The sequence below is a fragment of the Mesocricetus auratus genome, unplaced genomic scaffold (genome assembly GCF_017639785.1).
Source record: "Mesocricetus auratus isolate SY011 unplaced genomic scaffold, BCM_Maur_2.0 Super-Scaffold_6730, whole genome shotgun sequence".
Lineage (NCBI taxonomy): Eukaryota > Metazoa > Chordata > Mammalia > Rodentia > Cricetidae > Mesocricetus > Mesocricetus auratus.
In genome coordinates, this window is record NW_024429184.1 from 22,932,755 (window position 1) to 23,058,039 (window position 125,285).

The following is a 125,285-nucleotide window of genomic DNA, read 5'->3' on the forward strand; positions in this document are numbered from 1 at the left end:
CAGGATCAAATATCGGGTAACAACAGCAGGAGACTCTGAAGCAACATATGAAACTCCATTCAAGAATGGTGTCCATGTGATTCTGTATCCAGACTGAAGTCCTTTCCTAGAGAGACTGTTGCTGCTTTACCCCTGTTACATGACAATACCTTGGGAACACTTAAAAGGATGTCTCATCCCTTGAAGGTCTGAGGACAATTCTGTTTCACTATGCCCCACATTGGGCGAAAATATGTAACACGAGTTCTAATAGGTCTTAATAGTAAAAGTCCAGAGTCAGATATTAGGGGGTGAAAGCTGAAAAAGCAGAGAAGCAGAGAAGCCAACCACTAGAGCCCCTTACCTCTACAAAATCCTCAGAATGAAAAGAGAGAGAGAGAGCTCCTGTCTGCTCCCACCTATATTTCTCTCTCCACCTTACCGTCCCACTTCCTGTCTGTTAGTACAGACCTCCAGACATCTATGGTTAGTAGTGGCTAGCTCCAACCTCTGACCGTCAGGAAAACTTTGTTAGAGTATAATCAAGATATCACCACAGTTAAAGGCCAAACAATGAGCCGTGGAATGTAAAACTAAACTTGAACTTCATCCTGAACCATGGACGCCAGCACAGCTATCAAGCAGGACAACAGCATGATCTATTTCAGACACATCATTTTGGCAGGATTGTAGGAACAGGCAGGGGTGTTAACAGGGGCAATGATAGGAATGGGGGAGCAGTAGGGAGCAGGGGTGTGCAGTCTCATCCAGAGGAAAGAGGGGCCTGGGGTAGGAGGCTGGCAGGGGCTGCAGAGGTGGGAAAGGATGAAAGGAATTTTTTATGTATTTTGTTCCTTTTTGATTTGGGGTTTTGTTTGGTTAGTTGATTGGTTGGGCTTGGGTGTATTTGTTATTTTGTTTTGTTCTGCTTTAAGAAAGAAGGTAGAGCCGGGCAGTGGTGGCACACGCCTTTAATTTCAGCACTAGGGAGGCAGAGGCAGAGTTAGAGACCAGCCTGGTCTACAAGAGCTAGTTCCAGGACAGCCTCCAAAGCCACAGAGAAACCTTGTCTCAAAAAAAAAAAAAAAAAGAAAGAAAAAGAAAAAGAAAGAAAGAAAGAAAAAGAAAAAAAAGGAAGGCAAGAAACTCAGAACTCTCAGGTGATTTTGAGGATTGAGGACAAATCCCAAGTTTTATGATTTTGACTGGTTCCCAGTTTAACATTTCTAATGGAAACTTGCTATAGATTATTGGGAAGCTCCTGTTATTCACCTGTCACAGAATATAAAATGCCTTCCTGTGAGCTAAGACAAGTTTACTTGACATGACTCCCATTTTAAATTCCTTTTAAGGAGACTACAATAATATGCCTTTTCTGACAGACCACTATTTAGGAACCAATGAAACTCTTTAAAAAATAAAAAGGTAAATGACGAGCAGCTGTCCCACACTGAGCTGAAGAACGGGTTTCCGCAGTGCTTCTGGTGGGACTGGGGTAGGTAAAACACAGAGAAGGTAAGCAGCAGCAAACTAAATTTCCTATATTTTAAGCTTTCACTGAAGGAAAAAGTATTAGTATTCTATTCAGGAAGACAGCTCCCTCTCAGGGATCCTCCATAACTGTGAAATAACAATTCTTCTTCTGTCCAGACCTGTCCTGCTGTGCCCTTTCACCGTCATAAACACAGCACATGCAACTTTCATATCTAGTCTCAGATGCCGAAAAATGACTTCAAAGTCAAGCCTGAGAACAGGCTTGGAAGATTGGATAATAACACTTTGTAGTGCCTCAGAAACTAAGCAGTTTTGAATTACATGTAAGCGTCTTTGAAAATAATTTGGCTCTGGGGGCAAATGTGTGTGACATTTATCCACTAATTATTCCGAGAGCACATACAGGAAAACTCCCTATGAATTCGACTTCGCCTCAGTCTCTCTCCGTATGCTCCCCCTCTCGCCTATTTCATTTTGTTGTTCTTATGCTTTTGAAAGGAAAAAACCCTTAACCACGATAGTGAAAGGCTTTGGATAGTTTAGTGTTTTACATAGAATATACTATGTACACACAACTTTTTTTTTCAAACAATTTACTTATGTGTATGAGCATTCGCCTGAATGGCTGTGCCCATTGTGTGTGCCTTGTGCCTTTGCGGGCCAGAAGAAGGCATTGAAACCCCTGGAACTGGAGTGACAGATAGCTCTGAGCTGCCATGCCAGTGCTAGGATCAGAACCCAAGTCCTCTGCAGAAACAACGAGCACTCCTAACCACTGAGCTGCTCTCCAGTTCCACCAAAGGAGCTGGAGGTTGGGGCTGTAGCTCATTTAACAGAGTGCCTTTCCAGCATGCACGAATACCAGGGTCTGATCCTCAGTGTACTGACTACACTGTGAGTAGGAGCACACGTCTCCAGTGGACGGTGGAGGCAGGAGGAGTCAGAGTGCAAGGTCATCCTTGGCTACAGAGCAAGTACAGGGGCCACCTAGACTACATGAAATCTTACTCTCTATTTTAAAAAGCCGCACACACGCACACCTCAACATTTCTGAAACTGAATTACTGCTTATGCCACCAATCAATGTACTCTTTCATTTTTTTTCTTCATTTTACCTCCGTCTTGATTTCCCCCTTGGAAAATAATGTTCCTATGTGTTTATAGGAATTAGGGTGTCATAAGTTTAGAAATTCATAATCAGGCTCCAGTGGTATCACATGTCTTTAGTCCCAGCACTCAGGAGGCAGAGAAAGGTATATCTCTGTGAGTTTGAGTTTACATTGAGAGTTCCAGACCAGCTAGGACTACATAGAGAAACATATCTCAAGAAAAAAAAACTCTAAATCACCTTGAGGACAATATCTTTTTGATGGTCATTTCAGTTACCTACACAAAGTATTTCACAGATACGAAATAAGCTAAACAACTCACTCAACATAGCCATGAAGAGATGAATTTGGAGTTCAAGTTCAACTCCATGAATCCAAGACAGATGGCTGTGTGGGTAGCAATTCCTAACACCAGAGACTCTCCCAACACTAACAGTGTGGGGAAACCTTCACAAATATTGTCTGGATCATTTTTTCCTTTTCACAGGCATAAATGTAGAAAATAATTTTGATTTATATCCGTGTAACCTTAATTTTCTGTCCGCTTGCTTATTTTTTAATGCAAAGGCACAATTATTAAACCTCTGGGTATTGTCACAAATTGGCAAACAAGAAAGAAAGAATAGGCACAGCACACTTCTTGCAATAACTTGCAATTAATGCAAAGGGCTTGCATAGCCATAGTTAACTCTGTTGTAAACTCATAGTCTTCCCATCTAACTCCACAAGCAATTTCCTGAGCAAACAAATGAGTCAATTCGTTCTCTGAACTCAAGTGGACCAAGGAGAGGCCCTGAGTAAGTAGTGCCAGAGTTTGCTCACGACAGCCTTGAAGTAGTTCAACATGATGGTTCCTGATGACAAATTCAGGTTTTCCAACGCTAATTTTCAGAGTCCCCCAAAAATCAATTGCTTCAGAGGAAAGAAACTGTCAGCAGAAAGTATGAGAGCAGAGTGGAAAGGAGATAGTTAGCATATTTTTAAAATAGATGTTAATATTATTCAGTCGTTTTCCAAAGACATGATACTCTTGGGTCAGACAAATGATTTCCCCAGCTATCCATCTTCCAGCCTTGTTAGATTTATGTTGGGCATATAATAGAAATTAAAGAGTTCTGGGTGATGCAATTGAAATTGTTTAGTTATCATTGAAATTAAAGGATATTCATAGGAATAATTAAGAGTTAGATGGTGGGACAGGATGCCATAGGATAGGCTAAGAACCATGAGGATTGAAAAGTGAGGTATAGGTCAGGGAGGCAAACAATCTGACCAGTGGAGACTCCAGACTTACATGAAGAGACCTCTCAGAGGTGGAAGCTGCATTAGTTTCCTATCACTGCTAAAACAAATTTAGTGCCCTAAACCACTGAAATATATTACCCCACAGTCCCTAATGTCTCCAGCCCAGGTGTGCTGGAATAGACACTACACTGAGGGTCTCCTGTGTCAGATCAGATTCTGAGCAGGTGCACTGTTTACTAAAGGTCTTACAGAAAGGCTGGGTTGTAAGCTCCTCTGGGTTGCTGGGGGAATTCAGTTTTGTGGAATTATAGAGCTGAGGTCCCTGATCCTATAAGCTGGAAAAGGGTGTTTCCCAGCTGCATACATACTTTCTCCTGCTTTCCCTGTTGTCCTCTATGGCGAGCAAGGAGCTCCTTTCAAGATAGATGCTCATCTGACTTTCTCACTTCTGCCTCTTCCAAGTTCCTCAGAAATGGCTGTTTCTCAGTACTCTTGCAATTGGCCTCTACCCATGCAGATAATCCAGGTCAATTTCCTATCCCTTGACTGCATCTGCAAAGCCTCATTGGCCAAATCAAATATTACGGCAACATACCACCATAGACAAAGTTCACAGCATCAGTACCATGGTCTCTTGAGAGACTCAGATAATCTGTAGAAGAACACGGCTGCCCAAAATATCCAAAGGGTTAGTAATGTGAAAAAAATGTCTGTCTGCTCAGAAGGTAAGCAAATCTGCTCAGTTTACACAAAAATGTTCTAATTCTGAAAGGCTAAGAACTTTAAAATAATGCACACGTTAGCAGAAAACACATATCTTATTGTTAAGAAAAAAATCAGAAAACAGAGTCGCCGCTAAAAATAACTATTATTTTCTTATTTTGTTGTGGCAAGTACTGTGTAGTCTTTAACATGACTAATATTGTGTGTGTATATGCATGTGAGTGTGTGTGTGTGTAAAAACTGAATTTACACACGTATAATGTGATGAAAGAATGTGCATGACATGATGTCCTGTTGCCACAGATGTGTCCAGTAGAGCAATTGCCAACTGCAGTCAGAGATCTCTACCCTGCTTTGACATCACAGTTTGCAAATTATAACCTATGCACAGACACAGCTCAGTGGTTTTGGCACATTCATTTTCTTAAGCAATAAAATCGTTTCCCAGCATGAATGCGATTGCATGAGAGTTGCCCTCATGGTGAGAACCATCCAGCTCCATAGTTAAATTCCATGGGGAGCACACAAGCAGAAATAGATCAAAATATCTTAATCTTTGAGTTGATATTTAAAGAACCAGGCTTCTATATATTTCCCTAACTTGGTAAGTATAGAATTTCTTTATTCCTATAGGCACCTAAAACTGATGTTAAGAATGGTGGCTTATAGTGTGGATCGGTTCTAACAGCAGCAAGCCAAATCATTAACAAATGGACTGAGCTCCCTCTGGAAATAAATTCACAGCATCCTGAGTTAAATTGACTTGTAATTATAAGGGCTCAGGTGGTGTGTCTAGGCTCTGTTTAGAATTGACTTCAGTTTTGAGTAACCACTCCCTACAAGATAAGTTCCCACTTCTTTGATTAGACAACCAGATAAAGGAAAATGCAAATTTAACTTATGCTCTACCTTTTCACGCTTCCCCTCCTGTTCCAAAAGACAGAGAACTACTGTGAAGGCTACCACAGAACCTTATAACAAAATCTCAATCCCATGGTTTCTATTAACATCCCTCAGAGCACTGCCTCCTGCTATACATGACTAGAAGACTCAAAAGCTCATACACACACACACACAGAGAGAGAGAGAGAGAGAGAGAGAGAGAGAGAGAGAGAGAGAGAGAGAGAAAGGACTGTCTTTCTAATTAAAAATTTTAAAGTAAGATTTTCTTAACACTTTAGTGTCTGAAGTATAGCCATAAATAAAATACAACACAGCATATTTATTTATAAAGTGATATTTAAATAGTACATAAAGCACATCATTTTTTGTATAACAAACCAGAGTTTTAATCACTTTAAATTACTTTACTACCTGGGTAGAAAATGAATTCAGTAAAGATATGATCAACTTTGGCATAAAACATGCCAAATGGAAGTTCTCCAGTGGAAAATTGTGTGACCTTTAACACAATTTAACAATCTGCCATAAAATCTTGTTTTTCATCCTCTGTTCTACATTTTTCTTCATGAATTGTTAGCCCCAGACAATTTTCAATGACAATAATTTCATCAAAGATATCTTAATATAAACTATATTCAAATTCATTGAAAGTCCTGTATCGCTTGTACAGCCTCTTTCTTCTTGACATGATTTTCAAATATTGCTTGCATCTAATCTTTCTTTCCTGCACATCCTCAAATTCATACTACAGCTGTTATAGACATAGCTAATTTACATATAGATTAAAAATTACCTAGAAGCCCATTTATACCCTGATGAGTTAAAGACAAAGTAAGTCAAAGTTGTTGGCTGATTTTCATTCAATCTGAATATTATGACTTATTAAACCAGTCAAAATACAGGCTTCCAGTCCATGGCTTAAGCTAAGTTTTAAAAAGTTTGTCTGAATAATGGCAGTGGCTCTTCAGATAGCAAACTTCAGACACACTGTTAAATGTTGCAGCAGCTCTTGACTCACTGTCCTTTAAAATGGTTCATCTCTGTTGATTCTTACATGTAATCCCAAAATCATTAAACGTGCTTGCTTTAAATCAAACAAGCTAGCAGGCCTTTGGTAGTCTAGACAGTTTTCATTAGACTTAAAGAAAAGTATCTTCTCTAAATGACTGAAGTTCAGCTGCTTCCTTTGCTGGCTCTGGTCTATCTGCCTGATCTAGTCAGCAGAAGTCCATTTACAGTGCACAATTGCCTCCCATTCCTAACCTCTCTTTAACTTGCCCATATGGTCCCTACTTGAAAGGGAAGATATGGGTGGCCACATTAAAAGTATATGACCCTTCCCAGACAAGCCACAGTATTTGAGGAAAAAATTAGACAGCTTTCCCTGGGCCTTTTAGTCCATTGATCTGTCTATTATTAAGTGGGTTCTTTCTTTCTTGAAAACTAGAACTTTTATATGCATAGATGGTTACCAGAGAAAACTGAAAGGCCATGTAGAACTGAGATCACCACTAGTGTCAAGACAATATACACGTCAACAGGTTAAGCCTCGTGAGAGGACAATGAAGGACACTGGGAGAATGACAGGGTTGAAAGAAAATACTGTACTGTAAGAGTAATTAAAGATGTGAGACAGAAAAGCCCACAGATAGAATCAGAGTGAGCTATAGTCAGTAAGAGAAGTCTGAGACACTAGGGGAGTATTTCTCAACTTGTCGGTCACAACCCCTTTGGGGGGAGGCGGTCAAACAACCCTTCCACAGGAGTCCCATAAGACCATCTGCATATCAGAAATTTACATTACAATTCATAACAGTAGCAAAATTACAGCTATGAAGTAGCAGTTAAAATAATTTTATGGTTGAAGGTAACCCCAATATGAGGAACTGTATTAAGGGGCTGAGTCATTAGGAAGTTTGAGAACCACTGCCCTAGGGGCTTTCCATTGCTTATCTCAGTTCCCATGACTGGTATTTTCCCAGCTTAATAACATGGCCGTATATATTCTTTTATGTACCTCTTTGTACTTGAATCAATCTGATATTCTGTTGCTTTCAAGCAAACAAATCCTAATTAGAACATAAAAGCTGTTTTTAAGATGACATAGGTCAACTACTTTGCATGAAACAAGCAACGTAGATGGTTGGTTGGTTGGTTGATTGGTGTTAATAATAAAAACCCAGAGACAGATATTGGGGTTAAAGCTTCAGAGAAACAAAGCAATCAGCCACTAGAAAGTTCTCCCCTCTACCAATGCTCTGACCAAAGGGGCTATCCTGTCCTCAGACTGCATCTCCAGATTGCATCTGTCTCCACCAAACCTCAGACTGTACCGAGCTCCTGTCTCCTCTTGCCTTCCTTATGTTTCTCTTTAGTGTTGGGATTAAAGATGTGAAATCCCAAGTGCTGAGATCATGTTTGTGTGAACTCTGTTTCTCTTTTAGACTGGATCAATTTTGTGGAGCTCAGGGTGGCCTTCAATTAACAGAGATCTGTCTGTCTCTGTCTTCCCAGAGCTGTAAAGGTGTGTACCACCACTGCCCGGCCTCTATGGTTAACTAGTGTGGATACTTTTGCACTCTGATCTTCAGGCAAGCTTCATTTGTTAAATCATAAACAAAATATCACTACACCCCAACACAATTTCCTCACAACCATGTCCAAACAACAGCATTTTACTCCTCCTCATCCTCTGGATCTTACATTCTTTCTGCTTCCTCTTTCTAGATATTCCCTGAGTCATGGAGAGGAATAGATGGCAGAGATGTCCCATGTATGGCTAATCATTTACAGCCACTTATTTTAGGGTTTATTCAGAAAGACCCCAAAATGGAGAAAATCTATATACCAGTAATAGAATATATCAAAAATTAGAGTTTATACAGGCAATGGATAATATTCATCAGTTAGGAAGAATAAAGTACTGATTTTATTACACCAGTGAGCAGCAATAGTGATGCTGAAATTAAAAGCAAGCAAACACTAAATAGCACAGATTATGAGTCTATGTACAAGAAATGGTAGAAAAGGCAAAATAATTTTGCTGTACAGCAGATAACTGAGACCAGGATAGGGTGGTGGAAAGATGGGGACCCCCAAAGTAGCAAAAGATTGCTTCTTAGAGTACAAGAAAGGCAATGACTAGTAGCAGCCACACAGTTGTATACATTTGTGGTAGGTTATCACTCACTCATCCATGGGATCCTCTTACTCTCCACCTTAACTTCTCCATAGGTAGTGGTGGGCCTCAGGGTGTATCTTCATTGAAAAACTGCAGAATGGATTGCTGTGCCCAAATTCTGAACCCCAAAACCACCAAGAGGCCCATTTCAATGCAAAAGCAAAGTGTCTTTTATTATAGTTGTTTGAAGAGCTAACCCATTAGCTCAGGCCCTTCAAACACCCACCATGGCGGATGGCTAGAGAAAGACCCCAGGTTTGGATGACCTGGCCCATGTTGATTGGTCAGTTGGTTGTTATGGCCCATAGGCCCTTCCAAGGTGGTTGCTATGCTCTGTACATCACTGTTGTGCACACCCAGAACCATAAAGCACAGCCTCACCAGCTAACTTCTGATTGGTTCCTTGCCATGAGGAGGGCATCTGAGCTCCTAGTGAACAGGACAGGAGGGGCAAGGTAATGCAAGGACATGTTAGCCTGTCAAGCTGCTAAAATAGGGGGCTGGTCACTACAGGATTAGTGAGGTATTCTTGAGGCTCCATCCCCTGCTGAGGAGCTCCTGGCAACTATTGGCTGCTGGGGAAGGGAGAGCCAATTTTTTAAGATATGGTCACTGGTAGGTTCCTCCCAATGGATGACTCCTCCATTTTTCTCAGTGGGTGGTTCCTTGCTGACCTGCTCACATGGTTCAATGGTGTTTGAAAATATGTATTTTCCCTTCTAGATTCACTCAGGACCACTGAATTGATAGTGTGGATATGTGATCATATTCTTAATTTTTAAAAAGATTATGAACTGATTTTTGTGCGCACCTAACTGAAACTTACTTTTGAGTAGCCTAAGAAAAACAGCAAAAGAACTCAAATTTGTTGAAATAGGACAAAAATGTAGCATTTTGATTTATCTCTGAGGTCCTTCCTCAGCACATAGAAGCCACTGTATCATCTTACTGACATTTTGCTGAAATTAGAGTTATCCAAAGCATGTAGGCCCTAAACCAATAGGACCCAAGAGATCTACACTGTGATTGTCCACAGTCTTCATATGGCTATTTCCTAGTGAAAAGAAAAATATAACTGCTGGATGCATATAATTTTTTATTTTAGGGGAAAAATACAAAAATGTAAGAAAATTGAAAAATATTTGTAATCCCAAATTTTTAAATAGGTTTTATTCAAATTAAAAGCAATCTTATTTTACATACCAATACCAGTTCCCTCTCCCTTCTGTCCTCCCATGGCCCCCATCAAGCCCCATCCCATACCCCACCCACTCCCCAGGGAGGGTGAGGCCTCCCATGAGGGATCATCAAAGTCTGTCACATCATTTGGGGTAGGACCTAGGTTCTTCCCTATGTATCTAGGCTAGGAGAGTATCCCTCCATAGAGAATGGGCCCCCAAAGCCCGTTCCTGCACTAGGGATAAATACTGGTTCCATTGCCAGAGGCCTCACAGACTGCCCAGGCCTACCAATTGATACCCACGTTCAGGGGGCTGGTTGGTTCCTATGTAATCCAAAATTTTTTAATATTTTTATTTTTTACGTGTGTGTGTGTGTGTGTGTGTGTGTGTGTGTGTCTGTGTGTCTGTGTGTCTGTGTGTCTGTCCATTGAGGGTATGTGCACATGAGTACAGGTACCAAATGAGACCAGAAGAAGGCATCAGATCGCTTGGAGCTAGAGTTACAGGTGGTTTTGAGCCACTGAACAGAGAAGCTGGGAACTGAACTCGGGTCCTCTGCAAGGGTGCTCTTCACCTCTAAGCTGTAGGTGGCATTTTTAATTGGGACTGTTGACTCCCCAAATAACCTTATTATTATTATTATTAATTCTAAATGCTTATCTGATAGGTTAGGCTTGTTATTAACTAGCTCTTTCAACTTAATTAACCCATATTTCTTATCTACCCTTTACCATGTGTTGGTACCTTTATTCAGAAAGGCACATTCATCTCCTGCTTCCTCTGCACCTGACTAGAGGCTCTTCATGACTCTACCCTTCTTCCCAGCATTCTCTCTGTCCTGAAAATCCTGTATAGCTATTGGCTGTCTAACTTTTTATTAAACCAATCACAATGAAATATCTTCACACAGTGTAAAGGAATATTCTACAGCATTTCTCCTTTTTGCCTAAATAAAAAGGAAAGGTTTGGTTTTAACTCTAACATAATAAAATTATAAACAATAAGAACAATTTTCAGTTAAGAATTATACTTATAATACCTAGTCCATTTTTATTTGGCATATTTGTAGAGAATACTACATTATTTATTCCATCTTGATGAGTCCAAAGTTTTGCACCTAATTTACTATTTATCATAACTAAGGAAAATAGCAACTATAACTGCCCAATCTTCAACTCCATCAAACACCTGAAAAGGATATAATATTAACTAAGTACACACAGGAAAGAGATCAGCCCCTCCAAGACCCCAACCCAGCGAGCCCAGCTTCAGGTGAGATTGGGTCTCTGGCTGGGACCACCCGCCCATCACCCATCCCCCTCCATCTTCGGGGCCGCTCCCGGCTTCCAGAAGAGCCGCCCACACAGGAAAGAGATCAGCCCCTCCAAGACTCCAACCCAGCAAGCCCAGCTTCAGAAGAGCCACCCACACAGGAAAGAGATCAGCCCCTCCAAGACCCCAACCCCAGCGAGGCCAGCTTCAGCTTCAGCTGCAGTAAGGAAGGAGACCAGTGGAAACAGAAAGCCCCCACCAGCACCCACTGGAAGAAGAGATGGGAAAAAGACAGAATAAGAGATCACTCAGCAATAGAAACACCAACACGACCCCACCAGAATCCAGGGATCCAACACCAGCAAGACCTGAAAAGCACTACATAGATGAAGAAGAGGAGACAGACCTTAAAAATTATTTCATGAAGATGATGGAGAGCCTCAAAGAAGAAACGAGGAAATCCCTTAAAGAAATAGAAGAAAAAACAAACAAAAAAATCCATGAAATGGGGGAAAAAATTCAAGAAATAAACAAATCTCTCAAAGAATCTAAAGAGCACCAAGAAAAAACAACCAAGAAAATTAAGGAAACAGCTCAAACAGTTGAAGGATTGAAAGCTGAAATAGAAACGATAAAGAAAACACAGAATGAAGGGATGCTGGAAAAGCTCGGTAAACGGTCTGGAATTACAGATGCAAGCATCACCAATAGAATACAAGAGATAGAAGAGAGAATCTCAGGTGTTGAAGACTCATTAGAGGACATAGCATCGTCAACCAAAGAAAATCTCAAAACCAACAAATCCTTAACACAAAATATTCAGGAAATATGGGACACCATGAAGAAGCCAAACCTGAGAATAATAGGTATAGAAGAAGGTGAAGAACTTCAACTTAAAGGTACAGAAAACATATTCAACAAAATCATAGAAGAAAACTTCCCTAACCTAAAGAAAGATATGCCTATGAAAGTACAAGAATCTTACAGAACACCAAATAGGCTTGACCAGAAAAAGAAGTCACCTCGCCATATAATAATCAAAACATCAAACCTACAGAGCAAAGAGAAAATATTAAGAGCAGCTAAAGAAAAAGGCCAAGTAACATATAAAGGCAGACCTATCCGAATTACACCTGACTTCTCAATGGAAACGATGAAAGCCAGAAGATCCTGGTCAGATGTCCTACAAACGCTAAGGGAACAAGGATGCCAGCCCAGACTACTATATCCAGCAAAGCTCTCAATTACCATAGATGGAGAAAACAAAATATTCCATGACAAAGCCAGATTTAAACAATATGTATCCATGAATCCAGCTCTACAGAAAATGCTAGAAGGAAAACCTAGAGCCAAGGAAGATAACTACATTCACAAAGACACAGGCAATATAGAATCATACTTTACAAAACACTAAAAGAAAAAGGGAGGAGAAACTACACAAAATAACTTCACTAACAATAAATCAAGCGCAAACAAGGATCACCAATCAATGGTCATTAATATCCCTCAATGTCAATGGCCTCAACTTACCTATAAAAAGACACAGACTAGCAGAATGGATACGAAGACAGAACCCTTCCTTCTGCTGCATACAAGAAACACATCTCAACACCAAAGACAGACGTTATCTCAGAGTAAAGGGCTGGGAAAAGATCTTCCAATCAAACGGCCCCAAGAAACAAGCGGGCGAAGCAATCCTAATATCTAACAAATTAGACTTCAAATTAAAATCAATCAAAAGAGATGAAGAAGGGCACTTCATATTCATCAAAGGAAAAATACATCAAGACGAAGTCTCGATTTTAAATATCTACGCCCCAAATACAAAGGCACCTACATTCGTGAAAGAAACATTACTAAAGCTCAAAATGCGCATAAAATCTCACACACTAATAGTAGGAGACTTCAACACTCCGCTCTCACCGCTAGATAGGACCTCCAGACAGAAACTTAACAAAGAAACAAAAGAATTAATAGAAGTTATGACCCAACTGGGTTTAACAGACATCTATAGAACATTCCACCCAAATACAAAGGGATATACCTTCTTCTCGGCACCACATGGAACCTTCTCTAAAATTGACCACATAATAGGAAACATAGCAAATCTCCACAGATACAAAAAAATTGGAATAACCCCTGCATCTTATCAGACCACCATGCATTAACATTAGAATTCAACAATAACACAAATCGCAGAAACCCTACAAACTCATGGAGATTGAACAATGCACAATTGCACCATCCCTGGGTAAAGGAACAAATAAAAAAAGAAATTAAAGACTTCCTCGATTTCAATGAGAATGAAGACACAACATACACAAACTTATGGGACACTTTGAAAGCAGTGCTGAGAGGAAAGTTTATAGCACTAAGTGCCCACATGAAAAAACTGGAGAACAGTCATACTAGAGAATTAATAGCACAGCTGAATGTTCTAGAACAAAAAGAAGCAAACTCCCCCAGGAGGAGCAGACGCCAGGAAATAATCAAATTGAGGGCTGAAATCAATCAAGTAGAAACCAGGAAAACATTAAGAAGAATCAATGAAACAAAGAGTTGGTTCTTTTTTTTTTTCCTTTTTTTTTTTGTACACCCTGAACTTATGGAGACATTTTGTAATTGAGGTTCTCTTCTCTCAGATGACTTTAACTTATGTCAAGTTGACATAAAACTATCCAGCACACTTGGGGTATGAGTATTTTTTTTGATATTTAATTCTTTTTTTTTCGATTTTTTTTATTAATATTTTTTTATTTTCCATTTTAAATTTAGATAAGAAACAAGGTTGCTTCACAAGTCAGTACGAGGTCCCTCTCCCTTTCCCTCCCCTCCTCCCGTGCCCTCCCCCATCCCCCCCCGTTATCCCCTCATTCCCCCAGGGAGGGTGAGGCCCTCCATGGGGGTGTCCATAGTCTGTCATTTCATATAGGGCAGGGCCTAGACCCTTCCCCAAGAGTTCAGGGTGAGAGTGCACCTCACATTGTTATATGGGAGTCCAGAGACCGTGTGTATACTTGGGATGGGTACTGATCTGCTGTCCAAGGCTCAATAGATTACCTAGGCCTCCTCACTGACACCCAGATTCAGGGGGTCTTGATCAGTCCCATGCTGGATTCCCAGGCTGATGCCTGGGATTCAAGAGTTAACCTTTGTCTGGTCAGCTGTTTCTGGGGTTCAACCAGCCCAGTCTTAATCCCTTTGATCATCAGTCCTCCCTCTCTGATACTGGCTTTCTTGAGTTCAGCTCAGTACTTAACCAGCCAGTAAATGAAGTTTCTGTTTCTCAGACTCTCTGGCAATAGGATTGTAGGCTGGCACTCCCCAGATCTATGTCTAAAATCCATATATGAGAGAGTACATGCCATGTTTCTCTTTTTGTGACTGGGTTACCTCACTCAGGATGGTTTCTTCTAGTGTCATCCATTTGCCTGCGAATCTCATGATTCCATTATTTTTTTCTGCTGAATAGTACTCCATTGTGTAGATGTACCACATTTTCTCTATCCATTCTTCGGGTGAGGGACATCTAGGTTGCTTCCAAGTTCTGGCTATTACAAATAAAGCTGCTATGAACATAGTGGAACAGACATCTTTGTTATATGAATGGGCATCTTTTGGATATATGCCTAAGAGTGCAGTTGCTGGGTCTTGTGGTAGGTTTATTCCCATTTTTCTGAGGAATCTCCATACTGCTTTCCAAAGTGGCTGAACCAGTTGGCACTCCCACCAGCAATGGAGGAGTGTCCCCCTTTCACCACATCCTCTCCAGCATAAATTGTCATTGGTGTTTTTGATTTTAGCCATTCTGACAGGAGTGAGATGGTATCTCAGAGTTGCTTTGATTTGCATTTCCCGGATGGCTAAGGATGTTGAGCACTTTCTCAAGTGCCTCTCAGCCATTTTAGACTCCTCTATTGAAAACTCTCTATTTAGTTCTGCAGCCCACTTCTTAATTGGGTCCTTTGCTGTTTTGGAGACTTGCTTCTTGAGTTCTTTGTAAATTTTGGAGATCAACCCTCTGTCAGATGTGGGATTAGTGAATATTTTTTCCCATTCTGTGGGCTGCCTTTTTGTCTTGCTGACTGTGTCCTTTGCCTTACAGAAGCTTCTCAGTTTCAGTAGGTCCCATTTATTAATTGTTGATCTCACTGTCTGTGCTACTGGTGTTATGTTCAGGAAGCTGTCTCCTGTACCAATTCGTTCAAGGGTACCACCCACTTTCTCTTCTAAGAGGTTCAGTGTGGCTGGATTTATGTTGAGGTCTTTGATCCATTTGGACTTAAGTTTTGTGCATGGCGATAAACATGGATCGATCCGCATTTTTCTACATGCCAGTCTCCAATTATGCCAGCACCATTTGTTGAAGATGCTTTCTTTATTCCATTGTATATTTTTAGCTTCTTTGTCAAAGATCAGATGTTCGTACGTGTGTGGGTTAATACCTGGATTTTCAATTCGATTCCATTGGTCTGCCTGTCTATTTTTGTGCCAATACCAAGCTGTTTTCAGGACTATAGCTCTATAATAGAGCTTGAGGTCAGGGATAGTGATGCCTCCGGACGTTGCCTTGTTGAACAGGGTTGTTTTTGGCTATCCTGGGTCTTTTGTTTTTCCATACAAAATTGATTATTGTTCTTTCAAGGTCTGTGAAGAATTGTGCTGGGATTTTAATGGGGATAGCATTGAATCTGTAGATTGCTTTTGGCAGGATTGCCATTTTTACTACATTGATCCTACCTATCCAAGAGCATGGGAGATCTTTCCATTTTCTGAGGGCTTCTTTAATTTCTTTCTTTAAAGATTCAAAGTTCTTACGATACAGGTCTTTCACTTGTTTGGTTAGCGTTACCCCAAGGTATTTTATATTGTTTGTGGCAATTGTAAAGGGTGATGTTTCTCTGATTTCTCTTTCAGCCCTTTTATCATCTGTATATAGTAGGGCTACTGACTTTCTTGAGTTGATCTTGTAACCTGCCACTTTGCTGAAGGTGTTAATCAGCTGTAAGAGTTCCCTGGTAGAGTTCTTTGGGTCATTGATGTAAACTATCATATCGTCTGCAAACAGTGAAAGTTTGACTTCTTCCTTCCCAATTTGTATCCCCTTGATCCCCCTTTGTTGTCGTATGGCTATATCTAGAACTTCAAGTACCATGTTGAAAAGGTATGGAGAGAGTGGACAGCCTTGTTTTGTTCCTGATTTTAGAGGAATTGCGTTGAGTTTCTGTCCATTTAGTTTGATGTTGGCTGTTGGTTTACTGTATATGGCTTTTATTATGTTTAAGTATGTCCCTGTTATCCCAGATCTCTCCAAGACCTTTATCATGAAGGGGTGTTGGATTTTGTCAAAGGCTTTTTCAGCATCTAGTGAGATGATCATGTGATTTTTGTTTTTCAGCTTGTTTATATGGTGGATTACGTTGATGGATTTTCGTATGTTGAACCATCCCTGCATCCCTGGGATGAAACCTACTTGATCGTGGTGAATGATTGTTTTGATGTGTTCTTGGATCCGATTTGCCAGTATTTTATTGAGTATTTTTGCATCAATGTTCATGAGGGATATTGGTCTGAAGTTCTCTTTCTTGGTTGTATCTTTGTGTGGCTTGGGGATCAAGGTTATTGAAGCCTCATAGAAAGAGTTTGGCAAAGACCCTTCTGCTTCTATTGTGTGGAACACTTTGAGAAGAATTGGTATAAGCTGTTCTTTGAATTTGTGGTAGAATTCTGCACTGAGGTCATCTGGACCTGGACTTTTTTTGGTTGGGAGACTTTTGATGACAGCTTCTATTTCCATAGGGGTTATAGGTCTATTTAAATTGCTTATCTGTTCTTGATTTAGTTTTGGCAAATGATAGCTGTCCAGGAAGTCATCCATTTCCTTTAAATTTTCGAATTTTGTGGAGTACAGGTTTTCAAAGTATGACCTAATGATTCTCTGGATTTCCTCAGAGTCTGTTGTTATGTCCCCCTTTTCATTTCTGATTTTGTTAATTTGCGTGTTCACTCTCTGCTGTTTGGTAAGTTTGGACAAAGGTTTGTCTATCTTGTTGATTTTCTCAAAGAACCAACTCTTCGTTGCATTGATTCTTTGTATTGTTTTCCTGGTTTCTACTTTGTTGATTTCAGCCCTCAATTTGATTATTTCCTGGCGTCTACTCCTCCTGGGGGAGTTTGCTTCTTTGTGTTCTAGAGCTTTTAGCTGTGATGTTAATTCTCTGGTATAACTGTTTTCCTGTTTCTTCATGTGAGCACTTAGTGCTATGAACTTCCCCGTAGCACTGCTTTCAAAGTGTCCCATAGGTTTGGGTATGTTGTGTCTTCATTCTCATTGAATTCGAGGAAGTCTTTAATTTCTTTTTTTATTTCCTCTTTGACCCAGGGATGGTGCAGTTGAGCATTATTCAATTTCCATGAGTTTGTAGGTTTTCTGCAATTTGTGTTGTTGTTGAATTCTAATTTTAAGGCATGGTGGTCTGATAAGATGCATGGAGTTATTCCAATTTTTTTGTAGCTGCTGAGGTTTGATATGTTGCCAAGTATGTGGTCGATTTTTGAGAAGGTTCCATGTGGTGGTGAGAAGAAGGTATATTCTTTTTTATGTGGATGAAATGTTCTATAGATATCTGTTAATCCCAGTTGGGTCATTACTTCTATTAGACCCTTTGCTTCTTTGTTGAGTTCCTGTCTGGTATTCTTGTCTAGTGGTGAGAGTGGTGTGTTGAAATCTCCCACTATAACTGTGTGGGGCTTTAGATGAGATTTAAGTTCTAATAATGTTTCTTTAACGAATGTGGATGCCTTTGTATTGGGGGCATAGATGTTCAGGATAGACACTTCGTCTTGGTGGGTTTCACCTGTGATGAGTATGTAATGACCTCCTTCATCTCTTTTGATTGATTTTATTTTAAAGTCTAGTTTGTTAGATATTAGGATTGCTACCCCTGCTTGTTTCTTGGGTCCATTTGATTGAAAAATTTTTTCCCAACCTTTAACTCTCAAGTAATGTCTGTCTTTGAGGGTGAGGTGTGTTTCTTGTATGCAGCAGAAGGAAGGGTTCTGTCTTCGAATCCATTCTGCTAGTCTGTGTCTTTTTATGGGTGAGTTAAGGCCGTTAATATTGAGGGATATTAATGACCATTGATTGCTCATCCTTCTTCGATTTGCGATGGTTGTTGTTGGTGGAATTATGGGTGGAATTTCGCCCCTTTGTTCTTTTGGCTGTTGGTAGAGAGGGATTCTCTAATGCTTATGTTTTTCTGGTTGTAGTTAGCTTCCTTGGGTTGGAGTTTTCCTTCCAAAATTTTCTGTAGGGCTGGGTTAGTGGACACATATTGGTTGAATCTAGTTTTGTCATGGAATATCTTGTTTTCTCTGTCTATAGTGATTGAGAGCTTTCCCGGGTATAGTAGTCTGGGCTGGCATCCATGGTCTCTTAGTGTAGGTAGAATATCTATCCAGGACCTTCTGGCTTTCAGAGTTTCCATGGAGAAATCAGGTGTAATTCTGATAGGTCTGCCTTTATATGTTACTTGACCTTTTTCCTTAGCTGCTCTTAATATTCTTTCTTTATTCTGTATGTTTGGGGTCTTGATTATTATGTGGCGAGGGATTTTTTTTTGTGGTCCACTCTATTTGGTGTTCTGTAGGCTTCTTGTACCTTCATTGGCATGTCTTTCTTAAGGTTGGGAAAGTTTTCTTCTATGATTTTGTTGAATATGCCTTCTGCCCCTTTGAGGTGGATTTCTTCTCCTTCTTCTATACCTATTATTCTTAGGTTTGGTCTTTTCATGGTGTCCCATAATTCCTTGATGTTTTGTGTTAAGGATTTGTTGGATTTAAGGTTTTCTTTGGTTGATAAATCCATTTCTCCTAATGTATCTTCAACACTTGAGATTCTCTCTTCCATCTCTTCTATTCTGTTGGTAATGCTTGTATTGGTAGTGCCTGACTGTTTGTCCAGCTTTTCTATTTTCTGCCTTTCTTCAGATTGTGTTTTTTTTAGTGTCTCTATTTCAGTTTTCAACCCTTGCAGCGTTTGCATTGCTTCTTGCAATTTTCTGTTTATCTGTTCGTCCGTTTGTTGCCTTTTATGAATTTTTTGGTTTGTTCTTTCTTCCATTTCTTGCATTTTTTGGTTTGCTTTTTGTTCCATTTCTTGGATTTTGTGCTTTGTTTCTTCTTCCATTTCCTGCCTTTTTTGGTTTGTTTCTTCCTCCATTTTTTTCATTTTTTGCTTTGTTTTTTCTACCATTTCTTGCATTTTTTGCTTTGTTTCTTCTTCCATTTCCTGCCTTATTTGGTATGTTTCTTCTTCTAATTCTTGCATTTTTTGCTTTGCTTTTTCTTCCATTTCTTGCATTTTTTGCTTCATTTCTTCTTCCATTTCGTGCCTTTTTTGGTTTGTTTTTTCTTCCAATTCTTGCATTTTTTGGTTTGTTTTTTCTTCCATTTCTTGCATTTTTTGGTTTGTTTTTTCTTCCATTTCTTTGAGGGATTTTCCAATATCCTCTTTTAGGGCCTCTATCATTTTCATGAAAGTGCTTTTAAGGTCGTTCTCTTCTGCTTCCTTCGCGTTGGAATATTGGGGTCTTGCTGGTGTGGAGTCTCTAGAATCTGGCGGTGTCATATTTGTTTTTCTGTTGCTGACTGTGTTTTTGTATTGTCTCTTTCCCATCTCTTCTTTTAGTGGGTGCAGAAAGAGCCCCTTCCTGGTCTGGGGACCAGAGTTCCCTTTTGGTGGGTGCTAGTAAGTCCAGTAATCTGGTGGTTCTTCTATGTCTTGTCCAAATGCTGGTCCGTGGGTAGAGAAGAAGAACAGGAATCTGGGGCGCTTAGCCTCCTACCTGGTCCCCTGGACCCTATGCTGGGTCCTGTTGTACCTGATCCAGAACAGCTACTCCCCTGGTCTCCCTGGCTCCTGTAGTTTCCTGGTCTCTTTGGTGGGAGAGAAGATCTGGAGTCTGGGGTGCTTGGCTCCCGCCGGGCTTGGGAGCTCTGTGCAGTTCCCAGGCGATCTGCAGGCTCTGGAACACAGGCCGGGAAGCTGGCCTGTTTACCTGATGATGCCAGAGGGACAGCTACTTCCCTGTACTCCCAGCCTCCTCTCCTTTCCTGGAATCGTTGGTGGGAGAGAAGATCTGGAGTCTGGGGTGCTTGGCTCCCGCCGGGATTGGGAGCTCTGTGCAGTTCCCAGGCAATCTGCAGGCTCTGGAACACAGGCCGGGAAGCTGGCCTGTTTACCTGATGCTCCCGCCGGGCTTGGGAGCTCTGTGCAGTTCCCAGGCGATCTGCAGGCTCTGGAACACAGGCCGGGAAGCTGGCCTGTTTACCTGATGCTCACGCCGGGATTGGGAGCTCTGTGCAGTTCCCAGGCGATCTGCAGGCTCTGGAACACAGGCCGGGAAGCTGGCCTGTTTACCTGATGATGCCAGAGGGACAGCTACTTCCCTGTACTCCCAGCCTCCTCTCCTTTCCTGGAATCGTTGGTGGGAGAGAAGATCTGGAGTCTGGGGTGCTTGGCTCCCGCCAGGATTGGGAGCTCTGTGCAGTTCCCAGGCGATCTGCAGGCTCTGGAACACAGGCCGGGAAGCTGGCCTGTTTACCTGATGATGCCAGAGGGACAGCTACTTCCCTGTACTCCCCAAGAGTTGGTTCTTTGAGAAAATCAACAAAATAGACAAACCTCTGTCCAAACTAACCAAAAGACAGAGAGAGAACATGCTAATTAACAAAATCAGGGATGAGAAAGGGGACATAACAACGGACTCTGAGGAAATCAAGAGAATCATCAGGGCATACTTTGAAAATCTGTACTCCACAAAATTTGAAAATTTAAAGGAAATGGACAATTTCCTGGATAGATATCACTTGCCAAAACTAAATCAAGAACAGATAAATAATCTAAACAGACCTATAACCCCTAATGAAATAGAAGCAGTCATCAAAAGTCTCCCAAACAAAAAAAGCCCAGGCCCAGATGGCTTCAGTGCAGAATTCTACCAGAAATTCAAAGAAGAGCTCATTCCAATACTCGTCAAAGTATTCCACACTATAGAAGCAGGAGGCTCACTGCCAAACTCTTTCTACGAGGCTACAATTACCTTGATACCCAAGCCACACAAAGACACAACTAAGAAAGAGAACTATAGACCAATTTCCCTCATGAACATTGATGCAAAAATACTCAATAAAATACTTGCAAACCGGATTCAAGAACACATCAGAAAAATCATCCACCATGATCAAGTAGGCTTCATTCCAGGAATGCAGGGATGGTTCAACATTAGAAAATCTATCAATGTAATCCACCATATTAACAATCTGCGAAAGAAAAACCACATGATCATCTCACTAGATGCTGAAAAAGCCTTTGACAAAATCCAGCACCCCTTCATGATAAAGGTCCTAGAGAGATCAGGGATAACAGGAACGTACCTGAATATAATAAAAGCAATATACAGTAAACCAACAGCTAACATCAAACTAAATGGAGAGAAACTCAAAGCAATTCCTCTAAAATCAGGAACAAGACAAGGCTGTCCACTCTCTCCATATCTCTTCAATATTGTACTTGAAGTTCTAGCTACAGCAATAAGACAACAAAAGGAGATAAAGGGGATACAAATAGGAAAAGAAGATGTCAAACTTTCATTATTTGCAGATGATATGATAGTTTACATAAGTGACCCAAAAACTCCGCAAGGTTACTCCTAGAGCTGATAAACACCTTCAGCAATGTGGCAGGATACAAGGTAAACTCAAAAAAATCAGTGGCCCTATTATATACAGATGATGAAGTGACTGAGAAAGAAATCAGAGAAACATCACCTTTTACAATAGCCAAAAACAGCATCAAATATCTGGGGATAATGTTAACCAAGGAAGGGAAAGACCTGTATATCAAGAACTTTGTGTCTTTGAAGAAAGAAATCAAAGAAGATACCAGAAAATGGAAAGATCTCCCATGCTCTTGGATTGGTAGGATCAACATAATAAAAATGGCAATCTTGCCAAAAGCAGTCTATAGATTCAATGCAATCCCTATCAAAATTCCATCACAATTTTTCAAGGACCTGGAAAGAACATTAATCAACTTTATATGGAAAAACAAAAGGCCCAGGATAGCCAAAACATCCCTATACAATAAAGGAACTTCAGGAGGCATCACCATACCTGACTTCAAGCTCTATTATAGAGCTATAGTCCTGAAAACAGCTTGGTATTGGCACAAAAATAGGCAGGTAGACCAATGGAACCGAATCGAAAGCCCTAATTTTAACCCACACACCTATGAACACCTGATTTTTGACAAAGAAGCTAAAACTGTACAGTGGAAAAAAGAAAGCATCTTCAACAAATGGTGCTGGCATAACTGGGTAGTGGTATGCAGAAGACTGCAGATAGATCCATGTTTATCGCCTTGTACAAAACTTAAGTCCAAATGGATCAAAGATCTCAACATACATCCAGCCACACTGAAACTTTTAGAAGAGAAAGTGGGAGATACTCTTCAACGAGTTGGTACAGGAGACCACTTCCTAAACATAACACCAGTGGCACAGGCACTGAGATCAACAATTAACAAATGGGACCTTCTGAAACTAAAAAGCTTCTGTAAGGCAAAGGACACAATCAAAAAGACAAAAAGGCAGGCCACAGAATGGGAAAAGATATTCACTAACCCTACATCTGACAGAGGGCTAATCTCCAAAATTTACAAAGAACTCAAGAAACAAGTCTCCAAAACACCAAAGGATCCACTTGAAAGGTGGGGTACAGAGCTAAATAGAGAATTCTCAGTAGAGGAGGCTAAAATGGCCAAGAGACACTTAAGAAAGTGCTCAACATCCTTAGCCATCAGGGAAATGCAAATCAAAACAACTCTGAGATACCATCTTACTCCTGTCAGAATGGCTAGAATCAAAAACACCGAAGACAATTTATGCTGGAGGGGATGTGGAGAGAGAGGAACACTCCTCCACTGCTGGAGGGAATGCCAACTCATACAGCCTCTTTGGAAATCAGTATGGAGATTCCTCAGGAAAATGGGAATTAATCTACCACTAGACCCAGCAATTCCACTCTTAGGCATTTATCCAAATGAGGCAGGTTCATACAACAAGGGCATCTGCTCCACTATGTTCATAGCAGCATTGTTTGTAATAGCCAGAGCCTGGAAGCAACCTAGATGCCCCTCAACTGAAGAGTGGATAGAGAAAATGTGGTACATTTACACAATGGAGTATTACTCAGCAGAAAAAAACAATGGAATCTTGAAATTCGCAGAGAAATGGATAGCACTGGAAGAAACCATCCTGAGTGAGGTAACCCAGTCGCAAAAAGACAAACATGGTATGTACTCACTCATATATGGATTTTAGATATGGATCAGGATAGTGCCAGTCTGCACTTCCACAGATAGAGAGTCTGGGAAACAGGAAAGAACCTAAAAGATATGCATATATGCATAGTACCCAAGAGAAGAGGATGGAGACAAGATCCTCTGAATGGATGGGGAACACGGCGAGGGGAGGGGGGGAGTGGGACCTGGGAAGAATAGAGGGGGTAAAGAGGAAGGGAGTTGGTCATGGGGGAACAGGAAGTTGAGGGGGTGGGGGTAGAATAGGGGAAATGGAAATCATAGGATCGAAGACAGATCAGGCACCAGAGTGACCTCGAGTGATCTAAAAGTATAACATCAATTGGCAAGCTAAGCAATAGTGGAGGGACCACCTCGAATGCCCATTCCTGATAATGAACTTGATGTCTATAACCATCCGGGAGCCTTCATCCTGTGACTGATGGAAGCAGAGGCAAACACACAACTAAGCACTGAACTGAACCCAAGGAACCCAGTGACAGAGAGAGAGGAATGATGAGCAAATTGGCAAAGAATGGGCTGGCAAAACCAGCAGAGACAGCTGATCTGAACAGGGGAGTGCTCTTGGACCCCAGACCGACAGTGGGGAGGCCAGAATGAGACTGATCTGGACCCCCCAAATGTGAGTGTCAGTGAGAATGCCTGGACAACCTATGGGGCTCTGAGCTGTGGATCAGTGTCTATCCCTGGTATACAATCTGTCTTCATGTGCCTATAGCACAAAGAGAGATGCTCTCTCAGCCTGGACTCTTAGGGGAGTGCCTTGACCCTACCAAGAGTAAAATGATAGACTCTAGACATCCCCTATGTGGAAGGATTTGGCAATAGGGTGGGAGGGAGGGTGGAAGAGGAGTGCGGGAGGAGGGGAGGGAGAGGGAACTGGGATTGACATGTAAAACAAGCTATTTAAAATTAAAATAAAAAAAATAAAAAAAATATTAACTAAGTAAACAGGAAGTATAGTGAAGCCATCTCTAAAATTGAAAAAAAAAATGACAGAAGCATCTGGCTCCCTGAGTCACCCAAGGTTCCTCTGCAATGTTGAGCATCCATCTTTGACCTACAGGCCTAGCATATCTAACAGACTTTTCTGTGAAGCAAGACTTTTGAAGGACTGTCCTATCCTGTCTTGGCAAAGTCAGCAATCAATTTTCTTTGTGTCCTGCTGGTTCAGATTGGACAGCATACTGCTGAGTTGAGGCAAGAGCAGTTTCTTGCCAAAATGTCTATCTTTTGTCATGAAGAAAGAAAACTCCATATGGAGGTTCTTCAATGCCCATCATCCTTTTTTAAAGTTAATTGGTACTGTTGAGATCAGACATATCTCACTGCCATGAAAAGGTTTATGTTATTAAAACATTTTAAATGCTATATTCTGTAGGTCTTAGAAGGGTTTGAGGATCACCTATCTATCTAAAAATATATCTCTTATGACCTTGAAAACATACCTACATGACTATAAGTTTGATTGTTACAGATGAGTATTAACCTGCATTTATTATCCTAAATAACTTTCAAAGACTAAAACTTTACATAACCTTCTTAAATGAACTGTATAGGTACAATACCTTAAAAAATGGAAACATACATACAGTATAACAAAAACAACCTTAAATTAGCATTCATATACAAAAATCCATACCAGTGTAAATTATTTGAGACTAGTAGTTATTTAAAAGTAGACTCAACAATTCACCCTTTTATCACATCATTTCTAGACCATATCTTTCTTTTTTCCTTCAGAAAGAGATCCTTTAATCTCACTCCTTTGTTTAGCTTTTGTGCTGACATGGCCAATAACAACTTAAAAGTAACTCCCCTAAATGATGACAAGCATCTATTACCCATCAAATGCCCAAAAGCTATCCATCCCACCTCTTGGGAATATGGGTGTTATGTTCTCTAGACTGGTTCCTGTTGTCTTGGTTGCTGATAATTTTAGGAGACCCTGGGAAAAATAAGGATAATGATCAAGTCCATGGAGAGTTAACTGTATTGTTTTGTCCAGTTTCTATGCAATGGGAAAGTGCAAGACTTTTCTGAAGCCCTGGCTGGAGTAGTCTGTGAAGCTGGACCATCTCAACCAGCAGCCTTGAAGCTGTTCAGGATATAGAACTCTGAGGAAACTGCAACAGAGGTACTGTGAGATGCTGGGCCACCATTTTTATTACTGTCTTGCTCTGAAAATACATACACTTTTAAAGGTAATATACACATCTGCATTAACACAAGTAAGAATGTGTGATGTGCACGAATCAGTTAAAGATGATTTTTTTGTTTTATGCTTGAACAAGTAAAAGGCATCTGTCATCTTTATAAGTCCATTTGAACTATATAATCAAACCATAAAATAAATCTCCATCCATGTCATATGAAAGTATGGCATGTAATAATAAGTAATGAGGACTCTGTAGCCATCAAGATTTATCATGTTTCATCTCATCTCAGAACAGTTCCAATGTCAAGGGATCAGCTTACACATGATGTTATCTGTCCTGTAGTATGTTTTAGCTTCCTCCCCCATGTCTGTAGCCAAGAAACCCAGGAGGTCTCTCCAGGTCAGATCTGATCTCTTTTAATCTAGAAGGAATCCAAAACCTTTCATTTCCTGTAGAAACAAAAGTGTAACCATAGGCAGAATTTTTCATCAGACCCATTGGCCAGCTCCCAAATAACTACACAGAGACTTAATATTAATTATAAGTGCTCAGTGATAGCTTGGGCTTGTTTACTGTAGTTCTTAGTGGCAGTACCTTCTTTCCATATGCCATATTTATCTTGCTTCTATCCTTGTCTCCTCAAGACTACTCAGACTCTGCCCTTCTTCCCAGCATCCTCCTAGTCTGGCTCACCCGTCCAATCTCTTCCTGCTCAGTTATAAGTCAGTCAGCGTCTGAGGAATAAGAAATGGGGAATCAGTATTTTAAATCTGACAAAGATTTAAGATGGATAGGAGCTTATATGCTCCAGGGGTGAAAATACTACTATTGTTTTGTTAATGGTCTTAGTATCAACCACCCTCTAAATATGTATTTCTTTACCCACTCGTAAGTGGAGCTTTCACTCCTCATCAGAGAGGTTGTTTTGTGTGGTGAATGGTGGTTAGCACAGAGACTCACAGTAATACAAAGGGAAGTGGGCTCTGTGGGATGCTCACCACAGATAGAACCTCTATAAAAAGGGTTGTGAGTTGTGAACTCAGGATCCTAACAGAACTTTCCCCCTTTGTACTTGTTTATGTCTTCAGAGGTCCTTTTCGATCTGGAAAATGCTCACTACTTTGGGGATCTCCAATGGCACTACCGTTTTTAAGGTTAGTAATCTTGTAAAATGTCCCACTTTCTGGATTTGTCCAGTCACCACCCCATGATAAAATAAATATGAAATATTTTGGCAGGAAAAAAAAGAAATGGGGAATCAGTGTTTACGTTGACCTCTTCTCTGCCCCTGTTACCAAGCAATGTCCCTACATACCTGTTCTTAAATTAAGCAGCATACAGTCTATGAGAACTAAGCAAGAACACATTCTTTAATCACTAGGAAGAGTTCCATCTTCAGAGTGTCCTGGTAGTGTCAAGAAGCTACAGAAAGCATTTTATCCAAAACAGTGAGTGAAGAAGGGACAGTTTTACTGGATCAGCATTTGCCAAGAATAGCTTCATCTGACTCAGCGTACCTCATCATCAGAACCATCAAAATGGCTAAATGAAACTCTCTCTGTTGCTGACCCTGTGGATCTGAAGTGGGATCAGAGGCTTTGGACATCTAAGTTCCCACCTGAGACTGACTACTCGCCTTCAGCCACAGTTGGAGAATGTGAGCTTTAACTGCTCTCATTGCCTGAGCTTCTGCAGATCCTATACCTTCACCCTGACATGGTGGGAGATAGAGCCTCAGTACATTGTCACATGCATCCTAGAACTGAAAGTTAAAAGTCTTTCTGGTTCTGCCATCGTGTTTTAAGAAAAAAACAAATGAGTGGAGAGGGTTCTTTGTGCTTGTTGGGGGGAGTGCACATATGTGCACAGGTGGACATGCACTTTTGTGTGTGTGTGCAGAAGCAAGAGGTCAACTTCAGCCTCAGGTGGTGTCCCTCTGGTGCCCTGTAACTTTGAGAAAAGAAAAGAAAAGAAAAGAAAGGAAAGGAAAGGAAAGGAAAGGAAAGGAAAGGAAAGGAGAGGAAAGGAAAGGAAAGGAAAGGAAAGGAAAGGAAAGGAAAGGAAAGGAAAGGAAAGGAAAGGAAAGGAAAGGAAAGGAAAGAAGAAAACAAGATGTCTCACTGCCCTGGAGCCAGTAAGCTAGTGTGGCTGGTCAGTGAGCCCCAGGAATCTACCTGTCTCTCCCCAGCACTGAGATTATAAGGGTGCCACAGAGAGCCCAACTCTTTTGTATGGGTCCCAGGGATCAAACTCAGGTCCTTGGAATTAAAGGGCAAGCAGTTGACTTACTGAGCTACCTCTTAACCCCACGAATTCTTATTTTTCAGTGTATTTGGTGCAAATTAGAAAATTTCCAGCAGAGAAGCAAGTTTACAACTGAAAATACCTTACCAGCATTCAATTATGAGTTCACACCTGGCTTTGCACTCCAATCAAGGGAGGAGTTTGTTTTCCCTTCACTTCTGCCCTTGGAACTTGGCTGCAAAAGATTAACAGATGCGCAAGCCAGCTGACAGCAAAACTTGCTGCTTTTCTTGAAATTTTCACTTCCTTTTGCACTTCTCAACAGAAGATACATCTTAAATCCCAGAAACATGCCCCTGTCCCCAGGCTACACGGTGAAAAAGAGCTTGTTCAGCTGCAGTGTCTCTTGAAGAAATTGTCTTTATAACCCACAGCGAGTTTTGCAGGTTTCATCCCCATCAAGTATCACAGCCCTCGCACTTCTGAATGCTTGAAGATCCCCAATTGCAAATTCTCTTTAATGGTTTCCTTGTATTCTAGTAAAAAGTATACTGCCATTTCACAAACATAGAATTTCAATCCAAACTCATGTCACAGTATTTTTCCCTCCCATCCTTCTGTCTGATGCTATGAGACTATTCTTTTTGTAATTATGTTTCCTTCATCCAAATTATTTACAATAGGGTTATCATTGTAATATCAGGAGTCAAACCTAAGCATGAATGCCCAGCTCATCAGTCATTGAATAGTTGTGTCCCGTTTCTTTTGTAGCATCCCTTTTATTCATACCATTAGTCGATACACACCGCATATCCTTGGTATTCACAGGATATTTTAGTACTATTCGATGGCTGTTTTTCACAAAGAAAATGTGTTGTGCTACTTTATGAAAGTCTCTAATGACACAAAATTAAAGCTGTATTATGAAACAAACACCTGGGGCTGAGGAGATGTCTCCGTGGCTAAAGTACTCATTGCTCGCCCAGAGGACCCAGGTCGTGATACCAAGCATACACACTGTGGCTCACAACCACATTTAACTCCAGTCTCGGGCCATCAGATGCCCCCTTCTCGTCTCTGTAGGTAATAGACGCACGCGGTATATAGACGCATGTGGTATACAAGTATACATGCAAATGAAACACCCATACCCATGATAAAATAACCATCTAGTTTGAGATACTGACATATTGATGGGGCCCTGGCGAAACTGGTGGAGCACTGGGAAGGTGAAGACGATACCCATAGTGGAGACAGGGGCCTGGGTGTGGGGAAATGTACAGATGTGACCCTGCTGGGGACGTGAGAATCTGAAGCATGTAGAGGCGCCCTGAGAGACACGCCTCCCTGGCTGACCTCTTTCTACTCTCTTCAGAGCTCTCCTCACTCAGTTCGTACCACCTTCCGGCATTTCTCGAGCTTAAGCCTTATGCATATCCCTCTATCTAGGTCTCTGAGACAACCACACAACTTTTTCAGTCACATCAATGAAGTCTCTGTCAAATTACCCAACTCTTCTCTGGTGACATTATATTTTAAATGCACCCTCTTTCCCATCCTAGGGCACACTGATCCCCCTGTGAATTGTTCCTTTGCTTGTCTATTTGTTTATGATTGGTCTCCTCTGTAAGAACTAGATACATCAGTTGCCCTCTTCATCCCTAGGACTTCCATGCTGCCTGTGGAATGAGTGAGCACAGAAATACTGACACATTTGGAGTGGTCAGCCTGGCTCAATAACAATATGTCTTTGCCCATATGCCTTACATTGCTCCTGCCTGAAGTTCCCGCCTGAGCTTTGTTAAATACAGTGTCCTGGACAAGAAGATCTATGAAGCAGGGTCTAGGAAAAAAAAAACACAAAAGTGAAGTTAAAAAACGTAGAGAACATAGAGATTATTGAAAAACACACCTGATCAAAATAAAACAAAACAGCAAGAGGAAATTGAACTGTGGAATGATTTCTACTGTTTTGACTATAAGCATAAGAGCCAAGAGCACAAAAGAAACTTTCATAGGCAGAGATACACATTGTGGTTGTTTGAATGATAAACCACCCCTATAATCTCAGGCGTTTGAACACTGGATCCCCAGCTGACGGCACTGCTTGACTAGGGTTAGGAGTTGTGGCTTCGCTAGGGGAAACATGTTCTTGGGGTGGGGGTGGGGGTAGACTCTGAGTTTTCAGAAGTCACTTGCCATTATCATTTCACTATCTCTGCTTCCTGTTTATGGCTACAGATACCTACTCTCATCTTCCAACTCCAACCACATGTCTGCTGCTTGCTGCCATGCTACCCCTGCCATTATAAACTAAAAACACAAATTAGCTTCCTTCTCCAGGTTATCTTGGTCATGGCGTTGTATGACAGCAAGAAAAAAGTAACTAATGAACAATACAAAAACTGCACATATTCCATCCCCAGCTGCCCCTATAGAAATGCCATTATAGAGGAAAAACTCTTGTACAAATGAAACGGGTTATAATTAAAGCAGGGGTCTTTTGGATCTGGTTACCTATTCGTGGCCGAGAGATAGCATTTTCAAAGAAGTATGAAATGAAGGCTGAGACATAAAGACAACAAATTTGAAGGGCGTGAGATGACCTTGATTGTAAAATCTGAGAGACCATCTGGCTCAGCACTTGAAAGCACGTGAAGGTGCTGCGTGTTTAAGTCGGTGTTAGATATGTCATGCGATCCCATCTGTCATTTCTGCTGGGAAGATGAGTTCAAATAAAGGGCACCACAGCAGAGATGAGAGGCCCACTGGGTGATGGGGGCACACACCTTTAACCCCAGCACTCAGGAGGCAGAGGCAGGCAGATCTCTGTGAGTCTGAGGCCAGCCTGGTTTACAGAGTGAGTTCCAGGACAGCCAAGGCTACACAGAGAAACTCCATCTCAGAAAACAAATAAGGAAGAGATGCCCAATTAAATTTGAATTTTAGATGAACAACAGCAAAAAATTAATCAATGTGTCTCCTATGCAATATTTGGGATACTTACACTACCCAAAATTCTGTCAGTTATCTGAAATTTACACACAACTGTTTGCCTTATAGTCACATTTCCCAAACTTAAATTTGTTCTACTTTTGCTAGCTTTTTTAACATTTCATTTGTGTCTTTTAACAGATTTACCCACTTCCCCATCCACCCAATTTTGTGTGCTTTGTAAAAAATATTACTTTATTTCATTTTATTATGTGTATGGGTGTTTTACCTGGATATAGGTCTGAGAACCACATGTGTGCAGTGCCTGAAGTGGCCAAAACAGGGTGCCAAGTACCCTGGAATTAGCTACAGACATCTGTGAGTTGTCAAGTGGGTGCTGGGAATTGAACTTGGGTCCTCTAAAAGTGCAACCAGTGCTCATAACTACTAAGCCATCTCTCTAGTGAACCAAAGAACAGAAGTAAGAGATAAGCACCAAGTTGTTACATGGCAGACAGGGGCAAATTCACTGCAGTGAATTCACCTTACAATAATCGCATCATTCCTCCATGAACACAAGATGCAAACTCCCCAAATACTCACTCTTGATGCTACTACCCTCGTGATCAATACATGCATATTGTAGATGTACAAAGGACAGAAAGCTCATACTGAAACATACATATGAAACCATGAGATATTTCAAAAATATGGAGGTTTGCTGCCTGGTGTCCTGCCTCCTGAATTTTCAGGATAAACTAGAGCACACCAATAGCCACTCCTCAGTCCCATGATGACTGTGTGGGCACAGAGGCCTTCTGGTCTCTGCTTGGACAGCTGATCTGAAGTGGTCATTTACTTGAGTTCTCCTGGCCTGGAACTCAAGTTTCTCCAATCATCCTAACTCTTGGGATGCAACACAAACATACCTTAGGCCAGTGACTTCTCATCAACAAAAAGTGTTTTTTCAAGTTCTAAAGACTGGAAGTCCAAGATCAAGACCCTGTCAGTTTCAGTGTCTTCTGAGGGCTGCTTCCTGGTTCATGAATAGATCTTCTCACAGGAGTCCTTTTAGCAGGACACTAAGTCAGTTCATGAGAGCTCTACACTCATTACAAAAGCCCTACACAATGGTCCCACTTCTAAATCCTATCTCCAGGTTTTTAAGAATTTGTTATGAATTTGGAGTCCAAACACATTTCAGATTGTGGAGACCCATCTGTCTCCACTTCCAGAGGATCTGATGCCCTCTTCTGGCCTCTTCAGTCACCAGGAATGTATGTAGTGATACATACACATACATGCAAGCAAAACACTCACATACATAAAATAAGATAAATAAATCTTTTTTTAAAAAGTCTGGTTGTCTGATACTGACATCAAGTATCAGACAACCAGACAATCTCATGCTGGCACTCATGGTTAATACATGAGCACTGATCCACCGATATCCTCAGCCCTAGTTCCTAACTCTGAATCTTTATATGTGAACATGCAAGCTTAAATAACCACATAAATTAAGAATGTAAAACAGGCTAATGTGAGTAGTAGGGAGCTCTACAGAGGGGAATAATGAGATACATGTGCTATTAAGGGAGAAATGGGAAATTTTGTCTTACTCTATCTAACTGAGAGCATCAGGATTGGGAGGCAATACAGACACAAAGGAATGGACAGAGAAATTCAGTATAGACACAGGTGGCACCAAGAGAATCTTCACAGTTAGCTATACTTGCACTTGGACTACAACCATGATTTACTCTGCAATATTTCAGCAACCCACATATTTTATTTTCATGATATCACCAAGACCTGTTTTAAAAATATAGATGACTATAAGAAGTGAGTGGTAATATGCCAACTGTTCTTCCAGGAATAGGAGGCATGGCTATACCATGCTCAGTTGACCGTTTACACTAAGAATTACTTAGTCCCTAATCCCCTTTAGTGTGGACACAGCTTTGCTTTTGTCATCTGTCTTAGTTAGGATTTCAATTGCTGTGAAGAGATATCATGACCACAGCAACTCTTATAATACAAAACATTTAATTGAGGTGGTAGTCTATAGTTTCAGAGATTTAGTCCATTATCATCGCGGCAGGGCGCGTGGTGGCGTGCAGGCAGACATGGTGCTGGAGAAGGAGCTGCTGCATGGTACACAGGCAACAGGAAGTAGACAGAGCATCACACTGAGCAAAGCTTGAGCAAAAGAGACCTCAAAGTCTGACCTCACAGTGACACACTTCCTCCAACAAGACCACACCCACTTCAACAAGGCCACACCTCCTAACAGTGCTATTCCCTTTGGGAGTCATTTTCTTTCAAACACCACATCATCTCCCACAAAAACCCACTGCATTCACTTTAGTTCTATCACTGGGAACAAACCCTACAATGAAAACTTTGGTCTCAAGGATCTTCCTGAGATGCTCACACTTCTCAATTCAATGAGAGAGATGTTTTATCCATGGGACAAGACGTGAGGTTAGCTAGGACATAGCCAGGTTGGGGGGAAATGTGTGTCCTGCAGCAGGGGTGTAAATGCCTGGGGGACAGAGGAGAGAGGAGGTGAGTAAAGGAGAACCACTGAAGATGAGAAAGAATCGGAGATTATAAAAAGCAGGGGGTGGCATGGTTCAGCCATAAAAATTCAGCACCAACTGAGCAGCAGCAAACACATGCAATAAGCCCCAGTCACACAGTAGAAAGAGACCAGGAAAGCGAGTCTCACTGATTTCCTCACAGAAGGGAATGGGCATTCTTAAAGCTTCCTCTCACCCTTTCTGGGTCTGGCACTGAGGTAACAAAACAAACCCTTTGAAACTCAACTCCAAAGGACTCAGACACTCATTTGGTGTGATCAGCAGGAAATAACAAAAACTCTTCATAGCCTGGGAGATTGGATGGGATCTTACATATCTCAAAACGGCCTTGAAACCCTCCAGGGACTGACACATAAGAGATGCAACAAATAAAGTTTTAAGGAGATGCAGGTGGCTCTGTCCCCAGGGATCCAGTGCTCAACACTGGCACCAGTGGCTCACCACCATAAACCTCTGCCTTCAGGATTCACACTGTCCCAAAATGTTCCCATGTCTCTTGTCCTGTGACTCTAAGACATCAGTCAAGTGCCTCTGAATTCTGTGAAGGTTGTGATTGTGCGGCTGCGCTAACCAAAGGCACACACTGCTTTAGGTAGTGAAGAGGACTGGAGTGACAGAAGCACTCAGGTAAGAGCAGAGACACATTAATTAACTTGTCAGACCCTGCCTCTCAGATAAGAGGATGCAATAGATGCTTGCATAATGAATACAGTTTCCCAGGAGTACCATGCATCACTCCTGTCATGTTCTGTTTTGTGGTTTGGAGGTACTTCTGAGTTAAACCCAGTTTTGAAAAGAAGCACAATTGTTTAAATACAGTTTGCAACAGCAAGTGTTTCACAGCAGCCTTAAGTATGCATGTATGTAAATTTACATGTAATACATTTGGAATATTGGCAGTTAGCAGGGCACAGGATATGAAAATATAAAAAATTTATTGAATATCAAAATTAAAAGTTCAGATTTGTATAAATTATTCCATGTTCAATATTAACATTTATTTGTTGTAAATTGATGTTTACAGTAAGCATAATTGGTAATAAGTATTTGGCAAATTAGTGTTAGAGAAAATTGAAATGATAGATAAAATAATTTTGTCTAAAATTTTTGTTTATACTTACTAGAGTTTTCATAAAATCTATCTTTTATTACTTTAAATAAAACCATGCTTTAGTCCCTTAGCATAGTTTCACTTTGCTCCCGGAATGAATGACTCCATTTACCATCTCACTGCTCTGTAGGTTGGAATTTCAAAATGAATTTCACTGGGCTGGAATCAGGGGCTTCATTCCCTCTGGAGGTTTTAGGGAAGAGTCTAATCTTTTTTGCTTCTAGCTTCTAGAACCTTCCCAGAGTCCTTGATCATAGCTTCTATCCTCTATCTCCAAAGACAGATTGAATCCTCATGACACATCTTAATGGTCCTGCAAACTCAGCTGGACAACTCCCTCACTTTTTAGGATTCATAATCATAATTGTGCTACAAAATAATCTCCCCATCTCAAGTTCCCCATCTCACCTGTCAGAATGGCTATGATCAAAACACAAGTACCCCTCCTGCTGGCAAGGATGTGGAGCGAACTTGTACAATCACTTTGGAAATCAATATGGTGATTTCTCAGAAAATTAATAGTCAATTCACCTCAAGACTCAGCTATACACACCTGGGCATATACCCAAAGGACACAGATACCCATCCTACCACAAGGACACTTGCTCAACTATGTTCATAGCAGCATTACTCATAATAGTCAGAAACTGGAAACAAGATAGATATCCCTCAACCAAAGAATGAGTAAAGAAAATATGGTACATTTACACAATGGAGTATTACTCAGCTATCAAAAACTGCCATCATGAAACTTGCAGACAAATGGATAGAACTAGAAAAATCATCCTGTGTGAGGTTACCGAACCCAGAAAGACAGACATGGTATGCCCTCACTCACAAGTGGAAATTAGTGTAAAGGAAAGGGTAATCGTGGTACAGTCCATAGACCCCGAGAGGTTAAGGAACAAGGAGAAAACCAAGCAGAACACAAGGATTTCCCTGGGAAGGGGACATGGATTAGAGTTAGTGGGTGGACTGGGGGGTGGGAATGGGAACAGAAGAATCAGGTAGGGTTGAAGGGAGAGTACTGGGGGAAACGGCTGGAATTGGGGACATTTGGGGAGTGAGGTAGGACCTAGTGCAATGGAAACTTCCCAGAATCTACAAGGGTGACCCTAGATAATACTCCTAGCAATCGGGGATATGTAGCCTGAATAGCCATCTCCTATAACCAGGCGAGACTTCAGTGAAGGGACTGGAAAGATCACCCTGAGTGAGGAAACCCTACAATTTGCCCTGTCTGAAAAATATGGAGGGGTAAAAATGGTGCAGAACTTGTGGGAGTGGCCAACCAATGTCTAGCCCAACTTGAGATCCACACACACCATGAGATGCCTGACACTGTCTATGTGGCCAGGAACCAGAGGCTGGACCGTTCAGTGACCTAGGATAGACCCAAACACGCCTAGAAGAAAATTCCCTGACAAAGTATTATGAAACCAAAATCCTCCAAAAACGCCATTGAGTTAGTTTTGTGTTGGCCATACTGCTGGGTATGGGGCCTGGCTTTAAGAGTGGTCTGTATACCTATAGAGAATGCATCAAAGAAAGCTAATTAGTCATATGCAAGCTATTATCAACTGGAGATAGTTTCTCTGTTAGTGACAGCAACTTCCCCTTTCAGCCCTGAATGAAACCTTTCTGATGACAATCGGACTAGGTACCAATCTATGTGTATAGCAGGATATTATTTCTTTGATGACCCTTGTGTTTGGTTCTACCCTAGGTCTCTCAGTCCTAGCCCTCCAGGCAATGTCCAGCATGAGTTCCCTCTCATGGCATGAGTCTCCAGCTGAGCTGGTCATTGGTTGGTCACTCCCACAATTTCTATACCACCGGTAACCCAGCACATCTTGTAAGCAGGACAAATTTTAGGTAAGAGGCTATGTGACTGAGTGGATGACCCAATCCTTCCACTGTAAGCCTCGCCTTGTTACAGGAGTTGGCCAGTTCAGGCTCCATATACTGCTAGGAGTCTTAGCAGCCAGGGTCACCCTTGTAGATTCCTGGAAGGTTCCATTGCACCACGTTTCTACGTCTTTCAAAGATGCCCCTTTCCCAATCACCTCTTCCAGTACTCTCCCCCCTACCATCCCCCACCTGAACCCTCCTGTTCCCATCCCCGCCCTCCCCAGGCCACCATGGAATTTATTCTATGTCCCCTTCCCAGGGAGATCCACGCATCCCCCTTTAGCCCTCTTTGTTACTTAGCCTCTCTGCCTATGGACTATAGCATAATTATCCTTTCCTTTATACTAATACCCATTTATAAGTGAGTACATACCATGTTTGTCTTTCTGGGTCTGGCTTACCTCACTCAGGATGATATTTTTCTAGTTCCGTTCATTTGCCTGAAAATTTCATGATGTCATTGTTTTTGTCCTAATTTAACTTTTGATTGATTCTTTGTGGATTTTACATCTGCATGCCAATACCACTCACCTCCCCAATCCTTTGCATCTGTCCTCTGCCTTTGCAACCCCTCCCCCAAGTTAAAACAAAATAAAATTTAAAAGACTCGAAAAATCTCATTGTGGAAACTATAGTACGACACAGTGAGTCACACAGTGTACCCTTTAGTCCATACATCTTTCCTTGTTTATTGCAATGAGTCATTCATCTGGTTCAAGACCTCTGGTTACTGGACCCTCACTGGGATTCCTCTTGGATAGCTTTTTCTTGTCCTGTGTCGTGGAGATCCTGCAGCTTTGGGTCTTCAGGACCGGCCGCTACACGTGCTCCAGCAGATCACAGATGAAGTGGATGTTGGAATTCGCCAACTCATAGCCCTGGTCTGAGCCGTTGTGGTTTCTGGGCTGATCAGCCTACCAGCTGTCCCACCTCCTCACCGCCGGAGGGAGCTCTCCAGCACCACCCCGGCTAGCTTGCCCTGTGCAATAAGCAGTAAAGGGCAGGGCTGGTTCTCCTTCTCTCAACACTCTCCCGGCCAGCGCACACACAGCAACACTATCAGCGCCAGCTCTGCTGTGCTGCCCAGGCAAGGAAAAGGGGCCACTCTCCCGAGTGCTGCAGCTAGCGAGAGACAGGACCAGCCTCTCTTACCTGCAGATGTCTGGGGTGGGCAAGCTCTCCCACTCTGATGCTTTCAGGGCTTGCTCACCCATGTCCCTGCCAAGAGGGCAGCTCTACTGTGCTGCCCAGGTGAGGTGCAGGACCCACTCTCAAGTGGCAGCCGCTGGTGAGGGGCGGGGCCAGCTCTCCCTAGTGCTGCAGCCAGTGAGGGGCGGGGCCAGCTCTCCCGCTCACCTGCTGCTTGCTAGCCCTAAGAAGCAGAAGGGATGGAATCTCTCCCCCGCCCATGCCACCACATGACAGATGAGTAGTGGGCCAGTTCTCCCACGCTCATGCCCTCTATTGTGCTGCCCAGGCAAGTGCGGGACTCTACCTGCTTTCTTCCGTGATGCAGCCGATGACGGGAAGGGCCAGCTCTGTACAGCCCTATCCTCTCAGCCTTCAGGGGTAAGAGGAGCCATGAAAACTAGCACAGACCCAGGCTGCAGCAGGGCCACAGACCCAGACATGACCCTTGGCAGCAGTCCAGGCCTGGGCATCATCATAACCCCCGTGGTAAGCAGGCCTCCCGCATCAGCCGACGCCTCTGCCTTCACCTCTTCAGATCTGCCTCTTTCCACAGGACATGAACCACTCTGTCTCTCTCTCTATTCCATACCCTACCATATATTTGCTCACCATAATAAAAGGCCTTGGAGTGTCAGCAGGCCTGTGTTTTCTCCTCCCTGCCCAAGGCAGAAAGCCCTGTACTTGTTCCCATCTGTTGCAGGAGAAAGCTTCTTTGCTGATGGCTGAGCAGGGCCAGATCTATGAATACAGCAGAATGTCATTAGGAGTCCTTTTACCGTTGCATTTCTTTAGGAGAAAGCAGTTATTTGGGTCTTCCCCTAGGTCCTTGACCTGTCTAGTCTCAGTGTCAGTGATGGGCTCCATCTCATGGAGCGAGTCTTAAATCCAGTCATATATTGGTTGGTTACTCCCACAGGCTTTGTGACACTACTGAACCCGTGTATCTTATAGGCATGTCACCATTGCAAGTCAAAGAGTTTGCAGCTCATTTGGTGTTTACCTTTCTCCTTTGACAGCATTCAGAATACCTTCCAGTAGCATGAACATTTAGTCAGTATGGGTAAAGTCTAGGTAGAACCAACTCAACGTTTCCATGTTCAATTGGTTGGGTAGGTGTTATCTTCAGCAATAGGGCCTTACCATCAGTTTGTGAAGAGCAACTAATAGCCTTGGCAATATCTGGGTTGTTTGGGGGTTCTCATGGGACCCCTTTGACCAACAACTTGATTAGATGTAACCCATTCCTGGAACTGGAGACTTCATTTGGTAACAAGAGATGGAAGACTGGGTTACCATCTCCCTCGCTTTGTCAACTCTATTTACATCTCATTCATATATGTATATATTTTAGGAAGGTTCTGCATATTAGCTTCCCATATTATCCTTCAAATGGTGTTTAGTTTTAGCTATCCCTCCCTAAATCCCCTTTCTCAGCCCCTTTCCCTTCCTCTCTTGTTTGAATCTCCCATTCTAGTCACATCCCTCCTCCACACATAATTATCACTTCTGTTTTCCATTCCTGTCCCTCCCCCTTTGCCCCTTAGTCTATGCCTAACCTCTGTAGTACCAGTTGAGATTGGGGATGGTGGCATCTTTATCAGTTCTTTTACTACTCAGGATTGATTTAATTATTGTGGGGTTTTAGTGTTTCCATATGAAGCTGAAAATTGTCTTTTCAAGCTCTATGAAAATTGTGTTCAAATTTTGAAGGGGAAGTGCATTGACTCTGTAGATTGCTTTTTGGTAGGATGGCCACTTTTACTATATTGATCCTACCAATCCATGAGCATGGGAAATCTTTCTGTCCTCTGATATCTTCTTCAATTTCTTTATTCAGTATCTTAATGCTGTTATTATATAAGTTTTTCACTTGCCTTGTTAGAGTTACTCTAAGATATTATGTTTTGAGGCTATTGTCAGCAGCATTGTTTCCCTGAATTTTCTTTCATTCATTGTTTGTCATTTGTATATAGAAGCTCTACTGATTATTGTAATTTTTGTACCCTGCTATTTTGCTGAAAGTGTTTATTAGCTATAGAAGTTTCCTGGTGGAACTTTCAGGGTCACTTGTATATGCCATCATATCATGTGCAATTTAAGGTACTTTGACTTCTTCCCTTCAGATTTGTATCTACTTGAACACTTTCAGTTGTCTTATTACTCTAGATAAGACTTCAAGTACTATATTAAACAAGTATAGAGAATGGACACATTGTCTTGTTCCTAATTTCAGTGGAAACACGTTTTGAGTTTCTCTCCATTTAGGTTAATGCTGACTGTGAACTTTCTATAAATCACTTTTAATATGTTGAGGTGTGTCCCATGTATCTCTAGTCTCTCCAGAATTTTTATCAAGAAAGGGCATTGGATGTTTGTCAAAGGCCTTTCAACATCTAATGTGGTTTTTTTTTGTTCAGCCTATTTATATTGTGAATTACATGTATCCATTTACATATGTTGAACCATCCCAGCATCTCTGAGATGAAACCTACTTGAACATGGTGGATGACTGTTGTTTAAAAAAAACTCAATTATTTAATTTTACCAATAAAGACTTGGGAGCCAGATGTTGGGGGTGAAAGTCTGCTAGCTCAGAGAGGCAAAGAAAGCACCTAGTTGACCTTCCTCCTCAGATGACACCCCCCAAAAACTTCTTTTCTCCTATGCCCATCTCAGACAAAATCCTCCCTTCTACTTCTGTGCATCTCTATGCATCCTCCTCTTACTATGATTTTATCTTGTTCACTTCCTGTCAACTGATTGCTTGCTTTGCCTCTTGACCTATGGTTGACTTTATTTAATCCTGTTTATAATATTCAAGCAGAAAGCTCTTGGATTAAGGGTATGTACTACGACTGAACCGCACCACAACTAGAAACAGGTTTTTCCATTAAGTAACACAATTGCAACATTCACAGTGTGATCAAATATCCTGCAACAGATGACTTTTTTGTTTTCATGTATTTTGCTTGCAAGTATTTTTTTTAGATAGCTCATGTGTTTTTTTTATTCCTCTCTCTACATTACATCCAGATCACAGTTTCCCTTCCCTCCACTTCTCCTAGTCCATTCTTTCTCCCCCAGATCCACCCCTCCTTCTTTTCCTTTTTTTAAAAAAAGAGAGAGCAGACTTCCCAGGGATATCCACCAAACTTGGCATAACAAATTGCAATAATACTGGGCACAAGCAATCATGTCAAGGTTGGACAGGAAACCACTAGGCTCAAAAGATCCTAACAGCCGGGCTTTGGTGGCACACGCCTTTAATCCCAACGCTTGGGAGGCAGAGGCAGGCCTGTTCCAGGACAGCCTCCAAAACAATACAGAGAAACCCTGTCTCGAAAAAACAAAAACAAAAAAAGGTCCCAACAGCAGGCAAAAGAGTCAAAGACAGTCCTCACTCCCACTGTTAGGAATCCCACAAAAACACCAATGTTTGCAAGTATTTTATTGAGAATTTTTGTGTCAATCTTAACAAGGGAAATTGGTTTATACATCTCTTTCTTTGTTGAGTATTTATGTAGTTTAGGTATCAGGGTAACTGTGACCTCATAAAAAGAATTGTTCAATGTTTCCTTCTGTTTCCATTTTGTGTAATAATTTGATGAGTATTGGCATTCATTCTTTTTTGAAAGTCTGATAAAATTTTGCACTAAAACCATCTAGTCTTGTGCTCTTTTGGTTGGGAGACTTTTAATTACTTCTTTTACTAGGTGTAATGGGTCTGTTTAAATTGTTTATCCAATCTTGAGTAGATTGCTAAGTGTTATATACTAAGAAAATTATCCATTTCTTTTAGATTTTCTAGTTTGATGGAGTATAGGTTTTTAAAGTATGTCGTTATGATTCTCTGGGTTTCCTCTATGTCTGTTGTTACATCTTTCTTCTGGTCCCTAATTTTGTTAATTTGGATCTTCTCCCTCTGCCTTTCAAGTAATTTGAATAAGGCATTGGCAATCCTATTGATTTTCTCAAAGAACCAATTCAACTTGCAATTTCATTGAATCTTTATTTCTTTTTGTTTGTTTGTTCATTTGTTTCTATTTTATTGACTTCAGTCCTGAGTTTGTTTCTTATCATCTACTCCCTTTGGGTATTAGTTATTGCTTAAGTTCTAGAGCTCTTAAGTTAATAATGTGAGATATTTCCAATTTTTTAATGTAAGCACTTAGCGCTATAAATGTGTCTCTTAGAACTGCCTTTGTTGTGTCCTTTAAGTTTGAGTATGTTGTGTATTCATTTTTCATTCAATTCTAAGAAGTCTTTAATTTGTTCCTCAATTTCTGGCTTGATTCATTTTTCATTCAGTAGTGAGTTGTTCACTTTCTGTGAGTTTGTAAGTTTTCTGATGTTTCTGTTGCTGTTGATACCCAGCTATAACTTGTGGTGTTCTGATAGGATACAGGGTGTTATTTCAAATTTCTTGTATCTGTTGAAACTTGCTTTGAGTCTAAGTATGTGATTGATTTTGAGGAAAGTTTGAGTCAAGGAGGAAGCAGGTATATCCTTTTTGTTTGGATGATATGGTTGTTTGAATAAGAACAGTTCCCTGTCTTAGTTAGGGTTACCATTGCTCTGATGAAACCCCATGACCAAAGCAAGTAGGGGAGGAAATGGTTTATTTGGCTTATACTTCCATATCATTGTTCATCATTGAAGGAAGCCAGGACAGGAACCCAAACAGTTCAGGAACCTGGAGGCAGGAAATGATGCAAAAGCCATGGAGGGATGCTTCTTACTGGCTTGCTCCCCATGTCTTGCTCAGCCTGCTTTCTGATAGCACCCAGGACCACCTACACAGGGATAGCACCACTCACAATGGGCTGGGCCCTACCCCATCCGTAAATAATGAAGAAAATGCCCAAAGGCTTGCCTGCAGCCCAATCTTATGGAGACATTTTCTTAATTGAGATTCCCTCCTCTCAGATAAATTTATCATTGTGTCAAGCTGACACAAAAACTACCTAGCACAGCTGCATAAGTTTATTTATTTGAGTGCTTAGTCACCAGGGAGTGAAACTGTTTGAAAGGATTAGAAGGATTAAGAGGTGTGGCATTTTGGGAGAAACAGTGTCACTGGGGGATAAGTATTGAGGTTTCAAAAGCCTATGCCAAGCCCAGCCCCCCCTCCCCTCAATCAGAATGTACCTCCCAGATACTTCTCCAGTACCATGCCTGCTTACCTGCTTACCCACCATGATAAAAATGGATTCAACTTATGAAACTATAGGCAAACCCCAATTAAATGTTTTCTTTTATAAGAGGTGCCTTGGTTGTGGTATCTCTTCACAGCAATAGAACAGTGACTAAGACAGGTGAAATATTCCATAAATATCTGTTAGGTCAATTTGGTTTATGACAACACTTAGCTTTAGCATTTCTCTGTTTGGTTTTTATCTGCATGACCTGTCTATTGGCAAGAGTGGGGTACTGAAACCCCTAACTATTACTGTGTAAGGGTAATATGTGGTTTTAGTTGTAGTAGTGTTTTTTTTTTTTTTTTAGTCAACTTGGGTGCCCTTGTGTTTGATGCATAGATGTTTAGAGTTGCAATATCATTTGGTGGGTTTTTCCTTGGATGAGAATAACATGTCCTCTATTTATTCTGATTAGGTTTGGTTTGAGGCCTATCTTTTTAGACATTAAAATGACTACACCCACTTGCTTCTTGGGTCCATTTGCTTAGAATATTTTTTTCATCATTTACCCTTAGGTGATATCTATCCTTAATGGTAGGGTATATTTCTTGGATGAAGCAGAAAAAAAAAATGGATCCTGTTTTCATATCCAATCTGAGAGCCTGTGTCTATTTATTGGGGAATTGAGACCACTGATTCTGAGAGTTATCAATGACCAGTGTTTCTTGGGTCCCATTATTTTGTTGTTGTTCTTGTGTGGTTTTCCCCAGGTCTTTTGATTTGCTGGTCTGAAATTATTTATTCCTTGTGTTTTATTTGGAGTGGTTAACCTCTTCAGGCTGAAATTTTCCTTTTAGTGTCTTCCTCCGTCTACTGTGATTGAGAGTTCTGCTGGCATTTGTGGTCTCTTCAAGTTTGTAGACCATCCATCCAGGCCCCTTGGGCTTTTAGAATCCCTATTGAGAAGCTAGGTATTATTCTAATGGGTCTGCCTTTATATATTGCTTGTTATTTCTCCCTTATAGCTTTTAATATCCTTTCTGTGTACTGTACAGTTATTGTTTTTATTATTATGTGTCATGGGAAATTTCTTTTCTGGTCTAGGGTATTTGGTGTTCTGTATGCTTCTTGTACTTCTCTGATAGACATCTCCTTCTTTAGGTTGAGGAATTTTTTTTCTATGATTTTGTTAAAAATATTTTTTGCCTTTTTCCTGGATTTCTCCTCCTTCCTTTCCTATTACTCATAGATTTAAGTATTTTCATAGTTTCCCAGATTTTCTGAATATTTTATGCCTGGATTTTTCTAGATTTAATTTTTTCTTTGACTGAAATATATGTTTCTTCTATCTTGTTTTAAGGACCTGCAATTATCTCATCCATGTCCTTGGTAGCCGCTTTAAGGTCTATCACTGCCATGAGGACCACCTTCAGCACTGAAGGGCTTGAGGGGAAGCCTACAGAGTCAGTGGACCTTTGACCTTTCTGTCTAAGGGAGTAAAACTTAACTCTTAGGGGCCTGCAGGGTGGTTAAACTTAGCTCTCTGGGGCTGGCAAAGAAGGGAAAAAACATACACACGTATACATCTCAAACATGTCAGTATCTCATCCAGGGTGCTGGTGAATGGCCAGCCTTCAGTGGGTCATAGAAACCGAAGAGGAGATGCAGAGTAGGCAAACCACTGGACAGACAAGTAGACACATGAGGACTTTTCCGGGTGGGGCGCAAAGCTTAGCTCTTCATTTTATTATTCTTATTGTTACTTGTTCTGGTCTATCATCCTGATGTCTCCCTTCTGTCTATATTGAAGTCTTTCTTTTTTAACTTTCCTTCTGCATCTTTCCTGGTGTTTTCCTTCTCTCATTCTTGATGTTTTACTTCTAACTTTCCTTCTCTATCTTTCCTGATGTTTTCCTTCCCTTGTATCATTGTTTTTCCCTTACAGCTTATATACTCCAGTATAATCTTTCAAGCCATATAAAAATTACAATGTGGTTACATACTATTTTTCAAGTGAATAATTACAATGAATACAAATAAAAACCATATTTTCCATATCCCTTATGTGATTAAACATTTTAAGTATTACAGGTATTGGAAACTAGTTGTCCCAAGAACCCACAAACATTCATGCCCAAGCAATTCATTATAGATTAACAAAGTTTAAGCAAGCAAGGTATTTTTCTCAGCCGGTTCCTTTACTGGCAGAGTGCATTTTGGGATTACAAAGAAAGTACCAATCACTTTATTAATCTTTTAAGAAATCTTAAAAGAATCACAAATCTAAACTTTTATATGTGAAAAAGAATCAGTCAGCTCTATTTTAAATCCTCAAAGTGTATACCCACTCATCAACAGTTTCTTCTATCAGGAAGCTGAGGGCAGAGATGGATATAGGGAATTAATCATCATCTTTGATCACAAACCAATCGTACTAAGAAAGGCATATAAGCTAATAATAATCGGTCTGCTTTGTTCTTGTTCTGACCTTAAGGAGTCTCTCTCTCTCTCAACTATGTGCCTTTCTAAACTTTAGATTGTTTTCCAAGACTTTCTGCCTCAAAGCCATTAACAAAAGCATCTTAATCTAACCTTAAGTCATAGTTAAAGATTTGTTTTAGCTATGATGTGTTCCAAAAGCTGTGAAAACATCTCTCAACATTAAGAGTAAAAGAATTGAAGCTAGCTAAGTTTCTGGGAACCAGTTGTTTTTCTTAATCATTAAACTAAGCCACAGTCTATATGGCTCCTCGAGAGAAACTATCTGTGTGACATTTCCTTGTTCTATTTTTCTATCCTCTGTAGCATCTGCTTTATGCAGGGGCAACATTTTATTCTACCTTTACCTATGTTAATTTTTCCACTAAGCTAACCTCTATCATAATCCCCTACTATATTCATTTAAAACTCTGAATCATCAAAATTCTGTTGAAACTGACACCATTATTGTATAAAAATCACTGCTTTAGTTAAACAGTACAGCTTAGGAGGAAATCATCTTCATAATAATCCACAGGTAAACATGCCCAACAGAACAGGTTATTTCACAGCACACTGAGGGTAGTGGGGTTTCCTCATGCCCTTCACCAGATACTAGAGGAAAAATGGCGGTGGCAAACATGCAGAGACACAGCCGGAGCAGGAGACATTCTGGGATCGCGGCTTTCGGAACGTTGCCTATCCGAGACTCACTCTTCACAGCGTTGCTTCCTGGTGGACCAATTCCCTGAAGTCAGTTGCCGCTTACCACTCCTCTGACCCGGCCACCAGCAAAGGTCCGTGAGCTTAGTCATAATAGTTCTTTTGTCGTTCTTGTCTTCTGCTTCAGCTACGCCGTGTTTCTCGGGGCCTTGTCATATTGTCTCAAATGACAGAATTTAATCCTCTGTGACTGAATAGTACTACACTGTGTGTATATAGACTACATTTTTTTATTAGTCGTTCCTCAGGAAAATTGAAAAAAATTAAAGAAGCATTCTTTTTACATTTATAAAAACTAAAACAATAGAAGTGAACATATATCTGTCAATCATGGCAGATTTAAGATTTTCAAACAGCTACAAATTACTTATACAGCAAATATTTGACTACTATCAAAACAACAAAAAATACCCAAGAAACACTGAAATGAACTTCTGGAACTCAGTTGCAGAGAGGGAGGAGTGATGAGCAAAAGGGTCAAGACCTGGCCAGTGAAACCCACAGAAACAGCTGACCTGAACAAGGGGGAGCTCATGGACCCCAGACTGATGACTAAGAGGCCAGCATGGGACTGATTCAGACCCCCTGAACGTGGGTGTCAGTAAGGAGGTCTCAACAATCTATAGGACTCCAGGTACTAGGTCAGTATTTATCCCTGGCATAGGAATGAACTTTGTGAGCCCATTCCACATGGAAGGATGTTCTTTCAGCCTGGACACATGGGGGAGGGCCTAGACCCTACCCCAGATGATATGACAGACTTTGGAGATCCCACATGGAGGACCTCACCCTTCCTGGGAAGCAGAGTGGGGATTGGGTGGGGGTTTGGGGGGCTTGGGGGGTGGGGAGGAGAGGAGGGAGAGGGAGCTGGGATTGGCATGTGAAGTAAGCTTGTTTCTAATTTAAATTTTAAAAAATACCCAAGAAAAAAACAGTCTCATTAAATTCATGACAAAGAAATGTCATTCAAGATTTCAACATCATCACATTTTTAATTAATTTAGGGCTGACCATAAATCAAAACAGTGAGAATTTGTGAGAACTGCCATCTTGAGTCTTTCCAAAAATATGCAAATATTAGGGGTATGTGAAGCCAAACCATGTGGAAAGTCATCTTTTCCCTGCCCTCCCCTTCCAAACTCTTAGTCCTCCACCATCTCCAAACTGAATTCAAAAGAAGACAAAACACCCAAGGAAGAATAAGTTGATAAAAGAAGGGATTTAGGTTGGAAAGAAAGAGAAGGCTGGGTAGATGTACATACCTTTAACCCCAGGATATGGAGGGGAGAGGCAAGTGGCTCCCTGTGAGTTCCAAGCCAGCCTGGTATATAGAATTCCAAGCCAACCAGAGCTACACAGTGAGACCCTATCTCAAAAGAGATAAAGGAAGGGATGTATTAGAGTGGGCCTCAGGGATAAGTCTATCCCTATATTGATGACGTCAAGGTCTGCATGACCCAAGAGTCAGGGACAAATGAAGGGAACCACGTTCAGTTATTGTTGCTCTGCGGTGGTCCAGAAACACCGCTCACCAGAATCATCCCACATATGAGGCATTGTTCTTGATTAAATATAGGTGTATTGTGCTATGGCTTGGAAATGAAATGTCTACCCCAAGGCTCATGTGTTTGGTTAAAGTCTGTAACACTGAAAGTTGATTGAATCACAGGGACACTAACCTCATCAAATTCACTGCTGCCTCATACTGGTACCAGGCAAATGAAAGTCCCCTCTTGTGGTTCTCAGTCTCATTAACAAAAGAATTTAAGGATAGAATCGAATCAGAGTTCAAGGACAATTTTATTAAAGTTTAAAATAAAAACCCCAGGGTAGGCAAACTGCAAATCTCAGCAGCTTCCCAGAGGAGGAGAATACAAAAGAGAAGGGGGAAAAAAAGAAAGAAAACCAACATGCTGTTTGAGTTAAGCCAGCATGAATGAAGGTCAACCTCGTGACAGACAAGTGGCCCCATGACAGAAAGGGGAGCCCAAGTGTTATGGAAGCCCAAAGTACCAGAAAAGGCATGCTTAAGCTCAGTTCGGCATTAGTCAGAAAAAGACAGAAGAGAAGAAAAAGGAAATTTAGGCCTTTCCGAGTCAACTCAGAAAGGAGAAGAGACCCAACACGATTTCAAGGTATCTGTAGGGACTGGGATTCACTGGGGTGATTTTGTTTTTGTTTTTGTTTTTTGTTTGTTGTTTTTTCATTCACAGTTTTGAGAAGCTGACTAGTGCAGAAAATGGGCACTGAGACATTGTGCCAGTGCTGTGACTAGACCTGATGATGTAGGTCAGACACATTAGAACTGATCTGTTGAAGGAATATGGGCAAGTTGGGGGATGAAAGCTACTGAAGCCCTCAGATGTTATGCTAGTGGGAGCTCGGAAGGGCAGAATAGCAGCAGGACCATGAGCTCCAAAGTCTGTGTTATAGCATTTCTGATGGAAATGAAGGCTCCTGGGACTTGAACTAAAGCCCCCTAAGGTCATATTCTAGCTTCACATACCTACATTTTGTCCATGCTCTGAGATTTTTGCCGGAGGTTGAATTTAGAAATGACAGACTAATTAATGTCAAGAAGAAAACTCAAGGCACCCTGCTGTGTCATGTATATTACAGGCTGCTTTAGCCAGATTTGCAGTGAGAATTTGGAGCACAACTCAGAGGAAGGGGATTGAAAACCTTATAGTTTAGGCAGTAAAGGAGTATACCTGAAGTTAGGATCAAAAGCAGAAGGGTTGTTGAGGAGGTTAGCATCATTTTTTTAAAGTTACCTCATTTTTAAAAAGATATCCTTTGCCAACACAATAAGAAATATACCTGTGGACATACAAAGAATCAGCCTCAACAGTATTAAAGTGCAAACTCACTTCTCCACATCCTATAACCAAAATATCTGTTGCCTTCAGCAGTAGGATGTTATTATCAAATTCTGGTAGGCAAACAAGAGCATTGTCTATAGTATGTATTGTTTTGAGGATCCCTTGATTAACAACTAAAGGGAAATATTCCAATTCTGGTATTGAGCTTTTCAATAGACAATCTATGACTTCTAGAAACAGCGTCAGCTGCCCTGATTCCAACTAGAATAACACCAATTAAATTCTTTTTAAAATATAAGTGTGGGGACAACAGACCTTGGCCAGAGACCCACTTCCCCATCAGCCTGGGACCAGGCAGCTGTAAGATAATGTTTACTAAAAACAATACAGTGCCCAGGGCAATAAGTTCCTGAAAAGGGCTTGCCCACAGGAATGCCCTGACCTCAACCTTTTCCAAAGACTAACCGCCTCTTCTGACCCACCCAACACAGTCTCTGGTGTCAGGGCAGAACCAGCCAGAGGTAAGACAGCTTTTCTGGAGGGAAGCCTTTCTTGGGAAGTCTTCTTGAGCCTTTTTGGGGCCTGCTTAAAGTTTTCTTTACATCATTAACTGGTCTCTGTGTCATCAATCCCGACACCCTCTGCACATTCTCGGATACAGGCTGCACAGCGGACACAGCATATAAGTACATATATTCCAAAAATTTATGGAATAGCAGTTCCTATATGTGTGACCATCTTGGAGGCAGTGTTACTGTGGGTAGGCTTTGAGATTCCAAAAGCCCAAGCCAGGCCCAGAGTCTGTTTCCCTCTCAACCTGCAGATCAAGATGTAGAACTCTTCTCCAGCACCATGTCTGCCTGAGCCACCATGCTTCCTGCAATGATGATAATGGACTAGCATTCTGAAACCATAAGCCATTCCCAGTAAAATATTTTCTTTTGTAAGTGGTGCCATGGTCATGGTGTCTCTTCACAGCAATAAAATTCTGGACAGATCCCATAAGGTAAACGGCTTCCTTTGCCAACCCTTCCTGTTGTCATGATGTTGTGCATCAGCTAAGACCCAAAAGTAGCAAAGTCAGGTGACCATGGACTGAAACTTCTCAAATAACAAGCCATTTAGATCCTTTTTCTTTTAAATTGTTTTTGGGTGCTTTTCATAGTAACTATCACATACAATGATACCATTCTTGTTTAGAATGTACTGTCTTTGTTACAAAATAAAAGAGAAATGATGGATCCATGTTCTAAATTTCTTACCTTATAAAATACAAGGGAGTTGAAAAGCTAAGGAGAGAGCAAAAGTGTACCTTACTAAGTGTCTTCTTCCACCAAATACTAGGTAGAATTCTCTCGAGTAGAGAGGAATAACAGAACTAGCTCACAATTTGCATACTGGGTTTCTAATTAGTTACACTGTAACTATCTATGTAATTATCTATGGAGAAATTCATTTATTTATTTAATCATAGTGAAATAGTAGTCTTTTAAAGTAATTGGTTGTTTATTATAAACTGTAGATAAAAACCATAAAAGGATAATTATTACAGAGAAAAACAAAACAAACAAATTAAAAATCCTACATCTGAATGAACCCCTGATCATCAGATACTTGCTAAGTGAACATCCAAAGAAAGAACATTCCCCTTTATTTGAGTCATTGCTAACAGAGCAGCTGAGCAAATGTCCAAATCTTTTTAAAGTCCTATTTTATTGGGTTGCTTCTTTTTTGTTGTTATAAAATTTCTTGTTATATTCTGAACAAAAACCTTAATCATATACTTCAAAAAAATATTTCTCCTAAGGCTACCCTGGACCGTCACAGTCCAGGCTGTCTGAAGACATCCACAGGCCCACCCCTGTGCCACAAGGCACCAGGCCAGTAGGTGCCATTCAGATGAGGAAATATACGATGGGGAAACGGGAGAGAAAGAGCAGCAGGATGGCTTGAGTACCGTGGAAAGAGACAATTGAAGGTGGTGAGGAACAGGCTGGTGTGAGTGGCCTGCTTGCCACTGGGGGCCAGGGTGACGTCCGGGGCAAAGAAGCTGCGGAGGACGGTGTCTGGATGTACTTACCAGCTCAACTACCACCCAGGTCTACATCCTGAACGTTGGGCTGGCCCACCCTAACATCTGTCCCATCTATGGCCTGCTGGAGCACCAAAGGACAATTCCTGCAGAACGACAGCCACAGGATCTCCATGAGTCAGGGCAACAACAGAATACCCTAGAGGAGTTTCAGTGAGGGTCCAGTGATGATAGTATGCCTGAGGTCAGAGGCCTTGAACCAGACCGGTACTCACTGAAATGAACGTGTTTCCAGGTGGGGCTGATTGGACAAAAGCTGTGTGGCACACTGCAGCTCCCAATGAAACGGTGTTGGAGACGTGGGAAAGACAGAGAGAAGGTGAGGGAATTTTTGTTTGTTTGTTTGCTTGCTGTTTTTAGTGGGGGGTTCTTTTAGAGGGTTTCTTTTGGAGAAGGGACACTACAAAGTTGAGGGGCAGATACAAAGGGACTGGAAAGTGAATGGGATTGGAGTGTGTGATGTAAAAATTCCCAAAGAATCAATAAAGAATTATGTTGCAAAAAATTCTCCTAGTCTGTGATTTCACCTTCTCATTATATTAATAGTGTCAGGTCCAAAGGAAAGTTCAAACTCCAATAGGCAGTTCAAATATCCAGAAATGAACTAAACTGGACTACAGGAGAATTTCTGGGTGTTTAGATAAAAGCCAGCATTCCTCAGGAACTTGTAAAGCTGGTCACCATCTGCCAAAAGGGGTCATTGTCCTTGCCTCTGGCAAAAGGGACATATGGTTCTCCAATTAACATGTACCTGTGGCTCCTATCAGCACATCAAGGTCCATGTTGGCCTCCAGGCTCCTCATTTAAAAGCCCCAATGCCAGTCTCCTGGCCCCTCTCTCGCCACACTCCAGCTGCTAACCCTTCTTATAACCCAAATATTCTCACAGTCTGGGCTCTCTACGTTCTCTTTTCCCTATCCTCTTCCGTTCTCCCCTCTTTCATGGATAACCCTGTCCATGTCCAGTCTGCTGGCCATGTTCCATCTGCTCCTTACTATCTCTGCTCTGGATTCTTCCAGATGCCCCTGGCTGTTCTCTCTCATATCTACAATAAAAACATCCCCCTTAAGCATACCATAGAGTGGTCATGTGAGCAGTTTCTCTGATGCACACTCCCCCCATACATCTTGTGCTGAAATACATACAAACAACAGCTTAAAAAAAAAGACCAGAATTTTACATTTAAATTTTAAAGTTAAAAACTTCTCATGGAGTCCAATTTACAATATTCTCTATGTATGATTTTGTGGGGTTTTTCTTGTCCTATGAAATTTCGGATTAGCTCAAGTGAAAAAGACTATTATTTACATTTTCTTCTAGAAATTCTGTAGTTTAGGGTTTGGGATTTAGACCTTTGATCAGTTTCATAGAGCAAACAAGTACATACAAATGTACACGATCCCTAGCCACTAGCATAACTCATATGAAAATCCCAAAGAAACAGGTGGTCATTGGAAAGAGTGTCTGAACCCTCACATGCCTCTGGTGGAATTGCAAAACGACATGACGCTTTGGAAAATGGTCCAGACACAGCTGTGTGAGAGGAGAAACTTCAGCTGGAAGAATCTGAGGAACAAGGCCTATGTCGCCCCTCTTCTTCCTGGCCTAAGAGCACTGCCAACTGAGGAAAATGTGACTCACAGAGAAACTCAACTGCGTCCCCTAAAGCTTTCCCCTAACAATTATTACCTAAGCAATAAAACATTGGCTCTTGATTATCAGCTGTCTAATAATAAAATGTTACTGCTTTTCTCTTCATTTTTCTCTCTTTATTGCCTTCTACCATTAAGCAATTATTACAATATATATTCTCAATGTAAACATTTAAGTAACACAAAGATGATACAAGAGCTCATGAATGTGTTGTTGTGCCCGAATTCTGAACCCCAAAATCACCAAGAGGCCCATTTCCATGCAAAAGCAAAGAGTCTTTTATTGTAGATGTTTAACGAGCTAACCCCATTAGCTCGGGCCTTCACCCTGCCACCATGGTGAATGGCTGGAGAAAATACCCAAGCAACCTTGAGGCAGGGGAGTGTCTAGGGATATGAAACAGTCTCAGGATTGGTGTGCTTCCAGGTTTGGGTGACCCGCCCTGTGCTGATTGGTCAACTGGTTGTTATGGCCCATAGACCCTCCCAGGGCGGTTGCTATGTTCTGCACGTCACTGTTGTGCACTGCCCGTAAAGCACACCCAGAGCCGTAAAGCACAGCCCTGCCAGCTAACTTCTGATTGGTTCCTTGCCACAAGGAGGGCATCTGACCTTAGTGACCAGGACAGGAGCGGCAAGATCATGCAAGCACATGTTAGCCTGTCATGGCTGCTAAAATGGGGGACTGGTCACTACAGTGCGAGTCCCTTCATTCTTACACTCTCCAACCCTATCTCCTCATTTTAGCTCACCAGAATTCTTATAGCTCTTTTTTCTCACATGTTTATGGTTCTTTCTTTACACATACAATCATTTTCAGTTTATTTTCATACTCCCACTCCATGTGTAATATGTAATATTTATTAAACACAGGCTAAACACTAGCACCCTTTCTTTTCTGATTTTCTTTTCATATATTCATTGTACATGACCCTGGGTTACATAAAGACATTTTTCTACAAGGTTGTGTAGGAGGATAACATTAACCATGTGACTTACTAGAGGCGCACACAGATGAGGTAACAAAAGGGTGGTTTACCATACCACTAACCACACCCACTTTAGGCATGACTAAAAACGTATATGGATGTAGGCGGTGAACTACGTCACTAGCCAGGCCCACTTTTGGGCATGGCTAGGGGGCGTTTCGGAGGAAGGTATAAAAGACTAAACAACGGAAGTCTCTCTCTCTCTCTTTTCCGGCTTTCCGCTTCCAGTTCAGCGGCAGAAAACTACACGGCTCATCTGGGTTACTTGTTTGTCTCTTGTGAGTAATTTCTACAATAAATACTTATTTTTACTTTCAGTAAGCGTGCAGTTTATCGTTGCAGCATCAAGATTGTGTTTTACATCATGTGTGTTCCCCCATATTCTTCAGGCCTTCTCTTTCTCCCCTCTCCCATTAGTCACATCTGTTCTTTTTCATGTCTTCTTTCACGTATATACATCCACTGTAAAAGGAAGCTTTTCCTTTGAGAGAAGCCTTCCTGCCAGCCTGAATCCAGAGCCGCATGAGTCCCAAATAAACACACAGGAGGCTATATTAATTATGAAGCTGTTGGCCTTGCTTGTTTCTTACTGGCTAGCTCTGACTTAAGTAATTACCCCATAATTGTTAATCTAAGTATTTCTCTTACCGGAGAAGTTCCAGGCTTCCTACCCCATGGCGTTACATCTCGACTCTCTTGTGTTTCTCCTTCCCAGAGTCCTCCTGGACACCTAGTCCCACATATCTAGATTCCTATTGGCCCAACAGTGCTTTATTGACATAAGACTTCCCCAACAATCCACGACTTTTCACTCCTGTGTTTGTCTTCTTGAGACTTTACTGACACTTCTACACGTGGTTTTATTTAATTGTCAATAAGCAGGTGCTGTCAGTACACCTGTTTTAGAGCTAAGACAGCCAGGGTTATAGAGAGAAATAGATTTGCATGTATAGACAGTAGCAGATCAAAAACGTGAACACAAGCAGCGTGACTTTACATTCTGCGTCCCGCGTGACCCCACAGAATAGATATTTGTATCTTGCCTTCTGCACCAACTCTTGACACCCTCACTTTCTAACTCTTCACACACAGAGCACACAAATAGTGAAACATGCACTGGACTCTGTGTATTCCCCATTGTTGCTGCTGAATTATCATCATCATCATCATCATTATTACTGTTGTTATACTATCTACTTTTTAAACTTTTGAAATTAACATCTTATAGCTCTTTAATTTTTGATTTTTTTTAATGTTTAAGATATGAGCTTACTATGTAGACCAGGTAGGCTCCAAACTTAGCACCTTACCTTAGCTTTTTGAATGCTGGGGATAGGAGACAGGCATTTACCATCATACCCAGCTATTCTTTCTCAAAGATCTTGATCTTGTTCAATGTTTTGAACCCATGCGAATGTTTGTATATGCATACATATGTAGAAAATATACAGATGCAGACATGTAGTTTTTAAAAAATGAATGGAATTGCATTGTGGTAATTTTTCCACCACTTGCTTCTCAACCAACTTGAATGCATGTCTTAGATATATTTGTATATAAGATGACTTGATGTCTGCCACCTCTAATATACCTTCCTCTTTAGTATATTCAGAGAACTTACTATACTATAGAATTTTCAGAGTACACTGAACTATGAATGGGCTAATTCACTCCCTTGTGTCTTTAACTTTTTATTTATCCTTTGTGTCCTTCCCATCATGCATCTCCATTCTGTTCAGTCCCCTGTCCCTCCATATCCACTCCGCCCCCCAAAAAATAAAATAAGATTTAAAAGAAAAAAAGAAGAAGAAAGGAAAGGAAAAGTCAGTCTCGTCATGGAAGCTTCAGTGTGACACAGCGGGTCACACAGTAAACCCCTTTATCCATGCGTCTTTACTTGCCAGTGTTCATTGCAAAGAGGCACTGGTCTGGTTCGGGGCCTCTGGCTTCTGCTACACTATCAGTGCTGGGCTCTCACTGGGGCTCCTCTCGGAGTTCCTGTTATTTCCCTGTGTCATGGAGATCCTGCAGCTTTGGGTCTGCAGGATCACCCGGCTCACATGCTCCAGCAGGTCATTGTTGAGGTGGATGTCATCGTCGGGGTGGGCCAACTGTTTCTTGCCTGGGTGGCTGCGGGGTTCCCCAGGACTGCCCTGGCTAGTTCTCCCCTTGCAGTGAGGCGGGTGGGAGAGTTGGTCCCCAGACCCTGAGAGTGAGAGAGCTGCCCGGTCCCCAGCTGGCTGAGGCACTCAGGAAAGCAGGCCTTGCACCTCACGGGGCAGCACAATAGAACCAATCCTGTTGAGTGGGAGGGTGAGCTAGCTCTGAAATTGTGACCTTGGGAGGGATGCCTCCGTTAGTCATTTGCTGTGTAGTGGCATGGGTGAGGGAGAAACATGCTCTCCTCCCCGGGGCAAGTGGGGGAGCTGGCCCTGGGGTTATGGGAGTAGGAGAGCTAGTCCTGCCCCTCATGAGCCTGGGCAACACAGCAGAGCTGGCCCTGAAGGGGTAGGTGTGGGAGAACCGACTCTGAGGACATGAAAGTGTGAGAACTGGTGCTTTTATCTTCACTGGCTGCTGTTCTTTCCCTGCCTTTTAATAATTTAAAACCTGGGGTCTGGGGAGAAGGAGCAGCAGTTAATTGTACTAGCTGATCTCTCTTCTGACTTCTGCAGATACCAGAAATGCACGTGGCGCACATACACACATACGGGGCAAATAATCACACACACAAAATAAAAATCAATAAATCCTTTAAAATAATGTAAAGCCAACCTATGATTAGCACCCATCCCTGGGCATTTTTTACAGTGTGCATGTGTATTTCTTTAGTGTGGGTTTCTAGCAGTGCGACTGTAAAAGAGTAAGAGGGTACAAGCAGTCTTATTTAAAAGTACAGTTATCACAATTCTAAGGGGTCTCAGTTTGGGTCACTTGGTCCTCTTGCTTTGGATCTGTGGCAATACAGCGTATAATAATAGGAGTGTGCGGCCGATGGGTGCCGTTCATCTCATGGCAGGCAGGAAGCAAAGGAAGAAACCAGAATAGGTTGAACTCCTAACATCCACCTCAAAGGGACACTCTCAACCACCTAACTTCTTTCCACCAGGCCCCAATCCTAAAAGTTCCACCATCTCATGTGGCCCAGGGAAGCACTTCAAGCCATAGGAGACACATAATTTCCAAAGCGCATTTAGGAAGACACATCGAAGGCACGGGAGGAGATACTCGAGCTTGGGGCCATCTGAGATGACACCGCAGTTGGCAAGAGTTAAACCAGCACAGTGATGACCAACCTGGGACAGGTAGAAAGGCAAGACCAAGACACAAGGCAAAGGTCAGCTACCATCAAGGAAGCATTTACCCCAAGGGACAAATTTGGGCTAGCAGTAGTCACTAGGGTGGAAAGAACAGGAAACTGTTTCTATAGCAATGTTTCTCTATTCATGGTGCATGGGAATCTAAAATGAATGCAAATTCTAATTAGGAAGTACGGGTTGAGGGTTAAGATTGTACATTTCTAACAAGATAGCAGCGCGTGCCTACACTGCTGGTCCCTAAGCCATGCTTAGAATAACATAACCCTAGACAGCCTCACCTGAGCTCTTCAGCAAAGCAGGACAAGAATTTGAAGAGAAATGTGATGCAGACATCAGAACAAGAGGCTGCTGCATGTCCCTGCTGGCTTGACTCGGGTGCAGTCTGTACACAGGAGTCAGGCAGGCTTCAGTTACAGAGGAGGAAGAATGCAGAGGCTGAGGGATAGGCAGAGATGAAGCAGTGGCATCCTGCTGTTTTCAAATTTACACACGCTGGTGACTGATAACAGCATAAACGGCCACACTGCGTCTGTGCTCTCAGCATCCTAGAGCATTTCACATATGGCTCCTTCTGTGAGGGGGGCCCTTTGCTGCATTTCTGCCTTTCCCTTCAGCTGTGCACAACCTGGCTCTGTGCACCTCCATCAGAAGGTGGCCAGAGGAAATACGGTGTGCTGGGATGAACATTTGCTCACTTGTCTATTGCTGCAACTGGACAGGGAGGAGATGGAATACAGTTTGAAGGGAAAGCGTGTCAAACTACCCCCCTCAGTTAAGTTAACAAGCAAGCAAGCTAAACCTCTGACTCTTCTACCTGTACTTATGCTCCGCTTTCCAATAAAGGAAGAATTCAGTGCTTTAAGATAATAACTACAGCAATGTTGACATCAACAACGATGGTGGTGATGACGATGATGGTGATGGTGATGATGATGGTGATGGTAATGATGATGATAATGATGGTGATGATGATGATGGTGATGGTGATGGTGATGATGAAAGGCAAAAACAACCACAGATACCTGGTACCAAAGTTCTGTGTCCCACAACAACACATAATCAAGAGCAAGTAGCTGTTTTATTTTTGAGGGAAATACTAAAATCTACAACTTACATTGCTTTCTTGTGAAAATTATTTTTCCACAAGGGATCTTCGGAAGTGTCTCATGCCACAAGGACTAGCTAATTATATGATTTGGTAATCATGGGTCTGGGGGTGGCTTCATGACTTATATATTCTGAGAATCCTTGAAGCTCTTTCAAAGGTCCTGCCTCCAACCCTTGTTTTAATCAAACTGGTTCCATTTTTATGACTCCTACATTGGGTTAACACATAACATTCAGCTTAAAGAGAGGATTCCACAACTAGTGTCTGTGAATCAATTATTTCAAGTTAAATTTCTGTGGCAATAGGTATACCCTAAGGGTAGAGTAGCTGCTTAGCATGCACAAATCCATCATGCAAGGTTGAAATTCTGCATTGTATTTCTGACCAGATTTATTTACATTAAACTGTAACCCATACATAAAGATGATACAGAACCCGGCTTACAGAAAAAGTAGTCTCAAATTCCTTTGCAAAGTGAAACTTTTGCAGCATCTGACCTGGGACCAGAGCTGATCATAAATGCTGAGAGCAGTGTAATTGAGAATAATAAATTCTCACTGATGAAGCACCCTGAAAGAGATGAACTTAGGATATTTTGAGAGGCTGGGCTCTCGCCTACAACTCTCCTTGCTTTGATGGTTGCTTTTAAATACAATTTCCTTGTAGCGCATTGATAATCAGTACCCAGGAGTGTGAAATGGTTCCATAAGAGTGGGATATCGTAGATAATGGCACTAAAAGAAACTGCAGGGGATGGCACAGACGCTGGAGTCTTATTGTTCATGGAAAGAGATCAACAGTGGATGGCATAATATATTAGAACAATGAGTGCAAATGAATGTTTTTGAGATTTACTTGTAAAATCAATGATGATATCAAAGGGATTCTAATGATCAAAGTACAGTAATGACAGAGGTGAACCCTACAAGGTCCCCATCTCCTATCTCCTGAATAGGACATCATAAATAATAACTGCAATAAAATACTAGCATATTATTCAGTTTCTTAAAGTATCCTTTTTATAGCTGATCCTGCTAGAGGTACAGGTAGGTTAGCTGGCCCTGAGGGTGTGACAGTGGAATAGCAAGACCTCGCAGCCCTGTCTGTCATGGGGTGGTAAGGACAAGGGAAAGGGGCCCTTCCCACCCCCTCCACCCCTGCTACCTGTGATGGGCAAGGGTGCTGACTCTCCCCTTTCCAGCTGTCGTACTCGGTTAAGTGAGCCCTGCACCTCGCCTGGGAAGCACAGCAAAGCTGACTCTATTAACAAAGGTGCAGGTGAACTGCCGCGAGAACATGAGTGTGGGAGATCTGGTCCTGCCCCTCATCTACCATATGGCGATATGGGCAAGGGACAGATGTCCTCACACACACACACACACACACACACACACACACACACACACACACACACCTCTCTTCACCTGTAGCAGTTGGTGAAAAATGGGCCATACTAGTAGGAGCATGCAAGACAGTGGTGTTGAGGGTAATTTGAACTCTGGGGGCCTGGCTCAAGATGTTTCAGAGGAGAAGAACATTAGTATGTGGCTTGTAATAATTTGGTAAAGAATGTGGCTGCTTTTTGCCCTTGTCTGAAAAGCCTGCCTGAGGCTAAAGTGAAGTTTTGGATTAATTCCAATAGCAGAGAAAAATCTCAAAACACTCTAATATTAACCCTATTGTGTAATTACTAGTGTTCATTTTTGTTAAGATCTATAATGAAAAAGAACAAGATGAGCAAGGAAAACTACAAAATCTATAGTTCAAGGAGAAAAGGGGCACCAGAAAATGGAATGAATCTAAGTCCTGTATTCAAGGAGATAAACAGATTGAAGATATTAAATGGAATAAAGAGAGTGACAACCTCAGGGTAAGACTCTACCCAGCTAGGCTTCTAAGTTGTGAAAAGGAATTAAAAACAGTTTAAATCTGAGTATGGTGTCACTCTCCTTTAATCCTAACACTACAGAGGCAGAAGCAGGTGAGTCTCTGAGTTTGAGGCCAGCATGGTCTACAGATTAAGTTCCAGGGTAGTGAAACATACCCATGAAGGAAGTCATTGAAAGCAGCTTGTGAAGAAGTAATTGAGCAAGAGGGCCATGCTTCAGCATCAACAAGCAGCTACAGCAAAGTGGTTCTGGGTTTAAAGTCAGGGATACAAGAAAGAGGTTATGACATCTCCCTCTGTGACTGTGGAAAGCCACTGATGCCAGGGATGTCAGGGATGTCCCTGCATGGAGGCCTAGAGAGGCCATTATGTGAAACTGTGAAGATGAAGCCTGGATTGCCTTGGAGATTCCAGAGTTGTGGAATACCTGCCAAAAAAAAGCTGATAATGGGGAGTGGAACCCACCCAAGAGACAGAGTGTGTTTCAGTCAACAAAGCTAAAAGGAGTTGGAGATCTGAAGAGCATTTTGATAACAGACATGGAGATGCAGAGTTTGGAGTTTGTACAGCTAGTTTTTGGTCTTGTTTTGTTCCAGCATTTCCTCACTATGCTCCCTTTCCTCCATTTTGGAATAGTAAAATATATCCTATACAATTTTATGGTAGAATTATGTGATCTGCTTTTTCATTTTGACTTGACAGGGGAATACAGTTAATAGACTGCTTGAATCTTAGACTTTGAATTTTGAACTTTTAAACAGTGTTGAAGCTGTTATAAACTATGGGGACTTTTGAAGTTAGACTGAATGTATTTCCACATTATGTTATGGCTACAAGCCTATGGGGGCTAGGGAGTGGAATGTGGTGACTTGAATAGGAATGGCCCCCATAGACTCATGTGTTTGAATACTTGTCCCATAGGGAGTGGATCTATTAGGAGGTGTAGCCTTGTTAGAAGAAGTGTATCATGGTGGAGGCAGACTTTGAGGTCTCATATGCTCAAGCTATACCTAGTATAGCACACAGTCTCCTACTGCTGTCTAAGGATCAAGATGTAGAACTCTCAGCTCCTTCTCCAGCACCATGTCTGCCTGCATGCTGCCATGATTCCCACCATGATGACAATGGACTAAACATTTGAAACTGTAAGTCAGTCCCAATGAAATGTTTACCTTTGTAAGAGTTACCATGACCATAGTGTCTCTTCATAGCAAAAGAAACCCTAACTAAGAAAGCTACTATGGATTCATGTTTTTGCTAGCCTGCTTTCCTCTCAGGGATTGTCTTGGGGTTTCTTTTAAGTTTCATCTGGGCTCTTTGGCTTCAGGGTTAATGAAGGTTCTATTTCTGACATATTTTTGCCCAAGTGCTCAATGTGGTTTTCCCAGGTGTTTAATAGCAGGATTTCAGTGTGCTTATATATCAAATCACTTGTATAGTTCCTCACCATTTTTGAGCCGTCAAAGCAATTCATCAATAAGTGAATGAACAAGGAATGTAATCAAACCTTTTGTTAAGATGACTCAATTATCATTAGGAATCATGACCTAATCCCAAGGAAGTTTGTTGCTTCTAACTCACTAATGACAAAATGCATTGGTCATCTTTCTGCCTCATGCTAATCCAAGTACCTTGCATTCAGGGTCTACACGTCCCTTTTCTATTAGTGGTAGCAGCCAGACACCTGCAGGTACCTTACGACTTCCCCTGAAGTTCCATGACAAAGCTGTGTGGCATGATACATTGATGATCTGTTTCTGGGTCTCCCTTTCACAGTGCCTAAAGAACTCAGCTCTTGAAAGAAATGGATGTGATTAAGGGGGTCAGAGAGAATCAGAACTGAGTGGAAGCAGAAGCTCTGTGACCCTAGGTCCTACAAAGAGGCCAAGGGAATGAGAAGAAGAAATGTAGTTGTTGGGCAGGGAAACATGACAACATGGACTTTGAGCATCCCAAGATCATCAGAGGCAAGCCCAGAGTTGCAACCTGGCAACCTCTAGTCTTCTGTCTGAAGGAACACAACACTTATTACTATTCCTTTGGTGTGAATTTTTACCTGACTCTTTTGTAGTGCCAGGCATGGCTTATCACTATGAATGCTTTCATCTCCATGGAGAATCTCACTGGAAAAACACCCCCAGATACCTGGTGTCCTGTGACCAACAATGAACCTTCTGTCCCTCCTCTGCCTCCCAGCACTTCATCAGCAACTCTCTAAAAGTAGTGCTACTGTGATTCTGAACTCAGAAATGGTTGTTAGCTGGCCATCCAATTTAGAAATCTTATCTCTGTGAGATTTACATGGCCCTTTCCTTTCGTTTTCCTTGGGATACATCAACTAATGACAAAGACTTGAACTATGAATGGAGATGCACTGATGTCCAGGAAGAAGTCTGGTCAGAGAGATATGCACAGGTTGCATGGTGACAGAAACCCTAAGACAATGTGTTGTTCTTTTGTTTAAATTACAGGAGAGATGGAACATGAACCAAAAGACTCATTAATCTACATGGAGTTCATTGAGGGGAAAGGGAAGAAGAAAAGGGAGAAGGGGGAGAGAGAAAGAAATGGAGAAGAGAGGCGGAGAAGGGAAAGAGAGAGGAGAGACAAAGGGAGAGAGACGGGACGTGTGGAGGTGTTTGTTTAAAAGGGGAAGTCTGCACATGCATACAGCCCCATAACACGCTGACATAGCCGTGACATGGCCAAGCAACACAGGGCCCTTTGAGCTGCCTAAGTATCTGCCTGAATGCAGATATGCATGTCCCACCCATTGTCAGGGGGGCGGAGGTTCCAACACAATGTATCAGTTACTTTTCTGTTTCTATTATAAAATACCGTGGTCAAGGCAACTTGTAGAAGACAGAGCATATTCTAACTTATGGTTTCAGAGGGATAAGAGTACATCATGGCAGGGAGGATTCACAGTGAGTGGCAGACTTGGTGGTGGGAATAGCAAGCAGAGAGATCACATCTTTTTTCCTTCTTTTATTTAAATTAGAAACAAGCTTGTTTTACATGTCAATCCCAGTCCCCTCTCCCTCCCATCCTCCCCTGCCCCCCCACCAACACACTATCCCATCCCCTTTCTGCTCCCCAGGGATGGTGAGGCCTCCCATTGGCGATCTTCAAAGTCTATCAAGCAGAGCCTAGGCCCTCCCCCCTGTGTGTAAGCTGAGAGAGTACCCTCTATGTGGAATGAGCTCCCAAAATCCATTCATATACTAGGGATAAATACTGATCCCCTACCAGAGGCCCCATAGATCACCCAGGCCTTCTAACTGGCACCCACGTTCAGAGGTTCTGGGTTGGTCCTATGCTGGTTTCCCAGCCATCAGTCTGGGGCCCATGAACAACCCCTTGTTCAGGTCAGCTGTTTCTGTGGGTTACACCAGCTTGGTCCTAACCCTTTTGCTCATCACTCCTCCCTGTCTGCAACTGGATTCCAGGAGTTCAGCTCAGTGTTTATCTGTGGGCGGAGAGATCGCATCTTTAATGGCAAGCACAGAGAGCAGAAAACTAGAAATGTGGTAGGCTTTAAACCCTCAAAATCCAGGGGTGTACTTCCTCCACAAGAATACACCTTCCAACTACATCTCAAAAACTGGAGACCAAGTGCTCAAATACCTGAGCCTGTGGGCAAATCTCTCATTCAAACCACCACATGGCATCTGGGATGAAGACAGCAATCTCTAATCGCAAAACTGGAAAGGCTGGAGTTGCCTGTGGTTCCCAGTGCTTCTAGACCGCAAGGACTGAGGCTTCATCCTTAAGTAAAAGCTCACCTTAAGGGACCTCCCAGTGAGGACCGCTACACAGACCCATCCTGCTTCCTGTTGATGCAATGAGGGTTCACAAGACACTGCTCGGAAAATGAGAGTTCTGTGTTCCTTCCTTTGGTTAGATCATACAATGAGGCAAAGGTTCTTTTTCTTTTTTAGGGGAAGAATTCAATTTATTCAATGCATTCTGCATCAAATCCAGAAATGAGTCCATTGTGCCGTCACTGCATTCTTCTCAAGAAAGACACTTTTCTACTATTTAGCTTCTGCTACATTTTCTTGCTTCTCAGAAGAAGCCGAGTCAGTTCCCTGGGATAATTCTTCCTCAGATAATTCTAATAGAAATCCCATCACACTTCCAATTCTTAGAGCAATTGTCAGAGTTAAATGAAAAAGGGTCTCTTGCACAAGGACTGGCACTTGGTGACACCCAGCTGTGTTGCTTTGCACTGCTCTTCAGAGAGCATCAAGTATGCTGGGGACATACCGAGGCATGGCTGTAGAGTTCCTCCTGGTCCATTTCTGTCCCTTCCACTGTTTGTGAGAAGGAACAGTGTGGCAGATACCCTGTAACTGCCTCATGCAGAAGTCCAAAATACGCTGCCCTCAAATAGCAGTGTTTTTCGGAAGGCCAGTCCCATGATGAAAACTTACTTGCTGGCCAGCATTCGAGTATGATTCTTAGCAGTTTCTCTTATTCCCAATCTCGGTGGGACCTCCATCTGTAGCGAGCCGCCAGTGTGTTCGCGGCTATGGCGCTACCATACTTTTACAACGATCTGAAGTTAAGGGCTAAGGATGTAAAATGAAGACAGAGACAGGAGCTCATTCTTACAAGGAGAATGCCCAAGGCAAAGGTTCTTATGCTCAACAGAATTCTTCATTTAAATGCCGGTTCCTCTGAAAGAGTGACAGTATTTGAAACTGGGGAGTCAAGTTATAGTGAGGTCATGCTAAATTAGCCCTAAATCCTATATAACTGGCGCCCTTATAAAAAGAGGGAAATTGAGACACAAAAACAGACTCGAAAAGTGGGTTTCACATCATGTGACAAAGGAGGCAGGGACTATGGCTGTGTTGCCACAAGCAAAGGGATGTTGAGGGTTGTCAGTGACCACAGGAAGCTAACAAGAGGGCCAGGCCTCAGCCGTAGCCTGCCAGGGCCTTAATCTCTAGCTTCTGGCATTTTGAACAAGAAAATAAATCTCTGTTGTTCCTAGTTGCTCAGTTTGTTGTATTTTGTTTTGGTTTGGCTTTTGTGTTTTGAGACAGGATTTCTCGGTGTAGTCTGGCAGTCCTGGAACTTACTCTGTAGACCAGGCTGTCCTTGAACTCACAGAGATCCACTTGGCCTCTGCCTCCCGAGTACTGGGATTTGTGCACTACTGCCACACAGCTGTAACATTTTTTTATAGCATCCCTAAGAAACAAATACAATTTTATCCTCTGCACTAATGATAATTTTATTTTGGCTTTACTTGGTGATTTCATGCATGCAGTCAGAGGTGAGTTTTTTTTGTCCTGCCCCATTCTGAAGCTACTTAACCAAATTACCACACAGGAGGCATATGTTAATTATAATTGTCTGGCCAATGGCTCGGGCATATTACTGACTAGCTCTCACAATTAACTTACCCTGTTTCTATCAGTCTATATTTTGCCAAGATGCTCGTGGCTTGTTACCTCACATCTTGCTTCTCTGGACACTACAAGGCATCTCCCTAACTCTGCCTCCTTTCACTCTCCATCTTTGTTTGAATTTCCCACCTGGCCCTATTCTGCCTGGCCATTGGTCGAAACAGCTTTATTCATCAACCAATAAAAGCAACAAACATTTGCAGCATACAGGAGATCCCACATCACACGCTTATCTCTTTATCATACTATAAGCTCATAAATCCTCGAATCTAGTCTGTCTGTACGGCTGTTTACTCTTTACCAGCACAGTGCCTGGCCCATGGTCACTCAGTACATATTTGTTGAAATGAAAGCATGTGCTTATCAAAAGAACATTTACTCTATAGAGTGAGTCCAAGGTCCCTAATAGCTTCAGTTTTCGGTCTTTAATTACATATGCCCTAGGTACTGATTGTGTCTCCTTCTTACTCCTCGGTTGATTTTTAGCCAGGACCTTCTTTGTGTATGTATCCAAGCTCTACAGTATCTAAGATGGCAGTTCTCACAAAGCTGAAGGCTCCATATCTAGGCATGGGGACTCTTGCTTACAAGTTCAGCAACAATGAGTCTGAACCAGGAGGAGTTCCACAAGTTCCCTAGCAACCTGGCTGTGTAATGAGCTCCAGGCCAGCCTGGGCTACAGAGAAAGATCCTGTCTAAAGGGAAAGTAAATATCCCACATCCTGAGAAATGCATCATTAGGAGATTTCCCCATTGTGGGTTGTCACAGAGCATATTTACATAAAGTTCAATGGATTTATCTGGTGGTACACTGGTCTCTATGCCATAAATATGTGGCACTTTCTGTTTCTCCTATGGTCATGATGAACAGAACAACACAAGTTTATATCACATCCCAACTAAACAGGAGATTCAATAAATATTTTTTGGTAAGCAATGAATGAAATTAATACATATCCCAGGTGGCTTCAACTGCATTAAAGCTATTTTATGTGCCATCTGATAAAACTATAGTTAATTTTGAAATCCTCTGTAGAAATATGTGTAGTTAGGTTCCTTCTAAATATAATCATGTGTGTGCACACACAATTTATTGTATGGATCTGCTTTGCTTCCCTGCACACAGACCGCAGAAATCCAGAGGAACAAACTGCTGCCTCAGAGCTACGGACTAACACAGGCATTTTTAATCCTTGAAGTTTTTCTATGGCTGAGCAATGCTTTTTTCAAGTGCAATAACACTGATACACAGACATATTTATTGTCTACTCACAAAGTCATTCCTCAATATGATTACCGCACGCCTCCCTGAATACCATTAAAAAGCAAGGTCTCATTTTTCTAGGATGGGTTAACTGAAGTTCTGCATGAGAGCGAGTAATGGGAAGTATGATTTCTCTAGCCCCCTTTGGCCTTTTGAGTCTGGCTCCACCCTTGCTGATCTACTTTCAAAGTCAAGGCAAACCTCTTGCAAACTCTGACATCTTTCAAGCAACTCTTTTGGTTCTTTACACATTCCCAAGAGCTTAATAAATACTATTTTTGCAGCTTTCTTGGTGGCAAAATAATGAGTCCTTAGTGTGAGCTCAGCCTCTGCTTGCTTTGTGATGTGAGAAGATATATTCAAATCATTTTAAACAAAATTCAAGGACAGGAAGCAGTCTTAAAAACTGTCAAAATTTAAGTGTTCAGTAACTGTGCCATACTGTATATTCTAGAAAGGGCTATTGTTTTAAAAGATAAATCATACCTTGTTGAGGAATTTAAAATATAATCTGAATATATTAACAACTGAAATGCTCCAATTTACCAGAAGTTCTCAATGAAACTGTGACCTTGTGTAGGCAAGGGCCTATGGAAACAGATGTAAGACCATGGCGGTACCTCCTCATGGGATCAGCAGTGATACCAGTGTGTTGTCACTAGTGAGTGAGCTCTGCAACGTTCCTCATCTCTCTTGCCTCTCGTTTGTTCATATGAGCAGCTTCACTGAGATGCCAGCATACACATTGTCTCAGACCCTCTGCTTGCCTCCCTACTTCCTCCCTTGCCCAATGAATCTTTGTTTCAGTGGTCGGAAAAGCCACATGCCTGTATCATGGTGTTTTAATTGCACTCTATATGGTAGACCGAAAGCTTCTATAAAGTCATCAACTGTCATTTTCAATAGTATAAATATCTACCATTTGGGGACATCATCAATATTCAATGGGTTGTTTTAAAGTGTTGCTATTTTGAATAATGGTTCAATGAACAATTTTATACATCTAACTTTCTGTCTCTTATTTCCTAAAGATGCATCCCAGGACTATAATCACTCACAATTTATTAAGCATATAATCCTGATAAGAGAAAGAAGTTTGAAGCAGCTAATCTTTCCCCTAGTTAAATATCTGTCCTCATGTATTGCTTAACAACAAGGACACATTCTGAGAAATGCATCATTAGATTTCTTTGTTTCGTGATGTCATAGGGGATACATATATAAAGCTCAATGGTATATCTTGTGGCGCACTGGTCTCTATGCCAGGGTCATGATGAACAGAAAGAGCAAAAGCAGATTAACTCAAGCCCCAAACAATGGTGCAATGAAGGCGTGCAATGAACAAAGACACATGAGGCTGCTGCCGTCATAAAATAACACCTGCTTTATAATACACGGCTTTATATCCTTTGCTTGTTTGTTGCTTCCTTTTCCTTTTGTAGTTAGGGAGTCTACTTAGGAGTGAAAGCAGTATGATATAGTAAATATGTAATCCAGATCACAGTGACCAATTGTCATTATCAAATCTTATACACTATGAAAACTTGATCATCATTAGGCTGTGTCCATAGGAGAAGATACTGAGAACCGAGTGCCTTCTGCCTGCCTTTCTCTTCCCAGCTGTGGCGAGGCAGACAGCCTTCCTCCACCAGGTGCTCCTGCCATGATGCACTGTGCTGCCACAGGCCCAAAGCAAGGAGAGAGCCAAGCAACCCTGAACAGAGACCTCCGAAACTGTAACCAAGGTTTGGTGCAGTGGTGGAGGACTAACAGAGGTCCTTCCTTCACGTGAGTGATAGCTTATGGCATCTCAGTTCACCAAGCTCTGAGTTCCTTTTCACTGGACAAGCTGGTGTGCTCTATCCCCTCAGACTTAGACACCAAAACCTGTATTAGAAAGCGAATTCACATAAGGTCTTATTAGAAGTGGTGGATACAGAATGTCAGTCTCTTTGCAGTGGTCCCTATACATTCAGTGACAAGGACCACACTTGATAGTAGATTGAACAAGAACAGAACACACTAGAAGGGCCCAAGATCAGGTTCATCTGGTGCTGGACAGAATATTAATGCAGACGGTTTTTAGCAAAAGATCCCATTGGAAAGTCCAGTTGCATGGAGTCTTCCCAAACAAGGAATCAGCAAGAGGTCAGTTAGCAGGTGTGATCTGTAAAAAAGACAAAGACCTTAGGAAAATACTCTCTATAGAACTTAGTGACTATAACCAATTGGATGGAAGGCAGAACCCTTTTGAAGAATATAGGTAAGCTTCAGATTTGGGATTTGTGGTAGCTTTAATATAATTGGTCTCCCCTTGGGTAGTAGATCAGTATTTATCCCTGGCATACAAATGGACTTTGAGTGCCCATCCCACAATGAGAGATGCTCTCTCATCCTGGACTCTTGGGGGAGGGCCTAGGCCTTGCCCTAGATGAAATGACAGACCATGGATACCCCCCATGGAGGAGGGTGTAGGAGGAAGGGAGGGAGAGGGAGAGGGAGCTGAGATTGACATGTGAAGCAACCTTGATTCTAATTTAAATTTAAAAATAAAATTTAAAAAATATAATTGGCCCCCATAATCTTACAGGGAGTGGTACTATTAGAAGGCGTGGCTTTGTTGGAGGAACTGTTACTGTGGGGGCAGGCTTTGAGTTTTCTCAGGATACTGTTCAGTGTCTCAGTCGACTTCCTGTTGCCTGCAAGAGGTATGACTCTTAGCTACTTTTCCAGCATCATGTCTGCCTGCATACGTCCATGCTCCCTGCCATGAAGATAATGGACTGAACCTCTGAAAGTGTAAATGAGCCACCACAATTGAATGTTTCCTTTATAAGAGTTGCATGGTCATGGTGTCTCTTCACAGCAATAGAAACCATAACTAAATAACAGCTCACAATAATAATTAAGAATAAAATTGGAGAGATGGAGAGATGGCTCAGCAGGTAAATGTACTTACTGCCAAGCCTTATGACCTAAGTTTGATCTCTGGGACTCTAGATAGTAGAGAAGAGAAGCAACTCTCAAAAGTTAGCCTTTCACCTTGACACTTACATACACATGCACACAAATTAATTCATTAAACGTAATTTTATTTTTAAAAAGGTAACAATGAAGGATTGTTGTAAGAATTAATATATAAATTTGAAATTTTAATATTGAAGAAATTTTATAGAAGACTAATGTTTTATATTAAATTCAAGGGCACTGAATTATTTTAAAAAATGCTTAAGCCTTTGTCCTTTCTGGCTTTCAGTTTGTTTGGGGATTTTGTGAGTTTGGAGGTATTGGGGATTCCTGAGATCCACAAGGTAGAATGCTAATCTTAAAATATGTAGCTCACAAAATTAAAATATCTGAAGGTATCAAAGCCTAATAACTAAGTTAGCAATACCAAATTTCATGAAATAGAATATGAAGAAGAGATCATCATCTACCTCCAGGCACACTGATGAATATTGTGTTATATGAGAGAGAGTGTAGTTCTAATGGTTAAAAGACTGAGTAAGAGTGTGTGTTGTTAACATACCAACTATGAAAGCTTGCTTGTGCTCATTTTGTTTACTCTTAAAATTAGCATCCAACCCGGGCAGTGGTGACATATGCCTTTAATCCTAGCACTGTGAGTTTGAGGCCAGCCTGGTCTAAAAAGGGAGTTCCAAGACAGCCAGTGTTGTTACACAGAAAAACCCTTTCTCAAAAAAAAAAAAATATATATATATATGTACATCCAGCTTGCTCCAATGCTCTTACCAGAGAATGTCAGTAGAACCTTCAAAGTTTCTACCAGCCAGCATGTCTGTCTTCTATATGCCAACCTGTGACCCCAAACACTTGACATTCCTTATGCATAATCTCTCTGCATGTCACAATAATAATTCATTATATTCAATGCTACAATTAGTGTTTCAACATAGATGACTTATCTCCTGAAAAAAACTGCACAAGTCATGCATATTTTATTTGAGTACTTTATCTATAATATAAAATCGAGTTGCCTCCATTATCATGAACTCTTTAGACAGGAACAGTGGGAGCTGAACAGTCTCTGCAGGAGCTTTTTCTTGCTGACCACATATCCTCATGGGTGCTTACTTAATAGAGGCTCCGCTTTACTGCATACCAGTGGCAAAGATACTATTTGTTTGCCAAGCTGTTTTCTGTCCTTCGTAAATACTCAAGATCTCATTTCCTTGCCTTCTTTCATCTCACTGAGGTGCTGTGACTACTTCTAGACAGCAAGATGACCAAAGGGAATGCATACTACTTGTTCTTTACAAATTCTTTATCTACATAGCCAACCTGGAGGCCATGTAGCAAGGGGCATTGAGTGTGCAGTCTTGATTTCCAGTTCAGTTTTGAAAAGACCGTTTCATGAGAACAGTCTGACCAGAATGTCTGCCCTGCCCCTGTGTGAGCTCTACTATATTGTTGGGGGAAGTCCTGTGCATTTGTCAATAAAGTACTGTTGAGCCTATAGGGAACCAAGATAGGAGGGACTAGGAGTCCAGGAGGATTCTGGGAAGGAGAAAGACAAGGAGTTCGAGATGTAACGCATGGGGTAGGAGCCCAAAACTATTCTCCGGTAAGAGACATACTTAGATTAACAATTATGGGGTAATTACTTAAGGCAGAGGTAGCCAGAAAGAGACAAGCAAGGCCAACAGCTTCATAATTAATACAGCGTCTTGTGTGTTTATTTGGGACTGATGCGGCTCTAGAACCAGGCTGGCGCGGCAGAGCCCAGGCGACTGGCGGGGGATAAACCAAAGCGGCTAGCAAAGAAAAAGCTTCTCTTAACACTATATTCAATGCCCAAGACATAAATGCTGTGATTATAGTAACTGACATGAATTACCTTGACTAGAACAACTTTTTTGTACCTGCTATCTGGAAAAGTGGAATGCTTCCTATGTGTTTATTGAGTTGATTACATTTTTTTTCATATCCCAGTAGTTACTGATTTCCCTTTACCTCATTTTAAAGGGTGATCAAGAGCTAAAATAATACTACCCTAGCCAAGTGGATAATTGATTGGCTCGAAACCTTTTGAAATGCAGATTCAGATGTGCTACCAACACCGAGATTCTGTAGGTTTTTCAGATGGAACATCAAGATTTATACTTTCTATACAGCTTTCTGAGAGGTCTCAAGCTGTCCAAATAGCCAGAAATGAAATCATGCTGTGTTATAGGATTTCTGACTGTTAGAAAAAACCCAGAATTCCTCAAGAACTTGTGAAATCAATTCCTATCTGCCAAAAGGAGCCATTTCCCTTACCTGTGACAGAAGAGACATATGGCTCCATTGACATATACCTGTGGCTGCATATCAAAGCCTATGACTCCAGGCTCTCTCAGTCACTACTCATGAGTACTTGTTATACATTTTAAAGTTCTCATGCAAGTCTCCTGGCATTTCCTTCCCCTCAGCTACTCATCACCATCTATGGTAGTTAAATGTAATTGCCCCCCATAAGCTCATAGGGAGTGTCACAATTAGGAGGTGTGGTTTTGTTTAAGGAAGTATGATCTTGTTGGAGGAAGTATGTCACTGTGGGGGGTGGGCTTTGAGGTCTCATATATGCTCAAGCCATGCTCAGTGTTTCAGATCACTTCCTGTTGCCTACAGGATCAATATGTAGCTCCTTCTCCACTCTCAGATCCTTTTCCAGCACCATGTCTGCCTGTTTGCTACCATATCCCACCATGATGAAAATGTGCCAAACCTCTGAAACTGTAAGCAAGCCCAATTAAATGTTTTTTCCTTTACAAGAATTGCCATGGTCATGGTATCTCTTCACAGCAAAAAAAAAGCCCTAACTCAGCTTATTCTCTACTTATGGAGGAGCACGGATCATGTCCCAGCAGGAGGGGGAGTGGCCCAAGCAGATGACTGTCGCACCAAACGAGAGTGGCCCAAAGCTGACCACAGGCGCCATTACAAGATGGGCTACGGAAGCAGAAGCGAGGCTTCAAGTGTTTACTAAGAAAAACAATTGACTGCCCAAACTCACACTGGATGAGGTCATCGCAGTCGCAGACAACGTCCAACAGGGGATAGGACACTAGATACATCACAGGAACACCTGTAAAATTATTGGGTAATACTTTTCCCGCCCTGCGGTTTTTCACTTTAAGAGGGCTCCAGTGTTACACAATAAAGGAGATCTTGCCTGACTCGACTCCCTGTTGTGCCTAATTGTCTCCAGGTTTCAGGGAGGCTGCAGAACTGGCAAACAGTGCACTCTACCCTCTCCAACCTCGGACCGGGGGACCACAGAGAACCCCGACATCTACTGTTCTCTACTATCTCTATGGTTATTCTTTCTTATTCTTTTATTCTCTCTCTCTTTCACTGTGTTCCACTCCCTCCTTTGCTCTCTCACTATCTCCACTATTTCTCCTCACTCACCCACTTCCTAGCCCTGTACATGTCCAGTCTTCTGACCATGTCCGGTGTTCTTTCTCTGCCTTCCATGAACACCTACTCTGGATGTTCTCTCTCTCTCTCACATCTACAATAAAAACCTTAGCCATATCACAGATCAGTCATGTCCCCAGTTTCCTTACTACACCTCCTCACACGCACCTTCCACGTGATTTTCATTTACAGTAGTTAATTTTTAAAATTACTATCTTAGAGCTTTCACAAGAAAAAAAGTAGAGACTGTCTCTGTCCCTTGGTCACCAAGGACAATGTCTTGAACACAGAGTCTATTTAAAGACCACTCACAAAATGGCAGCTACTAGCCTTAGGAGAAATAATGAAGGTGGTTGTATTCACTGAAACATTCCCTCTCCTTTACTCTCTTTGATAGACAAGGTTCTGTGTTTCCTTCCTCTTGTCAAAATCTATTCTAAAGTATAATAAAGAGAGAAGGAGAGGGTGGAAGATATAAGAACTCCTTATACACATTCGCACTCAATATAGCAAGAAGTAAAACTATGACAAAAGACCCATTTGAAGGCCAGGTTTCAGTTCTACAACAAAAAATAGTTGCTAAAAAATGAAAATCCAAACTGCTCAAAATTAAAGTCTCAATTCCCTTATTATTTGCACTAATATACTCAAAAAAACAAAGCAATAATAGTATAGGAAAAAAAATCATAAACCGACCCAATCTGAAAAGTACACTTACTTTGTCAAATGCTAGCAAATGTTACTAAAAAGCAAAGCCTTCCATTTCCTCTCCCAGTGAAGGACTGTGGAAGCAGAATGAGAGATTCCTTTGTTTCAGAATGCCACTGCCACCCACCAAGGGAGAAGCATTGAGGTCGAGCTCTCCAGGCCTCTCAGAAGTTAGCATGCACACGTTCAAACCAGTGTTCAAGACTAGAGAGCAGGGCAGCATGTGAGCAACAGGCACAGGCAGCTACAAGGAGAAGAAAGTAACAACAGAAGCCTGCTAGGGTTTTTCAGCAAGCTCACGGTAGTCCCCTAACCCTCTCATCCGAAGGGCATGCGCTCACTAGTACCTTTGCTGTCAGGGAAGTGGCTGTGACAGGGACCCAGAGTCAGAATTCCACCAGCTCAGAAGTGAACTGAGGTTTAAAATGGGCAATTTTTAAAATGTTATATCAAGTCAGATGAGGAGCAAATATGTTAACTATCCGAAAAGAAAATAATAGGGAACTAAGAGTGATACTATCAATAGGAAACAGACCTAAGACTTCAAAATTGAATAAAAACATTGCATACTTCATAAGGACAACTTGGTAAATTCTTAAAGATCCCTTGGACGTTAGACTATATGAAGGCAGTATTTGTAGCTTATGATAGCAGTGTATGTAACGAGGAAAAAACCACGGACTTTGATTTAGTGTTCATCAACTCAGTTCTAGAATTATAATCCTAGAATTCTGTGTAAGGCGCTTTGGGCTTGAAATGAGTTGATGAGAGGGCTGGAAACAGTACATGTATGCACTGACAGTTTATTCACGAAATTGTGAGATGGGTAAGGTTTACGTGTTCTCCCTGCTCTCCAGATGTCAACAAGCCTGATAGAGGTTAGCAGTTGCCTTGTCATTTTTTGTTTAGGGTTCCTCTCTGTGTCCTGCACATCCTGGGATCCTCCTCCCTGCTGGTTTATAAGCTACTCTTATACAGTGATGTGACATCAGCTTCTACAACTCTGTCTCTGTACTATGATAAAATTGGAAAAGCTCTGTTTTGTGTTTGCATCCTGCAAGCAGGACATTTTTGCATGCCTTTGACCACATCTCCATTAGGAAGTAAAAAGACAACAATGGATGCAATTATTGTATGATTCAGCTGCACATCCAACATGACTGACTTGTCTGGATAGTTTCTGTGAAAGTGCTGCTCTCTAGTGCAACAGATCTGCAAATAATGCACATCCATTTCCCACAGCCTCATCCAACAACACAAAGGTTCTAACTTCAGTCAGGACAGGGACAGTGCATCTATTGACTCATACCATGAGTGCAGAAAGAGAAAGGAAACTTCAAGCATGAAGACATCATGGTGGGATTGTGCTTCATATCAGAAGTGACAGACAGGTTAATACATCCAATATTTTAACAGAAAATTGCAACTGTGAGACTTGAGGTATGGCTTAGTGTTTAAGAGCACTGGCTGCTCTTCCAGAGGACCCAGGTTTGATTCCCAGCACCCACAAGGTGACTCACAGCTGTCTGTAACCCTGGTTACAAGGAATCTTATGGCCACTTCTAGCCTCCACAGACATCAAGCATACATTCGATGCACAGACATGTGCAGGAAAAAGTGTCATACACTAATAATAATAATAATAATAATAACAATGGAAAATGCAAACTGATTACTACATACTCAAGAATGAAATAGGAAACCAGAAGTGGAAAAGTCCTAGCCTCCAAGTTTTATATAATTTGATCCAAGTAAATAGATTTTAAAATACATGTTTAAGAGGCAGAAGATATGATGCAGTCTTGAAATTTGTTTATTAGCCCAACACTGTAGCCCATCCAAATGTGAAATGTACTATGGATTCAAATTACAAACCAAACTTCCAAGACTCAGGAAAAAAAATGGAAATATGTCATTAATGACTTTCAACTGATTGCATATAGGATGATAATATTTTGAACATATTAGATCAATACATTACATGTCAAAATGATTTTACTTGTTTCAAGAAAACAGAAAATTATGCAAGGGGTTTTCATTTATTTCCATGAGATAGCACTGGACTTAGCAGTGAGCACACTGAGTTGTGTGCCCCGGAAGAAATCGCCTTTCAGATTTGGAGATACACAGAGAGAAAAGGTCAGTGGAAGAAAGGGTGGTTAATGAAGGTTAGTGGGTGGAGACGGGGAAGAAAAGATGGAGTGTGAGGAAGATGGCCGTGCAGAGCCTGGTGACAGTAAGAGGGAGGAAGAAAAAGGCAATACAAAGCAAGAAACTGAGCAGAAGTTCCTGTTTCTCAGCAGCCAGGAAGGCAGTGCTTGGAAGGGTACAAGCAAGGGAACGTTTTACTTCTTTTTTTAAAAAATTCATTTTCCATGCAATATATTCTGACTGCAATTTCCCCCTCCCACAACTCCCTCCATATCCTCCCCACCTCTCCTCCCATCCACATACACACCTTTCTTTCTCTCTCTTTTTAGAAAACACACAGGCATCCAAAAAATTAAAATAAGATAAAGCAAAAGCAAGCCAGAATAGGAGAAAACAAACAAAGAGAAGAAAAGGAGCCAAAGAAAAGGCACAGGAGACACATGTGGACACAAAGACACACAGGATCCAATAAAAACACAAAATCGGAAGTCACAATATGTGAGAGAGATCTGGAAGGCTAAAAAGAAAAACTGCTGTGACAAAGTAGTGAGGCGAAGAGCGTCCAGAAAGTCCAGAGTTTGTTTTGCACTGACCATACATTGCTGGGCACATGGTCCCTCAAAGGGCCCTTAGTTTTAGTTGTCCTTCCCAGTATTTCCTTCCTTACCCACTCGTCCCTTACCCTATACCTAACCTCTGGAGGTATATAGATTTTAGTCTGCTTATTAAGTATTTAACAGCTGGCATACACATTTAAGAGAATACATATCATATTTGCATTTGGGGGTCTAGGTTGCCTCACTCAGGATGATTTTTTTTCTAGCTCCATCCATTTACCTGTAAATTTCAAGATTTCATTTTTTTAACAGCTGAGAGATATTCCTTTGTGTAAATACACCACATTGTCTTTATTCATCTGTCTATTGATGGACACGTAGGCTGTTTCTAATCTCTGACTATTATGAATAGAATGCCAGTGACCATGGATGAGCAAGTGTCTGTGCAGTGGGATGAAGAGTACCTTGGGCATATGCCCAAGAGTGACATGGTGGCTTGAGCAGGCATGGCTCCCATAGACTCAGGTGTTTGAGTACCTGGCCTACAAGGAGTGGCACTATTAGGAGGTGTGGCCTTGTTGGAGGAAGTGTGTCACTGTGGGGGCAGGCTTTGAGATCTCAAGTGCTGACTATGCCCAGGGTAGAACATACTGCACTTCCCTTTGCCTTGGGAGCAAAAAGTAGAATTTTTCAGCTCCTTCTCAAGCTCCATGTCTGCCTGCATGCTGTCATGCTTCTCACTGTGACAGTAATAAACTAAACCTCTGAAACTGTAAGCCAGCTCCAATTAAATATGTTCCTTTATAAGAGTTGCTGTGGTCATGGTGTCTCTTCACAGCAATAGAACACTGACTAGGACAAGTGGTATAGATCTCTGTGAGTTCCTGATCTACAAAGGGAGTTCCAGGCTAGCCATGGTTACACAATGAAACCTTGTCTTGTCTTAGAAAAAAAGCCAAAATTAAGAACTTCACTTTCATCTGGGCATTGGTGGTGCATGCCTTTAATCCCAGCACTCTGGAGGCAGAGGCAGTGGATCTCTGTGAGTTCGAGGCCAGCATGATCTACAGAGCAAGTTCCAGGACAGGCTCCAAAGCCATACAGAGAAACCCTGTCTTGAAAAACCAAAAAAAAAAAAAAAGAAAGAAAGAAAAAGTCTAGTAACAAAAATTTTAAGCTCCTCATTATTTTTGGAATGTTATTGTGAAGCACTGAATTCAGATTCCCAAATAGCAGCAAGAGAATTATACAGCTCAGACACTCAATTCAATAAGAAATTAAGAGCAACAGGACAGCCTCACACACATCCTGACATAGGCCTGTAAGCAACACTTAGGAGAGAGGCGGCTTCCGGTCTTTTCCCAATATACTGTCCACAGGCTCAGTGCCGTCTAATAGGCATGGGAACGGGATGGGTGTGCAGTAAGGAGACAGTGGGAAGTTTCATAGACGCTACTCCCTCCCTTTAGCGGTCCACAAGGAATATGCTTTTCCTTGAAAACCCTTTGAAATGCCTAAGTGCCCCTCGATAGACATCGATTCCCCTTCAGTCAAGCTGCCAGCTTGTGTTCCTCTATCATCCTTTGTGAGTCCAGGATGTGTGGGTCACAAATACCTGGGTGAGTGAGATTACGAAACGCAGTCACAAAGTAAGTGATTATTTCAAAACTCGTCTTTGTCACATTGAAATGCTTCACAAAGCACCTTTCCCTCAGCTACAATTCATTTCAATTGATGCCATCAGGCCGGTATCTATTTCCTGAGTGACTCTGCCATACCCTCTATTTCAAGAGAGGCCAGTCAGGTTATGGATTTGTTAGTAATAAGAATTGCCGAGGAGCAGTTTGTGGATGGTAGGAGCAATGCAAATTTCCATGAGCAGTAATAAGAAGATAATGATCATGCTTTGCTTCTGAGAAGTGAATGACTCTAAACCCCCCTAAGCAACACTTAACCTATTGTGTTAAACAGTAATGCACCGATATCAGAAGTGTCGATGTCAGCTTTTAGAGTCTGTTGGCATCAAAATGTCATTTCAAAGTTAAGTTCTCTGAAGTATTCTTTGTCAAGTTTCCTTCCATGATATTCTTTTCAGACAGAGCAGTAAGCGTCAGAAGAATTTCTCTGTGTGTTAATGGTTTGCTTATTGGTTCATTCCAGAGTGTGAGAGAGACAAAAGGGAAGTGTCATAAATAGGTTTTTAACATCCCATGGGTTTTCTACACAATTGATAGCATTTTCCACTGCAGCGACTCTTGTAGATCCTAGTAAATTGGCATTTAGCTAACTGCTGAGGAAACTCCAACACTAAGCCGATCCCAGGCCTCACAGAGTTCCTTCACCACAGCCCCCCTAGGAAGGAACCTGCTTGCCTTCTGTGGCATGACGGAGAAAGAAAAAGCCTTGGCAAAATAGTCCCAACTTCACAAGCAGCTCATCTCCCTAGCCTCTCTCTCCACAGGAGTCCTAAGGCAGCATGGTGTGTTCTCTCGGGAGAGTGAGAAAGAGGAGACTGAACAAGAACAGCCTGACAAGGCTTCACTCCAGGAGACTATTTCAGGATGAGAAGATGTTTAGTAGGTGTGATTAACTTGAGTCGAGTACCCACTAAATGAAAGGTGATTTTCAGCATGTGTTCTGGGGAACTAAGGGGCTTGCTGAAGAGAAGACCAGAGTAAGTGATGTCTGATACGCTGTACCAGGCAACTTTCCCTTCATACTTGGAGGAAACATCACTAATCAGCCACAGCACTGAATGCCCAGCCCTTCTCAAGGAAGCAACCCACAAACCACTACCAATTAAGGGATCTGTACACTCAAGATGAGCTCCATGCACCATGCCAGACTCAAGATGAGCATTGACGTTGGACATAAAATTATTAGGAAACATTTATTTTCCTTTGTAAGCTAGCTGGTCTAATCTCCTAGAAAGAAAGAGGGAGAGTGCCAAGCAAGACAAGTGTCAACTATAATCCCCTTTGCAGTGGGCATTTCCATCACTCTCTTAAATACTTCCTTTGTCCCCATGGTTACCCTTTGCAGGGGCATTGTCACCGTGCCCTTCCCCTTTCAGGTGAAGACACTGGCACTCAGAGAATTAATTTTTCTTCCAAGACACGGTTTCTCTGTGTAACAGTCCTGGCCGTTGTGGAACTCAGCTTTGTGTACTATGCTGGCCTTGAACTCACTGAATCCGCCTGCCTCTGCCTCCCAAGTGCTGGGATTAAAGGCGTGAGCCACCACCGCCTGGTAGAAGTGATTTTTTTTTTTAACCAGAGAGCTTGGAAGCAGCAGACCTGATGACAAGTCTAGTCTTCTGATTCCAAACCCAAAATTCATTTTTCTAAGCCATTTCCAAAAGTGGGAGACAACTTTAAAGAGTTTCTTATTTCACATTTATCTTTTATTTATGGAAAGTAATGATAGTTTTGTATTTTGGACATCACCTAAAAATCTTCCTCTAAGGTATATAGTGTATAGAAACTGAGATTGAATTAAAGAAAGTAATAGCTTAAATATGTACAAACCATAGCAGGTGGCCTTGCACTGAATACATCCTCTTATTGGTGGGACAAAAGGAAACAATTTCAAATAAGTAGAGTTTACTGCACTCCTTAAAGCTCAAACTAAGAGGTAGTTGCCAAAGTAGACACGCTGGTAGAGAGAAAGCTCCTACAGCCTGTGGGCTTCAGAAGCCACACTCTTGGGAAACCTTCTTTGTGCTAATCAAGTACTCTCTCAGCTTTAAAGTGAGTTTTCTGTTCTCAGTAAACTGAGATCACAGTTGGTAATTAACAAGTCCTACACTTCATTTCCTCCAGGTCAGGTTGTGTGCTTTTAATAGTGACAATTAACTACCAACATGCACAATTAAGTCTCGCAAAAGAACTGAAAGTTGACGAGAAACCAGGGAGCCAACTTCCTTTCCCAAACATCCTAAGATGGTAGAAAGAAAGGGTGGCTGGGCCAGGGGGCAAACACTGAGGGGCTTGCACTTTTCCCACAACTCTTGTAAATAACTTAAGGCATAAATGTCCTAATCACCTGGAAAGGTAACTTATTTTCACTCCCAGTGACAGTGGACGGGCATCATCCAACTTTCCAGAATAATCTGTTGAAATAACAATGCCAGAGTGTAGGGAGAGATCTTAGATACCTGTGCCACTGACCACACCCACTTTGGGCATGGCTACAGGTGCATACGGATGTGGGAAATAAAGGGCTGTGCAGAGGGACACTGACTCTCTTGGGGTTCTGGTGGGATCTGGGAGAGCAGCGAGCGGACCTTTGGTTCTCAGCTTGTCATGTAAATGACTTCTCCCTAAATAAACAACATATGACAACCTACCCTGTGTAGCTTAATATTCCCTGATATCATCAGAGTACCTGTCTAAAGAAAAAAATTTGTTGTTTTGTGTGTGTTTGTTTGTTTGTGGTTTTTAGAGGAATTCTATCAACATCCAGCCAGATTTGGCCATTATTATCTGCTGCTGCTATTATCAACAAATAGTACTACTGTCCCTCTTGATTTCTATGACATACTCCCCCAATAAACACACACACACACACACACACACCAGTATTTCTGAAATTAGACTACTACTTACACCACCATTCAATGTGCTCTTTCATTTTCTTTCCCCATTGCATCTCATTCCTGATTTCCCCTTGAAATTGAGTAAAAATAATATTCACAAGTGTTTATAGAAATTGGAGGCCTGTCATAAATTTAGAAATACATAAGCAGTCAAGAGTGGTGTTAGATATATTTAATTCTGGCACTGACAAGGCAGAGGCAGGCATATCTCTGAGTTAGAGGTCAATCTGATCTACAAAGATTAGCCAAAGCTACATGGTGAGACACCCTGGTGTGTGTGTGTGTGTGTTTGTGAGAGAGAGACAGACAGACAGACAGACAGACAGACAGACAGACAGACAGACAGACAGACAGAGAGATCTGAGTTAGAGGTCAATCTGATCTACAAAGATCAGCCAAAGCTACATGGTGAGACACCTGGTGTGTGTGAGAGAGAGAGACAGACAGACACAGAGAGAGAGAGAGAGAGAGAGAGAGAGAGAGAGAGAGAGAGAGAGAGAGAGAGAGAGAGAGAGAGAGAAAAGAAGAAGAATGAGGAGGAGGAGGAAAGGGAGAATAGGGAGGGAGGGAGGGAGGGAGGGAGGGAGGGAGGGAGGGAGGGAGGGAGGGAGGGAGGGAGGAAAACAATCAAATATGAGTCTTTCAAGTCTTTTCCCCATGCATCCCACACCCATATACAAACACACACCCTTGCATCCCATCTATGCTGGATACTTTTATGTCAACTTGACAAAAGCTTGAGTTATGTGAAAGGAAGGAACCTCAACTGAGAAAATGCCTCCATAAGATCCAGCTTAGGGAATTTTCTAGGCAATTAGTGACTGATGTGAGAGGGCCCAGTCCACGGTAGGTGGTACCATCCCTAGGCTGGTGTCCCTGGGTTCTATAAGAAAGTAGGCTGAGCAAGCCATGAGGGACAAGCAAGCAGCCCCCTCCATGGCCTCTGCATCAGCTCCTGCCTTCAGGTTCCTTCCCCTTCAATGAAGGACTACAGTGCCAAGTAAACCCTTTCCTGCCCAAGCTGCATTTGGTCACAGTGTTTTGTTGCAGCATAAAAACCATAACTAAGTCACTATCGTATGGATAAAGCCCAGGTATCCATGGATGTATCACAAACACTCAACAACTGAGCTATAGCGTAAGCACTCAGAATCATTTATTTTTAAACTATTAAATACTCACATATTTTCTGAAGAAAAGCACATTACAATAAGAGACCAAGCCTGAGCTGAACTCAAGGAACCCAGTAACAGAGAGGGAGGATGGCTGAGCATAGGGGTTAAGACTGGGCTGGTTTAACCCACAGAAACAGCTAACCTGAACAAGGGTTAGCTCTTGAACCCCAGACTGATGGCTCAGAATCCAGCATGGGACTGATCCAGACCCCCTGGATGTGGGTGTCAGTGAGGAGGCCTAGGCAATCTATGGGGCCTTGGGTAGTAGATCAGAATTTATCCCTGGCATACAAATAGACTTTGGGAGCCCATCCCACAATGAGAGATGCTCTCTCATCCTGAACTCTTGGGGGAGGGCCTAGGCCCTGCCCTGGATGAAATGACAAACTGTGGACACCCCCCATGAAGAGCCTCAACCTCCCTGGGGAAATGAGTGGGGATTGGTGAGGGGGCTTGGTGGGAGGTCCTGGGAGGAGGGGAGGGAGAGGGAGAGGGAGCTGGGATTGACATGTGAAGCAACCTTATTTCTAATTTATATTCAAAAATAAAGAAAAAGGGGTTAAAAAAATAAGAGACCGAGCAAGCAGAAAGAAAAATATCTCAATAATCAAACAACTACTACTGTGTTCCAAAGGTTAAAATCATACTATCAAAAAAGAATAGAACACGGAGATCCAGAATCTCACAAATGGACATATTCAACGCTCATTTGTCTTTAATCTCAATAATTCCATTTTTTAGTGTGTTAGGTTACAAGGTCATAATGTTCCTCTAGATGCTGACTGCTCATGTAAATTATAAATAAGGTTTTGTGATAGTGAATTATAGGGTAAGCCATTCATCTACCTGACAGAGTTACCTATAAAGAAACAATTACTCTACCTCTGAGATGGGATGTCACAGAAGGAATGGCTTCTAGAAGCTCTAATTAAAACGGCTTAAATTTTATGCAGTATAAAATTCCAAAGCAGACAAAGCTAATCTTGTTGATTTATCAAAACAGTGGCTGTTTAATGATAAGGGGCAGGATAGCGATGAAGAAAGAGCTTGGGTGTCTTCCTGAAGCAGATAAGGCTTTAGACATTTTTTTTTTTTTTGCCTTTATTTGTGGTGGGCAGGTAAGAAGTGGGTGGATGTATACACCACTGTGCACAGTCAAGGTCAGAGACAAGCTGTAGGAATGAGCTATGGGTCCTGGGAATTGAACTCAGGCTGGGCAGCAAGAACCTTTATCCACTGAGTCATCTCAGCAATGTTATTTTTCCTGACTTAGGGAGTGACTGCCCACGTGTGCTGATAATAGAGCATCCATGAGCTGTGCACTTACAAATTGTGTACTTTCTTTTAGGTTTAGGAGTTGGGGAGATGGCTTAGAGATTAAAAGGGGGTACTGTCTTCCAGAAGGCATGAAGTTCAGTCCCCAGAATCCATACTAGGCAGTTCACAACCACCTGTAACTGAAGTTCCAGGGAAGCCTACCTCTTTCAGCCTCTGTGATCACCCACACTCAAGTTCACATGACTGTATGCAGACACAATGTACACACATAATTAAAAGTAAACCATAAATATAGATTTAAGAGATAAAGACAACCATCAATGACTTCCTATGATACTCTTTGTTGACCAAATTTGTTGAACTTCACATCAACTGTACTAGTGACTTTGATAGTGCATTGACTGGGAATAAATGTTGATCTTATAAGCATTAATCTTGATATTCTCCAAAGTCATTATCTGTTTTCTAGCATTATCAAAATAGAACACATTTCTATATAAATGACAATTTTGGTCATTATCAAAGAATAGCCATAAGCATGGACATAGGGAATATTGATTTTGTGTTGCAATGATGTTTCTATTGATGTGAAATAGATTTTGTAACATTAGCTGCTGCCTAACATACATAATTGGCTCTAGAATTGAGCTATTTAGAAGACTTGTTAGATTTCCTTTGCCATAACAAAATACCTGATATAATTAATTTATAAAGAGAAGAGGTTTATTTGGGCTCAGTTTTCAAAGTTCTGGTCCATGATCAGTTCTAGCAAGCAGCTCATCTAGAAATACATTACAAGCAAAATCAGTGATGACCTAAATCCTTTCCTGAGGCCCTACCTCTCAAAAGTTATACCACCTTCCAGTAGTGGTTCAACTTGTTTCTAAAGACTGGAAGGGTAAATTAAATAGCGATGCTCCAGCACTACAGCAGAAGAGGCCTGTGCCTGAGCTGGTTCAGATGAAGCTAACCCACAAACCCATCCTGGATGTCACATAAATGGAAACTTTTTCTAAAAAGTTTTTCTGCAAAGAGCATTTTCTGATTGTACTATTTTCTCCTGCAGAGTGGTCTCCAGGCCATAAACTAGGGTTGCCACTCAATTATCAGAGAGTGAATAACTTTGCAAAATTAGGCTCCCCAACAGACTTCTCTCTTCCTTAAAAGCAGTCTGCCAAAATAAGAGTCAGATTGAAATCTTCATTTTAAGAACAATCTTGGTTTATTTTATTCTTCTCCAGTTTCAGATCTATCATTGTCAGAAGTTTCTCCTTTTGACAGCTGTCAGGAGATTTTCTCGGTTTGGGATAGGGGAATCAGAAGGGACGCCTCCTGTTTCTGTTCCTGTCTTAGATTTACAAAGGGTTTCGTTTTGTGAATGTTCTTTGGACCACAGGAACCAAGCAGTGAGGAAAAGAGGAAATTCAACACTTACAGAAACCACTCTTGGCACAGGAACACGGAATACCTGAGTAGCCTCTTCAGCACAGCTAGCCCACCCTTGACCAGCCCCTGACAGAATTTATCAACACAGCTGTCTTAATGCAGTTCTGACTACCAGAAGTTCTCATGTTGAGATGGGAAATCTCTTATCTTTGACACCCTGTACAGTAACCTCAAAGATATGCAGACAAACACTGTACCACAAAGTCAAACCTGTCGTTTAGAAGAATGGCCCTGAAGTACAGTTCTTATGTCAGGATGGAGGGGTACAAGAGATGGGGCCATTTTTATCCATCGTTGTTTGATTTTGAACTTGTAGCAGTTGCGTATTTAGAATTATTAATTAAGATAATGGTTATCCAAAACAGGGCACTATAGTTTTTTTTATATTAAATATACTATTTAGAACTGGAACAATAATAGCTCAGTTGACAAAGTACCTTAGTTTGATTACCCCAAGCCTATGTTAAAGAAAGTCTAGACTTGACAGTGTGCACTTAAAACTCCAATGCTGTAGGTGACAGAAAAGTGTGATTTGGGATCTTGCTGATCACTCAGACTGTCTGGCAAGTTCCAGACCAAAGAGACCTTGTCTCAAAAGAAAACTGGCTCTACCACCCGCAGAACAACACCTGAAGTTGTCCTTTGATATCCATGTGGTCATGTATACACATGTACACACACACACACACACACAAGAACATGCACACATTTGCACATACACAAAAAATAACCATCTCACAGACTAAACACACTAAGAAAATGAATATTTTCAGAAGCACATCTGGACATACAGAATCATTGACAGGTAATAATTACCTCCAAAGTCCACACTCCAGGGTGTTTTGACAGTATAGGTCCACATTACTCAAAGAGATGAAATTTAATAGTGATAAATATTTTACAAAATTAAACAAGGTGTCTGAGAGCTGATGGTAGAGAATAAAAATTATTCTGGATAAAGTACTGTCACTTATGTTTGTAATACCCTAAGCAAGTTGTATGGCTCTGTAAGGAAAGAATTAGCCTCCTCATTTGGGAATTTAGTGGTGTTTGGAATGCAGAAAGTGACAATGTAGCTGAAAATGGATTGGCTTTGGGGCTTGTTCCGCTTTATAAATAATAATGAACCTTTTCCAGCATGAAGTAATGTGAAATGAAAAAAAATCTGTCCCTGGAGTACAAAATTACCTCGGAACCCAATTTGCATTTTTCCACTCCAAGCATATTTTCTGAGAGTTGGATATGTGAGGGAAGCTGCTGTATGATAATTAATTTTAACAAGCACTCAGAAAACTGAACTGGACAGTGCTTAAGCAGCCTTCTACCCAGTACGAATTCAAGCTACACTTTTTTGTTAAAGAACAATTGCTGTTTAGTAGTTTTAAGTTATCTGTCCTGTACCTTATTGTGTTTTTCTTTCCTTTCTTCTGATTCCTTACAAAAAAAGGTCTGTGTGGTGTGCATCCCCACGGAAAAGGACACGGTGTCCTGCTCTGCTATCCTGGAGTCTATCATTCTCTACCTTACTCCCTTGAGACAGAATCTGTCCCTGACTGAGGCTGGCAGCCAGCAAGCAATCCTCCTGTTTCCTACCAACAGTGCTGCTGTCAGAGGCACTCACGTGGCTATGCAGACCTTATGTGTTTATGCTGGGATCTGAACTCAGGTCCTCACGCTCGCACAAGTGCCCTTGCCTCTGTAGCCAAGATTCCTTTTTTCTTTTTAATTATATGAGAGTGCAAGGGCAGATTGTAAAACCTCAAGATGTGGAAGAGCCATGTGTGGTGGCACAAATCTGCAATTCTAACATGGCAGGCCAGCCTGGGTTACACAGCAAGAGATCTTCTCTCAAGGAAGAGGGGGCAAGGAATGGAGGAATACTGCATGGTTTTCAGTCAGGACTTAGCTGGGTGGTGAAGTGTTTTGCCTAGGAAGCATAAGACCCTGGATTCAAGGTGGGGTGGGGGGATACAAAAGTACATACATTTCATCAAATGGACTTTTAACCCCTTCTTTAGATTATAAAACAAGTAAGACTCTATTGACTCACGATGTACAGTTAATTAGCAGGGAACATGTCTTTGAATCAGATTCTTATGTCATTTTCTGTACAGTGTCTTCTTTCCTTAAAGATCTACGTGGTAAAGGAAACAGAATCCAAGACATGACCAGCAGTGTGCAAACACTGCTTCTCCTCAAAGTGCAGAACACGGGATACAAGTGTGCAGACAATGGATCAATTAGGAGTAAGAAAATAAGTGTTGGTAAAATACTGTGATTTGAAGTAATGAAAGGCCTCCCATTTATCTCCCTAGTATTCAGTTCTATTTAGACTATGATGTCTCTATGTCTATAATTCATGTGAAATTTCAGTCTTAAATTTGCCCAAGTAGATATTCTGTAGTTTCTAGATAGGCAATTTAATATGACTATTTCTCCACATATTTCGAGAAGAAAGACAATTACACCACAGTCTGTCCCTTATGTTACTGAAATAGACTTTCCTGCCTGTAGTTCAGTACTTTACTCTTACAGAGAGAACTACCCTTGTGTGATGACAACTTATCACATTTCCTTGCATCTATAAAAACAACACTTAATTACATTTAATATACAAATCTCAAACTCAGGACAAACACTTTAGCTGTAAGTACAGGCCAAACCCATGTGTCAGCGTGTCTTTCTTAAGCGGGGTTCCTACTGCTGAGAAGAGACACCATGATCATAGCAACTCTTACAAGGAAAACATTCCATTGGGGGTGGCTTACAGCTCAGAGGTTTAGTCCACCATCAGCATGATGGGAAGCATAGTGGCACACAGGTGGATGTGGTGCTGGAGAGGTAGCTGAGAGCTCTACACCCGAATCAGTGAGCAGCAGGAAGTGACTGAAACACACTTCTTCCAAAGAGACCACACCTCCTAGTAGTTCCACTCACTCTGGTCCTATGAAAGGGGGGCATTTTTATTCAAACCACCACCTGGTTTCTTTTTTTTTTTTTTTTTTTTTTTTTTTTAGTTTTACAAGACAGGGTTTCCCCATGGCTTTGGAGGCTGTCCTGGAACTCACTATGGAGACCAGGCTGGCCTCGAACTCGCGGAGATCCGCCTGCCTCTGCCTCCCGGGAGCTGGGATTAAAGGCGTGCGCCACCAACGCCCGGCCACCACCTGGTTTCTTACTCATTTTGCTTGGCAGTGTGTGAAATATATAAATGGAAACCTTGATTGTGGAGTGGACTGCTGTTTTGTCACCTGAAAATCTAATGATGCTCAAATGAAGATTTTCTGTACTGTCATGTGAGCGTGTGTCATTTTTGGAGCTTAGTAACATTTTGCAAAGTGGGACAGACCTATACACTAAAGATATTTCTATTAATTTCTTATTTCTAATGGAAATTTTATGAATTTGCATCGTATTCCACATTGGGAACCTGCATGGATAATTGCTGTGCTGAGATGCAGAGAGAGATGAAAGTGATTCAAACAAGACTCTGTTTTTGAGGAAGCTCATTACTCTAATGAGGAGAGAGATGTGTATGAGTCTGCGTATGGACCCTGATTTGGTTGCTGGCATACAAAACTATTACGAACTTCAGTTGTGAAGTTAAACAAGAACCACCCCCTCCTTATTTTGCTTTTTTCTCATCCTCTCCTCTTCTGCTCCTCCCCTTCCTTTTCTGTCTCTGTCTCTGTCTTTGTCTTTCTCTGTCTCTCTGTCTCTGTCTCTCTTTGTCTCTGTCTCTTTCTGTATGTCTCTGTCTCTCTCTATCTTTCTCTGTCTCTGTCTCTCTGTCTTTCTCTGTCTGTGTCTGTGTTTCTGTCTCTGTCTCTCTCTCTTTCTCTCTCTCTCTCTCTCTCTCTCTCTCTCTCTCTCTCTCTCTCTCTTTCTCTCTCTCCACCATCTCTCTCTCTTTCCCTCTCAGTGTCTTCATCTTAAAACTAGGATCTCAGAACAGATTTGCTCACTGATCACCAACTGAGTATCCAGCACGTGGCATGAGTTAATAGTAGCTCACTTACCATGGGGAAGGCATCAGGTTAAACACTTTTCATGGATAATCTCATTTAGTCTTCAAAGAAAGATCATCTTGTAAAGGAAGAATTTGAGGCTACAAGATAATTAGTGATGCCACCAATGTATAAAATGTTTGAGCCAAATTTGTCTCAGTTGGCGTGACGGCAAAGCTCATGACTTTGCATTCTATATCCATCCCAACATTTTCTAAGCATTTCTAAGTATTAGATAACTACTATTTGCCCTAAAAATGTCAAGTGGAAAGACAGTTCAGCTTTTGTATTACTAGTGGAGGTTAAATATACACAAAGAAATGACTCATTCATTACAACTGGACAAATACAGGAAGGCTTCATAGAAGAGGTGGCCTATGGCAAGAGTTAAGATTTACTTACACAAGCCAGGCCTGGTGGTGGAAGCCTTTAATCCCAGTACTCAGGAGGAAGAGGCAGGTGGGTCTCTGTATGTTTGAGGCCAGTCTGGTCTACAAAGCGAGTTCCAGGACAGCCAAAACTGTTACACAGAAAAACCCTGTCTCAAAAAACCTAAATTAATTAATTGATTTATTAGTAAATATCTACTTATACGAAACTAAGAGGTAAGGATATTCCAAGCTAGGTACGTGGCCCACATAGTAGTTAGTCAGCACATGGATCAGCAAGAGAAAAGAGAAAGGCAATTAGGAGTGAACCCTTGAAAGCTAACTAGAACCAGGTTATGGTGAGGCTTTGAAGACATAAAAAGGATCCTAGACTCAAGAAAATGGGAAGTTACTGAAGTCTGGAGGACACAAAAGTGAAATGACTATTTGTTAAGAGAAGCTTTTTATTTTGCTAGCCGCTTTGGTTTATCCCCCGCCAGTCGCCTGGGCTCTGCCGCGCCAGCCTGGTTCTAGATCCGCATGAGTCCCAAATAAACACACAGGAGGCTATATTAATTATGAAGCTGTTGGCCTTGTTTGTCTCTTACTGGCTAGCTCTGCCTTAAGTAATTACCCCATAATTGTTAATCTAAGTATGTTTCTTACCGGAGAATAGTTCCCGGCATCCTACCCCCATGGCGTCACATGTCGACTCTCTTGTGTTTCCCCTTCCCAGAATCCTCCTCGACTCCTAGTCCCTCCTATCTAGGTTTTCTATTGGCCAGACAGTACTTTATTGACAAATGCACAGGCAAATAACAGGACTTCCCCAACAACTATTAACTTTGGTTTAAGGCATATTTATTTTGTTTGATTTTTATATTTTTAAAAACATAACCAGAAATTATATTCAGCCAGATTGGCAAATGCAAGATGAACATATGAAATTAGTATTGCTAGATGTCAGGAAAAATAGAAAATGTCATTTTTAGAAAAATGATTTCATAGCACATTAGAATATAATGGGAAAGCCTCACAAAATGTGTGAAATAATTTCTCAGATAAAATGATGTTAGAAACAGTGTATGTTGCTCTGCCATGCTCCTACCCAAGTGATGTACAAAAGCAGCTCGGGTCCAGTGAGCACTTCACACAGGCATCTCTAGAGAGTCAAAGGTAGGCCAGGGCCTATCTGGGTAGAAGAGAAAGGACCAAATTTGTCAAAATAACTCTTACAAGGAAAAAAAGCAAATGAAAGAACCCACTATGTTTGTTTTAACTAAATGACCTTAAGCTGGCCCTGAAATGTTAGTTGTCTGTTCCTCTGTTGAGTTAAACAACTAGTGAGAAGGGCAATAAGAAAGAAGCTAAGCTGGTGGCGAGAAAATGTAAGCTTCCCAGTGTAAAGAGAAGCTTTTTCATTGAGAGGAGCCTTCCCGCCGTCCTGGTTCTGGAGCCGCATCAGTCCCAAATAAACACACAGGAGGCTATATTAATTATGAAGCTGTTGGCCTTGCTTGTTTCTTACTGGCTTGCTCTGACTTAAGTAATTACCCCATAATTGTTAATCTAAGTATGTTTCTTACCGGAGAATAGTTCCGGGCTTCCTACCCCATGGCGTTACATGTTGACTCTCTTGTGTTTCTCCTACCCAGAGTCCTTCTGGACTCCTAGTCCCACCCATCTAGATTCCTATTGGCCAGACAGTGCTTTATTGACAAATGCACAGGACTTCTCCAACATCCCAGAGCTGCTCATTTGGTTTAAACCAGTGTGACTCTGACTCTTAAATGAAATGACTTTCAAAACAACCAAGTTTGGGGCAGGAGGATTGCTTCAAGTACCAGGCCAACCTGGGCTACAGAGTGATATCCTTTTGGGTTTGGGGGAGAAGGAGGAACAGGAGAAAACCGTCTCACGGATAACACTTTTCAGTAGTTGGAATGGTCTCAACTAGACTCGTGACTTTTCCTAATCACAATTTGTTAAAAAGCAAATGAATATGCAGGTAAAACTACAGGCATATGGTGTTGGGTTTCAAATAGTATGTGACAACACTGACAGTCAGTTTTTCATACCGTTACTAAATATAGAAAATCCTGCTTACCCAAGCCCCATTAGATGCAATAAAATATAAACATAGCTGCAAAATTGCTAATGGTTCCAAGTAAATGGTGACACGTGACAGAGGTGCTCAGGGCACATTTGAGCTAGCCTGGGAAGTGTGTGTGGTTGGAAAGGGTGCTTATCACTCTGACTCCTCTGCATGGGAACCAACACTATCAAATGCACTGTTGGCTGCATTTGTAATCTACCCAAGTATCCTATAGGCATGCACAACCACAAATTCTCTCTTCCTTTAAAGAAACAGAGTTTCATTTTCTCTTTGTGGTTATACATTATGTTTTGCTTTCCTATGTTTTATGATATGCAATGAGCTAGGAAATCCCTCCCCTGGAACTACTTTTGGGCTTCCATCAATAGAAACAGTTGAATATAACGTGCATAGCACCAATGTATAGGAACAAGATCTAACACCTGGTTAAAGGATGGCATTCCTCTCACTGAAGATATTGTTGATAAAATCATGAGTTCTGGGAGGAGCCAAAAAGAAATGTTATTGTGTCGTAATGATGTTTTCTTGCAATGCTACATTGTGTGTTCTTACACCTATAAAGTGTTGGCTCCAGACAGAAACTCCCTAAGCTTTTCTAAATCATTACATCACAGAGGCTCAATAAACTGGACATGTCTTATTTAAGTGTTGTTCCATTCATATTTCAACAAACAGCAATGTATCATAAAGTGAATATTTATTAAGTCTTCAATGATTAAGGAAGGCAACCACATACAATTACATTACCTAAGAGAAATTAAAATGGACTGTGTAGCTTATATAGCAATATTCTTCATCCGTGTCTGCCATGAAATTGTTAACTTGCAAGTCTCAGTCACATCTAATTTTCTGCAGTCTCTGTAAGTAGGAGCTAATCAGCAAGCCCTCTGTTCCAGCTCTGAAGCAACATGTATTACATTCCTGAAACATGTTAGCAGAGAAGAGGGAGAACAGCCTTCCTACTGGCATTTGCGATGAAGCAAGAAGGTTCTCTGCATTCTGACATACTTATTGGAACTGTAAGAATGTGTGTGGCATAAGAGAATTATAAGTCATTTATTATCACATCTGTTATCTCTGAGTAGTAGTTGCTGAAGCGAAAGTAAAGTCATCACTTCTACAACATACTGGTGTAAATCTGTAACTTGTTGGATTGCACACAGACCTAACAAAAACCAGGCAACAGATTACTGGGCATGCTATTTTGCTGCTGAGTGACTGTTTCCTGCTAAAAGAGCACTTACAAACTTCCTCTGCAGCTAGGCAAGACAGCTCCAGAAGGGTGGGACTGCAAAAGGAATATAATGTACTTGTGGTACTAATTTCTGCCCCTATTAAGAGGGCCACAGCTGTTTTGTTTTTCTGTAGGCATTTTGCCATCCACACACATGGGTAACAAAATGTCCCCTTGCCATGAATAAACAGTCCTGCCTAAAGGTCAGACTGGCCTCTCTTTCTGCTTTTTCTTCCCCCCTTTAAGCTACCCAAAGTAATCTAACACTGAAGAAACTGAAGCACCAAGAAGTGAAGAACTGTCCAAAGTTTAATGCTTAATCTAAGGCAGAGAATACTTAATGTCTGTCATGATTGCAGAGCCCAAACTATTATTCTGCTGTAACAGTCCGCTTGTTGGAAAGCCATTGCATGGCTGAATGTTAATTAAACATGGATAGTTCAAAATTTTCTATATAGGGTCTTTTAGGATGTTCATTTTGGTTGGAAATCTTGTTTTATGAGATGCCCCTTTGCCGCACCCACTGCGCAGCCTGTATTCCAGAATCTGTGGAGGGTGTCGAGGGTGTCGGGATTGATGACACAGAGACCAGAAGGCTCCTCAAGAAGGGTCTCCTTTATTCCTACTCTGGCTGGTTATTATATACCCTGACACCAGAGGCAGCGGTGGGTGGGTCTGAAGAGGCCTTTAGTCAGGGCGTTCCTGTGGGCAAGCCCTTTTCAGGAACTTATTGCCCCGGGCATTGTATTGTTTTTAGTAAACATGTTTTTAGTAAACATTGTCTTACAGCTGCCTGGTCCCAGGCTGATGGGGAAGTGGGTCTCTGGCCCAAGGTCTGGTGTCCCCACACCCCTTTTCCTTTTATTAGATGGAGTCTCATATGTACACCCCATCAAGAGCCATCAACCTGCTACATAGCCTCTCTTCTTCCCAGAGCTCTCTCTGTCCAGAGGTCCTGCTTAGCTATCGGCTGTTTAGCTTTTTATTAAACCAACCACAGTGACACATCTTCACACAGTATAAAGGAATATTCCACAACATATCATTATTTATTTCATCTCTTGTAGTCTTACAAATGGTTTTGTTTGTTTGTTAGCTTGCTTGCTTGTTGTTTTGTTTGGTCTGGCTTTTCAAGACAGGGATTTTATGTATAGCTCTAGCTGTTCTGGAACTCACTCTGTAGACCAGGCTGGCCTCCAACTCACATAGATCCACTGGCCTCTGCCTCCAAATGCTAGGATTAAAATTGTGTGTCACCGCCACCCTTCTGGTCATTCAGAATTTAGGTCTTTTATTTCATTATTTATCCCTGGGAGCGGGGAATGTGCCAGGGATGGGCCCAGGGAGTCACACATGCTAGGCAAGCCCTCTCTTTACCCACTGAGTACATCCCTTGTCCTTTCTTGGTTTGTTTTTATTTATTTGTTGTTTTTTATAAAACCTACTTATTCTAGGACTGATATAGCACAAAATCAGATATCTGGTAGACACTGTTTATTTTTGTCTCCAGGCAAAATTTTGAAGTAGGAAAAACTGGGGAGATGTGTTCTTTCCCCAGGCACTTAATTCAAGTTCTAGTCTTACTCTGAAGTGCAGTGTTAATTTTAATCACCACAGACAGGTTTTAAAAGAGAGGGGCTTACTTCAACAGACACCAAACAAAAGCCCTCTGCATCAAGTGGGAATCACAAAAAAAAAAAAAAGATCCAATCAATTACTTTGACAGCTTTGGATTACTACTAACAAATGAACACTGTGTGTGTGTGTGTGAGAGAGAGAGAGAGAGAAAGAGAGAGAGAGAGAGACGAAAACCTACTTAGTGAATTTTCATTGTGGGATATAGTATAAACACCGTCCTCATCTTGTACATTAGGTGGCTAGCCTCACTTGCTGACTTACCTGTAAACTCACCCACCTTGACCTATATTGTGTCTTACTCTTAACCCCAGCCTTCCAAATATGGTTCTATTCTGTTTCTGTGTATTTGATGCATTTTAACTCCACACATGAATGAAGTATAATTCTTTGTATAGAATGAAGAGCATAATACAAAACAGTGTAAGAACTTGATAGATGGTTATTGCTTGGTTTGAAAAAAAAAAAAAAAGGCCTGCAATACCCGGCGAGGGATCTGTTTTTACCAAAGGTGTGGATTTGAGAGGTATTTTGTTATTAATCCCTGTCTTTTTCTGTAAATGACAACCTATTGATGTTAAACTCCACTCATCTGTAGTGAAAACCCATAATATATTTACAAACCAAAAAGATTAAACTCGTCAAACGTAATGGTGCGTTTTCCCAGAAGTTAAAGGGAGGGGGGCATTGTGCAGTTTTGCAAAAACCACGTTTAGAAGAAAAGGCGGTGATTACGCACGGGGCAGGGCGGAGGGTGGATTACAAATTGTGCTTCTTGTGGCATGAGCGAATGGTAGTTAACTGCCATATGGCCAAAAAGAAATCCACTCATTCATAACCCACTACCTGCCGACCAAAACCAAAACTACTTAAAACCACCAAGTATGTGTTTGGGGGCCCAGCAGGTTTCCCTAACGCAGATGGCACTATCTATCCTGACCAGGGTTTGGAAGAAAAGATAGAAAGCGCAAGTCAGCCTCCGCCTGGCAGCCGGTCACTGGCGTCGCAAGGCAAAGGCAGAGCAAATTGAAAGCGCGAAGCCGGAACTTACGGTGTCCCACTAGGAAGCGAAGGCGCGTCAAGCAGACACTAGTTCCGCCCACGTGAAAGATGGCGTTTGTCGTGTCATCCCTGCCAATTGCCCTTTCCTTCTCTGTGGGCGTGGTGCCCAGACAGACTAGGGAGGTGCGTGTCGGTTGCCTCAGCTCAGTGCTTGCTCCACTAGGGTGACCAAAGACGACAGAGGGGACAAGGTCGCGAAGACCTGCAGAGAGGCGCCTGCGGAACCTGGGACCGCGAGAGGCTGGGGGCGGGGCTGCACGGGGCGGGCCCGGAGGCGTGGTCGGGGCGGGCCCGGGGCGGAGCCCGGAGCTGGCTGCGGTTGTGGTCCCTTCGCCCGCGGTGGAAGCTCGGCAGCGGCGAGTGGGTGAGTGAGACGCGCGGGCGGAGCGGGGCTGCTGCTTCGGTCGGCTTGCCGGCCGGCGCCGAGTACCAGCGGGGCTTCTTTTTTTCTGTTTCGGGCTACAATTCCTCCCTGTCCCCTGAGCGAAAGCTCCCATGGCTTTGCAGCGCAGCGAGCCGTGGAGTTGCGGGGGGCCGCGGCGGCGCGGAGGGGATGAGCTGGGCCTCGTCTCTGCTGTCCGCCCGCGGTCCCTGACCCCGAGCTTCTCCCGGGCCATTGCGGGAACCCGCTGGGAATACGGCGGGCGCGGCCTCCGCCGCCAGAAGCCTGGGCCCCAGGGCCCTGGCCCTGCGACAGCCAGAACGCTGGCGATCCAGGGACCCATTGGGGTTTGCCGAGGGTCCCCGCCCGGGAGGAGAAAGCGCGGGTGGGATGGAGTAGGGATGGGCGGCACGCTGGCGGAATTTCACAGAAGTTTGTGAGGAGTGCCGATGCTCAGTAACGTGGGCTGCAGCTCCGGGCAGGGTGTTCCCCATTTCTGTGGGACATGACCTGGTTGCTTCACAGTTCCGCGGTTGCACAGACTTACTAAAGGAAGTGACCATTGTGACTTGGGCATCACTTGACTGATGATAATCAGTTGTTGAGAGAAGCGCACTGATTATAAGTCTGTCCACGTAAGGTCTGTCTGCCCAGCAGAGAAAGAAGGGAAGAGGAGAGAAATCGTGCATTTGCCCGGGATGGCTTGCTCTTTCTGGTGTGGGGATTAGCCTCCTGTAGTGTTTTGTCCTGGCAGGTGGATAAATTCCTGTCTACACTGTTCCTGACCATCACCAGTAGTGTAAACCGGATTCACAAGTCTGTCTCAATAGTACTTTTACTTTGTACAAAGGAACCCAAAAGAGACTGGAAAATACTTTGAGATAGGATCATGTTAGTCAACTTGGAAAATTTTTAATACAGAAACAGCACAGAAAATAAAAGACCGTAATACATGGATGTTAATAATATGGAATCAGAATATTTGAAATATTGTAGTCATCCCCTATGTTTAAGAAGACATGCCAGAGCCGGGCGTTGGTGGCGCACGCCTTTAATCCCAGCACTTGGGAGGCAGAGGCAGGCAGATCTCTGTGAGTTCAAGGCCAGTCTGGTCTACAGAGCGAGTTTCAGGACAGCCTCCAAAGCCACAGAGAAACCCTGTCTCGAAAAACCAAAAAAAAAAAAAAAAAAAAAAAAAAAAGAGGACATGCCAGAAGGCTCCCAGTGTGAAAAGAAGCACCTATATATACTAACTATCTCGTCAGTGTGGGTGTTTTTCCCTCTTTGCATATCATACACACAATAAAGTTTAGAAATAGGCACGATAAGAGATTTAAAATAACTAATAATAAAATAGAACTATTGCAGCAATGCTGTAATAAAAGTTCTGTGAATATAATCTCTCTTTTTCAAAGTAGCTCACTGTACTTTCACCCCCGTTGAGTAAGACAAAGCTTACCCGAATGCAGGCACCTTGGTACTTGGACACCTGATCAGATAACCAACAGGACAGAGAAGTAACTAGTGGCAGACAGTATGAATAGCATGAATATGCTGGACAAAAGGGTCACTCACAACCTTGGAGCAGACAGCATACGATTTCATCACACTACCCAGCACAATGTGTCGCTTAAAATCTGTAAACTATGTTCTTCTGGGGATTTTCATTTACTTGTTTTGCATTAAAGTTTGCTACAGGTACTAAAACTTCAAAAACTAATCTGGATCAGGAGGAGCTAGTTTTGTCTGTGTAGACACTGCTGACTAGCACTGCACTGAGCATTGGCACTGTGGGAAAACTGAATTAGTTGGAAGCTGCCCCAAGGTGACCAACACAAAATGAGAGGAACTATAGACTGCACCGCAGGTTGCGTGATAAGCAAGTATTTAATGTTCCGGGAGGGAACTGTCAATATAACTTAAGAAGTTGGTTAAAAAAAATAGTCTGCTTGACTATTAGAGAATGATTGAATGAGTAAGATGTTACCTTTCGAGCCTGCCCTAGGGCCCCATGTTAATTGAATGCTTCCAAAGTGTTAGGTTAGTCTGCCTGAGAAACTATGAGAGAGAGCACAGTCACCGTGTCATGAATGCATGAGTCTTGAGCATTTGTAAAGAATGACAAAGGCTGGTCTTCCAAGTAGTCCACTGCCTTTACAGAGGCCTTGGCTAGTTCCTGTTTGGCTAATGGAGTTGGTTTGCAGCCCCACTTCTCTTTACTGGGAGAAATAAAGTATTGGTACAAGTGAGAGCTGTATGGTGGTATAACTCTCTTCACAGCCCTAGGCAAAGACTTCCTAAAAGGAGCCTGCAAAAGAAGGTAGCTCTTTTTTTTTTAACACGGGTTTAAAGAAAAGGCTCAAATGTACCTTTCTGCTAACAGTGTTAACATGCTTATTAACATAAATATACTGTTGTTACTTTTGGAAGTATTGGTTAAGACCTCATGAGCCCTGAGTTTTATTTGTAAAGTGACAAGCCACCATCTCACTCAGTTTAGATCCTGGCTTCCCTCAAAAAACTCTGTGACACTAAGCCACTCACCAGGTGGTGGCCACACGATGCAGAAGTAGATATGATCTAGAGAAACAGAGCTTAAAGAGAAGCGCACTTCACGCTGCTGAAGGCTTTGCTAGCTTACTTGATGTGTAGAAAGGCTGAAGCTACTGGGAAGTTGTCACAAATGAGGAATTAGAAGAACGTGTTTGCTAATCTGCGGAAAAGGGGAAGAAGAAACTGAAACAGCCTGAGATGTAGACATAGAAATGTGATGAGGATGGTGCATATAAATTGCGAGGGCATCAAAGGATAGAGCTATGGAACACAGGCCTCGGGGAGAGCTCCGCATAGAGTCATCATAAGGCGTATAACAGCTGCAGCAACAAATGGATAACTTAAACGAGACACCAACTTCTGAATACAGTGTTTTTGTTTTGTTTTTCAAAAGAAGTGGGCTTAACTTTCAGCTGTGGAAGCTTCTGGACCATTTCCTCCTCCCTGACTTCTAACCCCCGGGTTGTCATAGCTCAGAGATTGACTGCATCAGAAAGACAGCAGTAGCCTGTCATAGCTCAGAGACTGACTGCATCAGAATGACAGCAGTAGCCCAAAGGCCCGTGCCATCCGCCTCTCCTCCCAGCACATCGCATCATGTCCGTGTGTCATGGCTTATTATCATGGGAAGAAGAGGAAGCCTAATCCAATAAGACATTTCAGAAAGAAACAGGCAGGCTAAATTTCAAACCAAACAACCCAACACGGTCCTTGATCCTTTCTTTTCTTGATAATTAGACTAGGAATAAGTCTAAATAAAATGAATGACAGAATAGTTTAACTAACAGTCAGGTTAAAAGTTTTCCCATAACTCTATAGAATTTTGCTCTGCTTTTAAAAGTACTTTTCTTTCCATTGTAATGATGAAATATTTGAACTGTACTGTTGTATTAGAATTATTCACCTTTTTGTAAAGATAGATTTAAGTAGCATATAAATATGGGGGATGGAGGCATTTTCAAGGCAAAGATTTATGATCAACTATCAGATAGTGCTTGGTTCATAAGAGGTTCCTTTACCTTTCTAATGCTATGACCCTTTAATACAGTTCTTCGTGTTGTGATGACCCCAACCATAAAATTATTTTCATTGCTACTTCATAACCGTAATTTTGTGGCCGGGCGGTGGTGGCGCACGCCTTTAATCCCAGCACTCGGGAGGCAGAGGCAGGCGGATCTCTGTGAGTTCGAGGCCAGGCTGGACTGACAGCCTCCAAAACAGTACAGAGAAACCCTGTCTCGTAAAAACCAAAAAAAAAAAAAGAATCTGTTACGAGAAGCTTTTTCTTTTGCTAGCCGCTTTGGTTTATCCCCCCCGCCAGTCGCCTGGGCTCTGCCGCGCCAGCCTGGTTCTAGATCCGCATGAGTCCCAAATAAACACACAGGAGGCTATATTCGTCATGAAGCTGTTGGCCTTGCTTGTTTCTAACTGGCTAGCTCTGCCTTAAGTAATTACCCCATAATTGTTAATCTAAGTATGCTTCTTACCGGAGAGGTTCCAGGCTTCCTACCCCAATGGCGGTTACATCTCGAACTCTCCTGTGTTTCTCCTACCCAGAGTTCTCCTGGACTCCTAGCCCCACCTATCTAGATTCCTATTGGCCAGACAGTGCTTTATTAGCATAAGACTTCCCCAACAAGAATCAGCTTCTGGGCTGTAGGCAGGGCTCAGAGAAAAAACAAAGAAAGAAACCATAATTTTGCTAGTGTTATGAATCGTAGTGTAAATGTCTAATATGCGGGATATGTGACTCCCAAAGGGGTGTGACCCACAGGTTGAAAACTGCTTCTTTAGATAGCTGAAAATATTTCTGAACTAATGAAAGGAATAATGATAGTCTTTAAAAAATGTAAAGCCTCATCTCTAAAAATTTTATTGTTGGTAATGCTACAAAAGTTCTAGTGGAATTCAGCTATAGTATATTGATTTTGCATGTTTAAGTATGGGACAAACACATGAAATGTTTTCTTCCTTTGGTGCTGGGGATGGGACCAAGGGGCTTACACAAGAGCTCTACCACTGAGATGTGTGCCCAACTCTGAAACATTCTTTTACAAGATAATATTTTAATGTCAGTGAGGAAAGAAATGCCTTTGGGCAGAGGCAGTGTCTGTGGAACATCATCTGAACATATTACACTGGTGGTCACATCTTCAAGGACCATGTTTTCTGTGCACATTACTCATTTGGGCCCACCCTAGAATAATTCACCTTTTCAAACAAATAAAAAGAAAGAATGGAAAAGCAATATGTCTGCAGTATAACCTTTTGGTTGTGTGTTCAGTTAATTTCTCGTGTTGGCCTCCAGTTTGCTGCTGTTAAGGACAATAGCACCATTACAGCTTCAATTCAAATTTCATTTCTCTACTCCCTCACTGAAAACTGACGTTTCCAATTGTATCCAAAATATTCAATACTTTAAGCAAGCTGTACATCTTTGACAGTGTGTGGTCTCTTCAGACTATCAAATTGACGTATATTAAAAAGTAAATAGTACTAAGTGAATTTCTGAAATTAAAAATGCACGTGTGAAAATTCCAAGTAAACTATTCCTTAGAGTTAAGTGTTTTGTCAAGTTTTGTATGCCTAATCTTAATATGCTAAAAACACTCACTCAGCTTTCTAAATATAGACGTTACTCCTTTGCAGGAGACTCTAAACTCTCTTGACAAGACGAGATAAGAGAGAGCAAGTGGGAGGGGTTAGTTATGTCTTTCACCGTGTGGATCTTAGGGACTGTGTGCAGGTCATTGAGCATGGTGGCAGGAGCCTTTACTGTTTGAACAGTCTTGCCAGCCCAGTAGATAAACATTTTCAAATAAATTACTTATGTGGACATCAGTTTGTTACAGATCAAATGTTCACTCCCAAAGTAATCATACAGGCAAATTATAGGTTTATCATAGTTCACATTAGCTTCCCCCAGTACTGCCACCATACATAGATCCTCCCACTTTGTTATAAGTGGTTTTGACTGCAGGTCTTTCTTTCATTAGAATATTTGTAAACATGCTTGACTTTATACAAATAGAATGCAGAGTTTCTTCTTCCAGAGCAATGTGTTCGAATAAATGAAGATCCAGATGTGGGGCCCTGACTGCTGCTGGGCCGCGAGCTTGTTCGCTCTGATGTCTGTTTCCTGTGTTCTAAGTAACTGAAACTAGCATGCTTGCTTATGCTTGTCTCCCTGTCTCTGTCATTTCAAGCAGTAGTATTGGGCTGCAGTTCCTTGTAGCCAGAGCTCACTGAGAGGGACAGAGCTGTTTGCTGTGTTGTTGTTTCTAATCTTACTCTTTTTAGAGTTTTAGAGTACTATAGCAAAAACACAAACTGAAACAGCCGCAGTGTGGTCCCGTTCTATAAACTCTAAGATTGATGCCGTTTATGCCAGTGTCAAGTGATTGTCAGGAACAGTCCTCTGAAGGCCCCTGGGAAACCACCCTCCTGTCTCTTCCACATCTGGTGTGACCAGTATGCCTTCCAGGTTCAGCAATCCCTTTGTCTTCATGCAGCTGGCTTGCTTTGCTTTCCTTCCCTGCCCTCTCCCTCCCCTTCCCCCTCGCCTCTTAAGCACCACAGCCATTGGCTTAGAATCCATTCTGCTCTACTATGGACCATCTTGATCTAACTGTACCTACTTGCAAATGAGGTTTCATTCACTTATGCAAAGTCCTCCCCTTCCTCTTTTGTTCTTTGGTTGAAATGGTTTAGGGACCAAATATCCAGTCATTAGAATTGTATGCAGATACAGTTTGGAGATAATAAAGGCTTATTCTTTGTTTATATTGACATTTTTCTAAGTCAATCGGGGTTTGGACAGATATCTTTAAATGGCTGAGCCTAATCACTGTTTTTGTATGTTCCTGTTTAGCTTTTGCAAGCATTTGGATAATGTGAGAGTTGAGATGCAGGGATGTCTACTATCTGCCCACCACCTTCTCCTGCTGTTGCCAAGACAGAGATTGCTTTAAGTGGTGAATCGCCATTGTTGGCTGCTACCTTTGCTTACTGGGATAATATTCTCGGTCCAAGAGTAAGGCACATTTGGGCTCCAAAGACAGAACAGGTACTTCTCAGTGATGGAGAAATAACTTTTCTTGCCAACCACACTCTAAATGGAGAAATTCTTCGAAATGCAGAGAGCGGAGCTATTGATGTAAAGTTTTTTGTCCTATCTGAAAAAGGAGTGATTATTGTTTCATTAATCTTTGATGGAAACTGGAATGGAGACCGGAGCACTTACGGACTATCAATTATACTTCCGCAGACAGAACTCAGTTTCTACCTCCCCCTTCACAGAGTGTGTGTTGACAGGTTAACACACATTATTCGGAAAGGAAGGATCTGGATGCATAAGGTAAGACTGTTTAGCGTGTTCGTGGCAACCTGATCATTGAGAGGTTTTTTTCTGGTACATTTAAATTTAAGTTTTGGAAATTGTATGCAACTAAATCCGCACAGTAACTATTATTTTGTGTTTCCTGGACACAGAGAGTGCTGGTCTCATAACTGTGGTCTTCATGGTAATAATGTAAGATGATAGTGCCTCTCCATTGCAAGTGAAAAGTTAAGGCTTAGAGGGATTAACATTTAGTCTGAATTTGTTTTGGAAGCTTTGACTGTAAATCCTTTTTGTTTCCCCTTTCTCATGTGACTTACAACTGTGTGAAAATACGAAAGTTGAAAGGTTTTATAAGCTGTAGCAAAGCCGCTGTCCCAAATTCCCAGTTTTGTAAAATGGGGAGCACAGACCAAATGGATTCTAGGAAATCAGGTTTTTCAATTTGCAAATTTAGCTAAAGGACATCTTGCTTTCTCCTGATATTTACCCTGCTGTGTATTTTTGACATATCTAAAGAACAAACTCAGTTCTTCCTATTTTCTGGTTTAATACCATCCTGAAAGTCCATTAATTTTATAAGACGAAGTTTATAAGGCCTCTAACGTATTACAAGGGGAAAGTGCATTTTTTAAGACGAGTTTTCTCTGTTCACCACCTGTTGCAGACTCGCTTCCTTACTTCTGACAAACTTGGTGAAAATCACCCAGATTTCAAAAGCTTACCTGCAGGTAGTTGAAGGACTCAAGACTCAGGCAAGAGGATTTGAGTCCTGTGCCAGCCTGGTCTACCTAGTGAGATCTGGTCCAGAAATAAACAAAACTTAAGCAGCCGTTCCTCTGTTCCTCAGATGCAAGTCAGTCTCTTTTGGTTTGAATAGTGTGTAATTATTTTCTTTTGAAGCCGCAGGTGTTATGTGAACTCTTTTCTGCCAAATTAGCTCGTATCCTTACTGTAGAATAAAGGATGCTTTGATTATATTTTATGTTGTGTGGGATAGCATGGGCTTGTTGGGATAGTTTCTTGTCTCTATCCTTTCCCCGCACCTGGAATAGAAAGATTTTCTTGTGAAATACACATGATAACATATCTACATTGAAAATGAACAGGCATCAAAACGTATTTGTTAAGTAAATTTTCTTTTTCTTAGGAAAGACAAGAAAATGTCCAGAAAATTGTCTTGGAGGGCACAGAGAGAATGGAAGATCAGGTAGAGTGCAATTCACATGCTGCCATGACACTGTCCATTGCTTATGTCTGTATAAAGCCTGAAAAACGAGTAAGTCCTGTGAAGCTGTATAGAATAAACAATAAACATTTCTGCAAAGCCTAAATAATAAAGTAACATTAGATAAAATGAAAACAAACCAGAATAGGACAAGACAAATAAATAGAAGAAAAAAGAACAAAAGAAAAAGCTCAAGAAACACATATAGACACAGACATACACATGATATCCCATTGAAAACACAAATCTGAAAACCATAATATGAATGTAAGGAAAAAGAAAATCCTTGGCATGGCATTGTGAGTGAAGAACCTCCAAAAATGCCACTGACGTGGTTTTGTGTTGACATCTACTGCTGAGCATGGGGCCTGGCTTTTGGAATGGTCAGTACACCCAGTGAGACTTTTGGAGAAAATTAACTTTTTGTTTGTGAGCAGGTATCAATTGAATTGGAGATACTTTCTGGATTAGGGATGTGGGCTTACATCCATTTCCCCTCAGAACTGGGATCGCATCAGGTCCAGACCTGTGCAAGCCCTGTGTACATGCAAGTGTTAAAAGGTATTCCTTCTGCAACTGTTTTCACAGAAGAAGCTGCAGTGTGAAGGGAGTGAGCATACACCTGAGGTATCTGTATACCTCTCAAGCGCGCGCGCACACACACACACACACATACACACACACCACACACACACACACACATACACACACACATACACACACACCACACACACACACCCACACACACATACACACACACCACACACACACAAATGACCTTTACAGAATCATGTGTTATACTATTATGAATGGTAAATAGCTTTTCAGGGACTGGGCAGTGGCACACACCTTTATTCCCAGCACTTGGGAGGCAGAGGCAAGTGGATCTCTGCGATTTCTGGGACAGTTTGTCTACAAAGGGAGTTCCAAGGCAGACAGGATTCCACAGAGAAATACTGTCTCAAAAACAAAAACAAAACAAGAAAGAAAGAGTCTAGGAAAAGACCTGACACTAAGGTATTAAAAACTTTCTCCGATCTCTGAACTGTATTTCTGGGGATAGTTAGGGACAGTCATTTCAACAGAAGGAAATTTAGAGCCAAGCAGAATTTTGCATTTAGTGACATTTTTGTTCTTGAAAGCCAGAGCCCTGTACTTACTAGGCTGAGTTTCTGCTCTTCAGACTCGACTTAAAAATGTTACCCTCACCTTCTGTGTCCAGAAGAAAGTAGACTAAAGAGATTCTAAGTGGAAACATTGTCCTGCAGAGGTTCAAGTTAGAGAAACCCAAGGAACTACTTTCTTCTGCATTCCTCCTGTAGGGTTTTTGTGTTGAGTCCCAGTGAGACTGTTCATTACTTGTGGTGATGATAAATGTCAGAGTCCACATCTAAAGTGCTGTATATGCCAGAACCCAAGGGACAGTAAACTCACCCTCTCTGCTTTATACTTGCATAGCTGATGAAATGTGCTTGCAATAGCTCTATTATGAGTATTACTACTGCTTTGAGATGGTGCAACACTAAACAGCTTCAGCCCTGGTTAGTTTGGGGTCTTTACATCTGTCACTGAACAAGGAAGGAAATTTAACATACCTTGTTGAATGCCACATCTTAATTGTGTTTGTAAACAGACATTTCAGCAATTACTCTAAATAGTAGAAACAATGAGTAGTTTATTCTGGAGGGTTATTGTAAGATGAATTTTTTGAAATAATGAAACTTTCTGTATCTACATAGACATTTATAGATTAGGATAATTTTCCAAAGGAAATGAGTGCCCTCCATGATAAAGGGATTTGAAAATAGATTTGTTTGTTTGCTTGTGTGTGCTAAGTATTAGACCTAGATTCTCAGACATGGCCTTAACTAAGTAGTTTATAATCCTCAGCCCTTAACTTGAGGTTCTAAGTTTAAAATATTTGTGAGGTTTTAAATAATCATTTCATGAAACCTAAGTGAATAAAGAAAACTTACTGAAGTGAATGTAAGTGATTAGTTATTTTAAAATATGTTTAGCTGAGATGGATAAACACTTGGCAATTTCAGCATCTCACTTAGGTGATGATAAACTGACAGGAGAGGTGGTAGTAAGTGTGTCATTCTTGTTTCACACACTGCAGTATGACACAAACTGATGCCAGAGCATACAGATTTTACAGTGATGTTTGGGAGGCAGTAAACGGTAGTACTGTTGGCACGTTCTGCAAAGGAGGTCTTCTGTCTTACCGAGTCTTCTCTATGTGGTAACTTCAGTGTGCACTTGAGTAGATTATGTCATTTGAATGTGAAGGTTGGATGCTGAGAGGAGCCTTCCTGGTTCCTTTCTAATGATTCAGCATCTTTTCATGCTTGACTTTTTTTAAAAGGAAAATATAATGGTGGCCTTCAACAAGAGCTTTTATATCTTAGTTAAATTCCAAAGGAGATCCTTTCTAATTGTGGCATTGTAGTTTAATTATTGCATGTGATAAACCATACTCACCAAAGGAAATTTTTCCTAAAAGAATGAAAATAAGTTTAAAGAGCATGAATAGTTGACAGTTGTTTCTGGAATGGCAGGCTTGTTTGGGACTGTGTTGAGCAAGTCCTTCTGAGGGTGTTTTACTCTTTGTATCCATGTAAACTGTTGTTACTACCTGGCTTACCCACACTGATTTCCTTCACTTTGTTGTGCTGATACAGGGTCAGAGCATCATTCCCATGCTTACTGGGGAAGTCATTCCTGTGATGGAGCTGCTTGCATCTATGAAGTCACACAGTGTTCCTGAAGACATAGATGTAACTGCCAGGGGGCATTTATACCCTTTATGGATTCCCTTGAGTGATTCCTGTGGAGTGTGTGTGTGTGTGTGTGTGTGTGTGTGTGTGTGTGTGAATGTTCTTGTTTTAATACTATTCATATGAACTATCAACTTCAATCCAGTAAGCACACATAAAATGCAGTTTTCTTACCAGACAGGTTTTTTTTTTTTGATCAAACATGTTCTGATAAAATTAGTTTGCTTCACTACTTTTCCACTTTTGTATTTCCTAGAAGAGGGGAGATTCCAGGCTTTTATAGAAGCAACTAGTCTTATACACAATGCTTTTGAACAGAGCAGTGTACCAATTAAGCTGTGAGTGGGTGCCTCATTCTCTGACTTCTGTTTTTTTATTTTTTTTCTTATGTGTTTGGGTGTTTTACCTACAAGTGTGTCTGTGACCATTTGCATACAGTACCCTGGAAACCAGAAGAGTGTGTCAGATCTCCAAGAAATTGGAGTTACAGACACTTATGAGCTGCCATGTTTGTGTGTGCTGGGAATTGAACTCAGGTCCTCTGGAAGGACAGCCAGTGCTCTCAAGCACTGAGCCATTTCTCCAGCCCCCCTCCCACTCCTGGCTCACCAGTTCTGTGACATTTGTTGAGGGTATTTCAATCACACACTGTTCCCAATGCTGACTTGTGGTTACACTTGGTCTCCTGATTCTGATAGCTTGGAGGGGAAGTTGTAAAATTGTTGTTTAACCTGCCTGGCCAACTTTCCCCTTTGTTCCTCTGGAAAGTCCGTGCAGCAGCACTTTATAGGTATTTTCTTGATGCTCATAATGAGAGTGCTGAGTTGTGCTGACTCTAGACATCAGCACACTTACTACTAAGAGTTCTCTCACGCTGTTGTAAACAGACTTTGTGTGTGTGCCTTTTAGATAGCTGATACAGTCCTCAATGATGACGACATTGGAGACAGCTGCCACGAAGGCTTTCTTCTCAAGTAAGAGTTTACTTCTTTTTCTGAATGCTTAGTAAAGCAGATAAAAATCTTAATGCTCCCCCATGACAAGACTTAATGGAAAGGTTGATAGAATATCTACTTGCGCCAATTTTTTAGAGGCAGCATTGCACATTTGAACTGTTGCTCACGTGTGTATTGTTTACACACAGACAGTAGGGACATAACTGACGTCACCCGGTCCACAGTCTATGAAACAGTAAGTGGAGGAGCCTGTACTTACTGAGCAACAGTGTACTCATCTGCAGTAATGACTGTTCTACATGTGTGCCCCATCTCCTGTTATGGTCTCCTGTACAAGTTGCAGACTGTCACCAGCTTTTATTCTTAAAAATGAGAAGCGAACGAGCATTTTTTTTTAAGTATTTACCTCTAGATCTACATTTTCTTTCTTTAAACTCACAATGAAATGTCAGGTGTGGGCATCTTTAGCAGAAAAGGTCTTAATGGCTTGAATCAGAAGCACTTTAGAGTTTGCTAGTGTTGGCCATCCATATATTGTTTCCAGATATGTCATTAAAGGAATTACTATAAAGTGATGGCATTTTATTAACAAAGTGGGGTGCCTTTTTCTTTAAAATCTATTTAATTGAATGTATATGTGAGTACCTGCATATATGTGTGAGCACCACATGTGTACCTGTATGAAGACCAGAGGAAGGAAGGCTTTGGATTTCTTGGAACTAGATGGTTATGAGACTTCATATGAGTGCTGCATCTTCTCTACAAGAGCAGCAAGCGCTCTTAGCCAGTGAGCCATCTCTCCTGCCCTGGCTTGTCTTAAGACTCTAGTAATGTGATGTCTGTGAAAGGTCCCTGGAAAATGCGTTTTACACAAATAAAAGCTAACATGATCTGATAGCTCTGGTGTTGGTCAAGCAAAGCTGTTTTTCTCGTTTGTGAAGTTGTAATCCTGCCAATGTTTTAATTAACCTGCAGTGCCATCAGCTCACATCTGCAGACCTGTGGCTGTTCTGTCGTAGTAGGCAGCAGTGCGGAGAAAGTAAATAAGGTAACTCCTTTATAGTTCAAATAAGATCTGACTTCAATACTACTAGCATGTTGTGAATTATCATTTAAGTATTAGGTTACAGTTGAAATACCCTAACAGTATAAGGAGGCAACGTAAGTTTACCAAATTACTCTGATACATCTAGCAAAAATGACTGTAGTAAAATGTGTAAAATTCAACAACCACTTTGATTTTGATAATTCATCACTCTCAGTTGTATCATAAATTTCTTTTTGTTTTTTCTTTTTTGCTTTGTTGTTGTTTTTCAGAAGGGTCTTACTATATAGTCTGGGCTGGACTGCAACTATATAGACCAAGCTAGTCTCAAACTCCCTACCGTCTACTTACCTCTTCTTCCCACATAAAGTATGCACTACCTTGTCTGACCTTTAAATGAGATAGTTTTCTTTTGTGTCCCAGTGTTTCTTATTCCTATATGACTGTACCTACTAAACAATTTGTTATTGGATATGTGAGGTAATAGGAAACTATGTTGGCAAATATAACCAGAAAGTACAGAGATTAAAACAAATATTAGAGCAAGTTCCAAGGCAGCCATGACTGTTATATAGAGCAGCCTTGCTCAGCAAACAAAACAATTTGAGAGTAAGAAAATATAAAAGAGCAAGTTAAATAATTCATTCAGTTTCTGGAGGTGATGTGTGAAATATATGAGTCTATTACCATATACATAATGGGGAGCACATAAATCATTAATTTTCTTGTTGTCAGGCAAGTTATAGAAAGGTCAGCATTGAACTGAGAGATGTAAGCTTGGATGTAAGTGTATCCTACACTACAAAACTACCTTTTCAGGGAATCTTTCAGGGTAGCTCCCAAAAAGATATATACATAGGGGGAGAACTAAGATAAGTGATCAAATATTTCCTAAGGTTAGTGCCAAAAGTGTACAACTGTCTTTATAGTCACTAAAGAGACATAAATATATATTCATATCAATTTGATATTAAAATTCATATTTTTTCAAAAAGTTTAACATGTAAATATTTTAGGGATGGTTATTTGCTTTACAGAATTATTTTTTCCAAGAAATTCCTGTGTACTTATATAAACTTTAATTTGCAAAATTTATATTTCTCATTCAACCGTTTATGAGAGACTAATAAACCTCTCATTCAGGGCTGTCCTGTGTAACCCCAAAAGCAGCTTTCCACTTAGGTTCTCTGGGTGGTGGGACCTCTTGGTTGGCTTTATGAAGGAGAAAATCTCCATGGTCTGAGCTTCGTTTATTAAATACGTTTTTCATCTCTCATCTGTTTGGTTGAATAGCTTGACTTTTGTCTTTTCATTTTGAGAGACAAGTTGTCACTACTCTAGTTGAAAACCTCTGTCTTCAAACTGTCTAATGATATGATCAGAGTTCTGCATACTCACACTTATACATGGCTTTTACTGTTCCCTAATACAGCTCCAGGTCAACTCTTCTTAGTGCCACTGATTTCTAAACCCCTACCACAGGCATTTGTTTCAAGTGAAACTTTGTAGCTTTGTTCTGTGGAAAGTTTGGATAGTCCCTGTTGTTCATTGTAGCCGCCTTTGTGTGTGTGTTCATCAGATGGCAGTCCCCTCATTTAAACACAAGAAGTTCCTTCCCAGAGCTGTTTGCCTACTTGAGAAGCAGTTGTTGCTGGATAGAGGTTCAGTCAATTATTGCATTAGGTTATTATTTCTCACTGAGATACAGGTCAAATAAATTTGGGAAAGAATAAATATTGCTCACTTAAAGAACAACATTTATTCAAATGCAACAAGTTCTGAGATACCGTGCAGCTGATTTGCCAACTACTTCCTAATCTTAACTGGCCACAAAATCCCTTTTGTAAGCTTTATGTGTTCTGACCATGCCCTGTTCAGGTAACCAAGGGATACTCCTTACTTGGGAGCTGTTTTAGTGATGGCAACAAAAATTTCTATTTCAGTTTCTTTCATAAGCAAACAGTGATCTTTTTATTTCACATTTCAAAGCTAAATCTTTTCTTCTCTAGATAGTGAGAACGTTATGCCTTTTTCTGACTCCAGCAGAGAGGAAATGCTCCAGGCTGTGTGAAGCAGAATCATCCTTTAAATATGAATCAGGACTCTTTGTCCAAGGCCTGCTAAAGGTATACTTGCCATTCATTTATCATATGTGAAGCCACAAGTAAAAATTAATTTTAAGAATAATTACTAAGAATCTTTGTAGAGTATATTGTTAGCATTTAATATATCATATTTTTAGTTGTCTTGGAACTGGTTTCTTCTAATAGTTCTGAACCTGGAGTGTGGTGTGTGTCTTATGGATTTATAGTTAGTGTCATCCATGAAGCACCATGCCATCGTATTTATAGTTCACTTGCCTCCTTCTAGCTGTGTGTGTAGCCTCAGTATTTTCTTTTGAAACACATGCTTGAATCAGACTGAGCCTCTGAAATGGTAACGTTTCTTTTGCTTACTGAAGATATTTGGATATGTACCATACCTACTCATTTTTAAAAATTAAAATGTCTTTTAAATCTTATGCAAAAATGTCCGTGTCTAGTACTTACGTTTTTAATTTTTTATATTAAATTTGGCCCATTTTCAAGAAGCAAAACAGATAAATTTAAATCAACATTTTTTTCAATAATTAAGTAGAAATAACTATTTTTCCAGCAAGCTCTGGGTTTGACTGAAATACTCTACCTCAAAAAAGAATAAGGGAGAAGAACCATAAAGGAAAATTCCAGCCATCAACCTCAGTTTTCCACATACATGTATACCACACTTACATGCATGTATACGTGTGTACACACACACACACAAAACACCATAAAGAAGTAGCTTTTCATGATCACTGCGGGTCTTTCATGGTTATTCTTAAGGATGAGTAAAATGAAAGAAAACAAAGTGAGTATTGCTTCGGGTACCCTAAATAAACTTATATATTCAAGGAATATTCCTGCTTCTGTGAAGAAAGTCTATATTCAACAGATCTACAACCAGCATTATACCAAATAAGGAAAAGCTGACGTCATTGTGTCCAAGATCAGGAAAAAGATAATGATGTCTACTTTCACCGCTTTTATTCAGGCTAGGGTCATAAGTCTTTGTCAATACACAGAAAGATAAATGCTGTATATAATTTATCTGTAAAAGCTAAAACATTTGTGTCAATGGAAGTAGAAGGTAAAAGAATTACCAAAACATAGAAATACTGGGGAAAGACTGGGGGGAGGGGACAGAAAGAGAGAGAGAGAGAGAGAGAGAGAGAGAGAGAGAGAGAGAGAGAGAATGATTATTAGGCTTAGGACTGCAGTTACATAAAAAAAAATAGCTTACGTTCCCTGTAGAATAATTGTGACAGTCAATTCTATTTTTATACTTAGTGTATAGGAGAGAAGGAGAGAAAGAAATATGTAGGACAGAGGTTAGTACAGAGTATCTGACTATCACTCTCCACTGTGTTTTTTAGGCAGGATCTCTCACTGAGCCTGGACTGACTTTGACTAGCCCAGCTGATTGAGGCCCTCACCCACACACACACACACACACACACACACCAACATTGGGTTATGAGATCGCCTACACACACAATATTGGGTTATAGACACAGGCTGCTGCATCTTACTTTTGCCTGTATGCTGGGAATCCTAACACAGGTTGGGTCCTCATGTTTGCACAGCAATTAGAATTTTGCCCACTGAGCCGTCACCTCAACTCTCTAGTTTTATTTTTTAAAATATCTCGTTAGGGGGATTTTGAGTGTTGCTAACAAAAGAAAACGATAACTACTGAGTGATAGATATGATACCATGAGTAATTCATACACTTTGTATACATGTTTTGAAATATCACACTGTACCCTGCAAATACAGTTGCTCTGTGTTGATTGAATGGATGGATATGTATTAGTCAGGGACTCTAGAGTAACAAAACTTGTAAAATGAGTCCCTGTCTCTCTGTCTCTAGTAAATGGGATTTATTAGAATGACTTGTGGGTACAGTCCAACTAATCCAACTGGAGAGCTGTGAACAGGAAGTCCAAGAATTCAAAAGTTTCTCAGTCCATGAGGGCGGAAGTCTCAGCTGTCTTCAGTGTATGCCAGAATTCCAAAGAAGCAGGCTCTAGCGCTAGTGAAGGGATGGATGTGCTAGCAAGGCTAGGGCAAGCAGGCAAAGAGCAAAGCTTGCTTCTTCCAAGTCCTTTTATGGGCTTCTAGCATAAGGCATGACCCGGAGCAGATCTGGATTAAATGTAGTTTTAAATGACATTAATTTGGGGGAGGAATGAAATTTTTAAATGGCAAGTCTTTTCCTGGCTCAAATGATCTGAATTAAAGGCTTATCTTCCTACCTCAAAGATCTAGATTAGAAGTGGATCTTCTTAATTCAAATTAAGCAAAAATATCCCACAGGTGTGCCCTCCATTTTTGGATTTTAAGTTCCAGATGTATTTAAGTTAACAACCAAAAATAGCTATCACAAGTTCACCTTGTCAACTTGACATACAATCATATCTCCTTATGTCATGATTAATTTCCAAATGAAAACAATAACCAGATCATAGCAACACCTAAACATGACATAGCTATCCCACATACAATTAGAAACACATTATCTATTTTACTAGGTTGTAATTATGCATAACATGATAGATATATCCCTCATACAACTGCAAACATATTATAAATTTAGAATAGGTAACAGTGTTCCTAGAGGAACATTCTTTTAGTATCTCAAACTTAAATATGATAACCATTGATATTCTCTTAATTGGTATTATGTGACATTATAAAGAAATTAAGGAAAGAACACATCCTGCCTGGGTTAGGCTGTAGTAGTTTCCTTTTGACTTCAATCACAGGACATGGTAGCACCAAGAGACTTCTTAAAGGACCTGCACTCCAGACATAATCCTTCTTACCTCCTTTGTGGAGAAGTGATCCAATTTCCCCAAGGTGATCTGGATCAATCATCCCTCCTAACACTGTTATTTCGTCCTTCGCCTGCATGCTTAAGGGCATTAGAAGTCCAAAGTGGGCCAGGCAATGGTGGCACACGCCTTTAATCCCAGCAGTAGGGAGGCAGAGGCAGGCAGATCTCTGTGAGTCTGAGACCAGCCTGGTCTACAAGAGTGAGTTCCAGGACAGATAGGGCTACACACAGAAACCCTGTCTCAAAAAAACAAAAATAAAAGGCCAAAGTGGCCAGGAAGAAGCTGGCTTCTGGTTCAAAGGTATGTTTGTTGTGTCTCCTGTCAGGAGCTCTCCCTCAGTAATCTGATATGTGACCCCTATTACCAGATGCACAGGGAAAAGCAAAACTGTGATTGCGTGAAACACTGAGAGTTCTCCAAGCAAAGCTAAGTTGTGTAGCTTTCCAGAAAATGCCTTGATCTACAGTGGTTACCCTAGCCTGTTAGGAGTGAAAACTTTAGGCAGCCTCTGTCTTCTCTTCTGTTCACACCACTTAGCAGAGTAACCACATACACAGCAGGTGTTTACTACATGGCAACTGGCTCCCAACTAACTAGAAAGAGGCAAATATATTATCTATTAATAGACATACTTGTTTAGATACAGGTAGGATAAAGCAATTGCAAAAGAAAGGCAATCATAATTTTACAGACCAGCAACTAACCACCGTTAATAATTGGCCCAGTCTTTGTAGTTTTTTTTCTTTTCTGTTTTTGTTTGTTTGTTTTTGTTTTTTGAGACAGGGTTTCTCTGTGTAGCTTTGTAGACCAGCCTGGCCTCAAACTCACAGAGATATTCCTGCCTCTGCCTCCCAAGCACAGGGATTAAAGGCGTGCACCACCACTCTCCCCTCCCTGCCTGACCCCCTTCTTTCACCCTAAGCCCAAACTGTAGTGGCTGGAGTTTTATATAGTAACCTCTTGAGTGTTACTTCTGAAAGAGCCTTATACCAGATGCACAGGGGATGCATCTCTTATTATCGTTATTACATTATTTTTTAAATGACTTCTTATTTGGCACATGGCCAGTAAGTTTTCTCCTCGTTTTGACAGGATGCAACGGGAAGCTTTGTACTACCCTTCCGGCAGGTTATGTATGCCCCGTATCCAACCACGCACATTGATGTGGATGTCAATACTGTCAAGCAGATGCCGCCGTGTCATGAACATATTTATAATCAACGCAGATACATGCGATCAGAGCTGACAGCCTTCTGGAGGGCAACATCAGAAGAGGACATGGCTCAGGACACCATCATCTACACAGATGAGAGCTTCACTCCTGATTTGTATGTGACACTTGGGCGTGGGTGTCATTGTCAAGCAACAGAAAACTTTTGTCATTTACAAGTAAAAACAATGCAAGTAGTATTTAAAAGGAGAGGAATGTGACAGGCATAATGATGCTTGAAGAGGCATTTAGTCAGCCACTTTCTTTTTTAATTTTTAAATTATTATTATTATTTTTATTATTATTAGGCAGACTCTCACTGGGTAGACCTATATGGTCCATTGAGAACTCACTGGAACTAGCCTGGAACTCACTATATACATCAGGCTAGCCCCAAACACACAGATATCCACCTGCCTCTGCCTCCCAAGTGGTAGGACTAGAGGTGTGTACCACCGTACCTGGCTTAAAATCTTCGTTTCTTAAAATATTATTTCCTGTAAGACAGGTTAAGATTTCCTCTAAAAACAAATGTTTAATAAATACATACTAAGGGCTAGAGAGATGGCTCAGCTGTTAAGCCTCACAAGCAAAAGTATAATACATACTGAACTCCTACTTACTTACTGAAATTCCAGAGTTAACAGTTACCAGTCAGAAAATGCCAGCCCCTACTGCTGGTAACGGTCATTGAACATCCTTGTACTCTAAACTGCAGTAATTCAAAGCCTTTTTTCTTGGATATGAATATAAAAACAAAAGATAGTTGAAATATATGAAGAGAACACTCTCTTTTCCTTTGCATTGTACATTTTGCTTTTTATTTCTTACCAGAAAATGTGATCAGCAAAGTAAAAGGCAATGAGTAAGTATTGATTGATTAGGAGTAAAATTATGATCTTGTATTATGAAACTTCTAGAAAGCATTTAAATGATATTCTAAAGTTTGAAAACAAGAACTTACATAGTATTACTCTTCACTTGAATCAATTAAGGTCTTGAAATAGTGATAGCCCTTAGAATATACTCAAAATATGTTATATGGGTTGAAGGGTTTTAGGCAGCAGTAAATGTGGAGCAAATGGGAGTGTCCTGTGTCTCTGAAGACGAAAAAGGAGCCAAAATGAGACCTGGGACACACTAATAGCCACAGTAAACTGCTGGCCAGGAGCACAATGGGAACATGATGCCCAGAGGTCCTAGCATGTAAAAGAACCCTTCTTACACAGTTCCCCTAGGCTCTTTGTATTTGCTTAGAAACGTTGAGAGGAATTGCTTCAGAAACTAACTGGTCAAATTGAAATTTCATTTCACTACTTCACATACTGACAGTCTTGGAGAACATGTAGAAGTCTTCGCACTGAGTTCACTGAGTCAGCATGCCAACATGTTCTCATAACTAATGTACTTGAAGTCCTGTTTTGTTTTGTTTTGTTTTGTTGATTGCTTAGAATCTCTTCTCAGAAAATGTAGATTTGAATAGATTTGCACCCTGTTAGTGTTTTTGTTTTTGAATGTTTGACTGATTTGACAAAAGCAATTTGTCAGCTATTCTGCCATGACAAAATAATGTTGTGAATTTTAGAATTTTATTTCTGGTTCTAAGTAAATGTTTTGAATATAAATTTGTCAAAAATATTTTCAACCAGAAAATTACATTTTAACTTCTATTATTATGGACTCATATTAGTGTTAACATGCTTTAAATAATATTCACTTTTAAGTCTGGGAAGTTTGGGAGTTCAAATTTGGGGATTCACACAAGCTGGACAATTGCTGTACCACTGAGCCGCATCCCCAGTTAATGTTCAATTTTTACCTTTTTAAGATATAGCAGTCACCTACAATGCATTAAAATATGTGTTAGCCGGGCAGAAGCAGGCAGATCTTTATGAGTTCGAGTCCAGCCTGGTCTACAGAGCGAGTTCCAAGACAGGCTCCAAAACTACAGAGAAACCCTGTCACGAAAAAACAAAAAAGAGATAGTCTTGCTTTTCCCTCTCTTTTTTTTTTTTTTGTTTGTTTGTTTGTTTTTCGAGACAGGGTTTCTCTGTATTGTTTTGGAGGCTATCGGTCCAGCCCAGCCTCAAACTCACAGAGATCCGCCTGCCTCTGCCTCCCAAGTGCTGGGATTAAAGGCGTGCGCCACCACCACCTGGCTTTTTCCCTCTCTTTTGTGATCCAGATTTTTATTCAGTAAAACAGAAATTGGAAAGTGGTGAATTAAGTCCTAGCCTGTCCATGAAGGCCAGTGACTCTGCTGTCAGTGCCTAGTGCTGTCGTGAAATGCTGGTATTTCCCCTTCTTGGTTTCTTTCTCTGGCTTGCACACTCGTCTCCTAAGACTAAGAAACCTGAAGTACTTCCCACTTGTTTCTGCATATCCCCCCCTTCCTCTGCTGTTCCCATCCAGGTGTATTGTGATCTCTACTACTCGGTCTTGCATTTCATTTGTCTTGTCATAATAAACATTGTATTTTCCCTCTGACATGAATACAGTATTGTAGCAAAGATGGAAGAGAAACAATAAAGGGAATGGAGTTTGGGGGAAAAACAATCTTGTCTGTGAGCTTCTGCTCTGACCTGTAGTGACACAGCTCACTTCTGTTGGCTATTTTGTCTGGACTCTTTACATGCCAGTCATTGCTGAGATAGTAGTAACTTTCTGAGTTGCTGGTTCATATTTACAGGTTGTGAGTCTCTTGACGTAAACTCAATTTGTAAGGTGTGGGTTCTAAAACTCATTGACAGATAGGCATGTGCCCTTCCTGAGTATACCCAGCTTATACTGGCTAGAAAAAGACACCAGTAATATATAAATGTTCCCTTGAGTTAAAATGAATCTGTGTGCTGTGTGTGTGTGTGTGTGTTTATTTTGAGTGCACTGAATATGGAACCCAGGGCCTCATGCATACTAGTATGCATTGCAAATATTCACATCCATATTCTCACATATTTGTTTATAAAATGTTAACTCTTTGACTGGAGTGAGAGGTTATGGAAACTGACTCTGTAAAACCATTTAATATTTGGACTGTTTTGTTCTTAGGAATATTTTCCAAGATGTCTTACACAGAGATACTCTAGTGAAAGCCTTCCTGGATCAGGTAAACATGATACCAGCCATGGCTAGAGAAAGTGACATTGCATGTTTTCTTTTAAAACATGTTCCAAAATGCCTACAGAATACATACAAAGAATTAAAGTGCTTATGGGCCTTTCTGAAATCTGTAAATGAATTTCCCTTTGAATTATTAATCGGAAATAGCCTGTATAATAACAGTTAAAAATAGCATTGCCCATCCCACTAGTTTTTTAAGTATCTTAGAGTACCCTGTATCTTAAGGATTTTTTCATTGAAGAGGGCTGTGCTTTTATTTGCCTTAGTTGAATTGAAAATGTTCTTAAACTTAGCATACTTGTATTTAAATTGTAGCATCTTCATTGTCTTAGTTTTAAAAATATCTGCAGAGGTTATACATTTGGAGAAGGTGATGGATTGTATGGGACTTGTTTCTAACCATAACCAGAGCTTTGTCATAATACCATTCTGGGAGTCAGGCCAGGGCCCTGTGTCATAGACCTGGCTTTGCATAATGACATCCTCATGTTAACTATGACTAGGCCGGGATCTGGGTCTGTGTGATGTGTGACAGTGCAGAGTTAGAGGATAATCCATAGTCCTGTAATTCCACGTTTCTGAAGCTGAAATAAAATTCCACATATCCTCTACTCGACACAACCTAAAACAATTCACCTAATGATTTTTACATAATAAACTAAGTATACATGTATAGATAGAATGCAAAGTCTCAGTTCATTTTTAACATTAAAATAGAAAATCTAGAAAATTGTCATTGTTTCTAGACCATTGCACTACCACAGCCCTGCCCTTTGGGCACCAGAAGAAGTGGCTGTAATGGGTGATGGGTGTCAGATCGTATCAACATTGTCATGGGAGCTGCTACATGAAAATGTATCGAAACTGTATTGTCTCGTGTTCCTGCAGGTCTTCCATTTGAAACCTGGCCTGTCTCTCAGGAGTACTTTCCTTGCACAGTTCCTACTCGTTCTTCACAGAAAAGCCTTGACACTAATCAAATACATAGAGGACGACACGTGAGTCCTGTTCTGCTATAGAAAAACCTTTATGCGTTGTTTCTATTTGGTTCCCTTTGAACAGCGTCTGTATTATAATGTTTGGGTTTTTTGTTTGTTTTGTTTATAGGCAGAAGGGGAAAAAGCCCTTTAAGTCTCTTCGGAACCTGAAGGTAGATCTTGACTTGACAGCAGAGGGCGATCTTAACATAATAATGGCTCTAGCTGAGAAAATTAAGCCAGGTCTGCACTCTTTCATCTTTGGGAGACCTTTCTACACTAGCGTACAAGAACGGGATGTTCTAATGACTTTTTAGACATGTGCTTTGCTGTGTACATCTCATCAGTCAGCCTTGCTGTTACAGCGGCTCCATGGTGTGGACACACCCTTCCTTCTTCCAGGCTCCTGCTCTAGGAGTTAGTTACACTACACTTGGCACAGGAGGTCTCTACAGGGCTGTCAGTGCAGCCTTACAGTGAATGTCCAATTTTCCTAGACTAGATATTCTCTCTTAGGGACTTAATGTTTACAGTCATCCTAAATAAATACTATTGCTGTCTTTTAAAGATATGAATGCTAGGATATAAACTTGACACAACTGCTTGTTTTTTTTTTTTTAAGAAAAAAACTTACGATTAATGGTTTACATGTATCACAGTGAAGCTGTAGTTAGCTTTTACAGATACAGTGCAAGTTCATTCTCTGTCCCTCAGTGTTCTGTGATGTGTAGAATTATATACTTCTGCAACAACTGAAAATTAGAAGCTTTCAAGTTTTCAGTTCCACAAAAAGGAACTTAGCTTAAGTACAGGAAGTTTTGGAAGAAGGCATTGATAAAGCAGAGTTGGACGTGAAATCAATTGTTAGACCTCCCTTGATAGACTTAGTCCTTCAGATTCAGTCTGTTAAATGCAAGCAGTGTTGTGTAGTCACTGAATATTGTGAACCGTGGTATGCTTTTTGTTGGTTTATTGTTGTAACTTTGTCAAAGAAAGTGACATTTTGTTTTTATAATTGCTGCCAACTTTTAAAATTAATTTTCATTACTTTTGAGCCAAATTAAAATGTGCACCTCCTGTGCCTTTCCTAGTCTTGGAAATATGATTTCTTGGAGGAGGGTCAGATTTCACTGCTCAGTTGTCTCCATCTGACTTACCTTGGGTACGGTCTGCCGTGTGCCTGGCTTTGAAGTCCTCGTGAAATATGTCAGAGAATGCATGAGTTGATAAATCTTTCAAGATCAGGAAGGCTTCTTGCTGCTTTCCTTCCATTTTTGCCTGTATTCTGTGGTGTTTTCCATGTTGCCTGCATCACAAGAACAGCGGGAGAAATTTGACCACAGTGCTATTTTTCTAGGTGCTATTATAGCAAACTCAGTGGTCTGCTTTTGTTCCTGTAATATTTGACCATCTTGCTCGCTGTGAAATACTGATTACTAGAGTTCTGTGATAGAGCAGTGTTGACATAGGAGTATGCAGAAACACAAATAAGTATTTTATTTAAAACTGTGGACTTAACAGAAAAGGGAGGATATATTTATTTTTTACAAAAGGGATAAAAATAGAGCCTTTTCCCCACCCACCAAATTTAGCAAGAAAAAAAAAATCCTATTCTGAAAGGTCACAGTGGCTTTGACATTACAAGTCAGAAAAGTGTAGACATCTTCGTTTTTAAACACACACTGACCAGGACAGTGTATGAACTCCACGCCCGTAGCTTGTGGTAAAGTGTGTAGATTCCACCTTTTAGTGCCCCACACTCATAGCTTTACACAGGAGAGTCTTATTTAAGCGCTAATTGTTTTCCTTTGCTGGTTTACTGTGTTGTTATAGAGAATGTAAGTTGTACAGTGAAATAAGTTATTGAAGCATGTGTAAACACTGTCGTATGTCCTTTCTCCTAGGTGGGGAATTTTGAATAAAATACTTTTGAAATTCTGTCTTTTTTATTTCTTCATTCAGGAAAAATACTGCGGTGAAAGGGGAGGTCTTGATTAGCTTCCTCTTTTGCTGAGTCATATTGAATCTAAACCATAGTTTTTAATCTTTTCAGAGAAGACATTCAAAGTTTATGAATGATGCCAGAGACTCACATTTAAAAAATAATAATGAAACTGCCAAGTGTGATAGTGCATGCTTGTAATTCCAGTACTTGGGAGGTAGGGGCAGGACGATCAGTTCAAGGACACCCTGAGCTACATGAGGCTCATGACCCTGTCCAAGAAGCAAGCTTCCCTCTTAACTTCCAGTATTGGATCTTGATTGTTTTTCCACATCATACATTAATATTTCACATATGGAATAATTCCTAATTTCCCTTTTGAAAATTTTCCTGCTGAGGCTGAAGAGATAGTTGAGTTGGTAAAGGTACCTGCTGCCAAATATGACAACCTGAGTTCAGTTGAGACCCATGTGAAAGAAGAAACTCCCACAGCTTGTCCCTGACTTGTATACATGGACCACGGCATGTGTATACTTGAACATATATGTGCACCACTTTTTTAAAATTCCTATCACAATGATATTTATATAATCTATACTGATTTACTGCTTCCAAGTCATTGATACAGGTATCCAACTTAAAATACAAAGGCTCAAGGAACTACTTTCGGGTGCTTTTATTTGGAAAGCAAGAAATAGACATTTTCACTCCAAGAGAAACATTCTATTCATAAGTAGAGCAGTTAAGCAAAGAGAATGCCACAACATTAAGGTTCTCAGAGAAGAGGGCCAGGAATACAGCTCAGGGGTGGAACACTCACAGAATGCCCGGGCCTCAACTCCTAGCACTGTGCAAGAGTGTAGGATTCGCAAATCAGGAAGCAAAACCATATAAAAAATACTGCAAGTTACACAGAAAATAGTGACTTGCTTTCATGTTAAACTAACTGTTGTGGAATTGCACAGATTGATGTTGCTCCCAATCTGCTGAGTACGGCTTGAAGTAATGAAGAGTGTTACTTGCCTCAGTTAACATCACTTCCCCACAGGACTGTCTCGGTCTGCCATCACCATAACTGTCGTTTTAGATGCAAGAAAGCTAAAGCTTGACTCACAGCCAATAATTGCTCACATTTGATTCCCCCCCCCCAAAGTCTTTTCTAAGCACACATCATCTAGCAAAGTTCCTCCCTGTAGTGAGTACTCAACATTGTTGAATTGAAGAGTCTTTGTTCTTGAGCTATTCTGAGACTCAGTTCTTTCCCTGAAGCTCTTTTTAAAATCATCTTTTATTATAATGTAAGCTTTTAAATTGTCATGAATATGCAGTAATTTGGGGCACAAATTCACAAGTGTTTCTGTACATGCACGAAGCTGCTGTGGTCAAAACCAACCTCCTTTTGTCCTTGCTCGCCTCTCTTTCCAGCTTCTGTTAATTACTAAAGATTCAGTAAATCTTTAGGTCTGCATATGAGAGAAAATACCAAGTCCTCGTCTTTCTGTGTTATTTCACTTAACATGATATTTTCCAGTTCCGTTGCCATCCATTTGACTGCAAATAACAGGATTTCTTTCTGCTTTATAACCAAATCACCCATTTATCTATGTATATCATGTTTTCTTTATTTGTCTCTTGAATGTTGTGCTTTGAAAGAAAATGACCCCCAAAGGGAGTGGCACTATATATAGGAGGTGTGGCTTTGGTGGAGTAGGTGTGGTCTTACTGGAAGAAGTATGTCACTGTGGAGGTAGGCTTTGAGGTCTTTTGCTTAGCCTGCCAGATATAGGGCTCTCAGCTACTTCTTCAGTACCGTGTCTGCCTGCTAGTCGTCATGCTCCCCACCATGATGACAATGGACTGAACCTCTGAAACTGTAAGTGAACCACCCCAATTAAATGTTTTTGCTTATGGTCATGGTGTTTCTTCACAGCAATAGAAACCATAACTAACACAAAATGGCGTCAAGACTAATATCTAGGGTAACATCTATACTGATTTCTTAACCTCTGTGAATAGTGTCACACGATTTCACTTCTTTTGGTTATATCTCCAGAAAGGGGATTGATGGATCATCTGGAAGATCCATTTTTTAGGGTGTGTGTGTGTGTGTGTGTGTGTGTGTGTGTGTGTGTTCTCACATAGGTATAAATGTATGAGCATGTGCATACACAAATGGCCCCTTCGTGAGGAGGACAGGTTGACATTGGATACTTCCTCAGTGACTGTGCATTTTATTTACTGACACTGGGTCTTTTGCTGAACCTGGAGCTTGCAGATTCAGCTAGTTAGACAGCTTATCTCAAGGGATCCACGTCTTCAGCCTCTAAGCACTGGGATTATGGGATAGCTGCCCAGCTTTCTTTATGTAGTGCTGAGCATCTGAACTGCAGTCCTTGTGCTTGCAGAGCAATCACTATCCAGATCCATCTCCCCAGCCCCCATGTTTAGCATTTTAAGGAACCTCTATATACTGTTCTCCATAATGGCCATACTAATTTACATTCTGTTAGCATCCCAGCACTGTAACAGAACCTCTAAGAAAGGTCACTTTACAAAAGCACATGCATATATGGGTTCATAGTTTGTTGTTTCTGCACCTGTGGTAAGACAGAATATCATGCTTGGGAGTGTAGAGGATCCGAACTCTTTATTGTGGGGATCCCTGCAAGCTCTACTGCCAACAGAAAACCTAACTACCTGAAGCAAGAAGGAAACTCAGGTCAGCATGAGGCTGACAGCAGTCCGATTTTGTTGTGAGAGGCCTTTTCCTTGTCTGCCACTTGGTTTTTTCCCCCTGCCAGTTGCCTGGGCTCTGCCGCATTGTAGTCCCCAAATAACACACAAGACACTGTATTAATCATGAAGCTGTTGACCTTGCTTGTTTCTTATTGGCTAGCTCTGACTTAAGTATTTACCCCATAATTGTTAATCTAAGTATTTCTCTTACCGGAGAAGTTTCCGGGCTTCTTATCTCTATGGCGGTTACATCTTGACTCTCTGTGTTTCTCCTACACGGAGTCCTCCTTGATTCCTAGTCCCACCTATCTTTCTTCCCTATTGGCCAACAGTGCTTTATTGACATATACACAGGCCTTCCGCATCAAGGTTTATTTTAGACATTTAAGTACAGTACAATTTTAGAAAAATGTTTCCTGGTAACAGTTATCCCAGTCCCATGTGTACAAGAGAGCTTAAGCCCTGACTGTATCAAAATTCTTTAGCAACATACATGTCGCCTCTACCATGGACATGGGTTCTATAACTTAAGGGCCTAGAATCTGTGATGGTCTCTGATGGAGACAGCATAGCTATCATCAGGCTATGAAGTACATGTGATGTCTCCTCTAAGGATGGGTTCTGTTGACTGAGAAACAAAGATAATGGTGTAGGGAGAAAGAATCTGGGATTAAGCATTCTGAGGGATCTGGATGAGGCCAGGCCCAACAGAGAGCAAAGGTCGCAGGGTGATTAACAACATCCACCCCCAGCCTTCTGAGTGGGAAACGGGCATGCATCTCCATTGAGGAGACAACAGAGTGATTACCATTGCTGTTCCCTGGTGCTTACCTGTGAGCACGTGTGCCCTCTACAGTGTATCTCCTGGCAACCAGGATGCAGGAAGAGAAGGGACCAAGGACAAAATGCACCCTCAACAGTGTGCTCTCCGGTGACCTGGTTCCTCCAGCTAGGTCCCTTTTCCTGAAACTTCCACACATGTCCCAGGTGGATTTTTGTCAATTTGATACAAGCTAGAGTTACCTGGGAAAAGGGACCTCAGTTGAGAAAATGCCTCCATCAGATGGCCTGTAGGCAAGTCTGTGGTCATTTTTTGATCAGTGGTTGATGTGTGACGGCCCAGCCCACTGTGGGTTGTGCTACCCTTGTGGAGATGATGCAGCACTGAATAAAAAAACAGGCTGAGCCAGGCAGGGGTGGTCCGTGACTTTAATCCCAGCACTCGGGAGGCAGAGGCAGGTGGAGCTATGTGAGTTCAAGGCCAGCCTGGTCTACAGAGCGAGTGCCAGGACAGGCTCCAAAGCTACACAGAGAAACCCTGTCTCAAAAAACCAAAAAGGAAAGGAAGGAAGGAAAGGAGGAGGGAGGGAGGGAGGAAGGGAGGAAGGAAGCCTAAGAAAGACTGTAAGCAGTGATCTTTGATGGCTTCTGCTTCAGTTCCTGCCAAATAGAGCCTTTCCTCCCCAAGTTGCTGTTGGTTATAGTGTTTTATCATAGCAATAGAAACCTAAGACAGAAATTGGTACCAGATTTGTGGGCTATTGCTGTGACAAACCTGACCGTGGTATTTGGGGGAAGGTTGTGACATTTTGGGCTGGAAAAAACCATCCATTAGTGTTGAGCTTAATCAACTATTGTAGGAACTAAGAAGATAATGCAGACGGCAGAGGGAGGCCTGGCTAGAGAGAAGCACAAACTCTTCAAGAGTCATTCAAATGATACTTTGAATTCAAAATTTGTGGTTCTGGTCAGCTGCGGTTGAAGAATCAGCCTTGGTGGTGGTGTTTTATCATAGTAATAGAAACATAACTAATGCATACCCCTAC

The 125,285-nt window shown here is 41.4% G+C and overlaps 2 protein-coding genes across 4 annotated transcripts; one reads left to right on the forward strand and one right to left on the reverse strand.

Moving 5' to 3' along the window:
• Positions 1-66,916: 66,916 nt before the first annotated feature.
• LOC121137645 (synapsin-1-like) lies at positions 66,917-96,159 on the reverse strand. Of its 2 annotated transcripts, none has more exons than XR_005874940.1 (2): positions 71,797-71,934; positions 66,917-68,683 (listed from the first exon to the last, which is right to left on the reverse strand). XR_005874940.1 is itself a non-coding variant. In XM_040740314.1 (2 exons), exons 1-2 carry the CDS (start codon positions 95,996-95,998, stop codon positions 68,670-68,672), a joined length of 750 nt encoding a protein of 249 aa, XP_040596248.1. In that variant the 5' UTR covers positions 95,999-96,159; the 3' UTR covers positions 66,972-68,669. The 2 variants fall into 2 exon arrangements, 1 of the variants encoding a protein (XP_040596248.1); XM_040740314.1 differs by lacking the exon at positions 71,797-71,934 and adding an exon at positions 95,263-96,159 and having other exon boundaries at positions 66,972-68,683.
• C9orf72 (C9orf72-SMCR8 complex subunit) lies at positions 95,374-120,719 on the forward strand. Of its 2 annotated transcripts, none has more exons than XM_040740306.1 (11): positions 95,374-95,396; positions 102,080-102,565; positions 103,698-103,757; positions 106,460-106,555; positions 107,465-107,529; positions 108,487-108,559; positions 110,566-110,682; positions 114,567-114,802; positions 117,733-117,790; positions 118,693-118,802; positions 118,912-120,719. In XM_040740306.1, exons 2-11 carry the CDS (start codon positions 102,122-102,124, stop codon positions 119,096-119,098), a joined length of 1,446 nt encoding a protein of 481 aa, XP_040596240.1. In that variant the 5' UTR covers positions 95,374-95,396; positions 102,080-102,121; the 3' UTR covers positions 119,099-120,719. The 2 variants fall into 2 exon arrangements, with proteins under 2 accessions (XP_040596240.1, XP_005080879.1); XM_005080822.4 differs by lacking the exon at positions 95,374-95,396 and adding an exon at positions 95,541-95,637.
• The last annotated feature ends 4,566 nt before the right edge of the window (positions 120,720-125,285 follow it).

Excerpts from the sequence above, each read along its gene's own strand:
- LOC121137645 (XM_040740314.1), bottom strand. The coding sequence starts at position 95,998 with ATGGGTCCCTGGATCGCCAGCGTTCTGGCTGTCGCAGGGCCAGGGCCC.
- C9orf72 (XM_040740306.1), top strand. The coding sequence starts at position 102,122 with ATGTCTACTATCTGCCCACCACCTTCTCCTGCTGTTGCCAAGACAGAG. Across the intron at positions 102,566-103,697 it reads GAAGGATCTGGATGCATAAG|GAAAGACAAGAAAATGTCCA; the intron begins GTAAGACTGTTT and ends TCTTTTTCTTAG. Across the intron at positions 110,683-114,566 it reads TTGTCCAAGGCCTGCTAAAG|GATGCAACGGGAAGCTTTGT; the intron begins GTATACTTGCCA and ends TCGTTTTGACAG.